A 144179-nucleotide genomic window follows, 5' to 3' on the forward strand; every position below is an offset into this window, starting at 1 on the left:
ATCACTTTTTAATTAGTAAATACATTTGTAATATTTTTGGTTTTTACTCAAATGCTTCTCATTAAACCATATAAGAAAAACAATTTAATTTATCCCTAAGAGGAAATCAATTATTTCACCCTTTAAGACCAAAAAGAACCATGTTATTGTTAATAAAAGCTATTAAAACCGTTTCTGCTAATTGGAATAAGGCTGAGATAACATAAAATGTAAATATTAAATGTAAATATCAATAGTTGTGTCACTCTTCATGGCAAAGAGTTCCATTAGTGTGTTTCTGAATGCTTTCTAAGGATGTGGGATGTTTTCTGTATGGTGAATGTTGCTACTGTAAGTGTTCTCCTATTGTGTCAAGGGACATTCCCAATGCAAACATACATTTTCTTTTGAGTGAGTGTCCAAACTCCAAACATATTAGATGTTAACCATGTTTATAATGTTCTAGGACATTGCTTGTTTTCTGTAATATAAGACAGGTCTTTTTCTTGTTTGTTTGGTATACTGGTAAACCTACATTACATTATTACTATAAAGAAATTGTTGTTTGGCTCTGTATTACATTTGTAGAGATTTTGCTTTTGTCACTTTAAGTTAGTAATGTTAGATCTGCCCCTGTTCTCTGTGTATTTAATAACTCTTTCTATTGGCCTTTCAGAGCTGTCCTCCTCTAAGCTCCAGCACAGCCCTCTGTTGCATACAGACTCTTTTACAAGGCATTATTGTATGAGGGCAAATCCATGAATAAAATGTGGTATAAAACTGTATACTCCTCCTATGAATAATGTAACAGCAAATTCAATATCTTTGCGTTCTTTCTCTGGTTGGAGCAACACTTTGTCAAAACCTGTACTGTATGTACTAATGCTGTCATGTTTAGCATATAAGAGGAATCACAAGACACATAACTGTGCCCGTTTTTATCCTATTTTTTGCATAGGTTCTGTGCTGAGATTCCTACAAGATTTATTGTAATATATACGTTATTATTGTATTTAATTTATATATCAGGTTAAAAGTCCAGTTGTACTATGTTAATATATTGCATTACAAAATAATGCAATTTGGTATAGATTAACACAATTTAAATAAAAAGACATGTTTAAACAACAAACACACACTCACAATCATTGTGACATAACTTCAGTAGAACAATATTTTCACTTTTGGCACTAAAATAAAGGATGCCATGAGCATACATCACCAGTATTAATATTTAATTACTATTCAAAAGGTTATTATAGTTAACTAAAACTAAAACATTACTTTTCTAAAACATCATTTTCGTTACTTGAAATAAAATAATGTTAACTGAAATATATATATATATATATATATATATATATATATATATATATATATATATATATATATATATATTATATATATATATATATATAACATTTTATAGTATTTCAGAGTTTCCAATGCAACATTTCTTATTATCATTTAATTTAACTTGATGTACTAAAATAACTAAAACTAAAACAAACTGAAATAAAAATTATTATATAGACAAACAACAAAGACACTTTAGATGAGGGAACACATATTCACTATTAACTAAGAGTTTGGCCTTTTTGTTTTTGTTATTATAATTTGCATAGTTACTGTTTAAGTCTATACATAAATTTATTTTGGTTGCAAAAAATAAACGATAAATGTACAATCAAAAGCATCCTAGAAAGTTTTAATGTAGACATGCATTTAACATGCATTTAACCCAACCCAGAGCTGGGTAAAATATGGACAAACCCAGCGGTTGGGTTGCTGTCCAGATGGTTGGGTTAAACATTTAACCCAACTGTTGGTTGATAAAAACCCAATCGCTGGGTTTGTCTATATTTAACCCAGCAGTTTTTTAGAGTGTTGGTTTAGAAGATGATCTGTGGCAGATAAACCATTTATGTATCAAACACCTTTGAAAGATTTTTTTTTTTTTTTTTTTTTAAATGGTTGTTATTAATAATTGGGAATTAGATGGGAGTGGGAAGTATGAGGAAAATTTTAATAAAACAAAGACACAAATGTGACAGGTACAGTATGTCTATTTAACAGTAGCATTCAAGAAAGAGATGATACAGAAACTGAATAAAGTAAACAAAATGTAAAAGTAAGCACTGCATAGTCTTCACTGTTTGAATGAAACATGCAAACATTTATCCCTATTAAAGCTAGTAATGTTAGTCAAGATTAGTGAGTGATTTTCTATTTTTGTAGATTAACACTGTAGACAGCAGCAGGAAGGAATGTTAATCTGCTGTCACTTTTAAGAGCTGCAGGCACCCACTTTATTGATACACACGTTTTCTTTCTCAGCTGTTTACGTTCATTTCAGTCATATACCAAGGTGGGCATTTTAACATGATTGTGTGTGTATTTGACCGCTGAAGCCCAGTAGCCCAACTGCTGAAAGAGATCTGAAATTGCGATCACATGCTAGACTTTCGTGCACGCGCTTAGGGTGTGTGATAGCGCTTTTCGAGGTTTATTGCGCTTAATAACTCTTTTTAACATCAAGCACATCCCGCACTCTATTTTCTCATTCTTGCAAGTTTCTTATTCACTCCTAAACTGTCATAATTTTAAGCAGTGCTGTGCTGCGCAGATAGCTATACGGTAAATACCGTGCGACACTAGTGTACAGTGAGAAGCAGAGTCATGTTTACCTCAATTCATGCAGACTTTGCTGAGAAGTTTTGGAAGGATATCAGTGTAATCACTGACAAGAAAATATGCACAGTGAAACAATGAATAATGCATAGTGAGATTTATGAAGAATACAATGGTTGATACCAACATTCTGCTGTTGGCGCAATCAAAGCCCATATGGAAATATCCGAAACAATGCTCTGAATACATTTTTGTTGTTGTTGTTGGTCTGCATACTGCATACTGTTGGCCAAATTAATCAAAACTTCAAAAAGCAGAATCTTTCCCCAGAAAACTTTAAGGTGGATAAAGCAAATCAGAGAAATAGAAATAGCCTTGCTCATAATTCTAATTTTAAAGTAGTAAAAAAAAACTTTTTTCAGCACTCTAAAAAAAGATGGTTCTTTAAAGGTTCTTTGTGTAGAACCAGTTCTATTTAGAACCATAGCATCCTGAAAAACCATTGCTGAAATGCTGAAATGGTTCTTTCTGTCAGAGTTTAGGGTTCTTTATTCCCGCCCATTTGTTTTTCAAATCTGTAACTGTCAAGCACTTCATTACTTAGTTACCAAGTTCATTGATCCGACTGTCAACACACTCAACAGGTAAACTATTTCATTCTTAAATTTAAATACAAATTTAACTTTAATATTGTATCTGGTTTACAAATCATGTTTTTTTTCTCTTTTCAGTGTAAGAGAACATGTAAGTGTGAGCAGCCCTGTTCAGTTAAGGATACGTCTCTCCTCTTCACCAAAAAGTAAGTAACAAAAATATTTAATTCATGGCCCCCCGTTTTTTTTTACTCTGAACTCAATTGTGTATTTCAGATGCTGTTGCATCCTACAACCTCATCATCTGCAGAGAGAAACGGCCACTCAATCACACCAAAATACACATAATAATGGACTTACCGGCATCATAGAGGATTATGAAATTACAGTATTTCACTGGAACTTGGTCTTCTTTTCACTATTTCCAGTTTCTGTTTTGTTTTACTTTAAGTATTTATTTATGTTCAATGCCAATTGCCATTTATTAATGTATTCTGCTAATAACTGTTATTAGAGCACTGTCATTTTTGGTACAAATTCACGTCATTAAAAAATAAAAGTACCTAATTGACACGTTGTATTTGTTTTTATGTAAAACCCTAACAGATACTGCAGGATATTGTAATATCAGGCAGATTAAAAAACAATATTAATAAATAATATATACAAATAATATTAATTAATGATATAAATATGTTAATATACTAATATTAATGAAAATAAACTATCATTAAAAATGTTATTTATAACACCATTAAGGTCCTATAAAGCATTTTTAATGCATGGTTCTTTATAGAACCATATAAAAAGGGATCTATTTAGCACTAAAAAAGATTCTGCTATTGTTACAAGCTGAAGAACCCTTTTCTGGTACTGTTTAGAACCATTTTTCTTATGAGTGTGTGTCCCAGATAAAAGGGTAATTGAAAGAAAAATCAGTTATATTTATTTTACCTTTTTATTTTTACAAAATGTTTTTCCAGAGCCTTCCGAATCATGTGGGCCATACAAGCCCAAAGCCAAGCCATGGAGGCCAAAGAATCTGAAGGGAAGTTTTGACCCCAATTCTCATGACACAATTGGTAACTGTTGATTCTTATTTATTGCAAGGTATGACACATTTTTGAAATGATAATAATCTGGTCAGACAAAATTATCAGTCTTTAGACAAAAAAATAAATAAAAAATCTTTAAATACAAATGCATTTTTCTGAATGCAGACATGGACTTGACCACAGAGTACCAAACTCATTAGTTTTAATTTGCATAATGAAAAGGAAGCATGATAAATGGGCTCAATGCCTTGAGGACATGTTTGAAAACCATTGCTTGATTCAATTCATTGATGCATATGATCTTAGCATTACATTCTTACCATAAATTCTCATTAGGAACGGTTGCAATTAGTGAGAACGGACAGGTGGCTGCTGCAACGTCCACCAATGGAGCAACACATAAGATACCAGGGTGAGTATGACAGCCTGTCAGTATTGTATGCCTCAACTGTTCCAGCCAGAATTCATGAGTGTTTAAAACCGGAAGAAAAAAAGAACCTCAAGAACCTTGTTCACTGAGCTTTAGCTTTACAGACATAAATGGTTTCCAGTCACTTGTCAATAGAGCTGTAGTAAAGTTTATGCGTGCTGATCTGTAGTCTTGTAGGTGATTCACCAGTGGCTGGAGCCGGAGCTTATGCCGACAGCACAGCGGGGTGAGCAGCTACCACAGGGGATGGAGACATTATGATGCGCTTCCTTCCTAGTTAATCACCAGTCTTCAGAGATCACTTTATATGAACTGCTTTGATAAATTAAATGTGTGATTACTGAAACTTCTACTGGCTCGTTTCCACCGGTAACGTACGGTACAGTACGGAATTACTTCTGTTTCCATTGTCAGAGGTTATGAATTGTACCAAAATAGTGAACGACTGCAGAACGCTGATTGGTTAACAGAGAATCATCAAGGGGAAATGACAAAGGGGAATGAAGCATCTCCTTCACTCATACTGCCATGCTGTTCATGCATGTTGGGCTTGTTTACTTCAGAGTGTGCAAAGACAAAAACATAACAGTGGATTTTATATTTTTTTATTTCCACACACATACACACAGCCAATGTCGTGCTTTCTTCTTAGCACGAGAATGACATCGATTGCAGCTTTCCGGCATATCACACCTGTCAAGTAACTATACTGTTGGCGGTGGAAACGCAAGCCGGATCAGGGTGTACCGAATCATACTGTACTGTACTAAACCATACCGCTTGGTGGAAATGAGCCATAATTGATGGCTTTTATTGATTTATTATTATTTATTTATTTATTTTTGTCAAAGTTTTCTAGCTGTTGATTTAATGAGAAATGGAGCCCAACCCACCATTGCCTGTAAGATGGCCATCTCCAGAATCAAGAAGTAATACCCCAGTTTTTTTGGAGCAATTATTTGTGCCAATACTACTGGTGGATATGGTGAATAAATGCTAATATCTAATGCTTGTTTCTTAAAACATTTTTTAAGATCTATGAAGGATGTTAAGGTCTAGGATGTTTATAACTTGCAGTGGTACATGTTTCCACTGAAACCAAAGGGAAAGACAGAAATTGGAAATGCTTAATTTATAAAACAAACCCAAAAAAATTTAAAGATTTACTATGATAAATCACATACTTATGTTTTAATCATCTCAACATTAAAAAGCAAGCATTGCTTCAAAAGCATTTAAAGGTTGTCATGTCCAACTCTTGGTTTCAGCAGCCAGGCAGAATTGAGATGCCAGGGCCGTTCTCAGCCCACTGGAAGAAATTACATTGCTTGCCCATTTTATTTGGGCATGTATAGAAGTTGTGGCCATTTTTTGGTCCCAGTTTTAGAACAGTCTTCATAAGAGTCCGTTTGCCATGATGACACATGGGAAAATGCAGGTCTGCCCACCGTTGCAAGTATATAGGAGTACAAACTACTAATTATAGTTTATGTTTCAAACTTTCAATTTATTTCTAATTGATTTAAAAATAAAAATGTATTTATTTTACATAGGTTCATTCTTTCTTACCTCAAATAAGTTACATTGAGTCTCCCGGGGCAGAGAGCAGGTGTAGAACTGCCTGCCTTTGTTTTCTCCTTCCTTAGTGACCACTCTCAGGGTGCATGGTCGGTGATGACTTTTGCAGCAGGGGGTTGGGGGTAGGGATGTGTCATTACTCTGTGTGCCCCTACTTAGTTGTGGTGAGATACATTAAGATTCTGTTATTCAAAATCAGCTTTATTTATTTTACATTTTGCATCCAACTTCATTCAAAGTAATTATTCAACTAAAAAATGTCAATTTATTTTTAATGACTTTTCCCCCCATCTGCTGAACATAAAATATATTCTAAATATTTTTTTTAATAATACAACATTAAAAAGCCATGAACCATATTGATGTTCAATGTATGGAAAAAACACAAAAAAAGCCTTAGGTGTCCTGTAGAATTAAATTACTGGTATTCTTCGGTTACAAAAAATATTAATGAATAAAAACATTAGTATTTCACTAATACATCTCATAGGTGAAGCACTAACTGTACTCGCTCACCTTGAGGATCCAATGTGCTACATGCTTCCTCCAGAAAGTGCTCCATTCATGGTTTTCATTCTCTTGTTAGGCTGACTGTGGTCTGCTGGAGATTCTCTCTTATAGGGCTCATTGCCTTTGAATTGCATCCCACTCACGCCATTACTGGGACTCTTCCACTGCCATGTGCTGCGTGTGCTCTGACCACTCATTGTCTCCAGTGTGTGTGCCTGGTTAATGGCGGGACTTGAAGCAGAGTCAGGTTTTGCACTGAGGTTGGTTAGGACTAGAGTGGTGGTCCCAAATGCAGTCTTGCGATTCATCTTTATTTCCTGCAGGGGTTTGCTAAAACTGTTGCGGGGTAGCGGATCAGGTCCCGACTCAAAGGTGAATGTTCCAGCTTTGTGGGCTCTTTAGGTTCACAAGATGTGAACTTGTTCTCTTGTCAAATGATTGACCTTTAAAAGCACAGAAGAATTATTTGAAAAATAACACTCTAAAAATATTTTAAACAAGGCTTAAAACATCCATTCAACTGTACCATGTGACAGAGATATTGACTTTTTTGTGTTGGTACTGCACACAGCAAATTGTACCTTGACAGCCGGGTTAAGGCCGCTGCTTCGTTTTTAATTATGTTTCCTACACCAGGTAAGACAGTCTGATCCAACAGAACATCACACAGTATTCTCTCACTCTCCCTCTTTACAGCTTCCACCGCCTCAGAGAAACTAAACTTGGTCAAACAGATATCGAGAGCCTCCATGGCTCTTACTCTCTGCTCACAGTCCTCTGAGAGTCTAGGGGAAGCAAACAGAATTATTATTCCCTGAGGAGTCAGAATCTTTAAAGGCTCAATGTAAAAACGAAAAGAGTCAGGCTGTCTGGATCATGCTGAGTTATGATAGCCAGGAATTTAATCCAGCATAGCGAGTGTTTCTGCGACAGGGAAGTTGCCTACTTAAGACCTGCACTTGATGAGCTGATGTACATCTTTGAAAGAATTTTGATGAAGATGCAATCTAATCCAGGATTAAATGTAATAATTATCCTATGTGTGTGTGTGTGTGTGTGTGTGTGTGTGTGTGTGTGTGTGTGTGTGTGTGTGTGTGTGTGTGTGTGTGTGTGTGTGAGTGAGTGAGTGCACATGTTCTGAAATTTTTGTAAATAATATGTAAATATTTTACATTTGCAACCTTACAAATCTTAATGACATCAACAACATTAACATTAACTCTTTCCCCACCATTGATGAGTTATCTCGTCTTTTAGAAGACAAGGCTTCCCTGCCAAAGACGAGTTTTAACGACGTTTCGTGTTTTCACTGTTATACACTAGGGGGGGCTATTACACATCTTCTGATTGAGTACAAAACCTGAACAAAAACACACGTGAACAGGACGGAGAAACGAGCGATCTCTTATGTAAACAGATGCATATTAAAAATAATGAGATTATCAGCAATATACAGCATATAAATGAAAACTGCATAATGTTATGGAGTAAAATGCTGATCCAGGAAGTGGTACAGTATATGTCTTTGCAAGCTTTGGAGGTGTTGATGGAAGCGATTTACTTGATTTATGCTTTGATAATCATACTGAATATTATCCAGATGTAGTTTTTGATAAAAAATGTGATTTTCTCCCATTTTTGCTCAAAACTATACATTTTTATGAAACCTACCTATATTCAAGTATTGATAAAAAAAAAGAATGCTTTAAGCTAGAATAATTTTTTTTTATTTTTTTTTTAAGTAGAGGCTCTGATCTTTATTTTTGTGTATTGCATATTCAAATATTCATACAGCAAAATATACTGGAGGCCATAAAATTTTAGTGAAAATCATCAAAAATGCTGGTGGGGTTTTGACTTTATTCCTATACTGTCAGTTGCCCTTTAAGATATCCAAAAATACAGTCATTACAGTCAGCAACGTAATGTAATCATAAATCAGAATATAATTTCATGACTTCAGTGCTTTTCATATCTAAACAGGGCTCTTGGAAGCGAGCCAGAAAATTTCAATTTGCCTTCATGGGGAAAGAAACTAACATTTGGTGTTCATCTTCTAATAAATCACTACATAAAATGATCATTAAAAACAGAAAGCAGATATTGCATTTATTAATCTACCCTTATATAATTGATTTGTTTTTTGTTTTTCCCAACAAACCTGAGAGCTCTGTAGCCAAAATACATTAAGAGCTCTTTCCCCAGTGTCTCCACTCCTGTAAACGCACAGCCCATCCTGGTCCTGACATCTGACTGGAAAAAAAAAATCTAACATTTAAAAATTTGTATATATGTCATTTACGCAGGACTGCTATATGGTCAGGTGAATTGTCTGTCTGTACAAATCTAATGAAATTTTAAGAAGACCGCTAATGTTGTAGCCCTGTGGTTGTAGTCTACACATATGGAGCAGAAAGACCCGCCAGATGATTCAAATCACTGCTCATGCGTCGATGCGTAGGAACACGGAAATCGTCACTGCCTAAACAGTTGCTAAAAAATGTCTGTATAGCTACTGAAAGTGAAAGTCGTGACATTTGTCAAGTATGGTGACCCATACTCGAAATTGGTGCTCTGCATTTAACCCATCCAAGTGGACATACACAGCAGTGAGAAGTGAACACACCGTGAACACACACCCGGAGCAGTGGGCAGCTATATATCCAGCGCCCGGGGAGCAACTGGGGGTTCAGTGCCTTGCTCAAGGGCACTTCAGTCATGGGGTATTGAGGGTGGAAGAGAGCGCTGTTCATTCACTCCCTCCCACTTACAACTCCTGCCAGCACCGAGACTCAAACCTGCGACCTTCTGGTTACAAGTCCAAATCTCTAACCATTAGGCCACAGCTGCATATAGATATAACAGTACCTTCAAAAAAAAAAAAAAAAAAAAAACTTGCCCAGAATGTAAGTTATCTGTCTAGTTTATTTTATCAATTTATTCAAAAACCTTTTTTTTTTTTTTTTTTTTTTTTATTGTGATTTTATAATTTAAGTACATTCGTGTGAATATATTTCTTATGGCAATATTGGGCATATGATCCCATTCAATAACGACTTTTAGCCTATTTTCCCTGAATAAACTGGTTGACTAAAATATTTCTTGTATTTTGGGTAATGTTTATATAGTTAAGTTACACAGGCGAGGCCTACGCTTAGAACCTTTCTCATCATATCTTTAATAAATATGCTCAGATAAGTGTAGATAGTATTACTTTACTTCTTCACTTGCTGCATCATTTCAGCCAGTACAACTTTTTCAGTTCAGTATTTTGTATTTTACTGAATTCATCTCAGACTGGTTACTGGCTATCTGTGTGCAGGTGAAAGCCCCCTTTACTGACCCCAGTGAGAAGGTCCATCAAAGTTCTGGACAATGTTGCGGGTGGTCCTCCCTGACGATGGCCCTGGCACAGGTATAAAGCACACCAGATCTGTGGCCATGCAAAGTCATTATCCTGTTACACAACAGTTAAGAAGACCCAGTCATATTGTAGTCTAAATTAACCAAAACAAATTTATTTTTATATTTTTCACTGAATGTAGGGATTTATGTTAATTTTAATATACACTACCATTCAAAAGTTATTTTGAACAGAAATTATTTTATTCAGCAGGGATGCATTAAATTGTTTAGAAGTGACAGTGAAGACATTTATAATGGTACAAAATATTTATGTTTCAAATGCTGTTCTAAGTAAAAAAAAAAAAAAAAAAAAAAAAATATATATATATATATATATATATATATATATATATATATATATATATATATATAAAGAAACAACTGGAGTAATGGCTGCTGAAAATTCAGCATTGCCATCACAATACAATTTTTACATTTATTAAATTAGAAAAGTTATTTTAAATTGCAATAATATTTAACAAGCTTGGCCTACTGTTTTTACTGTATTTTTGATCAAATAAATGCAGACTTGGTGAGCATAAGACACGTCTTTAAAAAAACATAAATACACATGTATATTAAATGTATATTAAATTATATTAAAGTGTGGTCATTTGCATTATTTTTTATTTACACTAGTAATACTGCATGGACTATGCTTTAGTGGAGACTGACAGATGTGGTCACTGATTGCTTGGATAAGAGCTGTCTTTATCATTCCTAGGAAACAAAATACAACATACAGGTGTAAAACCTCACAGAATTTTAATTTTGGCCAAACATTTCCTTTAAAACAAATGATATCCAACTGCAGCTTGAGCTGCAGTAAGGACCCAAGTGCATGGGGGGTGCTGTTGGGGTGGTGTATAGCAGTGCACTCTGCTTATCCTGCCACAAAACATTCTTAACACAGCCATGACAGAGACCACTGAGGTATACAGGCCATTCACAGCACAGCTGTCCAATGTTTACCTCACCATCCTGGCCCTCTTCTGCTTCAAACTTTTTGTTAGAATTACCCTTAATCTACTCACGCACTTCTACATCATCAAAGGCAACCGCAAGGAGGCTGCCCGGATTTCAGCTGAGTTCTATGATAATGGTCAAGGGCATGGTAAGTAGAGCACGCACTTACATCACTGCTCACCACTTGGACGGCAGGAGTGTGGATTTAATTTCCTATTGCCAGCGTTTCGCCCTTTATGATGGCCCATTTGCATGGATATATATGGAATATTACTATTGCACAATGGTTTTCCTGCAGCTTTATTTATAATAGCTGTCATTGCATGTGATTATGGCCACAACAGGGAGTTCAGTTTTACATTACAGTGTTTTAGATATGCTTTTCAAACTCTATACAATTCAGGAAGTGTCATATCTACATTCCAAAGCACATTCTAAAGATTCATATTTGTGTGCTTTACATCAGGCTACTTACGATCACATGACCACAGATCCTAAACATCAAGCACATGGAAGTTCACTTAGTGCGCTTGCGAAGCAAAGCCCAGGAATGGCTGCCAGGCTGCTGTTTACAGTGTTGTATTAATAGAATTGAGGCCATGCACCCCCCTCCCCATTGACTATACAAGAAACTCAGTCATCTTCAGTCTATCAAGCACATGTGCAGCCAGACGCTTGTCTGCTGGATTTTGAGCAGTGCAGTCAGGCCGTATAAACAGCAGTCAGGGCTTTTGGTGTAAACAAGTTGTCTCGCAGAGCATCTCAGAAAACAGCTTCTCCAAGTTTAAGATCAGGCAGAGAGGAACAGAGACGGGCGATAGTCACAGGGGATTGCCATAGTCTGGCATTTACTAAGCAACTTAAGTAGGGCAACGTAGATAAAAACACCAGACAGCTTCAGTGACTCTTTTAAATCATTTTTTGAAGAAAATGATATGAGGAGGAAACATTTTCCTGAAGGGACACAAGCTCTGTCAAAGTGGAAGTCTTGCTGAGCTGGTTAACCAGTCAAGGTTGGTGCTTTGATATGTTTTGTGTATACGTGGACTGACTTAGAATACCCTGAGTGCAAAAGTGAACTGTGTTCTTGAATTAATTGTTCTTGAATGTGAGGCTAAGAAGGAAATTCGAAAGATACAGATTTGTGGGCGGTTCAAACAGTGACAACAGAGAGCTGGTCCTATTTATGTTTTGAACTTGAATGATTATATTATACTATATTTGAGTGAGTGATGAAGGGAGGTGACGATGATGATGATGACGTGTGGAATGCATCAGCAGTTATTCTGGATATTGACTCAGGTGTGTATACTGGATTAGCAGCTTTTGTGATGGTACTATGTATGCAGTGAAAATCTGGGACACAAATCCCATTTACATCTAAAAAATAAACAAAGTTATTGGACTTGGATTTTTTTTTTTAAACAAACAAACATAACGAGAAACAATTAATAGGAAAATACTAAATATTTAATATTATTTTATGATAATATAATTTTGAAAGATGAAATTAGAAAAATCTGAATTAAATTAGAAAATTAAATTAATGCAAAATAGAATGACACGTGTTTGCAAAATTTCTTATAACAGCTAAATTACAACTAACTATAACTGAATATATATATATATATATATATATATCTATATATATATATATATATATATATATATATATATATATATATATATGCCAAACAGGAAATTTAAGAATTGCAATATATGAATACCATCTTATACATATGCATACATACATACATACATACATACATGCATACAACCTAAGTATAGTGTAAATCTTTCTATTTTACATTTTTCTAATTTATTAGAAAATATATAATGTTTTAAATGTTTGTTGAATTGTTTTAATAATAATGTTATACATTGAAATATATTTCATCTATTCCATATATAATAAAACATTTCTATAGAATTCATAATGGAATAGATAAAATATATTTCAATGTATTAGAAAGATTAAAATAGAAAGATTTACACTATACTTAGGTTGTATGCATTTATGTATAAGATGGTATTCATATTTTACAATTCCTAAATGTCCTGTTTGGCAAATCAGTGTTTTTATTCTTCTCCAGGGTCTTGGGCCGACCGCTCTGCTCTTCATGATGCTGCCAGCCAAGGACGATTGCTGGCTCTCAAGACCCTCATTGCACAGGTAATTTCTCATTTAAATGACCTTAAATTGAACTGTAAGATAAGAAATACATATTTGTATAAATATTTGTAGTATTTATATATTGTAGTCACATGCACTCTACTGGATAAGTAATGTAATACACATTTGGTGTAGAGGTGAACACTGTAATCCATCATACACCCTACTGAAGGGCATTGCTGCCACCATCTGGAAAAAAAAATCCTGCACATTCTAATGCAATATTAATTTCTCTTAATCTGTCCTCAGGGCCACAGCGTGAATGTGCTGACAATAGACCACATTAGCCCTCTTCATGAGGCGTGCATAGGGAGCCATGTTGCCTGTGCCAGAGCCCTGATAGATGCTGGAGCCAACGTTAGTCTCTGCAGGGCTGATTGGTAACACTTTCATTTCACAGGTCTTGATAAGCAGCCTATGCTGGGTTGAGCATTTTTGTTAGACAATGGAAGATTTTTACTATATTACACTAAAATATGATGATGATGATTATATATATCTATTGAATTATTAATTCTAGAAATTATATATATATATATATATACACACACACACAGGTGCACCTCAATAAATTAGAATGTTGTAAAAAAGTTGTGAAACTCGTGTATTATATAAATTCAGTGCACACAGACTGAAGTAATTTAAGTCTTTGGTTCTTTTAATTGTGATGATTTTGGTTCACATTTAACAAAAACCCACCAATTCACTATCTCAACAAATTAGAATATGGTGACATGCCAATCAGCTAATCAATTCAAACCACCTGCAAAGGTTCCCTGAGCCTTAAAAAAGGTCTCTCAGTTTGGTTCACTAGGCTACACAATCATGGGGAAGACTGCTGATCTGACAGTTTTCCAGAAGACAATCATTGACATCCTTCACAAGGAGGGTAAGCCACAAACATTCATTGCCAAAGAAGCTGGCTGTTCACAGAGTGCTGTATCCAAGCATGTTAACAGAAAGTTGAGTTGAAGGAAAAAGTGTGGAAGATAAAGATGCACATCCAACCGAGAGAACCGCAGCCTTATGAGGATTGTCAAGCAAAATCGATTCAAGAATTTGAGTGTACTTCACAAGGAATGGACTGAGGCTGGGGTCAAGGCATCAAGAGCCACCACACACAGACGTGTCAAGGAATTTGACTACAGTTGTCGTATTCCTCTTGTTAAGCCACTCCTGAACCACAGACGTAGTCAGGGGTGTCTTACCTGGGCTAAGGAGAAGAAGAACTGGACTGTTGCCCAGTGGTCCAAAGTCCTCTTTTCAGATGAGAGCAAGTTTTGTATTTCATTTGGAAACCAAGGTCCTAGAGTCTGGAGGAAGGGTGGAGAAGCTCATAGCCCAAGTTGCTTGAAGTCCAGTGTTAAGTTTCCACAGTCTGTGATGATTTGGGGTGCAATGTCATCTGCTGGTGTTGGTCCATTGTGTTTTTTGAAAACCAAAGTCACTGCACCCGTTTACCAAGATATTTTGGAGCACTTCATGGCATGCCTCCTTCTGCTGACCAGCTTTTTGAAGATGCTGATTTAATTTTCCAGCAGGATTTGGCACCTGCCCACACTGCCAAAAGCACCAAAAGTTGGTTAAATGACCATGTTGTTGGTGTGCTTGACTGGCCAGCATACTCACCAGACCTGAACCCCATAGAGAATCTACTGGGTATTGTCAAGAGGAAAATGAGAATCAAGAGACCAAAAAATGCAGATGAGCTGAAGGCCACTGTCAAAGAAACCTGGGCTTCCATTCCACCTCAGCAGTGCCACAAACTGATCACCTCCATGCCACACCGAATTGAGGCAGTAATTAAAGCAAAAGGAGCATCTACCAAGTATTGAGAACATGTACAGTAAATGAACATACTTTCCAGAAGGCCAACAATTCACTAAAAATGTATTTTTTTTATTTATTTATTTTTTTTGGTCTTATGAAGTATTCTAATTTGTTGAGATAGTGAATTGGTGTTTTTTTTTTTTTTTTTTGTTAAAAAAATCGTTATCTTTTGTCATTATTATATTATATTATAGATGATGATTATTATTATAAATATTCATAATAAATGTCTACTGTATTATTGAGTCTAGAAATATATTTAATATATTTTTTTATTTTATCTATCAATTATTATTTACATTACCAGTTATTAACCCTACACTAAAAAAAAAAAAAAAAAAAAAAACACATTGGTGTAACATTTTAAACAATTTTCACCCAGAAATTGCCAGTAAATTTCACAATTGATTACAAAGAAATGGCAACACATTAAATATGTGAAATTTCTGTTTTTTTTTTTGTTTTTTTTTAAACATACTCAAATTATCTTTGTTTAATTTACAACTTTGGAAATGGTATCTTTATTTTTTATATTTATATAATCATTATATCATTTATTTTGTTATTATTATATTATACTGTATTATATTATTATATTGGTTTATTTTATCTATTCAATTATTAATTCTAGAAAAATGCCATCTTTCTTTTTTATTTTTATATAATCTATATTATTTATTTCGTCATTATTATATTATATTATATTTTTTATTATTATGTTTTTTTGTTATTGAAACTGAAAAAGTGAAAGTGACATACAACCAAGTATGGTGACCCATACTCAGAATCTGTGCTCTGCATTTAACCCATCCAAAGTGCACGCACACAGCAGTGAACACACACACACACACACACACACACACACACACACACACCATGATCACACACCAGGAGCAGTGGGCAGCCATTTATGCTGCGGCGCCCGGGGAGCAGTTGGGGGTTCGGTGCCTTGCTCAAGGGCACCTCAGTCATGGTATTGCCGGCCCGAGACTCGAACCCACAACCTTAGGGTTAGGAGTCAAACTCTCTAACCACTAGGCCACAACTTCCCACAACTCATATTCGAATATATGAGTTACAGCAAACCCTTATAATTTGGTAAACACTTAAGCCATAAAACAGGGGATAACACATTCAGCATTTTGTAAAGATTTGTGTTCAGCTGTTGCATTTTTCATAACATTTCTTGAAACATGCTGTTCTTTTGCCTTGTATTCTATTTCTGTGTGTTCAGGTTAATGTGACAACTATAGATGGAGTGACTCCATTGTTTAATTCCTGCTCAGCCGGCAGTTTGGAATGTCTAGAGCTGCTCTTGCAGAGTGATGCCAGACCACAGGCCCTGGCTATATGCCAGCCTTCACCCATCCATGAGGCAGTCAGCAGGGGTGGGTAAAAGACTGGCACTAAAGTACCATAGTCCTACACAAATCAAAATTAGTCCTACTTTGCTGACTTGCTAATAGACTCTCTAAGTTTTTAATATGACATGCCTTTATGGTGTCGTTTAAAGGCCACAGTAAGTGTGTGGATGCACTGATTGCGTGGGCTGTTGATGTGGACTATGAAATCCCTCACATGGGCACTCCTCTCTACAGTGCTTGTCGATGTAAGGAGTTCTTTTGTGCCCGCAAGCTGCTTGATGGAGGTAAACAAGTCGAAATTCACACCACTATCTAACTTTAATTTTTCAGCTTCAGCAGAGGGTCAGTTTGGCACAACCAGCCTGTATTACAGTTAAGTTTAACAAGCCTAAAGTACATAAAAAGCAGATTCATTTGGAGATGGACAATGCTGAAAGTAACAATAAGGGGGAGTTCAGTAAGTGTTGATCTCTGACAGACATAAAAAGATTCGACTCAAATGAGAATCGACTTTTTATCTCATCACAATGCAAATTCATGTTCTCAACTCGGGTTCAATCAATCAAATTTATTTCAACCAAACTCACCTTTCAGCAAATCCAATGCAATTCAAAGCAACATAAATCAGCAACTGACACAAAATACAAGTTATGAAAAGAAAATAGTTTCTAATAAAACAGTAAAATGTTAGAATGGAATAAAAAAATAAATACTGATCAAACAAAATACAATAGAAATAAATGAAAATGATGTTAATAAATAAAATAAACATTAATATTAGAATTATAGAACTGTAAAACACCGCATAAAAGCCTACACAAAGTGTGTTTTTAATATACATTTAAAAAACAGGTATCGTAATATGATTTGTTGTACCATGGCACCATATCGGTTATTACATTTCTAACAATTTATTGTTTTAACTGATATATCACCCACTCTTACAGGTAGGCAACACTTAAAGTTGTGCTTATTATTCGGAAAATAACCTATGCTGTGTTATTATGTTACTGAATTTTCCCCATCACAGGTGCAAATGTGCAGAGAGGTGCAAATTTGGAGACTCCTCTTCATGCAGCAGCCCAGAAAGACTGTATAAGCATAGTGAAGCTCCTGCTGGAATTTGGGGCAGACGTAAATGCACGCAACCTGGAGTATAAGCGTCCCGTAGAGGTTGCTCCTCCAGGGAGCCTTACAGAGGGATTCCTATTGATTTATGAAGGTGGGTTACATGTGCAGCAGCATGATAGGCTCAAAAGTCCCTGATATTTTGACTTTTACATGTTTTACTGCATCAGCCTTTATCAGTTTTGTTCCTTTCACAGCGACACCCCGTTCTCTGCGTCAGCTGTGCCGTCACCGAATCAGGGAGAGTTTGGGACGTTCCCGACTACATCTTCTATCACATTTGCCCCTCCCCAAAGCTATGAAGAACTTTTTACAATATAGATAGAACTAACATCATTATGTTTGCTGGCAGGCCATCTTAGTATTATTGTATAGTTTGACTTAGTATAACTAATAATTTTAAATAATAAAATCAGTTTTATCTTTATCCATTTAATAATAATTGTCTCCCATTTCTGTGGCCTGATTTACCATTGGCCAGTGATGTCCTTGGTGTATAAATAAACTTGTATCTTGATTATCTTTAATAAATAAAATATACTTCAGCAATATTTCAGACTTAAAACTAATTCCAGTGACTCGTTGTCCCTTTAAAGGGATAGTTCACACACAAATTAAAATTCTCTCATGATTTCCTCAACCTCAAGATGAATGTTTGTAACCAGTTGAAAATAGTTGACGGTAGCCATTGACTTCCATAGTAAGGGGAAAAAATCATCCAGATCAATGATCTGCCAGCAGGGGGCAGGACGTCAACTCCAGCGCGTGTCGTCGAGCTTGTTACCATGCGACTGTAAACACCGAACCGAAGGGGGTTTGTCCTCTTGATCAAACAAACGTGAGGCTGCTCCTCGTTTTTGTCGTCATCTATAGTTAGAAATGGCGTATACACAGTCCCCTAAGAAGTCTGGTCTACCACGAGAGGTTTTGAAATGGCTGCAAAGTCTTGAATTATCGTTTTTCCCCAAAAACGTGCGCAGGTGAGTAAAGTTAGAGAAGATAACAGCATTTCTGAAGATAAACCATTTGTAGGGGATCGTAATACATTTGCACCTGTTTAAAAGTGCTATATATAGCTAGTTAGTTTAGTTAATCAAGTACAATAACAATAAATATTAATTTACAGTTTCCTAATATTTCGCTATTTAGTCAGCATCCGGCGATTGTATTCATTTTGAATAAAATGTTAATATTGATCCTCGAGTTTCAAATATATATATATATATATATATATATATATATATATATATATATATATATATATATATACGTTATATGTATATATATATATATATATATATATATATGAACCAAAAATAAATCAAATTTTAAGCATTACTATTAAATATAAAACGTGCTTACACGTGCCTTGCTGTCTTTTTTGACTAAAGAGACTTTTCCAATGGGTACATAGTGGCGGAAATATTTTCCTGGTACTTCCCAAGGGATTTTCATATGCACTCCTATGATAATGGAGCTTCATTGGCTGCCAAACAATCCAACTGGTCCCAGATTGAGAGAGTGAGTTTGATACCCTGCAGAAATAATAAAAGTGACATGAAATTATAATTTGGTTTCTTGATATGTTTATTGTGCCTATTTTTCTTTTCTTCTTCTTCTTCTTCTTCTTCTTCTTCTTCTTAAACTATGCCAATTAAATAAAGATCTAGCTGTTTAATAAAGATCTCTGTAATACACCTTTGGTTGTTTAAGTTTTTTGTGAAGCAAAACATCAGTCTGTTGAAAGAGGTCATCGATGGCACAATCCACTGTAAACCTGGAGCTGCAGAGCTTCTTGTGCAAGAGATTTACACCATCCTGACCAACAGAAGGTGAGCTTTCATATTTACTTTATGCATTTTAAATTCCCATCAAATTATGTAAATCAAACATTAACCAATTGAGGCATTGTTTTCGAATACTTACATTTTGTTTTTCCTCCATTCTTGTATATAAAGCCCACTTTTCATGATACAGCTAATTTCCAAAAGATAAAATTATGTTCAAATGAAAGAGAGGATACGTTTTGCAGGATATGTACTTCCCATTCACCTGCAATGTACATGCTTTGTAATATAAATATACAGACTGGCTTGCAGCCATGATTTCATAATGAGCCACATATGCTTAACTCAAAGGTTAAGGGCTAATTAATTAAACTTTGTCTTCATTTGTCATGTTTTATGCTTCTTGTAGAATCCAGACCATCCAGAGGGTGGAGCAAGACTTCACAGATAAGGCTTATCAAGACCAGTTGCCCATGGTGGCTCGAGCCACAGCCTCAGTGGCCATAAAGAGCAACTTGAGTCTCAGTGAGGTTATAGCTGAACCCAACATCATCGCCAACCAGCACAAGGTCCTCGCGATCATACACAGGCACATAGAACAGAGAAAAGAGGAGAGAATACAAGACCCAAGTGAGTAACACACCATGAGTCCTTTCTGTTTGCCTTGAGATCTGTATGTCTTGGGGAAGGATGTTTTACTGCATTTTTCATTTTTTGAGTATTTTTCCTTGACTTCTTCGTAGAACGATTCAATGTTAAGGCCACTCTTGGAGAACAGGCTGTCAGATTGCCTCCGCTGTTAGCCCACCAGAGCGAGCCAAACCTGCAGATGAACACCAGTCAAGCAGCTTGTTAAGTTCTTGGCTCTACCTTCCCAAAAAGAGGACGAGACATATGTAAGCTAACAGTCTACATACTTAATTAGGATAATAAGACTGGAATACACTACACAACTTTTAAAACATTAGGCATCATATTGCAGACTGAGGATTCCAAACTACTAGACTTTCAAGTAGTTCTTATTACAAGAAACTCAGACAGAAACATGTGCCCTGTTGCTAGGAGACGTGACAAATAAAAGCAAAAGTGTTTTAAAATTGTCTCTAAATATCAAACATGTTCAATATCCTCAAACTAGATGATATCATAGTAAATTAAAATAAATTAAAGCTAAATAAGTAAGTAAATAAATAAATAAATGAAAAGCACATACAAAATGCTCTTAATTAAACTATAATTAAAATAAAAACATTAAAAATTAGCTCAGTGAAAATATTAATAAATACTATAATTCTACATAATTAGTGCTAAAATAACACTGTTGGCCAGCACTATTCAGAAGTGTATATTATTAATGTTTAACTGTATTGTATTTAGGGAATGTTTGTTTTTATGTGCAGGTTCAGTGGCATGTGGCATCAGAGGCAAACGCACTGTGGATATTGGAGGCAAATAATGAGACTGTTTAAGGTAGATGTCTAACAAAGGTCTTCAAAGCACATTTCAAAATGCGGCCCTAGAAATTTGAGCAGAAGATTCATTTGCATAATAAATAAAAAAAAGAATCTAACAAGCATACACATTAGTGTGCAGGCTGCTTTTGTTGTCCATGTTTGAAAAGAACACATACAGTATTTGTTTTAAAAAAGAAGTTTATTAGCTTCTAAAGGCTTGTTGTTCAGATTGCAATTGGATTTGAATTCTCTACATTGGAACAGCTTCAATAAAATGCATATTCCAAGTTCCTTTGTGATATTCAGATCACAAATTCAAAGTGTAAACAATTAATATTGTTCAGAAGAACTGCTTCTTATAGTTCAAGCAAAAATTATATTACATTCAAATATCATCACACATTTGGTAGGAACTGTGGATGAAAGCAGAATTAAAATCATCACACATTTGGTAGGAACTGTGGATATATATATATATATATATATATATATATACAAAAAAAAGTATTTTTTTTAGAAACTAGTAACTTTTAATTCTGCTTTCATCCACAGTTGAAAGCAGAATTAAAATGTTGTGATATATATATATATAATATAATATATATACTATATATATATTATATATATATACCATCCACAGTTCCTACCAAATGTGTGATGATATTTGAATCAGTTTCTAAAAAAAATTACTTTTTCTCCTCCTTATGATGTTTCTGTGGCTTTTTATAGTACAGCTTGGGTCTTTTCTTGTTGTATTAAAAGAGCAGTCTGGACATTTTCCTCAAAATCTCCATGAAAAAATAAAAATAAATAAATAAATAAATCATGTATGTTTGGAACGTCATCTAAACATAAATTCAACATTTATCAGTTAAACCCAGTTTATCAGTTAGCTCGTAGGCCTTCTTCAGCCTGTTGTTGCATCTCTGTTATCTCTGTATTGAGATGGCTGTGTTTTCATTGAAAGGCACAACATGTTCTCTTCTCTGCTCCACCTAGGACCCACTGCAAATTAGACATTCATTTAGCAAACCCACTGTGAGACAGGCAGGATTTAGGCAAGTTGCCCAGGTGCTTGTTTACCCTCTCTGCCTCTTTTACTCTGCTTCTCTCTCCCCTTGTGTACACACACAAACACATAGCGTCACACAGTTTCTTTCAGTCTCACACACAGACAAACACTCTCACATGCTCAGTGCCACTGTCAAATATAAAGAGTGTATCTGTTGTGTTACCGTGCATCTTTCAGACTCAATTCATAGCATAAGGTTGCCATGGATATATAAAGCAAGCATAATGCTTTTCATCAATGTGCCCAGAAAATAACTTTTTAGGCCACCTCGTCTCTCTCACACTCCCTCTGTTTTTCTCACCCTCCTCCCTATTACATGCTCATGCTGTTTTCTGTCTGAAATGGACATTTAAAAAACAAAAAAAAAACAAACAAATAGGTTTTGTGCAGAATAAAATGCCATGAGGTGGTATGACCCTGAACGCAGTCATTTAATCATTAGCATAGCTGAAATGTTATTGAAATAAGTGTCTGCTCTTTTGATTTGACAAAATGACAAGCTCTGTCATTTTTACGGTCAACATTAAAGGAAATGAAAGTAGGAAAAATATTAATCTGTTAAATAATTTTTTTTTTTTCTGAAAATCCTCAAAGAGACAGTTCATCCAAATATTCAAAAATTCTTTCATTAAAAGAGTCATTGTTTACTCACCCTCATGTTGTTCCAAACTTGTATGACTTTTTCTGGAACAAAAAAAATATAATCATTTTGTATGAACTATTCCTGTAGGGAAGTAACTCAGAAAATGCCATTGTAACCACTACGTGACCAGCATTTGAAAATGCATTACATCCATATAGTAACTGGCTCTCTTGAATTCTTCATTCAGATTGGTTCATTAACGCAATCAGTGGTCAAATATCTTGTTTTAATAAACTGAATGCTTTCCATGGCAGCATACCAGTGCTACTTTCATATCTCTCATATCACTCTGCTCTCTCTCTTGTCAATGGTGCCTTCATGTGACTCAGTGTGGTGACATTGTTGTAAAAATCACCTTATTGGATTTCTGTATTAATTTTATTGTGAGCCTTTAAAGAATGGCTAGAAGCTCAGGAGCTGCATTTATTTGATTAAAAATACAGTAAAAACTGTCAAAGTATCATTTGTTATTACAATTTATTTTTTCTTTTAAGTGTTTCTATTTGAATATATTTTAAAATGTATTGATGATGTCATTACTCTAGTCTTCAGTGTCGCATAAACCTTCCGAAATCATTTGAACATGCTGAGCAAGAAAAATTTCACATTAGTATTACAGTTGAAAACAGTCGTGCTGCTTAATTTTTTTGTGAAAACATTTTTTCCCCCAGAATTCTCAAAAGAACAGCATTTATTTGAAATATATATATATTTTTTGTAACAATGTAAACTGTCACTTTTGTTCAATTTAATGCAAGTATTACTTCAAAAACAACAACAAGAGATTTAAAATAAAATCTTACTGACCCCAAAGTTTTGAACAGTATATCTTGGATTTCGGATTATTAACATTGTTGCTTGCAGTGTTTTTCTTGTTGGGCTGATTTTTTTCTACATTTTAATGGACTATATTTATTAGCAAAGACTTTAGGCTTATCTACAAGTAAGATAATGTAATAATCTTAAATCTATGTATCTAAATCCATGTCCATAAATTGTTTTATTAGGTAAGTAGCTATTCAAAATTTACAGTAATCCAGTTGTATCATACAATAAATCCCTTCAGGGTGACACAAGACCATGACAGGAAAGTCACTTGAAACCCTGTCAAGTAATTGTCGATTATTCCCTTGAAATTGTAATTGCAATTATTAATTACGATTATCACAATTTACAATGAATTATGTTTATACCATTGTTTGATGCAACTGCATGCCATCATTTTTTTATGAAAATAAACAAGCTAAAAACACTCTAACTGAAAAAACTTTAGTGCTTTCCTATAGTTTTAAGCCTCAAATGTCAAATATACATCGAATTGGTTTCTTCTTTAAATTATATATATAAAAAAAAGTAATATGAATGGTATTATAATGTTATTCTAAAACTAAAAGTAAAACAATGTGGAAACCCTTAAGATAACGTAGAAAAAACAAAACAAAAAAAAAAAAAACGTGCATGCAGAATAACATAAGTGGACTTTGAACCATTAATTGCCGATTTGAATGATTAATTGTGGCATCTATAATTGTAATCGCGATTAGATATTCGATTAATTGTACAGCCCTACTGTAAAGAGTTATATTGTGTTAGCTTGCTTATAAAACATGGTGTTTCATGCTTTGTGCACATTGTGTGCTCATGTATGTGTGCATGCGCTGCCTCCTGGACAGGCGACATCTAAAGTGTGTTTCCATGGTAACAACTCAGCTAGAGCTACAATCGAGCGGGCGATGGTAGCGCTCACTGCAAGCATTTCAGAATACACGCACACTAGCACACATTTTGTGCAATGCTTTCTATTGCCAACAAACTGCATGTAGACGGCTAGATGCCCTTGTAGAGGCTGCTAAGCCATCTGTTGTGTGTTTTTTTCATCTGGGCCTGCAGCGCAAAATAGGGAGGATGCATGTATTTAAGAGTTAGAGGAGGGGTGTTTGGATTCATTTATTTAATCCAGACAGAAACATGATTAGCCAGAAGGGGGATTGGGCGTTAAAGTATCGCTCATTAACTTGGGATTTCCTCTCCAAAATCCACCCCATACTCATTGCCTGTGCATCACACATTAACACATGCACATACGAACAACACATACACTTGGCAGCAAGAGCCAACGTCTCTCTCCCACCACCTTCCCAGAAGAGCAGCATCATCATGGGGGAAGGGTGTGTGTGTGTTTTTGTGTGTGTATAGTCTATGTGATGTGTGGATATCATTTTGGATATTTTTTTTTTTGTGTATGTGAATGTGATTAATTTAATTCGCTATCATTAAATCATATTAAATAATGAATGATATTTATATATAACTTGTAAGTCAATTTGCTGTCATTTAATTCTACCATTAATTTGTATAAATTATTAAACAATTCATACAAATTAATGTTAGAATTAAATGACAGCAGATGTGTTTATTATTGACTTGCAAGTTATAATTATTATTTAGATATAATTGTTTACTGTAAATACATTTAATCGGATATTTTCATGTAACGAAGTATACACAAGTATATATTTAATTTGCTATTATTCAATTATATCTATTACATTATTATTAAGTAATTATGTATAATTGTATAATGTTATCGAATGTGTATATTGTTATTACTGTACAATTATATTATTCAGTTACTATTACTATATTATTTAGTTATTTTTGAAAATATTTAGTTTTGTATATTTAAATACATTTCATCAGATTTTTCATGTAATAATAAATTATATTAATAAAAAATTAGACATTATTAGACAATTTTACAGAGAGATAGATAGATAGATAGATAGATAGATAGATAGATAGATAGATAGATAGATAGATAGATAGATAGATAGTATATCTTGACACTGACAAAAAAGTTTTTAATTTTTCAGACAGCCAATTATGAATGTTTGGTTGCACTTTATTTTAAAGTGTCTTGTTACAGTGTAATTATGCATTTAAGTACTTAGTAATATTAATTAGCAACATGTACTTACTGTAAGGTTAATTTCATGTTTAACAAGGAGAAATAAAGTGTGAAATAAAGTGTTTCTGTCTGTTCTTTTATACTATTGTTCCCCAACCCTGTTCTTGGAGGCACACCAACAGTACAGATTTTTGGACGTCTCTTTGTCTGATTCATCCGTTTGAGGTCTTGGAGTCCATCATCAAGCTCTTGAGTTGAATCAGGTGGGTTTGAGTTTGAAAACATGTACTGTTGGTGTGCCTCCAGGAACAGGGTTGGGAAACACTGTCTTAAACACCCTGTGTGATAGCAGAATACAGAATGCCTTGTGTCCTATTATATTTCCTGTCAAATGTTAGTCTGCATTTGGTGTTTTATGTCTATGCAGTAATGCTGTTCCTGAAATAGAGCCCTATCAGGGAAGGAATGTTAAACATGGCATGGCAGTATATCAACACATCAGACAAATTGTTATTGTCAGAGGACTTGCAGTCGTTTGGGGGGTAGAGTTAGGGGCCGTTCATACAGAATGCGTCCTGTGTGAGTGGCCCCTAACACACTTTCAGTAGCAAGATGCTATTCTTGGATTCTAAATAACAAAGCATGTCGGCCTTCACAATAATTTCATAACTTAAAATTTCTAGTAGAAAGTAAATCTGTCTACATTTTGGCCAGGATATGTTGATGTATTTTTCAAAGTGTCAGCAGATCATAAGCCAGTATTTGAAGTAATGGGGCCAGTAAAAACTTGATAAATATATCCATATTACAGGTATATATCCATAATGATTGCCTGGCATTGCTCTATTAGAATTTATATATCAGATTTTATTTTTAGTCCTCTGATTTGAACACTGATTAAATGGGCATTTCTCATCTCTCAAGACTTCAGTGTAGATGCCAACTGCTATTAATTGTTTAACACATTTGCATGAAAGTATTACTTTACATGTTGAACTTTTAAAAAAATCTTTACAACATTTGTATCATTATAGCTTACAAGATAAACAAATCGTGAAAGTGTTGGTTATAGCATTATATGTAGATCAATTCCCATGCATTGCGATTCTGCACTCTTGTGAATACTTTAACTTGAAGTGATTGACAGCTCCAGCAATTATAACAGGAGTGCTTTCTGTGTAGAATTTGATCAAAATTTAATAACAGATGATTTCCATGCTGCTAAGAGGAAGAGTGAGAAGTTAGCTGTTTAGTCACTGGCTTGATTTACTGACACATAAACAGCAATAAATCATTTTGCGATAAAGAACTCTGTATAGGATTAGAATTAACATCATTACTTACAAGTTGTGGCATTACTGTCAGTCCATCCATATGTTTTTGTAAAAGTCTGTTTGCAAAGCCTGCATCGAACTGCGACTGGTTTACCAAAAAAATTCACAATAAAATAGAAGTAGAAAAAGAGTCATTTTGGCAGCTTGCTTTCAATAAAAGCTGTTTTTGGACTATATGGAAGTTTTGAGCTCTGAAACTTACAGTATGTTTTTATAGTACAGTATGTCTTGTTTGACAAAAACCAGGGAGAATTTGGTTTCTCAATCCATGCCCCTTTAAAAAAGCTGTTTAAATACATTTTCTACTGATTAATATTTCGTACTTTGAGGATTACATGGTGGAGCTTTATAAGCGGGCAATTAGTTGATATGCACACTTATTGTAGTCAAACATACTTGAATAGCATTGAAGAGAACTGTTTTCTTAATTTTGAGTTAAAATATTTATTATTATTATTATTTAATCATAGAAAAATTGGCAGACATGATCACAGACAGCCAATTACCCCAGCCAATTTCCCTTTCAAGGAAAGTCTGTTCACTTAAGCAGCCATATTTGCAATGCCTACGGGCAGCTATTGTAGCTATCCAAGACCAAGTCCTATCTGCTTGATTTAGGAAATACTGAAATGTCAAAAACGGCTTGCCACACTAACATTTAAAGACCATATTTAAAGTATGTACAATCTGGCAAGCAGCAATTGTAAAGTGTGCATCAGTCCGAAATGCAATATATATATATATATATATATATATATATATATATATATATATATATATATATATATATATATATATATATATATATATATGTATATATCAACTGGGATCGGAAAAATGGTTGGAGGCTTTTCTGTTAATTTTGTGAAACAACCCAATAATCACTATCATTAGAAATTTTAATAGCACTTCTGTAAGAGATTGAAGGTTTTAACAAACAATATGTGGCTGAATAAGTGAGTAAAGCTCACTTAAAATAAATTGCCTTTTTATGCCTTTTATGTTTTTGTCACTCCCTGGAATGACAGTGAATATATTTCACCACCACACACACACACACAAACACACACATAAAGAATCAGGTGAGCACACCATACATCACATACATTCATATTTCATCCATGTTGTGCACAGAAGCAGCAAAGCTGAAAAAACCTACTCAAGTTGTCATGATTAAATTTCAACCTTTAGACTTATTATTACAAATATAGTATGTGTGTTTCTGAAAATTTTGGCAATAATTCTGTAGGAGAGATACCTGTCACATTATGTAATGAAACATACACCCAATGTTGATATGTAAATGTCAACAAGTGCACAGAATGCATACAAAGTACTTCATTTGTCACGGACCACCCAAGAATAAGCTATGATAAGCGATAGCTCCACTGATCGCAAAGCTGCTTGTCTTGCTATAACACTTGGCCATGTGTTATGAAAATTATAAGTGAAAAAAAATATATATATTGTGAAAATTAAATTAGAAAAGTAAGTGAGCTTTAGCAATGTCGTACCAAGGGAACCTGAGTATGTATGTTCACATGAGACACATTCAGGAAACTACATTTATGTGTTCATGGTTGGATAAATGGCTTGCTCATATCTTTAATAAGCTTGCTAATATCACAAGGGTTCTGTCCCATTAAAAACTAGCCTCATATCTTCAGGGTGAAGCGCTGGCCATTGTATCATAATATGATTTCAACTTTCACTCTCTGTTCTTTTATCTCTCAAATTATACATACATATATATAATATATATAATTACCAGACAGAACAGAAATGATTGATTATTTCTTGTTTTTATCTCGAGTTTAATGCAGCAGAGATGTAACCAGCATTAACCATTCTTTTAGAGAAGGGGTGTACTGAGGAAGCTTTTACTGGCTTAGTACTTGACTCCCCTAAAAACCCACCTCTCTCTGTTCTCCCAGTGTGCTGCTCCATGTTTTGGGTGGTTGTGGATTTGTTGTTTTTGTATCACACACTTGAGCTTGTGTTACCTCGTATAAACACATATATAGAAGTATATAGAGGTCTGAATGTCTTAACACTGACTGGTTTGCACGAGCCCATGCTGAGATGCCACACTCAACCTCCTCACACAAGAGAAGTCAACTGAAAAAAATCGGTCTTGACAGCCGCTCTCCTCTGTGAGGAACAGGGTAGTAGCAGGAGCGAGAGAGTGAGGAGAGGGAGGAGGGAGTAAGAGTCTGAGAGAGAGAGAGAAAGGGAAAGAGAGAGACTTGTGCATTGAGAGCCAGCCTCAGCCTCTATTGTGGAAAGCAGGCAAGGGAAGACATTTAAGCAGAGGACTTTAAACCCACAGGCGCAACACTGGTCACCACTGTAGAGACCCCCGAAATCAGAGGACAAGGCAATATGGAGGAGGACATGGATGAGGGACAGACCCAGAAGGGTAATGGAATGCTTTTTCTCTATTGTTTTCCCATCCATCTTTACTAGTGTGTTGTTTACCTTTGTGCCTAATCCCTCACTGCTTTTTATTATGTCTGATCTTGTGGATTATAAAATGAGGTTATGATAACTATTAGAATTTAGGTTATCATTTATTTTTATTTTTTCCATGGAAGAAGCAGTGTATTCTGGCATATTTTCAATTCAAATTTTTAATGAATTAGTGTTGATGTATTTCATGCAAACACTGATGCAGTGCATGAATTTTTAGTTTTTGAATACATGCAGTTAACTTGGCTGAGCAAATATGATGCTTACATTCTTGAAACAAAAGGAAAAAAATCAGATTTTCAATAGGATAATGATTGTAGAGGGGTGTGTGCAGGACATGGATCCCGTGTTAGCGCACGTGTGTGTGTGTGAACAATCTGATGGGTCTGTCTTTGTTTGCCGCGCATTTCTGTCAGTCTGTCTGAGGGAGGCTGAGACAGATGGGAGACCCGTCTTCTGCATGCAGTGGATATTTAAATAGTCATCCTAATTCACCAATTGTTTCCCCTCCTTTCATTTTCTTGGCTTGCTCTTTCATTTGTGTGCAGGGGCAAATGTTTGCTTTGTGTGAGAGGGAGCTTGCTATTTATAATAGCACCATTTGCAGGGGCTGAGGTTTCGAGCTCAGGGTGGAAATCACTTCATGTCTTTTTTTCTTTGTTGGTGGTCTATAGAAAAAATATTTGCACATGACTGCATCGGGAGGAGGCGAAAGAAAGGGAATAAAAATAATCAAAATACCAGCCTTCGGAACTCTCTCTTCCTCCTCTTCTCGCTCTATCTATGATGGCTCTTTATATTTCAGCGATTTTCCCCTCCTCCCTTCTAAAGCAGTGTGATGATAGCAGCCATGTCAGGTCTGCTGTGCTTGAACTGTCAGTGGGCTTGTGTGATATTTAGCCAGAGGTGGAAAGAGTATGAAAATATTCTACTCAAGTAAAAGTACCATTACTTTAAATTTTACTTAAGTACAAGTAAAAGTACCAGTCTAAAAATCGGCTCAAGTAAAATTAAAAAGTAGCTCATTTAAAATTTACTCTGAGTAAAAATTACTTTGTAACATTTTAACAGTGGGAGGGAGGCACAAATGGGATAGGCCAAGGGCGTCAAACTCAGTTCCTGGAGGGCCACAGTCCTGCACAGTTTAGATATAACACATCTGATCCAGTTAATCTAATCATTTAGGCTTATTTGAAAACTACATGGTATGTGTGTTGGAACAGGGTTGTAACTAAACTCTTCAGGAACTGATTCTGACACCCCTGGAATAGGCCTTTAAATCTCAAACTAGTTGTTTTTAATTAAAGGAATCAGTTATTTAGAATAATAAGACATCTGGGCTGTTACCAGGCAAATTAAATCAGTATCAACAAAATTTATCTTTTCAATGCAGAGGAAACACAGAAGCTTCATCAGAAGTGACATTTAGATGTATTCACACACTGTTTAATGCAGGACATGAATGCATTTAACCTGCAGTTACAAATGCAGAAATAATGCTTTGATATATAGGACATAAAATGTTGAATACTAATTTAAAATTATATAAAAAAAACTTAAATTATGAAATTAAAACCACCAGTACAGTAGGTGTCAGCAAGTCACTGTTAATAAGTCAGTCACTGCATTTGAACCAAATCATTTAAATAAATGATCCAGAAACAAAACCCCATCATTGCTCAGAGATGGCTGGCTGTGTTTGGAATTATTTTTGTGGTAGAAATAGAGCAAAAACAGGCAATGTGGTGTCTAAAACACAAGTCTCTTAATTAACTTCTTGTTTACTGAACTGTTGTTTAAAAAAAAAAAAAAATTATATGTAATCTTGCTGATTTTTGGAGGAAAAAACGGCACTCATTATTATATGTAATGATATGAATATATACATTTTCTGGCCCTAAATATCTTCAATTTTGTGGTCATTCTAAATGGTACACTTCACAGCACTCTATAGGAATGTTTTGTTTGGTTTTTGGCAAAATACTGATAATGTCAAATCGCACATAGTTAAAACAACAATTACGATATACACCCTACACCACTGTCTTTTGGCTAATTTGTGCAAAACCTTTTGTAAACTGTCAAAGCTTAATTTTAACCACCAATGCAATGATGCATGTATTTCGCTTTACTCTAACTACATGCTTGTGAAGGTCATAAGCTTCTAGTTTGGTCTCCCTAGGCAAACACAGCTTACACTGCATAATAGAGCATAAATATGGCAAGGGCTTCACTTCATTTCCTTCGAGTTCAACTTCAGCAGAATATGACTCAGCTGGGTCTGCACCACAACCAGGGTTGCCAGGTTTTCGCAACAAAAGCCGCCCAACTGCTACTCAAAACTAGCCCAAAACTAGCCAAATCGCATTAAGGAGGGGTAAAATACACGGCGGGGATTCTCCAGTAAAATTCGCATTCCATGGTCTTAATATCACGCTATTGAGGTCGCTTCAACCCGCGGACATGAACAGCAATCCGCGGCAACAGTGTTAGACTTGGCAACACTGACCACAATGCTGTCTTGTCCGTCTCCATCTTTCTTGTGATTTTAGCGCCAGTTTGTTCTCCTGACATTATTTTTTTTACTCAGTAATTAATGTTTTAAATGTAGTGAAGTACTATACTTCAATCAAAATATAATTAAGTAAAAGTAAAATTACAGATTTTAAAAATTACTTTAAAAGTAGAAGTACACAAAAAAGCTACTCAATTACAGTAACGCGAGTAAATGCAATTCGTTACTTTCCACCTTTGTATTTAGCACATAAAATTTGAGGAGATCGCGGATTTATGCTGAGCCTTTTGGGGTGTTTTGGTGTTTTATTTATTTATTTTTTATTGGCTGCATCCAATAATTTGATCTGAAAATTTTGTTTAGCCTATATAGGAAATGCTTATAGTCCATAAAGTGAACCTGATAAACTTCTTGATAAAAATGCAAAATCTACGGTTAAGACGTATGACTCTTTTGAAAAATGATTTTTTTTTACTTTAATATTTTCATATGTACTGAGTGAGATTTCCAAATTGGTCTGTAAGAATCCCAAAAAGCAAGATTTAATGATCATTTTTATTACAATATTACATTATTTAGTTTATAAATACTAAAATTAAAAATAAATATTCTTAATGGTTTTCTTCTTCTTCTTCTTCTTCTCCTTCTTTTATTATTGTTAAGAAAAACATTTGAGGTGACTAACATCATATTATTTACATTTTTGCATTTGGCAGAACTTTAGCTACAGGAATACTTTACAGTATACTGTATATAATGCATAATTCGCTAATTCAGTGCCATTAGACCTAACACACAATACTTACTAATGATACAATGACTGCAACACAATTTTCTTAACTGCATAACACAAAACCATAATCAGCTGTAGTATTCACAGATTGACAGGAGTGCTGAACCTACCGCTGCACTATAGATGGAGTGGGGAACTAAGCGGCCTCATGGGAGAATGGACATTTCATTACCTCTAATGATTATTGGATTAGAAGACATTAGTCCGTTAACACACACAGATACCATCCCACTCTCCATCTTTTATTTATGGCTTTTTCCTGCAAATTTCTTTCATTGCCACTGTTGACGGAGTTCAGTCTGTTAGATGGGCTCATACTGTATCAATCCCTATTTATTGTGTAACATCATCCATTGAAAAGATTTTGAGATGTTCATAAAGTGGGTTTTCGGCATTGCGTGCTGTTTTAAAAAGATACAGTGTGAGGGCATTTACATGTGTGTAACAATCTAAATGCTTTAAAAACTTTTTTTTTATCAAATGAAGTTGATACACGGTTTAGCTCACAGATTTTTGCCCATTACCTCACAGGTGTTTTGTCTGCCAATTCAATCTGCTTGTGTCTTCCGTGCATGTCTGTTTACATTCAACTGTGATTGCCTGATGCATTACACTAGGATTATAAGAACTTGTTTGAATATTCCTATCAGTCTTGATCCTGTGGTGCAAATGTACTTCTCTTTTTCTCTAAGGTGTGATGGACCTGTAAAGCACCACATTGTTTTAAACTGTAATGCTGAAATGGAAATGAAAGCGTGATTGAATTCTATACCTCCGTGGGATGCAAGTAATCTGGCAATCCCATTTCCTTCCTGTTTTTTCATTTACCCAGCCTTGTGTGATGCAGAGGCAACCATGTAATCTGGACACTCCTATTGTTCCCACACTCTAGTCAAACCTCTCAGGGACACTGAAGTTTCACTAACAGTCTTCAAAACTGAATCATGGCTATTCATAGAAAGTGAATTCTGTGCAGTATTGTTCACCCTATTGTTTCTTACATGCCAAATGACAATGAGAACAGAGAGTGGAACAAGAAACAGGTTCTTCAGATAGTTTACAGACATTTCGTTTAACCATAAAACACAACACAGTGCAATATGATTCAAAATAAGAAAAAAAAAACTCCTTATTAACTTCCACTGGGAAATATTTTTACAAACTTTTTGTAGTGTAGAGGGTTTTACAAGAATACCATATTTGGTGTATTTCAAATCCAGATACAAACAAACAACATATTAGGAGTCTAAACGGCTTCCTTTCCAGATGTGGGATGTGTTAGAATCTTCTAGCAGCCCCAGCATCAGCAGGGTTGGGTGAAGTCGGGTAGGCTTTGCCGTTCATGCTGCGTGGGTGCTGGACTGTTTTCCCCCCTTTAATCCTTGTAACTGTGTCTCGCTTTCAGCCCATTTGCTGCTGAATGTGTTGACACACGGCGCTGTAAGTGGGTCATGGTGCGCACACAGGCCTGGCCCATTCTCAGGACCTGCACCTCCATCACCGTGGCAACCCAGCTGGTTGATTAAACATGCGCAGATTCGTCGCACAGACGTGCGGTGATGAAAACCCGCGCGCTTTCAGGGAGGGGCCGGTGATAGTGACACAGGGCCCCTCATGTAGCCACTTAATGTGACTGAGTTCAATTGAATTTGAATTCTTTTTGGACAGAAAAATGGCATTCAGGGTAATGAAATGCTAATCACTTTAAATTGACAAATTATTCAAATCCTATTAAAACAAAGGCTGAAGAGGGCCAATTTGAGCTGGTTATTAATGGAGAGGGTTTAACAGTGGGTCTTAAAAGGTAAAAATATTATAATAAAAATAATTGCACTGCATATTAACCAACACTCGCATCTGTTTTCCTCTCCATCTGACTGTCTCTCTCTTTCTCTTTCTTTCATCTGTCGCAATCTCTTATCCCTTCACTCTCCCTTTCTCTCTCTCCCTTCTGTGTTGCGGATTAGCATTTTGTTGCAGTCTTTGAGAGTCCTGTGAGAACGTTTCCCATCCGAACTTGTCTGGATATCAGGGTGACCACTGGTTCACAGTGACCCTAATCAGGGATTGATTGGAGGTTGGGGGTGGGGCAAGGCGAGGCGGGAGTGGCACTGTGGCTGTCAGACTAACAGATGGGCATTGGGTGGAGTGAATGAGGGGCATGGGGGGAGGTGTGGGGGCGATAGGGTGGGAGCAGCGACTGCTTTATTTTGAGAGGACCCTCCAGGATAGTGCTTTTGTTTATGTTGTTAGGGTTAGGCCTGTCTTTTGTGTGCATAATTTTTGGATTAACATCTGAAAACAATATCCAAATTGTTATTTTAGTATTATTTATATATTATTATTTATTAATATTCTGAATGAGCTTTTATTTGTTTGTATTTTGTTTAATTTTATTTTCCTTTTAGCTTAAGTTGTAATAATTTTGTTATGTGTGTCAAATATTTCTATGAAGAATTATTTAGAAATGTTTTCTATATATATAGTTAATGAAAACAATTTTTTTAAGTTTTACATCAAGTTTTAGTTAGCAGTGATGTGCTGAACACATTAATGCAAAGTTAATCAGGAAAACTTTTGTAGATTGTTTAGTATATTTATTTAATTAATTAAATGTCAAACTGGCTCCTCAAACTGTTAATGTTGAACAGTATATGTGAGGATTACGTTAAACTTATCAGTTTTTATCAAATCATAAAAGAAAACGAATTTATACTTTTTGATTTGAATGCATATACTTATTCAGAAAAATGTCTATCAGAAAATGCATGCAGAGTTTTAGCTGGTATTGTTAAAATAATGTCATGTTATCTCTAAAAACATCCTGTATCTTTTCATATAGACATTAGCCATTACTATTGTTGCATTGGTACAGTAAACCATTTCTAGTTTTGGCTGTACTATATAAGATATGAGATTGCAACATTTTGTCTGCATGCAATTTGTGGTGGATTCAGAGCATGTGGTTTCTCTCAGCCAACCAGGAGTCATGCAGTGGTTTCGACAGTGCAAAGAATCTCATAACAGAATCAAAAGGGCAAGAAGTATTGTGTAAATGCTAATATTATATAGCTGAGTAAAATTACAGTAATATGAACATTTATTATTTAGAATTATACAAACACACATTTAAGTAATACTTGAAATCAAATATAAAAATATATTTTTAATATAAGATTTTAATATATATATATATATATATATATATATATATATATATATATATATATATATATATATATATATATATATATTGAAATGCAGTGTTTTTAAAATGTTTAAATGCAACATTTTTAAGACAGCTTTTTTCTTATGCTGGACATAGCAAACTTATAGATCTATAAAGCACTACAAAGAATCAGATCAGTCTATATTCTCACGCCATGCAATCCACAGCAGTTGCTATAGCAACAGGTCGATCTCTTGCCAAAGCAGCTGTAAAGTCAGGTCTGAGGTTCATTACGGCATCATTACCATAGCGGTGCTTGACAGTATTCAATAATTCACATTCAAAGGCCTGAAACAGAGCAATAGCCTCCACCAAACCATGCTCATAACTCTTGCACAGTGTAAATCATGCGAATTCCAGCAGTTGTTTTATAAGGACTGGCAAACAAACACTGAGTGGGAACATATGAAGCTGAAATCAAAGTTTATTTTTCCTCAGGAAGTACAAATGCCAAATTTCCCACTCTGCAGAAATGCAGTTTGGAGCTATTTCGAAGAAATGCTACAATAAAAACCGGTTAATTAATTAACTGTCAATGATAAATGCTATTATGATAAAAAAAGACATGCATGTAAATTTATTGTTAAATTTATTAATTTAAAAACAGTAATTATTGTGTGTTTGTGTGTTATTAGTATAACATAGAAATTATCTTTTTATCCTGAAAATATATAATGTTAATTATTAAATAATGTGAAATATTATATTTACAAATATAAATTATATGTTAAATATTTGTAAAATAAGGGTAAAATTATGTTTGTATTTTTTTATCTCATAATTCTGAAATATTGTCACTGTACCATAAAAATAAAACATTTCATAACTGATAAGTGTGAAAACTATGTATGCTATTAAAAAAAAAAAAAGTTCCTAGAAAAGTTTCCCTAGAACGCATCACACACTTAAATAGACATAAGGAAATGTAATAAACTTAACTGCAATTTTTTCATCTGTTGCAGAGATGTGAAATCTAAAGTTAAAGTAGGCCTATAATGAAAGACATGAAGGCAATCATTTGGAAAAACTCAATCAGTATGACTAAGTGTCAAAGTCCATCCTGGCATCCTGCCATTCATTTTGTTATTCATGAATCATACTGTTATGATTCACTCTGATACAGTATATGATGCCAAGGGGAGAATTTTAAATAGTCTGCCACAGGGACAATTTTGCACATCATTGGAGAGTAACAACTACACACAAACACACAGAAACACACACACACACACACACACACACACACACACACACACACACACACACACACACACACACACACACACACACACACACACACACACACACACACACACACACACACACACACACACAGAATCAACTGGACCCTCAGAGTGAATGGATTGAGGATTTACTTCCAACCGTCTGGGTACTTGTTAGTCTTGTCAGGCAGGGGCTACAGACTAAGAAGAGCATAGAAGACTACTTACACTAGCTTTGCTTTCTGTGCAAGAATACTGCTATGTTAAATGACAGAAAACTGCTGAAGTTAAATCTTGATGATTAAAAAGCAGTCATAGCTTTAAGATGAATAAATGACCTTTTTTTTTTTTCTTCCTCCTCTCAGGATGTATGGAGTGTTGTCTGAAATGTTTAGGAGGAATCCCATATCCATCCCTGATTGCCACCATCCTGCTGTATGCTGGAGTGGCGCTCTTCTGTGGATGTGGACATGAAGCTCTTTCTGGAACGGTCACCATCCTCCAGAACTACTTTGAGGTGATCAGGGGACCTGGAGATGGTCTGGATGTGTTTACAATGTAAGTGTAAGCAGCATATTGAACCACCCATTTTTAACTATACAAACCACAAACAAAAGTGTTTTTTAACGTTCTTATGCATGGGGGGGGGGCGTTTACAAATGAATTTTTTTAATTAAGAAAATGGGAATGTGTCTGTCTCATACAATTATTGACTTTATTCCCTCCATTTTCCACAGCATTGACATTATCAAGTATGTGATCTATGGCATTGCCTCTGCATTCTTCGTATATGGCATTCTTCTGATGGTTGAAGGCTTCTTTACCAGTGGTGCCATCAAGGACCTGTATGGAGACTTCAAGATCACCACCTGTGGGCGCTGTGTCAGCGCATGGGTGAGAAATCACTGGGAGAGCTTCATGCATTCTAATTTAGAAAAGGGCAACAGCAAAGCCAATAAGAGAAACTGCCGCACATAAATATGGCATCCGTTTATAGGCTATAAAAGATTACAGTACATAGTAAACTCTGCAAGTTATTTTCCCCTCATTTGTTGCAAGTGAAACATGAAATATATCGTGTGGTTGCGATTACTGTAATTAATTTATGACACATATTAATTTATAATGCTTATAATTTTGCCTATTTAGTTCTGATTTATTCTTAAAGGGATACTCCATCCCAAAATGAAAATTTTGTCATTAATCACTTACCCCCATGTCGTTCCAAACCCATAAAAGCTTTGTTCGTCTTCGGAACACAATTTAAGATATTTTGGATGAAAACAGGGAGGCTTAAGACTGTCCCATAGACTGCCAAATAAATAACAGTGTCAAGGTCCAGGAAAGTATGAAAAGCATCGTCAGAATAGTCCATCTGCCATCAGTGATTCAAAGTATTGTCGTCGCTTCATAACATTACGGTTGAATCACTGATGGCAGATGGACTATTCTGACGATGCTTTTCATACTTTCCTGGACCTTGACACTGTTATTTACTTGGCAGTCTATGGGACAGTCACATGCCTTCCGGTTTTCATCCAAAATATCTTAAATTGTGTTCTGAAGACGAACGAAGCATTTACAGGTTTGGAACGACATGGGGGTAAGTGATTAATGACAAAATTTTCATTTTGGGATGGAGTAACCCTTTAATGATTTTATCATTTAGTTCTTGATTTGACATTTGGATATCTTTTTCTTCAGTTCATCATGTTGACATACATCTTCATGTTGGCTTGGCTGGGTGTGACAGCATTCACCTCTTTGCCTGTCTTCATGTATTTCAACATCTGGACCATTTGCCAAAACATGACTGTTCTGGAGGGAGCAAGTTTATGTCTTGACCCGCGCCAGTTTGGTATGTTTACAGTCTGTAGGATTCAGTGCCAGATGATTAAGTCTGCTTAACTGTGCAAGGAAAGATGTTTCAATTATATATTTTTTTGTTTTTGTTGTAATTTTGTTCTTTCTTACTGTTATCCAAGTTATCCAAATTAAAAAAGAGTAATGTCCGTTCCTATAACCTCATATACACTAAAAAAACAGATTGCTTTAGAGGAATCACAAAATCTATTTATTTTAGGTGTTGTGCCCATTGGAGAGGAGAAGACTGTATGTGCAGGATCAGAGAAGTTCTACAAAATGTGTGAATCGAATGAGGTACGTAAACCATGTTATGTAATGATTGTATAGGTCATATCCACAATCAAAAGCAATCCAAGACTCATTTCTCTCTCAATATTTTTTTTCTGATAGCTGGATATGACTTTCCATTTGTTTGTGTGTGCATTGGCTGGGGCTGGAGCTGCAGTCATTGCCATGGTGAGTTTTGATTAATATAATGCAATTATTAATTCATACAGTGCACCTTAGAGAAGAGATTGTACTTATGGGTGCAGTGCTGAAAGGGGTCAGTTGTTCTTTGTCTTGAACCATTTTTTCAATGGGAAAAATGCATTGTTTAATGAAAAACTTGATTATATATATATATATATATATATATATATATATATATATATATATATATATATATCTATATATATATATATATATATATATGACTAAAAGATAATAGAAAAATCTGACAAAAGAAACTAGCAAAATTGTGGTGTGAACAAATTTGAAATTGCCTCTTTTAAACTGGTAATGGTGTGTTATTTGGGTGATGATGATGCCAGCTGAATTAATGACATCACCTGCTTCAGCTCCTTTATGTTGGTCTAAACTGGAATGGGATAAAGTCATGAATCACTGTCACTGTTTTCCTAGGGCATTCTGGGGGAGTGAGCATTGAGAATGTTGTCAGCTATCTCTTATTGGCTTTTCTTTGTTGTTTTTTAACATTCTCCTTTTATATTTGTGCCTGTTTTCATTTCTCTCTCTCTCTCTCTCTCTCTCTCTCTCTCTCTGTCTCATACATGGAGAGACGCTGGGCATGTCATTTTGTTGTCATGGAAACTGGGAGAAGAAAGGCCCTAGAGCTTGTAGCAAACACACTCAGTAATTTACGAGGAACCATTTTCTAAAAAAGAGAATGTTGTTGTTAGTCTGGAATGATGTAGCAAATTATAAAAAGAGTTGTTCTGTCCCCTGATGTGGAAAGAGCAAATTTAACAGATTGTTAAACACAATGCATCCTCACACTCTCTGGGAAGGGTAATAATAACCAAGCATTTCGGTTGTCAAGATGAGAAAATCAGGGTGTGGCCCTATTCAAATGAGCATGAATAATGTCAAACTGATTTGATTAATGATGCACTGAAGTAAACAACATATAGTGTGTGCTCTCATGCAGGACAATAATTCACTTTTAACCTATTATTATTATTATTATTTAATATGTAATTGAGATAATATCAAGACAGCTGCTTATTACCCAACTTTTGATGTCATGTTTTTGTGAGATAACCCATTATAAATTGCTTTTGTTCAGACATGTAAAACCTTTGCTAGGTTACATAATAAAAACTAGCATGGCCTTCATCAAGGTATTTTCATGCATATCTGAAGTAGACTGTAGAATTTCCTCCTAAGCAAGGCAGGCTGCCAGCACACCTATGAGAGGAATCTGGCTGCTTTACAATGCTGCCTCCTGCTGGTGTCGCTGCTAATTTTAGAGTGACAAACATGCGTCATCACAGTCTGCTGTCAACTTGCAAACCTTCCTTTCCTATTCTAAATTAATTAACAAAAAAAAAATAAAAAAAATACATGTATATTTACACACATACACTACCTGTCAAAAATTTGAAATAATTATTCATCTTTTTTCTTTTTTCTTTTGTTTTTTTTGTTGCTCATCACGGCTGCATTTATTTGATGAAAAGACAGTAAAAACAGTAATATTTTAGAATCAGCGAAAATATTGCAGTAAAAAAACTTTAACATTGAAAATAATAGGATGATAATCATTTCTTAAGCACCAATTTGGCATATTAGAATAATTTCTAAAAGGTCATGTGACACTGAAGACTGGAGAAATGACTGCTGAAAATTCAGCTTATATATATTAAAATAGTACAAATATAATCCAAAATATTCCAAACTTTCGTATGTAGAAAAAAAAATGTTGTTGAAACAAATTTGACTAAATAATTGCTAATAATTTACTATGTAAATTTCATAAATAATTGCAAAGGAACGGCATGTAACACATCGAAATAAACTTGGAATTTTGAAGTAGAAAACATTCAATAGTATTTTCATGTAAAAATTACTTTAATAATTTTATTTACAACTTAGAACAAGCATTTTTTTTTACTGTGTGCGAGTATTTACACAAAATTGTTTATATTAATGTATGAATTAATACATATTATAATTTGTTAATTCAAACTACAAAATATGAATTAAAATTATCATACAGTTAATAAGTTAAAGTTCTCAAATTAAGAATACTTTAAGGGTTACCGTAAATTCTTCTCCAAATTCAATCTGAATTATAAATGGTTAAAAAAAGTCATTTTATAAGAATTATAAGTGTAAGTGTGTTTTAGAAGAACAATCCGAATAATATAAATGCAAAGGTTTAGTTTCCTCTCTGTTGCCCTATTTAATATTATTTTGTGTTGCTTCAGATCCACTACCTGATGGTGCTGTCTGCCAACTGGGCCTATGTGAAGGATGCATGTAAAATGCAGAAATACGAGGACTGCAAGTCCAAGGAGGAGCAGGAGCTGCATGATATCCACTCTACACGCTCCAAGGAACGGCTCAATGCTTACACATAAGACAGGAAGCAGCAGTGAGGGCGAGAGGACCCTCAGTGCTTTCACTTCCTGTTGAAGGGAGTTTTGGCACTGGTGCAGTCCAGGTGGTGTGTCGTATGACCAACCCCATGGCCAACCCATTACCTCTCACACAAACATTATTATTATTATTATTATTATTAGTGCTAGCAGTAGTGTTGTAGTTTTTTCACATTATTGTATTTCATTTTTTTAAGAGATTGTGCTGGTTCTTTTTTTTCCAATTTTTGAATATATTTCTCTTTTTAAACACCTTTTAGTATAAGTACATGATTCATTCTTATGTAGAGGGTCGGTTATTGGGGTAAAAAAAGCACATTTTTTCATTTGTGTCTGTCTCTTAAGGTCTCATTATCAAGGACTTAAAGCATGAAAAACATTTTGGGAAAAAAATCTCTCTCTTATTCTCTCTCTCTATCTCACTCTCTCTCTCTCCCTCTCTTTCTGTCCTTCTTTTTTTAGTCATCAGAAGATATGAAGCCCAAGACCAGCAGATGGCTTGTTCATTCTGCATTATTTTGGTAAAAGAAAACTCAGAAACTGAGACAGAAAAGACAAAAAAACAAAATTAAGATTTAACAGATGTACCATAAAGTGTTTATTTATTATTTTTCTACAGATGTCATTGCATAGCTTATCAAGATGATTACAAAAAGACAACAGGTTATTATTTGCTTGCTGTGCCAGTCCAGTTTTCAGACCGCGTCGTGAAAGTAGGTGGCATTGTAACTTCTCTGAGAGAGAGAGGAACTTTCTGACCACTTTTAAGTGGACATGAAGCATTTAAATCTTACTACAGTGTCAACGACCCCCTCTTCAGCAACAATGCAACTCTCTCTTTACTGGAAGCAAGCGACACATGCACAAGCCTACAGCGTTATGACCCCCTCTTTTTTATTTTCCTACACAAATAGATATAGCCACAGTTAAGCTGACAGGGATTTTATTTGACGTTTTTAGCTTTTGTACATAGTCATTCTGTAAATGTATGTATTGTACGTTAGCACTTAAACTTCAGGTGAATTCGTATCAGATTAAAAAACACATTCCATGACTGGATAGAGTGGGTGGAGGGAGGGTGTTCTTCTAAAACCCCCCCCAAAATAGATTGGAGAAGAAGAAAAATCCAGGTGACGCGGTAATGTTTTGTGACATCGGTGGGCTTTTTCTTTTCAAAGGGGAATATTATGATGAAAACAAATATTTAAAGAGCTTATACTATTATCTCGATGACAGTTACTCGTTGTCTTGCTAACAAGTCATTATTATATTCGACAATGGAAATGTCTTCTCATTCTTTTAATGCCTGGCAAGTCATGTTCTGTCTGTGTTTCTAAGAGCTAGTCTCGTGCACTTATATGACCATTTTGTGAGCTCTTTCTTGGTGTAAGTGCATTGGGGTCCCGGCTGCGTTGTCATTCTTTTGTTGTGTTAGGTAAAGACTGTGAACCTAAGTGTTATCTGTGGCATGGTCATGCATTCAATGGTAATCGTTTTTACTGGATCAAAAAAAAAAGAAAAGAAAAGAAAAAAAGATGATAAAAATAATGGAAAAAATCAAAAAAGAAAAAACAAACAAACAAGAAAAACAGTTTTCATTTAAACTTTTTTATGAGTTTGTTATATGCCACTGTCTTGCTGGGTCATTCCCTTCCTCATGATGTGCAGTAATTTGAATCATATGCTGAATACATTGCGCTGAAACCCCTTCTCTTCGATGGTAGTGTTTGATTTGTGCCTGTTTACTTTGTGGTGATCTCTCTAACTCCTCTGAGTCCTCCTCTCACCTTTCTATTACTATTCCTTATTGAGCCCCTAACTTAATGCTTTCTCTGAACCCTCACTTCTCTCTCTCTGTCTCTCTCTCTTACTCTGGCTCACTCTCTCTATCCGGGTATACTAATTTTTTTGTATTCTCACTAAAGAATGCTTAGTAGCAAGCCGTACCATTAATTTGTTTTGTACATAAATGTGCCAACCGCTTGACAGTGGCTTTTCTGATCTGTAGGGACAAACTGCTTGCATAAATAAATTACACTGGTGTACTTGTTAATAAATACTATACGGTTGTTGTTCTTAACAGTCTGTGTATCATGTTGAAATTATTCACTTCACACACACTCTAAAAATGTTTTGTTCATTTAGTAGGTTTTTTATTTACTTCTGATTAAATAGAGGATGCATAAAAAAATTTGTAAAGGTCAAAGTAGAAAACCGTATTTGCAACTTTTATTTTATTATTATTATTATTATTTTACTCTTATGCTCACCAAGGCTACAATTATTTAATCAAAAATACATTAATATCATGAAATATTATTACAATTTAAAATAACTGTTTTCTGTATTTTTATATTTTAAAATGTAATTTATTTCTGTGAAGGCAAAAGTTAATTTTCAGTAGCTAATAATCCAGTCTTCAGTGTAATTTGTAAACAACTGAATGCATCATTGCTGAATAAAGGTATTAATTTATTGAAAAAATTAAATAAATAAATCTTACTGACCCCAAACTTTTGAAAGGTGTTGTTTCTACAGCTGTTATTTTCACTCAGACCACAAGGTGACAGTCTACAAAAGGACATCTCTCTTGTCTTAGACTACTGTATTAGTCTTCTAATTTTAAGGTCTTATAATTTTTTTTCCATATGGTTTCACAGCAGATATTTCTACGTCAGATGTTAGGTTTAATAAACCTTTTTTTTCTTTTATTTTTTCAGTGAGCTATAAATTATATAGACATACAAATGTATGGATTATTTTTCTTTTTTTTCTTGCTCTTATATGTTTTATGTGATTGTATTTTTGAGCCTAAGACAAATTTCCCTCGGGGACAATAAAGTATACCTTAACCTTAAATAAAAACATCTTTAAAAAGAAATCTCAACCTGCTACAAAATAGACAAAATAGCGTTTTAAAAGTTTTACTTAAACTAAAAAGAAGAAACACTAATTAATAAAAAGCTATAATAAAAGCTATAATAACATAATAATAAAAGCCGAATTGCTGCCTTAAAAAAAATCACAGTGGTGCCAGCAATTTACTGCACTTTTTCAACACTTATAATTTACTTACAGATGAAGAATACCAAAATGAAACTATTAAATTTCACAAAACTGAGCAGAAATTATTGCAACAAGGTAAATGCATGCAAACCAGATGTTGTTACAAAATAAGGATGGACACATTTCATAAAGATTTTTTTTTTATTATGCATGCTTTCCCTTCATACTCTGGCCTACATAAACACACCCATGCCAATTAATCTTGTTTTGACAAATTGGTACTGATGGGAAATCTGTTTATTTGTACCTCAAGCAGTTTTTATTCATACACTTAGATGGCCAGCATGTTTTCTTTTCAGTATTTTCTTAAGCGATTATATATCTCTCAGACACAGACAGAACAGTTTGGCCTGCTCTCAGTAAATCATGACCTGTACTTCAGCTTACACACAACAAGTGTCATCTAGCCTCCAAGCACGCAAACACTTCACAGCGCGAGGCGAGGGAGGTGACGGAAAGAGCCGAAGCGCAGCCAGAATCAGTTCATACACCAGGTGACGAATGGAAAGGAGTCTGCGAGCGGTCACGTGATGATGCTGCGAGAACCTTCTTGTAGTTTTAGCCGATTAGCGTGTGCCTGCAGAGCTTATCCTCCTCCTCGAACTCAGTCACACACACACTAACGCACTCATAAACACAAATAAACTCGTACACACTTCCCATCCCACACTGCTCAACTTTAGTGACCTACTCAGCCTTGAGAAATCCGTTTCTAATCTGGGTTCCTCCCGCCCATCCTCGCGCTCACCTCCCGCTCCTCTCGGCTTCCTGCGCTCTCTCACCTGTTAGCATGCTTAACAAGATGCATGCTGCGAGACACTTTTCATGCTTTTACTGGTTTTCTTTGGGGACTGATAAAGGAGTTTTTGTCCACTGATGATCGAGTGGGGATCTGATGTGTGGAAGTGTGTGTGTCCGCGCTGGTTCATCTGATTGAAGGATGTATCGTCTGCTGGTGGCCCAGGTTCTTCTGAGCTGCTGGAGTGTGGCACAACCCTTCTGTCCTTCCCAGTGCACCTGTGTGTACCACGGACGCAGCGATGGCACTGGCAGCAGGTAAAGAAACTTTTTCACAATAATAATATAATTATAATAATAATTTAACAATACAAATATAATACATATATATATATATATTAGAGTTTTGTAAAATGTCAACTTTTGGTGTATATAAACGGGTAATTTAGATTCAAAGTATACAGACGTGGGAAAATATAATTAACTGAAATAAACAAAATAATTTAGCATTTGGAGAAATCGTAATTTAGGCTTTTTATAGTAGTGACTTTTAATGAAGGACTTTTTTAAAAGAGACAAATGTTCATGTATTTATTAATGCATATATTTATTATTTGACAAAAGTAAATAGAATATATATGCACAATCATGGAATACTGAACTGAAAAAAAATATATAATAACAATAAAATCGTCTAATTAAAATATTAATATGTTCTTGATACTAAATAAATATCAATTCAAACACAGGCCTATAGAAAACATTTTCTTGGCAATTCATCTTGTTTTTACAGATTGGCATTGAAGGGAAATCTGTTTATTTTGCAGTGTAGTCTACCTTTAAAAGTTGCTTAATGATGTTTTACTAATTATTCTAATATTCTAATTATAAATAAACTGGATTTCAAATATGCCATCCACCTGAATAAAAATAGATTTTAAACTATCACGTGGGTTATTAGCTTGTGTTTATCTGAAGGGCTTAGCCGTAGAGTGTGAACACACATGTTAGAGGATTTTGAATCAAACCCTGCCGGTGTAGCCTACTGTTTTGTAAACAGTGCACACTTAAATTACATAAGCATAAAAAAAATGAAATAAATACATGTTAAAAAATTCCTTTCTTTATGAGGCTAATATTCCTCACTTGGGCTAATTAAATCCACAAAGAACATCACCACACACAGGCTCATATTGGTCAAAGTGATTAACCTCTGCTATAAAAATCTGCCCCAGGTCTGTTCTATGCAATGACCCTGACATGTCAGATATTCCAGTCAACGTCCCTTTGGACACGGTGAAGCTGCGGGTGGAGAAGACGGCTGTGCGTCGAGTGCCCACGGAGGCCTTCTATTACCTGTCAGAGTTACGCTACCTGTGGATAACATACAATTCAGTCACCTCTGTGGATCCCGGCAGTTTCTACAATCTGAAAGTGCTTCATGAGCTACGGCTGGATGGGAACATGATCGCTACCTTTCCCTGGGAGTCTCTAAAAGAGATGCCCAGTCTGAGGACCTTGGACCTGCACAACAACCGCTTGACTAGTATTCCTGTGGAGGCAGCAGCTTACCTAGTTAACATCACCTACCTAGACATTTCTAGTAACAAGCTAACTACCCTTCCCTCTGACCTGGTGGACATCTGGCCTCCATTTTCAGGCATCCTGCCCAGTGCCAATGCTTCACAAAAGATTGTTCTTGGTGGGTAAAATGATGATGGCACATATGCATTATGATGTTGAATATGGATTATGACAGAACTGTATAAATCTTTCTAAATCTCACTCATTCTAAGTCACCTTAGCTTACTCGGTTGACAAGTAAAAGAGACCAAGCATTTAAGGAAGATTCATAGCAAGTTGTATGAGTTTTCCCATGAGAAAAAATAGTGATACCTTAAAAGTATATTTTAACTGTATTTGCAGATAACATAATATTAAAGAAATATGCAATTTAACTGTACTTAAAGAGTCCATATATATATATATATATATATATTTTAATACTAATTAAAAATTATTAAAATGTTTTCCTTTAAAGGACATAATAATCTTTTGTCGTGCTGAGTCTGATGTTTACTTTTTTGATGTCTGTTGTGTTGACGTACTTAAGCACATGTAAAGTATTCAATTCTAATTAACTGTTGTTTGTTATTTAATGTTACATTTAAAGTTAATATTTTAAATGCACAAAATTTCAACATTGCTAAGGTAATTGTATTTAAAATAAAAGTAACTATAAAATAATTTTTTATTTAATTGGAAAATACATACAATCAAGTGTTCAAAAACATTTCATTTCATGTTTCTTTCTGTAACAAGTGCTCTTTTTTAAAAGTGCACTTCTTTTTCACAAGTGTTAGCTCTTCCTAAAATATTAAAATGCAAAGAATGGAGGAGACATATGAAATACAAAGTAAAAAGAATTAAAATTATCCCTCTCTTCACCATGTCTTTTTATAGTAAGTGTGATCTTTAAATATCTAAATCTAGGCTGTGTCTTCATGGGCTCTCCCAAGTTAAGTACAAGCTAATCTTCTAATGGGACTTTCAACTGTGTGTGAGGCTCTGAGATTTGAGTTTCTTTGAAGTGCTCATCTGGGAAGAGGATGATACATATGTTTGCTCAGCGACATCTAAACAACAGATCCCAGCTGAAGAGAAAGTTGATTTGATAGATTCATGTGTGTTTGACACAATGGACATAAAATTCAACAGTACACCTGTATGGCATTTACTGAAAGTATAACATACTTTAGCAGCTAGTGGAGGTGGCATGATATAATGTGTGGTGAAAGTTTCATCATGGTTTGCCAGTGTACATGGAATATGTACAATTATAAAACAAGGGGATTTTTCAGTGGTTCGTTCTGCAGGCTGTGTTTATGAGTGAGACATTTGAATAATTTATTCAACCAATTCATTTAAAAACACTGCAACATTCAGGAAGTGACATAATCAGAGTCTCAGTACAGTACAGGATTTACCCTGTATCATCAGAATATTAACAGTTGCCGCCATCCAGCTGTTGAATTGCATCAGCTGACCGTCTAATTCCCTGTTTACAGTCAACCGATCTTCATCCTGCCATAGACAGAATTATGGGCACATTATGGTGTTAAAATCCAACACCTGATGCATGCGTGCTAGACAAGAAATCCTGGCTTCAAGATTTACAACTTTCTGATTTACTGGGAGGAAACTGTTGTTTTATTATAGGAATAAGTAAACCTGTGGTCTTCATTTCAGTATGTTGAGATGCCAATCAAACATGACTTTGCTAGTGCCATTATTTGTGTTTGAGGTACACTTTTGTAAATACTTGTATATTGTACATGGGTTGTGCAATTTAAATTGAAGCAAAACAGGATACATAATTACAATTCAAATTTGAATGTAAAGACCTAGAATTAAAATGTAATGTAATATTTGAATGTTTACTGGACAGCCTTGTTTGAAAGTTTTGTGGGAAAAAACGTGTTTAAAGCCTTGGAGTTTAAAGGCTTGTAGGCCTTTGTAGATAGATTTAACATATTGCTTTCATAAACATATTCTGTAATACTTGCAGGTCTACAGGACAACCCCTGGTACTGTGACTGTCGGATTTCCAAGCTCATTGAGTTGTCTAAGATGGCCAGCATATCTGTGGTGTTGATGGATCAGGTTCTGACATGCAGTGGACCAGAGAACTTAGCTGGCGTTCTGTTCCAGCGGGCTGAACTGGATCAGTGCCTCAAGCCGTCAGTTATGGTTTCAGCAACTAAGATCACTTCATCACTGGGCAGCAATGTGCTTCTGCGGTGTGACGCCACTGGTTTCCCCACTCCCACCCTTCTCTGGACCAGAGCTGATGGAACAGCAGTCAACAACACAGGTACAGTATGAGTGTCACAAAGTATGTTAATGAGTGAAGTTATAATCGAACTACAGCATTTTTGAGTGACAGTCTTGACCTAAAATTACACCAGGTGTAATTGAGTATTTGAAGGATTACATTTTCAAGGTAACATTTCAGTTGTACTAAAGTGTTTACATGACATTTTAACACAAATTATTGTTTTATTTCAACTGAAATCTAACTTTTAACGTTCATGGTAATTGTTCATTTTTTTACATTTTAATTACCTTTACTTAATGCTCACTTAAAATGTAACTTTAAAAACACTAATAATTGAACACTGTTGAGAATGAATCCATTTTCATACTGTACATTATAATTATGTGATGCTTAAATTCAGTTTTAGTTTTATAGTGTATTTTTTTATTATTTATTTTTTATTTAGACAAAACAATATATCATATAATATATACAATGGGTATAGAACAAAATCATCCCCCTTTAAAATAATCACATTATGTTGCTTTGCAGCCTGAAATGAAGACTGACACAGTTTTTGTTTTATCCAGCTGTATTTACTCAGTGCAACTTATAACATCCAAGATATAACACCAACATGTCAGAAAAAAATACAAATAAAAACAATCACTGAGTTGGAAAAAGGATCACCCCCTCGTGTCAGCATTTTGTTGAACCACATTTTGCTTTAATTACAGCCTTTAGTCTGTTGGGATCAGGCACGGCGCCAGAATTTTTTCTCTACAGGTGCTAAGGGGGGGGGCTATGTGGGGGTGCTAAGAAAATAAATGATATTGATGACGTCCGAGTTACTTCATAAAGAAATGGGGCTAAACCGGGGCTATTAAAAAATCTGATGGGGCTATAGGACATAACCGGACATAATTACCGGACATAACATGAAAATGTTTATCATTTCATCATATTTAATAAATTACCTTTCTTATCTCCTCAGCTGAAAGGAGATCTACATCCCTGTAACATATTGTTTACATAAAGGCCTAATCTAAACATACTTAGTTCTAACAACATCTACTCTAAAGCAGGGGTTTTCAACTCTGGCCCTCGCGCTTCACTTTCGTGCAGAATTGAACTCCAACCCTGATCAAACACACATGAACAAGCTAAGCAATGTCTTCAGGATTACTACAAAGTTACTGACAGCTGAGTTTGATCAATACTGGAGGTAAACTACAGGAAAGTGGACCTCGAGGGCCAGAGTTGAGAACCCCTGATCTAAAGTATTCTTTAATATTTATATGTTTTTAAGTCATTGCTTACCATTGTATGTCTTGTCTCTGTAGTTGTGCAGGAATCTCCAGGCGAGGGGGTCCGTTGGTCTATCCTCAGTTTGCACATTATCACATTTAAAGATGCAGGTGATTACCACTGCAAGGCCAAGAATGTCGCTGGAAATGCTGAGGCGTACATCACCCTGTCTGTGGATGGGGTGCAGACCTCAACACCTTCCCCTCCGCTAAACATAACCAAGCGGCCTGACGATCAAACCGTAACTTCTTTTCCAGGGACTAGGACACCATTGTATACTACCTTAACCCCTGCGCTCACAACCAGAGCTGCCATGACCACAATGCCACCTCTGACAACCAGGAAGAGTCCGGGACCAGGTGGAGGAATTCAGAGGTCCCCACCTGCTGGAGACAAGCCAGCTAAGATCCAGCAAAGCAAGGGTGGCAAAGGTTCAATGATGAGCGAAAAGTCTAAAAAGAAAGTTGATCTCAAAGACATTGAGGTAGTGGAGGTGACAAGCGACACAGCAGTCTTACTATGGAGAGCTGAAGGTTTGCCAAGCAACGCACCCTTAACAATGTTCTACTTTCCATATGATGCAAAAGACGATAAGGAGACAGTGGATGCAGAAGTTGGTCAAGGGAAGCTGCTCTTGGAATATCTGATGCCTAACCAGGTCTACACTGTGTGTTTGGTTGCTAAGGGTTCGGTGTCTGGGAAAGAGCAATGTGTGGATTTCACTACTCTGGATAATGGTGAAGAAGATGGGCAGAACAAAGTCCTGATGATCGCCAGTGGGATCGCATGTGCATTTGCAGTGCCTCTCATTGTGGTGTTGGTCTACAAGATCATATGTCTCTGCTGTAAAGGAAACAGGAGTAGGAACAATGGACCAGATGATGACCTTTCAAAAGAGACGTACGTAAAGTTTGAGACGCTCACCATGAAACAAAGGACTCTTAACGGGCAGGCGAATGATCTCTGGGCGCGAAGGCAGACTCAGGAGTCAGAGAGGATGCTCCTGTGCTCACGGTCAAGCATTGACTCTCAAATGACGTACAAGAGTGACAGCTCTAGATCCGAGTATCTGTGCTAATGTGTAGCCTGTCGGCTTTGTGTGTTATCCTGTCCACACACTTGGTATTAGACAAGCTGTGGCAACAACAGTTTTAAAAGATTAGCTCTTGATGTGCTGTCAAACTCGTTGCCTTACAAGACTTATCTTGACCCACAAATGGTCTCATTTCCCATTTTTCAAAAGCCATATTCTTCACCCAGTCAAACACAGTTCTGTATTTATTTTTTATGAAATACAGTGTACATAAATATTGTGTATTTTTGTGTATGCCAACATATGATGAAGTAGAGTTACATAATATTCATTTAATTAAACCTTTTTATTGCCTAAATCAAGTATTTCCTTTTTTTTCTAAATAGGAACCATTGATTTTTGGTGATATGTGCAGCAACAGATGAATGGCAATGAAAAGCTGACACACCAAATTTACAATAGGCTTACACCAGCTTCTCTTTCTTTTGGTTTTAAATTTAAAATGGCTAGTTAAGATCAAATCATCAGAAACAGACACTTTATTACAAGATCATATGTAATGTTTCTGAGCTGATGTATGTGAGTTTGAATGATTACGCATTCCTCTAAATGCAACAAGTGCATTCGATGTCTCTGTCCTCTTCTCATTTTTATGTCTTCTCTATCTTTCTACCTCTCTATCTCTTCTTTAACTGTACATTTATATGCAATGTCTGTGTAAATGTGTGTTTATGGGTAGTAAATCCTTTATGTGTGCCATGCAAGTCACTCAGATGTCCATATTCCCATTTTATTCTATTAGAATGTATTAAATTTGTGTCATTTTCCATTTGCACAGGATACTGCACAGCATGGCCATAATTTCAAATTTTCTATAAATTAAAGAATCCTAAAACTGATCACATTTTCCTCAAAAACGTTAGACAGTAAAACTGTAATTTAATTACTACATTAGTATTGATTTTTGAGCACCAAGTAAGCATATTTGAATGATTTCTGAAGGATCATGTGACTCTCATGTGATCTATCTATCTATCTATCTATCTATCTATCTATCTATCTATCTATCTATCTATCTATCTATCTATCTATCTATCTTTAAATTGTAATAATACTTTATAATATTACTGGTTTTTACTGAAGTTTTGATCAATAAATGCAGCCTTGGTAGACATAAGAAACTTCTTGCAAAAAATTCTTACCAATCCCAAATGCTACGAGCGACAGCGTAAATTCATAATCACATAGGTCAATCTCTAGTGATCTAGTGATCAGAAAAGCATTATAGCATCATTAGTTATTTTTTATTCAGTACAAGTTTATAAAGTTTAATCAGTTGAATAAGTGAATTCAGTCCAGCGTGATGTCGCAGGTCCTGTGAGTGTGTATCAGAGCAGACATTGTGCTGCATTTCCTACCCTGGTAAAGCAGAAGAACAGGAAAGCTGTTGTCCCTGTACTAGCCACATTTTTCCAAGAGCAATGGCTCTAATTCCAGTGACAATATGACAGTCGTTCATATAAATAGATTGTGTGAGCTAGGTAAATAGGAAACGGGTGAAGCCCTTACAAGCATTGCCCCCATCGCCAACCCCTGTGATTCTTCACTCTGAGGGCAAGACAGAGCTTATGCAGACACAGCAACACTAGTTTAATGGTTTGTGTGTGAGTGAGGAAGCATCCCATTACTCATGAGTAGCACAAAAAGGTGTGGCCACTCCTACTAAATCACATGCATGGACTGGGAAAGGCCAGGAGGTGAACTCAGGGTGTCCTGTGTTATCAGTCGTTGAAGAGCAGTTTTTGTAGTTCTTGAGTTCAGACTCAGAGTCTTAAACCAGGGAAAACCCTCTTCTGAGCCCTTGCTTGTCTCACCATGTGTCAGATTTACCATGGGACTGTCCGGAATTTCATACTTTGCTTCCAAAACAGCTATAGAACAGGAGAACCGGAAAGATTGAGACTCTGTGTGTATATGTGTGCCTAACACAAACCTGGCTGTACTACAGGACTCTCACTTTCAACCTGCTCTGTGTGAAAGGACACCTCTGGGATACAGATTAACTTTCTGGAGACTTTTCACACAGGTTCTTATTTAGTTGAAGCTGGTTGGCTGCGTGTGTAAGATGTGTGGGGGTTACATCTGCAATGTGTGGTGCCGTGATCGAGGAAATACCTAAGAGGAGAGGCCTGTAGAAACTGATATAGGATTATGTTCTGGAGGACGATAGCAGGCACCTTTCATTTGGGGTTTTGGATGGTAAGTATAGGCCCTGCCCGAGCTCCAGGGCCTGCTGAGGAAGCATTATGCTGGAGTGGATGAACCTGGGATGCTGGAAACTTCAGCTGTGTGGGTAAGTGCATGATATGTTCATTGAAGTCAAACGTTGTTGATTGTAATTTAAAAGAGACATGAATTTATTTTATTTTGTTATGTTTTGTTTTGTTGCTATAGTATCCTCGACCAAAACCTACTTCAACAGGTTATGTGTTAAAGGGATGTTTGTGAAAAAGATGTACACTTTAACACACTTTTAAAAGAAGTACTTATTAAATAAACAATATACCTTAAAAGTATATTATTTATATAATATACTTTATATAATATATATTTAGAATTTATATGTATATTATTTATAAATTGCCTTTTATTTTATTAAAAATATCTGTAAGTATTTTTTTTTAAATACACTTTTAAGAAATTAAGTACACTATAAGTGCTCATTCAGTACAATTATGCACACTTCTTTTTCACAAAGGGATAGCTCCTGCCAAAAATTAAAAATTCTGTCAAAATTTTTAGAAGCATGGGTCGCCTGCCCTTAAATCATGAAAGTAGATGGGGACCAAAGGCTGTCAAGCTCCAAAAATGATAATAAAGAATTATAAAGTTATCATTACAATTTTCAAAAGCATATGATTATTCATTCACATCCAGTTTTTGTGTTTTTATTTGTGCAACATTGAGACATCATGTTTGAATGCATACAAGCTCAAATGAGGTTTGAGAGGCATGCAGAGAGAAGGATTTGCACCAGATGATTTAAAGTTTGGTCTGTTCCTTATACAATGCTATCAAATGGATCCAGGTAATCTGAAATAAAGCTCAGGAGTTTCTATGGTATATTTATTATGCTTATTGGTCATGGTCACCATCCATTTTTGTTGGACGGAAAAGAAGCTCCATAAACACTAAAGTAACTTTGTGTTCCATGGAGGAAAGAATTTTACACAGGAATGAACAACATGAGTCAATAATGACTTGCAATGAATTGGTGAACTATAAATTGAATAATTAATAAGATGGCCATTATATGTCTATGAAATAAAATCTTATTTGGAAACAACAAATTTGATGAAGCACTAAATAATTTTTAGCTGCTCCGAGCTGCGGCGAGAAAGGAATCATAATATTTATTCTTATCTGCATAAGTCTAAATATTTTGTTGAATACCTTTTAAATGGGAGTACATTCTAAATGTGAAGGAAAACTCCCTTTATTAAAAAAAAAAAAAAAAAAAAACCTTGATAACATTTTGATGGATAAAAGTTTTGCAGCAAATTAGTGACTATTGATTGTTAAATGCTAACCATCACCATACTCAACATTTTCAGTTTTTTGCCTCTACACATCAGCTACACGGCTAGCAACATGGCTGTGTGTTTTTGTAATCCATTCAATCCTCCACTATAGTGTGTGTTGCTAGGATACAGTTGCTTTATTTCTACAGGCATCTGTGTGATTGATAGCCGACAGGCCTTGTTTATCAAGCTGCTTCATTTTAGGGACACACTATAAGGTTTCAGGGAAGTTTCATCTTAAATGTACTTTATTTAACCTAGTGAATACACAAACATACAATAAAATCAACATAAGGATTTCTTCCTCACAACTCTGAGCTTATATCTTGCACCTTATTTTTGCAATACCTTTGATAGAAAATGTTATAAAAAATATATACAGTATAAAAATTATATTTTTTTTTTACAGACCACAGTTTCATCTCAGGTTATGAACTTGTGATACATGTTCAGCTAAATATTTAGTCCTTCAGTGAGGTACTTTGACAGAACTGCATTTCTGCTGACTGCATGTGTCTATACTGTATTTACAAAGATGCACAATGTTATGTAAACGAATAAACTATGTTTATGATGATTATGACGCTACAACATTTTTTATGGCATTCAGTATTCAACAAGACATTGCACACACACACACACACACACACAATTTTTCTTGTTTTAATATATGCATATTATACACCTCAATCCGAACAACATTCCTATCGACCAGTCGGAGCCGTGACCCTAACTTCAAACACCGCCCCAAAAATCAGAGGGCTGTGATCGGTTGATAGAAATGGTTTTCAGTAAAAACAAAGGTCTGCAAGCATGTCCTGCTTGATTGTAAATCATGTTTTTCCTTTGTGGTCAAAATATTTCTTATTAGTCACAATAATTTGACATTGTAAATCTATTGTTTTTGCTGTTTAACTTTAAGAATGGATTTAGAAATAGCTTGATTTGAAGAGCGTTTTGAACAGTAAATGAAATATGCACATAAATTGTTAAAATGGTTGTTTAACTTCAAAATAAGATCAGATTAGAAGTGATGTCACTGTTTAATGCATTCAGTTTGTGTCATTTTGATTAGGTTTCTCTATTTGTCTCTTTAAAGATCCTGAACCTTATCTGTTACTTGGCCTTGGAAACAGCATTCAGAGAATGAACCTTAATGGTGGGCACCAGAGAAGGATCATATCTAGGGTGGGAAGGTCCATCTTATTGGACTTCCATTTAAGTGAGGGAACGATGGTTTGGGCCGACACACATGCAGGACAAATCAACAGGGCAGGACTTGATGGAACACGCAGACAGGTAATGCTGAGGCCTCATTAATGTTATTTTTATACTTTATTTTATTTTTAAATGCCATCAGTGATTGTTTGAAGCCTGTTCCAAGCCTCTTAAAGCAGTTTTGTTTCATACTTTCAGAAGCTTCTCTCATCAGTGAAAGGAATCATGGGTCTAGCTGTGGACTGGATTGAAAACACAGTTCTCTGGAGCATTGTGGAAAAAGGAACGATACAGAAGATGGACACAGATGGGAAAAACAAAAAGATTGTCCTAAGAGACCTGTCTCAGCCAAGAAGTGTTGTTGTTGATCATAATGAGAGGTAAAAATGAGAAAAACTATGCAGTCGTTCAGGGAAAAGAAAAAAGTGAGACTTTTTCAAAACTGGCATAATTTAAATACTTTTGGTTGATATCAAAAAAAAAAAATGAAATGCACAGTGACAGTGAACAAAGCAATACAGAACATTTTGTTTATTTTTTGAACATTTGTAATTAAAAAAAAAAATAAGTAATGCATAGACCTACATAAAAGTGCAAATACTTCAATGGCAATAAATAAGAAGTTGTTAATCTGGTTTGTGGAGCAATAGGTCATAGCTGTTACCTGCAACAGCAAGTTTGACATTTTTCACTTAGCAGTGTGCTTGTTGACCTTAGGGGAAAATGAGGATGACTAAAAGCTTTGTCATTTACACACTTCTTCTGATGACCGTGTTGCTCAAATCCTAGTTTGTTTGCTAGCTATAAATGCTGGAGCATTCAGATGGTTAATTCTTTGGAACATGGCTAGCACATAGGTGCAGATCTAACAAAGGGTCTCAAACAGCACACTGACCTCACCTTTCTGTTAAAGGACTGGTCTGTGAAGAGATTATCAAGCAACCATTTTGGTTTCAATACAAATATACCAACAGGTATTCATTGGGGGACTGAAAAGAAAATATTTTCAGTTGTATTCCAATGAACATTTATATTGATTCAGAATGAATAATTTTTGCATTAAAATGTAAAAAATGCTATATATAGAGTAAATGAAAATGGCTTATATTAAAATTCTATACTGTTTTGGCTAAATAAATAACAGTGAATACCTGACTCTGATTAAACATTAAAAATAAATAAATGATTCAGCCCATAACTGACATTGTAGTTATATTTTGGTGACTTCCCAATATATATTTCAGTACTAAAAACTGTAATTCATTTGTATTGATGACATTGTTTCACAAATACATATAATCTGAATTAATTTATTTGAATCCTTTACAATGTTGGAGATTATGTTGAAGTTGAAGGTTACAGAGATGCAATGTGTGTATGGAGATGTATAAGAATGCTATCACAACATTTTTCTAGATATATTTTCTGGCTGTCAGACGGGTTGACTCCCAGCATCCAGCGTTCAGACATGACAGGTGGGAAGAAGGCAGCAGTGCTGAAAGGTGCAGACAGACTGAAGGCTCTGGCTTTAGACCACCGGGACAGGAGGCTGTTCTGGGTTCAGCAGAGCCTAAGAGGGCACACTGCTATGGGGTCCTGCAACTATGATGCCAACATTATATGATTAATAATTAATTTAATCATTTATAACATTTATTCCAATGTTCCAGTTACTCCACTCTTGTATCTATAATAATAAACTGTGTCAAACTTGGTGGTTGTAAATAGTGTTGGGGAAAGTTACTTTTAAAAGTAATGCATTCCAATATTGTGTTACTCTATAAAAAAGTAACTAATTGTATTACTTAGTTATTTTCTATGGAAAGTTATGCATTGTGTTATACTTTTGCTTTACTTTTTATCACCTGAGCTGGGTTTGCTTATTTATTTTTAATGACAAAACCCCCAAAAGTTATTTTTTTGGCAGCTGTAATAGCCCTTTCACAGCAAAAATGAAATTGATAAGCCTCAGGTTGAAGGAAGTGCCTCTGACAGGAGAGGTGTCAGTGAATAAATGGGAAAACAAACTAACTTGTGTTACTTATTTCAAAAAGCATCTATTTTCTTGTAAATTTAAAAGTAATGCATTACATTAGTAGTTACTTGAAAAAAGTAATCTTATTACGTAACTTGCGTTGCTTGTATTTACAATGATCCTAAACATCACAGAGAGTAGATTTATTACATATCTGTGAATTGCGCTTGGAAGGAGATACTGTTTGTTCTTATGCAGGCTGCAATCGACACACAGGAGAGTGTGGGGAAGTTTGTTCCAGTCACAGTGACACTGGCCTGTGCCGATGCAGGGATGGCTTTTCCCTCAGTAAACAAGGCAATTACTGTGAAGGTACAGACTCTATTTCCCTTGTGAAACACAGAAACAAATAAATAAATAGCATTAGTGTAGAAATCCACAACTTTCTTATTCTTCTCTTCAAAACTTCTCTTCTCTTGTAGATATCAATGAATGTGCCCTGTGGAATCATGGCTGCTCTCTGGGATGTGAGAACGTTCCGGGCTCATACTTCTGCACCTGCCCTAAAGGTTACCTATTACTGCCCGATTTGAAGACCTGCCAAGGTATGACTGGAGAATAGGAGATGGAAACACTGGCTCTAGTAGCATACATATCAATGAGCTGGAAGTGTTGGGTCAGGGGCAGAGTGCATGAAATAATTTTTAAAGAAAAAGGACTGGAAAGAGACAGAGAGCATCTCTAGACTTGATTGTTTGTGCTCTAATTGTGCATCGAGGCAGAGCCGGACAGCGCAGCGCTATAAGATTATGAGGTGACATCAGTAATAAGGAACATATTTAGTCAGCAGCTTTGCCTGGCTAAGCAGGTCAAGAGCAAATAAACAGCGAGATTAATCCTCAGTGCAGTTCTCGCACCTGCGGACGCTCATGTACACCTGCAATCAAGTTTGTTGTCATGTTTTCTGACACTCAGCTTGATTAATGATGGGGAAATGACAGTTAAAGAACATAATTTATGGAATAGATTTTTATTTATTGTGAATAATTAGAATAAAAGTACAAAATGTTTTTTATTGCCCTCTGTCCCTGTGTCTGAAATTGCTCCATACCCTTAAATAAGGCACTATTTAAGGGGACAGCCATTTTTATTGGTGTCTGAAACCTTAGTGGACATTATCGAGTGCACTCATTCAATCCCACAATGCACAAAAGTGTAAAAACAGATTTATGTTCAACGGCTAGAGAATACCCTAATACGCTGTCCATTCATTTTACAAAGAGCTTGTCCACAGCGTACAGAGGTATACAATAGAGGTATAAATTCATTGTAAACTGATTGTTAAATTGTTTAGTTAGGGTTTATATATAATTTCCATGACAGAGTTCAAGATAAATCCTTTCATCTTACTACTGGAGCTGCCAGTTTGCCAGTTTCAAGCTTCCAGTGCACTCAGTGTTCTAATTCACTCACTCGTTTACATTTACTCCATCAAAAGAAACTTTATTAGTGGACTAATGTAGGGAATAGTGAGTGAGGGTACAGGGGGTGTTTTTGGATTCAGCCTGTGTGTATGATACTGCTCGCATAAGCAGTAATTAGAATAGAATGAATCGATTCAGCATTTCGACACCATCCATAAAGATGCATTAATTCAGCAAAGTGGTTTAAAGGATGTAGGCCTGTTAATGCTGTGTATTAGCACATTTTATTATACCATTTTTGAAAACTGTTTGTTCAAGTTTTATATGTTAGAATAACAAAACTCACTGATCCTTTAACAATGCATTGGCACAAAAACACACACCTTTTGGAGGTGCAAGTAAAAGTTTATAGAGTCAAAATATAACTGCACACTCACTTCATCAAGAAATGCAGTGCAGTTATATTTTGCCCTCTACAATACACACACAAGCATTATTACACTATCTGCCCATTTCACAGTATGATTTCTCGACTACCACAAATACTCCCCTAACAAAATACAGATTTGTGCACTTTTTACTATAGGCTACCTGTTTTTTTATTATTGGCCTTTGAATTTAGCTTTATTGTGTGATTAAAAAAGTGTTACCTTGCCAAAGCATTGGCCAAGCTCTGTGATCTAATGGTGTTGTTGAGCACTCCAAATGCAAACTTTACATGCAACAGTCAGACAGTGACTAACAGTACTCTGATCCAACGGCAAATTGGGATTGTCAGATTGATAGAACTCTTGCCCAATGATGTTGGGGGAACCAGTGGGGAGGCAATCATATTTCAGGGTGGCTGTGACACCCTCTACATCAGGGGTCTCCAAACTTTGTCCTGGAGGGCCGGTGTCCTGCAGAGTTTAGCTCCAACTTGCCTCAACACACCTGCCTGGAAGTTTCTAGTATGCCTAGTACAGGGGTCTCCAACCCTGCTCCTGGAGAGCTACTGTCCTGCTGATTTCAGCTCCAATCCCAATCAAACACACCTGAACCACCTAATCAAGGTGTTCAGGGCTACTTGATAATTACAGACAGGTGTGTTGGAGTGGGGTTTGAACTGAAGTCTGCAGGACGGTAGCTCTCCAGGAGCAGGGTTGGAGATCCCTGGCCTAGTAAGACCTTAATTAGCTGGTTCAAGTGTGTTTAATTTGGGTTGGAGCTAAACTCTACAGGACACCGGCCCTCCAGGACAGAGTTTGGAGATCACTGCTTTACACACCCCTGCTAAAATGTAGTGCCAGATGTGCTCATTTGCGCCCCCCTGGCGGCCTGGGCAACCGCCTAGTTTGCCTATGCTTTAAAACGGCCTTGACTAGTGTAATTATTTAATGTAACTGAAGGCATTGTTATTATATATATCCATTGTTGGAATGAATAATAAAAAAAACTGCCCAGACATTGTTAATTAATTTCAGGACTGGTGTTTTGCAAATATAGGATGATTGGATTTGGGATTATTAGGTGTCAGAATAAGGACTTACAGGCACAGTGCCACAAGGTCTGTTGGTTCAGAGAGGTGTTCATGGAAACATTGAGGTGAGAATTGATCATCCGAGGACAGGGGTTTTGCAAATGAAAGATTGAGGCCATAAGCTTTAGACTTTAGACTTGTTTGCGTTGTCTGATCATCCTGCAGCAGACTGTTCAGCCAACGACACGTCATTCCTTTTCCCCAAATGACCACGCTTTAATACTTGGTTTGAGGACAATATTTGAAGTGCCAATGGAATTAAAATGTCAGGGTTGTGAATTTGTCATTTTAAACCCTCATTTATTTAAACCCATAAATGAATGAATGAATTTTGTTGTTGTAATACATTGTTACATTGTTACATTGTTAATACATGTAAATAGTAGAATATTAAATGGCTTGCTTACTTTTGTCTACAGAGACTAAACCATGTGTGGAGAATGGTACAGTTTGTGATCATGCATGTGTACACACTGCGGAAGGAGATGCGTGTGTGTGTGTGTGTGTGTGTGTGTGTTGTGTGTGTCCAGAGGGATCTGTACTAAATCCTGATGGCCGCTCGTGCACAGGTGTGTGTTTTTGTGAAGCAAAATACATGAAAAGCCTTATGCGTTTATGCCTGTGTAACTGTTTTCTTCACCATTGTCTCTATTTTTTAGGCTGTTTGTCTGCAGCTCAAGGGGGCTGCAGTCAGATGTGTGTGACTTTATATCCAGGCAGGTGGGTGTGTGAGTGCCAGCCTGGATACCAGCTCCATCCTGATGGAAGACAATGTGCTGCCCCAGGCAAGGCCTACAAACTTTTTTATATTCTACATTCTGCCAGGGTGCCTGTCTGTCTCCCAAATCTTGTCTCATAGAATTATTGGGTTAAGCATGTAGTTAATCAGTATTTAAGTGCATTTGCTTCCAATGACCTCGTCCGTCTGGAATCTTCTGGAATCTCTTTGCTTTATTTCAAGCAGGACCTCCAATGTACCTGTTGTTTGCCAATATAGTGGATATAAGACAGATTAACGCAGATGGCAAAAAGAGCAAAACACTTCTAGAGGAACCGAGAGGCAGTATCATAGCTGTGGACTATGATCCAGTGCAGAAACAGGTAATGATCACACACATGCCTGAAGACTGCCACTACAGTTATGATGTGTTTACAACTGCCCTCAAGTGGACATAAGATGTAAATGCCAGGAAACGGGAATGAAGTTCAGGGGCTCCTGTTTAAAAATTCATTTACTGCCATCTAGTGGCCACAGAATTTAAATGCAAGAGGATACATTTCTATTTTCTGTATTTTTTACATTTCAGTTTTTACATTTAAATGTATTTATTTATTTAACATTTTTCTCTGATATTTACTTAATTGTTTTATTTTTCCATGAAATGTGATATAAAAGTAGTCACTTGGGCTTGTTTGTATGTTTGTTCAGGTGTATTTTGCAGATAAAGGCCTGAAGCGTATTGAGAGGGCTTCACTGGATGGAGGTTTCAGAGAGATGCTGTTCTCCACTGGACTCGACTCACCTGTAATATATAATATGCTGATTTACTCAAGACCCATTTCTTGGTATTATCAAAATTGAAAACAGTTGTGCTACTTAATATAATATATTTAGTGGAAATTTCTTTGATGAATAGAAAGTTCAAAAGAACGGTATTTATTTGAAATATAGATATTTTGTAGCATAAATGTCTTTGCTGTCACTTTTTATCAATTTAATGCATCAGTTAATGTATATGCATCAATTCATATAATTTGTTGAAAATAATCTTACTGACCCCAAACTTTTGAATAGTAGTCTATTTCTAAGCTCTGAAATGTTAACTTCATTAATTAAAACTTCATTATTTACACAATAAAAAAAATAAAAATAAAGTCACATCTGGAATAATTTTTAACTCTTACTTCTAACATGAAAATATGTAAGTTTGACAATGACAACAATGGCAACATCCGCTCAAACCAAAGTAGCGATATTATTTAAAATCCACCCTATTTTCACAAAACTGTGAAAAATAAAATGAACCATATGATTTCCATCTTTAAAGGATTTTAGTATTTAATTCAGTATAGTAGGACATACTGCATAACAGGAATGATCTGACTGCAATGCAATGCATGTTTTCTGTCTCCTAGGAGCAGATGTTTGCCTTCATGAAAATGGAGGATGTGCCCAAGTGTGTGAGAGCAGACTGGGATTGGCTCATTGCTCATGTCACTCGAAGCACATTCTTTCAGCTGATGGAAAAGACTGTCTGCCAATTAATTCATCATTTCACTGGTCAGTATAATGAGAATAAAATTAAACAATGGAAATAATGCTTGTCCTAGAAAGTCACATTAAACCATTAAAGCAATTTGACTCCTGCATATGTTAAAAACTATCTGTATTTCTCCACTCAGAAACAGATGATCGTGAATCAAGTGATCGTTTGAGAAATAAAACACTGAATGATGTGAGCACACCACTGGCCATGCTTTACACAGAGAGGATGGTTTCAGGTAAAAAATATCAGCAAAAATCACATTCATCATAGACAATATTTCTGTCTCATTTTCATCCAGTTGTTCTGAACATGGAATATTGTAATTGACCAGCCAGAATCAAGTATTCCAGAGCTAACTTCAGAATAATGTGATCTCATTTAGACCAGAATGACTGCTACTCTGTCTGATGTGATGTGAACGCTCAGTGTATGAAGAAGGAAGGCCAAGCCATGTGTCAGTGTGTGAGGGGTTTGGATGGAGAAGGGGAGCTGTGTGTGGGTATGTGTGTGTAAGTCTGTGTATGTTTGTGTTACAAGTCAGATGATTTTGATTTAGTATAGACTGAAGCAGCTGGATTGTGATGTATGTGTGAAACTGAATTTGAGTGTATGGATATTGATGTGTGTGTGGGTGCAGTATGCGCCTGTCATTGGATGTATTGATCTGTCTTTATGTAAATTTGGGTTTGTTTACATGATCACATACAGTATTGACAATATGTGTGTGTGTTTGCACAGACGTTGATGAATGCAAAGCAGGCTTGGCAGATTATAGTATATCTGAGGCTGAGTGTGTGAACACAGCAGGTGGATATTTCTGCCAGTGCAAGACTGGATTCAGTGGAGATGCTCACAACATATGACAAAATGCACATTTATATATATATATATATATATATATATATATATATATATATATATATATATTATATATATATATATATATATATATATAATTGTTTCAAAAACATTGATTCATTCAGTAATGCCACTAAGGTGACTTGTAATGCTTCATTCTGCTTTTGATTTGTTTGCAACTATTTTGTTTGATACTGCAAAACTAAACAAAGTGGCAATTGGCAATATTGTGTAAATTACTTTATATTAACTTGTTTACTGAACTGCTAAATAAAAGTAGTGTTCACGTTAATCTGAATATCAGTTATAGGAATATAAATTCAGCAAGGATGCATTAAATTGATCAAAAGTGACAGTAAAGACATTTAAAATATTTATTTCAAATTAATAGGCTATTATTCCTCTTTGAACTCAATATTCATCAAAAAATCCTGAAAAAACTTTATCATGGTTCCCACAAAAATCTTAAGCAGCAAAACTGCTTTCAACATTGATAATAATAAGAAATGTTTCTCGAGCATCAGATCAGTATAAGAAAGATTTCTGAAAGATCATGTAACACACACACACACACACACACACACACACACACAAAACGAATAGCTTTGCCATAACAGGATAAATAAATAATAGTTGTTGAAATTGTAATAGTGTTTCATAATATTAAGTTTTACTGATCAAGTACTTGTTTCAGAAACATGAAAAATCGTATCATCTATCATATATATGAGACTTATTACAAAAACATTAAAAAGCATACATCATATATACTTTCCCCAAAACAGAGTTCTTTGTGTGTGTGTGTGTGTGTGTGTGTGTGTGTGTGTGTGTGTGTGTGTGTGTGTGTGTGTGTGTGTGTGTGTGTGTGTGTGTGTGTGTATTTACAGATATAGATGAGTGTCTATTAGATATGCATGCCTGGGATGTAAACGCTGAGTTTTTGAATGCAGTAGGAAAATATCAGTGCAGATATCGACCTGGGTTCACAGGTACAGGATTCAGCTGTCATGGTAAGATTCACCTTTTTAATGTTTTAACTGAAACAGTACCTTCTCAAAACCATGTACTGTGCAGTTGTCTATGTGCTTATTATTTATAATGTGCCCTTATGGCTTGAGACCATGACCAGTCACTTAATAGGACCTGCTAATCTGAGTTTGTGCAAAAGGGTTATGCACTGACATTTAACAGAAATGTATAACGCAACATTACATTTACATTTACATTTACATTTAGTCATTTAGCAGACGCTTTTATCCAAAGCGACTTACAAATGAGGACAATGCAACATAACAGTGATCTCATTTACATGCTCTGTTTCTTGTTGCAGAGGAGGTTAAGAGCGCCTCCTGTTGGCCGAGTACGGGAAGTCCACTTAATGTCACATCGCCATGGCAACACAATAAAGCTGCGCAGAGCTGCACCTTTACACACGACTCATACTGTCTGTATGACGGAGTGTGCTTTTATTTCCCTGAGATGGAGTCTAATGCCTGCATGCAAGTGTTTGCTTATATAGCTTGTTGTACAAGCTTTAACCTGATTTTTATGATTCTCATAATCCCTGTTTTTGCATATTCCACAATTTGCTTCCAGTTTCAAACATAAGCTGATTTTAAAAATGAGGCTTTAATTAATGAGCAGTAGATGGCAGTCTTGTCCTAAAAAAATCATTTAGCTTTTTACTGAACGTTTGCCCTTGATAAAAAGGACACGTTAAGCATATTCAATAGACCATTTTAATGAAGAAATAATGAATATTGCATTTAATGAGGCTCGTGCATGTATGTAATGTAAAAAATGCTTTTAAAGTTTTATGTTTATAGGCCTTTGGACAAAGATATAGATAGATAGATAGATAGATAGATAGATAGATAGATAGATAGATAGATAGATAGATAGATAGATAGATAGATAGATAGATAGATAGATAGATAGATAGATAGATAGATAGATAGATAGATAGATAGAAATGTTTGAAATGCCACATATTAAAATTTGTTTAGTTTAGCATATTAAATTAATTAAGATGAATACTTGGTTTCCCAGAATGCAACACGTCTTGCATTTCTTTGATTTGCAAATCAGTAAATTCTTCATCCTGTCATATCAATTCCATATTACCTTTATGTCAGTGTTTACCAACTCAGTTCAAACTGCAACTTAAAAAGGGGCCAGTTCTTGAGTTCTTAATTTTCCACAACCCTGCCATAGTGTCTAATGGTCAATAAAAACAAACAAACAAACAAACAAATCAAACTGAAAAGGGGACAAAACCAGAGCATCTGCCACAATTTGTCTTAATGCCTCCAATTTGTAGTGGATTCAAGAAACAAGACAAAAATAGAGACTGTGAAAAAAACAAAACAACAACAAAAATAAAAATAAAAACTAAAAAACAGTCTATTTCCATTTGATTGAAAACCTCTAATGGTTTGATTGTTGCTGGCCTGGGTTAATTTCCCTGCTTTACCGGGTGAACAGCGTGTAAAAGCAGCATTGAATTGTTTATTAGGAGAGAAGTCTGGAGCCAAGGCCAGTGAAAGATTTAAAGATGATTTCATCCCCTTGAGCATATGTCAGAAGACTTTAAACACACATGCACACATCAAAACAGCTGGGTGATATTTTCACCCTGGTTAAGTAAATTCTCTATGTCTGTGGGTTTAGTGACATTGAGCTGTGGTGTGATGCTTTGTTATACTCCTTAAACAGCATACTTATCTTGGGTTCCTCTGGCCCCTGCACATCAATGCAGCAGTCGCACTCTTTCAATCACATGCTTGGTTTAGCTTGTACTACAGCAATTACATATCAAAATAGGTCATTCCTACACCCCAAAATGGACCCAGTGATCTATAACCTTATTTAAAAGCTACATGGGTGGCAATTTTTTCTGTCTAAAATTGTGTTATTCAATTGGTTACTCGTGTTTCCTTTTTATTTTTCTTAATTTTTCTGTCTATATTAACTTAATACACACTTTTACTCTCACACACATACACACAAACACGATACTGGTTTGGTTTATCCCAAAGCCCATTATTGCCCCAGGTGTAGGGTTGAGACTCACTTATCCAATACACATGTTTGTAATAATGCTACTTCTCATACCTTCACGTCTCACTACAGGTCTCCATATTTCATTCTCACTCAACAGGATCTAGAGATTGTTAGCAGGGTGCCATGAATCCATGAATGTAAAAAATCTAAACTACTCAGATTACTATTTACATAGATATGAGCATTGTATGACTGTAGAGTATGAGCCAGATTGAATCTACAGACTTCATAACTAAAGCAGACAGTGTCACAAGCATAGTCTACATAAAACAATAAATTAAATAAAACAATACATCATATGTCAAGCTTTACATTACAGTAAAACTGACATTAAACTTGCTTAATAGGTTTATTTTCATTCATTGATTTAATGTATATTATGAACAGTCCCAGTGACAAATATATGAATGTTTTGCTGTTTATCAGGTCTAAAAGACATTTTGGAACATGTTGTGGGTTCCATAAGCATGAGTGGGGACAGTATTACTGAGTCAACAACAGCCACTCCACATGTAAGATGCTTGTTCCTAATGAGCTTTGGACTTTGTTTTTGTTTTTTTTTTGTTTGTTTTTTTTGGACAGTACTGCATATTTTCACATTGTGTGTATGCAGGTCTGTGTGGTTTTGGACACTTCTCCCTGCAGTGATGAAAAGGTCCTTTATGTTGCAGGGTGTCCCAGAACAACAGTATGCCCGGCATGCTCTTCAGACACCAGTAAGAATCTCCTTCCCTATCTTCTCTCATAATTTAAAACAAATATTTGTTTTAGTTTTCAGTTGTTTTAAAATAATCGTCAGAAACCAGGAATACATATACATATAAATAGGCGGAATATAGACAATTTTCCCTTTATTCAGACAGGACAAATATTGTATTTTTAAGGATTTTTTTTTATTATTTTTCTCTTTACAAATATCATGAATTATTAATTCATTTCAGTTCCAATCCCCCCCCCCCCCCCCCCCAAGTTTTGCTTTAGAAGAGGCTGGAGAGCTACAGACTCTGGATGTTGCCAACTGCTCTGTATCCTGCGATATGCACACATTGCTGGTTACAGTGACCACTGATCATCTCATCTCCTTAGAAGACCTTTCAGGAAACACCCCAGTGATTCACCAGACTAAAGTCTTAACTCATGAACTGATTATGTGAATAAGTTCAATATTAAAGTCATTGCCATTCAGTGTTGTAGTACAGCCAAATGACCGAGTACACTGTAGATGAGGTTATTTGAACAAGATTTCACATTCAAGTTGCATCAGTTTTTTGTCAACAGATTTCATAAAAAAGCAGGTCGCTACCTGGTCACTATTTGTAAAAGTAAGATTTGTAAAATGATTGCACATCCCTCACATGGTTTTATGCAATACATAAGAGCTATAGAATGAGATCATTTAATGTAGGTCATCTAAATAGAGTCTTGTTTTTCTGCTTTTAAGGTAGCAGTGTTTTTTTTTTTTTTTTTTTTTCCACTTTTGAGCCATTAGACATTGAATCCATAGCTCTGTAAATAGTAAAGATATTCTTTTTGTGTTGAGATGCAGAGCATATTGAGTAGGATCATATATTGAAATTTGAATTATAGTTATGGGAAAACTGTCATTGTTTTAATAATGGAGTAATGTTGGTTTGAGGTGGTGAAGAGAAAAACGAGAGACACATCCTGCTTTTTGAGCAGAAAATAACATGTACTTGGCCTATTTTGCTTCAGGTGGTAAAGAGTAACATTTCAGTGGCATATCTGGACCTGTTAACATCAGCATTGGTTTCACAAAAAGATTACTATATAAAAAAACATCCTACCATGAACCAACTATAAAAACCTCAGGTATCAAAACATTATTAAATAAGATAACAAGATAACATTTGGTATCAGAAAGATATAAACCGATATCGAAACACGATATTTAAGTAAGGTCTCAGATTAGTGAATGAATCACGCTTTAATTATTCAAGAACAGGAAAGTTTAGTAGGTCACATTCTTCTCTGCCTCTCCTCAGTCAAATGTCTCACAGATATTCTAAGCAGTTATAGGAAAATAAAAGCAGCAAGCTGTATTTTTATGTGTCAATCTATATCTGTCTATCTAACAGAAAATGTATATGCTGGGATTATAAGGTTTTAACCTACTTCTGATATTTTGAACCAAAAGGCTATATATATATATATATATATATATATATATATATATATATATATATATATATATATATATATATATATATATATATATATATATATATATATATATATATATATATATATATATACTATAACATTTTTGTTCATTATTTTGAACTAAAGAGCCACTAATTAAAAAAATATAAGGGACTTTTTTAAGTAAACTGAATTATAGGGTGCACAGCATATATTTTGTGTGATTATTATTTTCCCCTAAGGGATAAAATATGAAAACACTGTTCAAAAATTAAAAATTAAAGATTATTTTTAGTGATATTGTAGAATTCACCCATATAATCATAACACAGCAATGTTATGGTCATTTCTTAAATTTTTGAGTGAACCATCCCTCCCAAAATTTTTGAGTGAACCATCCCTCCCAAAAATGTCATTATGTCCTGGAAAGAGCCATGCTTTCCTGCTTTTTCCAGCTGAAAAAAAAAATGTGAATTCGGATCTGAAACAATCTGGCCACACTCCCTCTCTCAGCTGTAGGGAATTAAAATGGGGGGATCAAAGGATGAGAGCGCTAATCCACCTCAGAGTGGAAGAGAAAGACGGTGAGATAGAGGGAAAGAGGAAAAGGGTGTGAACAAAGGCATTTGCCGTTGGCCTGCGATAATGGATCAGTGTTTTGCTTTCAGCATTCTATTTTCCCCATCCTTTTCCCTCCCATCAGACAGGGGAGCAGTTGGTCTGTGGAGATTCCAAAAGGTGCACAGATGAGGAGACTAAATAAGGCATTAGATGCCCACTCAAAGGCTTTGTCGTTGATCCTCCAGGTCAGCGTAGCGCCCTTGTGGCCTGTGACCTGCCCAGAGCCGTGCTGCTTTGCTAGGCTTTGAGTAGATTTAGTGCAAGGGATAATGCATGAATTTGGGCACAGGCACGTGAGCTTAAGGCTCAGTTCTATCGACGAGGATGCTTGTCAGTCCCCTAATAGAGCCGACAGACAGACCGGAGAGAATTGTGGTGAGCTGCCATGTTGTGTTTGAGCTCATTTAGGTCCTATGCAGTATATATAGGTGTAGTTTGAATTATAAGGTTATTATCACTATATATTATCACTATACCAACTTAAAAGTGTGCTTTTTTAATTTTTTTGATTATTACGCAGACGTTTTCATTTATTGACGCAATTGTTGAAATGTGAAAATTGCAGTTCAGGTATGATTAATTTTTTCCTTGACAAAAGACTTTGAAAGTGACATATATTTTAAGTATAATCAAGTTGAGACTTGCAACCTGTGGGCAATTGATGTAGAAAAGACGTCAGTTTGACGTCAAAAACAGGTCAAATATGCAAATCAAACTGAATGAATTTGAAATGATGTTACTGTACAACATCTTAAGCAAGTCTTAACTAATATCTTACGTCAAATATCGTTACTTTAGCATTATTGAGGGCACTCTGCCCTGCAACTGGAGATAAATACGTGTACAATTGAAATATATAAACAAACGTACTAAGACTAATCAACAAAAATCCAAAAAGAATATACTGTTTTTATATATATATATATATATATATATATATATATATATATATATATATATATATATATATATATATATATATATATATATAAAACACAGCTATATATATTGCATTTTCTTATAGACTGCAGTCTATTTGCACCATTAAGATTCAAGATTTTTATTTGTCACATACACAATTATACACATTAACGTATAGCCACAGATTCACTTGCTGCATTTGTATCTTGAATCCACAACCATTAAATCCACCAAAAGAGTGCAGGAATAAAAATACTTTGGAAATACAGTTGTTTCTGTAATAATGGCTCCTCATTAAAAAAGCTTGCGTGAGTATCACCTGTCCAGTAGGGGGCGATGTCAAACAGCATTGGTCAAGAAGTGGCGTGAGTGATTTAACAGTCCTTTGAGCATCTAGGAACATGTGGAACAGGTAGGCTGTGAAACACGTGTTTGTTTGTTGCTCTTATTATTTCCTCCCTGTTTTTCAATGAAGTGACTCACACTGCAGTTGAAAAATTGACCTTTTGATACTGACATGCGCTACTGAGATTGAGATTGTCTGAAGTTACTGTTTCTGGCGAATGTTTTGTTTGTTTCTTGTGCAACATGTTTAAATATGATGATGATGACGTTGATGTTTGTGTTAAAAGTTACAGTGTGGTAATTGAATAACTAGTGCATGATGCAGCATTATTTGGAAACCTGCTTTTGTGAGGTGTAGTTATTAATAGTTGTAATCTTTGTTTTTTTATTTTGCATTTATGCTGTAGCTACAAGTAAATTAAGGGGAACAGTCTTGTATTTTGTACATATCTATTGGAATTACTGTATTTCTTGGAAATACCCTTTTATTGGGACAAATATAGGTGCGTTTGTATTTGAGATATGGTTGATTATAATTATCATTCTTACTATTATTCTTACTGTTGTTGTAGTATATAGTATGTATATCGTTGTGCAATATATGCTACAATTTCCAAAAATAAAAACAACACATGACCTAGCATTTCCTGTACCATTTGACATAATATCAACTGGGATATATATATATATATATATATATATATATATATATATATATATATTATATAATCTCAGACTATAAAAAAAAAAGTGTAAAAATGCACACTCACACAAAATAAATAAATAAATAAAACATTTCTAACTAATGCCATTCACTAAATAAAACATGGCCATGTAACAATGTAGTATACTACTTTTAAAAACTTTATTTTGGAATAAAGATTGCTGTTCAGCTTACTATTTTTAAAAAGTAGTAGGCAGTATAAAGTGCACACCATTCAGTGAGTAATAGGCTAGTATTCCATTCTGAACATACATGCATGATATTAAGTATATGAGATTAGCTAGACATTATTTTATGTTTCTGTAAGCATTTTCTACTTTGCTAAATTTGTATTTTCATTTGTAGTTGATAATTAATAATTATGCACAAATGTTTGAAAGCATATGATTTTAAATCTGTGCTGACTGACATGCTACACAGTCTGTGGTGTCTTTGACCTTTCAGAATGATAACTGAGCTAGACAGAGCATGGCACACCTGACCTAAGGCTTTTTGTGGCATTCTTCATAGGGCAGTGAGTGAGTCAAATCAAGTTTATTGCCATACGCATGACTGTAATGCAAAGACAAGAATGAAAAATATATTCTGGATGTCACAAGTGAGAGAACTCAGTTGACAATGACACTAGATCTAGACTTTAGAGAACATTTTGTATATTATATAGATAAGGTTAAGTATTGCATAAGAAAATATTTCTGTCTGATAAAATCTTTTCATATCTTGATTTTCTTTTTTGTTGCTGAATACTTTTTATTAGTCCTGTATACAGTGATGGGTTGAACTTTCATCATGTCAGCCACATTTTGTTGTACTTTTGTAAAAACTCACCAGTTTTTATTTGTTTCAGAAGCAGTAAGTATGCAAGGATTAACAGGAAAGTAAAACTGTAAAGGCACCTGATTTCTGATCACTCACGTGGAACATATCTGAAATATGTAAAAAAGAGCAGTGATTTACAAAATCCATTTCATTCAGTTTCAGTATGTTGAAATTATCTCCAAATCTACCTCTGCACTGATGCACACTGTTTCAAGCACACTTAGTTGATCAGAATACCCTCATTCTGCCTGTGTCACTAAAATGGTTATTTAGAACTTAAAATGTTTTCTTGGAGAAAAAAATGGCATGCTGTAACTGTGACTTGTATAAGATAGATGTTTTTGATTTATTGATTGCTATTTTTGTTAGGCTTTTTGTGATGTTCATTTAAAATGACAAAATCTCAACCTTTTTACCTCCAGCCATGCACCACCCCCCTCCCTCCGCCTTTGTCTGAGACAGTATTTGAAGACCCTCCTGTCTTTAAGCTTATAAGCTGAATATATACCTCTGATAAACATATGTAACATTATGTTTAATGTTACACATCTTTGTGTTTTTTTTAAAGCATTTTATAATTTTAAGACTTATTGGGGCCTTCCTGTAAGTGTGCAGAGGCCCTGAACGATGCAATTTATAATGCCATAAAGCAATTATATCAAAGAAAATAATCATAAACATACTTTTATCCAGTGTATATTGTGTTAGTGTGTCTAAAAAGTGCTCCCATAAATTTCTGTTGTGGAGTCATTAGAACTGTTACCCCTGCCCTGCTGATAGGGATTTCATGGACATCTGGAGTTACGTATAACAGTGAAAGAACATCTCAGTATAATAGCTGTGTATAATGTAATGCCAATGAGGTTTTGTGGTCTGTTTGGAATTACAAGCTTTTAGAGCTTAAGTAGTGCAAAACACAGCAAACTGACTTCAGATCTAATGCTTACAAACTTTGATCCATATTATCCAGTGATAACAAGCAGTATTGCATTGCACTTTATCTCCAGTAGTTACGTTGTCCAAAGATTTCCAGTCAAATATGGTATTTTGTGACGCATGTATATGCCAAATTTCAACTGCCAGTGACCTCTGATCAGTGCAATTTCATAGTGCTTTCAACAGACTGTCTGTTGCCATAAGGTTTAAAATGCCTGTTGGCATAATTTCTGTCACTCTTTCACGCACATTAACCGCCCCACCCCAGTAGACATGCATAACATGCTGCTTAGTATGGCTTTAGAATCCAGGGCAGTCTGAACTTATGTCTTATGTCACTGTCGCTGAGGCAGTAGTGCTCCCATCTGGCATGTTGCTGAGCCTGTTCACAGCAAGAGTGACAGTTCAGATGTCCCTCCTGCAGAGTCGAGAGCAAAATATGTGCCAGAAAGAATCTCTCACACAGTCCTATCAAGGGTAAACAAGGAGGAATCGAATAAATGAAAAAACACAGACACATGATTATTTCAGCACTCTTGGCTCTTTGTTAAAATCGTCTATAGATGCTTTACATGTATACAGTGCAAATGCACAAGAGCACAATGGACACCATTCAGTGACAGAGATTATTCAGATTTGTTACAGTGATATAGACACTTTGTTTAAGTATGCTTGACTTCATGGTCCTTTAGACAGGCTTGTTTGGCTAGACCCTCTATGCCATCTGCCTTTGGAATAGATGGTGATAATGATAACCTTAAGCCATGAGAAGAAGACAAGGCCTTTCAGAGGTCAGAGCAAATGCAGATTCAGAGAGATCTGATGATTCATACTCCACAAGTATGTTCTGATGATCATTTGGCCCCAATGTCCTCACAAATGGCCTTCACTGGTCTTTTTTTCCCCTTCCCCATTCATTGTTATATATATATATATATATATATATATATATATATATATATATATATATATATATATATATATATATATATATACTTGTGTGGTTGCTTGTGTGTAATCCAATGGCATTAAAAGTTTAGGCCTATTTTGACTACCTTGACAATTTTTCCCTTTTTGTTGTGTTTTCTTTTTTCTAAAATGATATGAACATCTAATGGAAAACTCTAAGACCTGAGAGAATTTTGGTGCTGCAACACAGAACACAGAAAACACTGTGGCATTTTAGCTCAACATTTAGCAGTCTTCCATTAACATGGCTTTCGTACAAAACTGCCGTACACAAGCTATCTAATCAATAAAAATAAAAATGCAACAGTAACATTTAATGTTTAGACATAACCACACAAATATTAATTCTATCCATATAACTTCCTTTTTTTTCCCAAAATGTTTTAATTGATTTTGCATCCCTTTTTTAATCTATACAAGTTTTTTCTTTTAAATACAGAGAATTGTATTGGGCACATAAACATTACATAAAGACACTTTTTTTTTTTTTTTTTTTTTTTTTACTGATATAATCATAATGATTTCTCAGTTCAGCTCAAAAGAGCTTCCCTAGTGGAGGAGAGGTTTATCTCCATACGTTAGTAGTACAGTATGCACAAGCTTTGATAGTAGCCCCTCATGGTCTTTGCTTCTTTCTTCTGCAAGTTCATAAGCCCTAACTGTAAAGACTCCTCCATCCACTACCAATCATTGGTCCATTTATTTTTTTCCCCACCTCTCCTTATTTAATTTTAAAAAATAATTTTCTTGATTTATTGGCTTTTCTTGGCTGCGTTGGATTTGGTCTTGGTGATGTAGGCCTCGAAGAAGAACTGGCAGAAGAGCACAAAGTAGCTGAGGTACATGAGAGAAGACCACACAATGTTCTGCACGTGGGACGGGCACTCTTGGCCTTGCTGCATCCACGAATACACCAGGTAGTTGACCACGCAGCCCATCACCATCTGAGTGATCTGCGTCAAGGTGATGAACATGGCGAACTTGCGAGAGATTTTGAAGCCGGCGGCCCGAAGAGCGTAGTAAGAATACATGACGGCGTGCACCAGATAGTTCATGGTCATGAACCAGCCCCCGCCAGCCACCATGTCCTTGTAGGAGTACCAGGAATAGAGCAAAACTGTGATGTGATGATACCAGTGCAGGAAAATCAGCTTTTGCTTGCGTAACACGATGAATAGTGTGTCTCCTGAAAGTATAAGTGCAAGAGACTGATTATGAGAGAGATACAGAAATAGAGAATGGAAAGAGTAAAAGATTTTACAATTGTTTAGTGAAAAACCCTGGTCTCTGTGCAACTAGTGGCTGTCTCAGATATGCTATCTGTTTTTTTGTAAACCATTTCTTTGGGTTTTGAAAATGGTGATAGTATTATGTTATTGATACAGTGAGTAAAGGTTAATGTTTGAAGTTAAACTTGTATGTTCTAGACCTTGAATATTTGAATATCTAATCAGGGCATGGTTTACCAGTGCATTCAGCAGACAAAACAAGTTTTATTTGGCTAAATGTAACAAGGTCAAACAGTGTCAGTCAAAGCTTTTAAGCTACAAATTAAGTCATTAAAGTTGTAAGTAAACTGTAAGTAAAGCCCCACTAGTCCAACTAATGATGTTGCGTAGGTTAAGGCATAAAAAAATGCTGGATGGAAATAGCAACATGAGCATCAAATCTTACAATGCGCATAAAACATGAATGCACTCCACTGAGGCAGATATTTTATTTGTATTCATTTATTTGTAAAGGGAGAAAATGTGCATAAACTATGATGGAAACACATTTACTGAATAAATTTGTGGATGTGCAACAAAAAAACTTGTGTGGCTTTGTGCAACAGATCATGTGATTGGATAACTTTGGAGTCACAGTTCCAGAACTTTATCAGACATTGTGTTCCCAAACATCAGGCATCCGCTCAGAATGCAGGATAACATGACAGCATTTATTTCATCGGGAAATCAGGTTTCTTTTTTTCGAAGTGAAAATTTTGTTCTCTTGAACACATGGAATTGAAACAGTGCTTAAGTTTAATTTGCAACTTTTGATGGAAACATAGCTAATGAGACAGGACTATATACATTTAAAGGGGACATAACACACACAGTTTCTGCCAAGAAACTGCTTCCTCTGTTGCCTTTGCTCTAGGTTCTTTGGGAAGCTAAACAAGGTTATCTTTCCCTCACAACCAACCAACCAAAAACCCCAATGAAGGATGTTGATGGGCATGTTCTTGCTCTCGCTCTGGTTGATGTGTGCGTGCTCTTCCGGGAGAAGTGCCCATACATGGAATTCTGCCCTTTATGGTGTCATGAGTTCTGCCTTTTATGGTGTCATACAGGGCTATACTCAAAAAAAAAAAAAAAAAAAAAAAAACCTTTATGAAACTTGAATGAATCCTGTATAAGTTATAGGAGTGTATTTGGCACAGAAATACTGTGTAATGCCATACGTCCAACTCGTTTTTTGAAACCTTATCCATGTTGAACATGAGACCTCCCATTAAAAAATTAATAAATAAATAAGAAAATACATTACTAAATATATTTATTTAATAAAAAATACAATACTCTCCTGCTGTACATCAGTGACAGGCCATCATGACTCATTATGCTTGGCCTGTACCTAGGAGGGATATTAATAGTCCTCACATTGTCTCAGTGCTGTCTTTTTTCTACAGTGGACCTAGTAGCCCACTACCCACCAGGACATGGCAAACACAATAGGCCCATGTAGGTGGAAAATAGAACCACTATCCTAGATTTCAAGACTTGGGGTTATGCTGCAAGGTTCCCGCTAACAAATTCTGTTACGCTTTCACAACCAATTATATTTATGTAGATGAATACTAGGCCCCTCAGTATTGCTTTGTCACTGGAGCAAGCTACACAGAAGAAGCAGAACGTATTTAACTGAAAGCATTGATGCTTGTTTTTTCCATGTTAAAGGATTATAGTTGTTTTAAATAGAATTGAGGATTTGGGACCTCTGGTAATGTGGTTACAACTGTTTATACTTTGCGGCTGTCATATATTTACATAAACTGATGTTTTGGGTCCCACAGTGTGAGAATAGAAAATTACAACTGAAAGAAAAAAAAAAAACTATTTTTAGTCCAGTGTTGCTTTATGCAGATAAAGCATTTCTGAAAAATGGTCTTAATATTCATTAAAAGAGATCCTGATCTTTTCTACAAGTACTAAGTGTGAATTTGTATCTATGTATATTATGAGTGTATGATTAGGAGTACTCAACTTTAAGTATGCTTGATTTGAGTAAAGAAAGAATGAAATGAATGAAAACTCTATATATTATGTATATAACACTGTGCCTGTGCCGTGATAGCAGTTTCATGTTTTGTGGTTGATGATACTCAGTTTATGGTATCTAGATTTATTCCTTTTTTTTAAAAAAAGCATGTACTGATATTAGACATCAATGTTATGTACAGCATGAAAAATGTATATTCATTTTGAGATTTTGTAAAGACTACATGTAGATGTGTTATTAAATGTGTTATTAATGATAAACTCTTGCAAAATTAAATATTCGAAACTGACAAATTAGAGAATTTTGTTATAACAGATATTGACAGGTATGACACCAATATATTGTGCATTCCTACTTACAAACAAATATATAAAATGGCTTAAATCAACCCTACACATAATCTCACCTAGTTCAGGTGCCTTGCTGAGGACAAAAGCATAGGCCCAGAACTTGCTGACTGGTCCGTTGTAGAAACTCTGATCGCACACTGACTGCTTTAGGCCTTTGGTCATCAAGATGTTCATCATGTAGCCTCCAGTTCTGATGGCACCAAATATACTGAAGAAGGAGGTGCAACAAAACAAAAGAGACATTTTAAATCAGATACAACAGACTTTTTAAAATGGTATATACTTTATTTATCTGTTAGGACTCATAGCATTACTAATAAGGATAACTATGCTTTATTTTGTTCAGCTGTAAAGCTGCTTCGACACAACCAGTATTGTATAAAGCGCTATACAAATAAAGGTGACTTGACTTTATTTTTATTGGGTGTGCTTATTTATTGACACTTTACATTGTGTGGCTGGGCAGCACTCAGGTTCCAGTTTTAGGTTTCGTATAAAAACTTAATGTGATAAACCTGGAAGTGTGATATAGTGCTGATCTCCATACATAGAAGAGTGGAATATGTTATATCTTTTTAAAAGTTAGATGACATGTTAAGGTGCAAGCTCAGTATGAAATTATATATGCAGGCCTCTTATGTACCATATATGCAGGTCTTTATGAAGTAACTTGGAACGAGGAAGTGGCTTGTTTTTCTGGCTATAATGCACACCATTAATCTGCTAAAACATGAAACAATTTAAATGCACAACATTCATTACAGTGTGTTATGTGCAAAGGCATCACTTTAAACACAAAGTGCACATCAAAGAAATGTGAAGTGTCTTAAACTATTTTAAACAATAATCTGTAAGCAAACTGCTTTTATTTTGCACTGCCATTGCATTATGATGTCTGATTGAATGGTCCATGAAAGCTTTAGAAATATCTCTTTTAATAATGACCTACGTGGGTTACTTTACATACTATTTATTTACGTTACGTTTATATTTCCATCACTCAACACTGCAATGTGTTAAGTAAGCAAATATGTTTTACCATTAAGATACACCCTTAAACAATTGCATGCAAGACCTATGACCCATTTAGCTATAGACATATTTACCTGAAGGCTGCAAGTGTTAAAGACCATAGTACTAAAGGTTTCCTCAATTCAAACTTCTCCCTTTGTTTCATTACATGCCGCCCACCAAGTATGCAGGCAGCGTAGAGTGCAGAGAAGAGGAAGGACTTCTTCCTGTAATGAATGAAATGGCAAAAAATGAGGAAAGCAAAGAAAACTTCACTTCAACCGTCAGCGTGACCATCTGCTCACAACATATTTTTAGTCATTTTGATGAATTTACAATTTCTTTTTTACATACACGATTAAGGTTTAAATTTGGGGCAGATTTCTTGCTGTAATGAAAACTATTCCATGCAGGTCAGAATACATTAGTATTTTTAATATTTTATTTATTTTAAAAATATCAGAACCAACTATGAAACCTATATGCTGTAAGCTGTCATATGCTTTTATCCAAACTATATATTCATATGCATGTACCCATTTTGTTATTTCTTAATGTCTTTTATGCTTACTGAGGATGCATTAGATCATAAATACAGTAAAAAAAAAAAAAAAAAAAAAACAGTAATACTGTGAAACATTTTTTTAGTATTTAAAAATATTTTAGGCTTTACTTCAGTCTTCAGTGTCACATCCTGCTTCAGAAATCATTCTGTAATATGCTGATCTGCTGCTCAAAAAACATTTCTTATTAAGCAACTGTTTTTGACATTAAAGGGTTAGTTCACCCAAAAATAAAAATTAAGCTGCGTTTTACTCACCCCCGAGGCATCCTAGTTGTTTATGACTTTCTTCTTTCAGACGAATCCAGTTATAGTTATATTAAAAATTGTCTTTGATCTTTCAAGCTCTATCATTGCAGTCAGCGGGTGTTGCATTGCTTCAGTCCAAAAGACGTGAAATAAAAAGCGCCCTTCCATAAAAAAAAGTGTCCAACATGGCTCTGGGGGGTGAACAAAGGCCTCCTGTAGCGTCTTGATGCATTTTTGTAAGAAAAATATCCATATTCAAAACGTAATAATAACTTTAATCTAGCTTGCGCCAACAGTTGTACACAGAAGCAGCTCCGGGAGCATGACGTATGAGGTCAGCGTTTTGCATGCGCTGGTGAGTTTCGTGAAAACAAACGTTTATTTAGAGGATCCAAAGAAGCAAAGTTTCCTTACTTTAGCAAAGGAAAACCAGTCTCCTCTTGCCTTATATCGAAATCCTCCGACATTCTTCTTTACAAATCCTTGTTTTGTTCTTCTAATTAGTGACCGTTGTTTTATTTTGATCTCTCCGCTGTGTTTCCGTGTGCGTCACTTCTGAGCGGCGCATGCACAAAGCTGACCTAATACGTAATTAAACAGTGAGCGCAAGCTAGATTCAAGTGATTATTACATTTTGAATATGGATAATTTTCTTACAAAAACACATTGATTCACTACAGGAGGCCTTTGTTCAAACTTTTTTTTTATGGAAGGGTGCTTTTTATTTCACTTCTTTTGGACTGAAGCAATGCAACACCCGCTGACTGCTACGATAGCTTGAAAGATCAAAGAAAATTTTTAATAGAACTCCGAAAGAAGAAAGTCATATACACCTAGGATGCTTCGGGGGTGAGTAAAACTCAGCCTAATTTTCTTTTTTGGGTGAACTAACCCTTTAATATTCAAATTTTTGTGGAAACCCTGATTCTTTAATGAATAGAAAGTTCAAAACAGCAACATTTATTTTAAATAGAAAATAGAAATTCATCAGGAAAAATCAGGAAGGCATTTTCTTTTTTCCTGAATTATGCCATGTTTTATATGGAAACACACATCCTCCATATTACATAGACAAATTTGCAGACTTTGCATACGGTGAAACAACCGCCTGCAAACTGGTCCTGTGACTATTCTGACTATATTATACTGCAGTTATGTAGCTGTTAAAAAAGCAGCAGCAAAGCCAGAGCTTATTCCAGCTCGCAATTCCGGTCTTAAAAATTTGCATACTGGTTTATAGTGTGTACACTGTAAAAACAAATACCTGTAGGATGTGTTAAGGTTTTTAGCTACACACACCTCAGAATGTAATCCACTTGGCTTAGCAACTTTGTCCAAATGCGTCAAACGTTACATAAATATGCAATTGTTCCTTAAATCATATATTCATCACTTATCTGTTGCCAAAATGAAATAAACTGTTGTTGGAGCTTTTCATCACAAACAGCTTATTGGGCTTATTTTGACAGCTTGTGATGCTTTTAGGATCTCATAATATCTGGCAGTGCTTGCTATACTGCATTTATCTGGTAGCTTGAAATATCCACCATGCAGTCTAATTCAATTTTGAGGGTATTCTGATCCCACCTAAATCTGATTTGCAATAAATTTGTTTCCTTAAGTCTTCATCCGTGTCTTTTTTTAAATAATTTTGGGGTAATTGGAATTGAAAGAAAACATTCTGGTTTTCTCTGAAACCATTAGGAAATCTCTGTATAAAGTATGTCTGTTAAACAGATTATGACAAAATTATGCTCAAGGGTACTAATATTTACAACCTAACATAAAATGTTAAAACATCACAATATCAAAATTTCAGTAGCCAATACCAACAAGAGAGAGATTTTTATAACATGTTCACAAATTAAACTAAAACAATGGCATGTAGTAATAAATTAACAAACAAAAGCAAAATCACAAACAATAAAACAATTGTTTTTAGGTACTTGATATTTTAACACCAGAATCAAGTAAATATTATCAAAGAGTCTATCTGTAATAATACCCAATGAATGCTGTCAGAGTTTGGCCAAAAAGCAGGCCTTTAAATAAAATTAGCAGTGTTTCTCATCCTTATTAAAACAAAAACTTTAATTAATAACGACAGCATCTTTTTTTTTTTTCGGTTAATGGCAGAAGTCAGTCAGATGGGAGCTTTGCCAGTGCAGCATCCAGCTGGCATTGTGAGCCAAAACTGGGGCATGTCTCTCCCTGCCAGTATCATTTCCAGCAAGATGTGTGTAACTTTGTTCTCCTTCCAAGAACTAGTCAAATCGGTGAACAAGGAACCCCAGAGGTTCTTCAGGGTTTTAATTACCCCATTTGCATATGGGTAAAGCCTCAGACAATTCCTCTGTTCAAAAGAATTCAAATTATACATAGAATTAAATCAAAATGTAATGCAGTAGTAGTAGTGCTAAGTGTCTATTTATAATTATATTTCTGTTTGTGTTATTTTATTTATTAATTTTTTTGTTACACATAACCTCTATAGGCTTTGTGTGAGGAAGGGAAGGGTGTAAGTTGTGAGAGCATGCTGAGCATCATTTTTTATTTTTCTGTCCACTGGATGTTAGAGACACTGACCTCACTCTGCTCAGAATGGTGGGCTCATTCTATGCATACAGCCCCCCTCCAACCTTGAACTGTCATTGCATTGTTCTTTGTGTACAAAGGGAGGCTGCAGCAGTATGCACATATTTTATTGGACCAATTTATCAGTGTTTAATGGATGACCGAACTCTTGTTTCTAATCAGTTAAATGCACTGGGTGTGATTGCTCACACTAACAGACTTCACAGTGCCAGCTAGCAGGAAGCTTGTTCTTGAGAAAACAGCTGGCAGCAAGATGCTTCTAATATAATCTAACCTCTGTGTTTGTATGTCATTATGTATTGTGCCAGAACCAAATGTTAGATGCAGCTAGACGTTGGGATTTAATTTTTTTATACATTTTTTTTTTTTTTTACATTAATTCGTTTATTTATTTGGTATTCAGTTTTCTCTTCATTTAAAGTTTTTTTTTTTTTCAGTCAGAGGGAACATCAGGCTTTGTAACTATGTCAGTAAAGCAGAGCTAGCAGCGCTTTCGTATATTGCAATGAAAATGATCCAGAAAAAGGCAGTATAGGACAGAAATATCCTAAACAAATATTTGATATAAACCTAACATATTCAGGTCCTGTGTCATCAACTTCCAGTAAGTAGGTCTATGTATTGCAAGAACATCAATTCCTTGACTTCTTCATCTGTGTTTTTGTCTATGCTTTCATCTTTCCAGCTGAGAGCATCTGACATGTAGTGGACAAAGACTGATGATGAATCTACCTGCAAGGGCTCACATCTGGCCCAAGCTGTTTAAGCTAGAACTGCTTCCCAAGTCATTTAGAGCCACTAAATAAACGGAATTTGCAGCCTAATAGCAGTTTTAGACTAATGACGATAGCAGAATCTATTCTGCTAGATTCAGAGATTTTTAACCAAACGCAGCACAATGTTGGAAAAGTGCAGGATGGTAGAATTCACTGCACAAGCACAGAAAAGAGTTTGTGTCAGAACAAAACCTCGATATAAGGATTTATTTTTTTATTTTTTTGATTCCATGTTAAAGGAGTAGTTCACCCATAAATTAAAATTTACTCATCTTTGGGCCATCCAATATGTAAATGAGTTGGTTTCTTCATCGGAACAGATTTGAAGCAATTTAACATTACATCACTTTTTCAATAGAGGAAGCATTATTTGGAAGTTTTTATGGATTGGACTTTTAGCCAGAAGGGACAGTTTAAAGTTAAAACACATTTAAGATGGATTTGTTTATTACATGCAGCTTTTCATTTCACAAGATGTTAATTGATGGACTGGTGTCATGTGGATTACTTGTGGATTATTACAACATTTTTATCAACTGTTTGGACTCTCATTCTGATGGCACCCATTCACTGCAGAAGATCCAATGGCGAGCAAGTGATGCAAAATAAAAAAAAATTAAAAAAAGGGGAAGTCGTGGCGTAGTGGTTAGAGAGTTTGACTCCTAGCCCTAAGGTTGTGGGTTCGAGTCTCGGGCTGGCAATACCACGACTGAGGTGCCCTTGATCAAGGCACCGAACCCCCAACTGCTCCCCGGGCGCCGCAGCATAAATGGCTGCCCACTGCTCCGGGTGTGTGTTCACGGTGTGTGTGTGTTCACTGCTGTGTGTGTGCAGTTTAGATGGGTTAAATGCAGAGCACGAATTCTGAGTATGGGTCACCATACTTGACTGTATGTCACTTCACTTCACTTCACTTCACTTCAATCTGTTCGAAAAACTCATCTACATATTGGATGGCCTGAAAATGAGTAAATTTAAAGCAGTTATTTAAAAATTTGGTCTACATTACTAATTTAAGCTAAAAAAAATATATAATGTATTTTTAAATTATTCTTTTCCTAGCTAAGCAGTTTCTGGCTGAGTGCGATAACATGGCTAAGACTAAACAACCAGTGTTTGATGTTATAATTTGTGACATGGTGGAAAGGGCTTTAGCCAGAGGTATTTGTTTTCTCTCCAAACATCAAATGCAATCTCTTCTTCAGGGGTACTTGCATTGAAAATAGAAACAAGGTGACTGCTCTTTCAGAGATCAAATTTTGAAATGCATTTTTTGTCATTGTTGTGGTGGGTGGCAAAGGCTTTACGTTTTGTCAAAGACCTTTTAGATGTGTCAGTTGAAGGTTGCAGGAAAAGCAAATCTTATTTATAAACATAATCTCTCAAGGTCAGTGCCGTGGTGTAGTAAAGTGACTGTCAGCATAAATAAGATTATATTAAATAACATTTATAGCAGGGACAATGGTTTGAGGTGCCAGGAAACTATGTATCTCTATTATGTAGGCCTGGCAGTCTGTGCATGAATCAGTCCACTTTTATTTATCCAATTATTTTTTTATTTCTTTCTTTATTTTTTTTGTCTGCCTGTGCCTTTATTTTGAGAGACAGACTCTTACAAATGAGAGCTCATTAAATAAACTTTTGGGCAGTGCAGCATAGTGAGGATAGAGGATAAAAATACACCCAGATTAGAGATGACCTGTGGCTATCTTCACAACCTGAGGTTAATTCTCTCTGGTCAAGCCAGACCAACACAAAACATGGCACACTACATAAGCTAAGGCAGCTCTATCTTATTGATCTTCCTTGTGATGTTCTGCAAATCAAAAAACAAATATTACTAAACAAAAAACAAAAACAAATAAAACAACAAAAACGTATGTACTTTTCAGTTATGTATTCTTTTTAGCAGTTTAAACCTATTCATAATAACTTTTTATTTATAATAAAATTTTATTTTTATAATATAAATGAAAAATGCATATTTCTTAAGAATGTATTTATTTAGTTATTTAAAATGGCAAAAACGGATGCCAATATGGCCGTCCGTGTAGCAGGTATGACTCAGCACTGTCAAATATTAATGAACTAATTTTAGTAAAGTCATGTTTTACATAACACGTGCATGACCTGTAAACCTCATGTTCACGTTTATTGCTACATACGCTGAATATATGAGCACCAGCACAGCAAGTGAAATGCAGAAGTACCTTTTAGGGTGAGAATTTTGAAATTTGAAACACGGAAAAAAAATTGCTACATATTTTCACGAGGCCAATTCCTTTAAAGGAAGTTCTCTGTATCCTATTAAGGACTTCTATATCTGTCGGATTTTAAATGCTTACATTACCTGTGAGAACACAGCAGGGCGCTTTGAATGTTCAGGTGATTATACCTAAATCTGTATTGCAGCCATCTATTCATATACTCAATATACTCATATACTATTATATATTACTCTTATTTATTCATTTAAAAGATCTTTCCTTCACAGACGTTTAGGAAAATCTATGGTCTGTGTTGAAGCACCTGTGTTTGCCTAGCATAAATAATTCAGGAATTGTTCATCAAAGCTGACATTCTGGCTGTTTCTGAATACCAAGTATGCAAAGTTCGGACTTTGCAAATTCGACGGATGGGAGGACACAAGTCTGGTAATCCTGCAATGGAACAGCAGCGTACTTGATAACGTCCCTCAGCTCGCCTTGGCTACTTCGGTTATTCTCACTGTATTACAATAAAACAAAAATGCCACAAAAATGTGGTGAAGGCAACGCGGACATACTTTGATAACCTTCAATCACTGTATGTATACTTCTAACAAACCGAAATGTAGAACACAACCACATTATATATATATATATATATATATATATATATATATATATATATATAATATATATATATATATATATATATATATATAACATTAATAAATGGTTTAGGTAATATGTGCATATATACTATGATTATCTTCACTGTATGTATAAATAAGATGAAATCTGACATAAAACACAACGCTGCCTCTCTTTGTTAATTATCAGTTTTAATGAACAATAACAGCCATTAAACGTATAAGTATAAAATATAAGATGCTTATATAATAGGAAATAAAGACAAAACAATTCAGTAAAATATATGCTACAGTCAAAAGTCAATGCTGTATGACAGTAGATAAATATATAAAGTTATGAAACTAAACTGTGTGCACATACATATACCTAAAACAAATTAAATCTCATGTTTAACCACTACAGAAAGAGCCAGCGGCAAATGTCAGAATGATTAGCCGAGGTAAGGCTGCTCTCGTCGGGGTACATGAGCACTGAGCACCCGGTGATCGCCTGGAGCTCTCACATCGTAAGTTCGGACTTTGCAAGTTCGATTTTTGTGAGGTAATTTATTGAATTTTAAAATTGATGTTATTTTTGATGACATAATAACAGTAATATTTTGAAAATTATGCGGGTTTTCTTCTCCGCCATTAACGCTCGCTGGTTGGTGCGAAATGCATTCTGGGATACCTGGCTGCCTCAAGTTCACACAAGTCACCTCTTGATGCATCCACGATAAAAAGGGAGGAGCAAGAACACATCCAGGGATTTGAACTGAACTTGGTTAGATGTGAACTTTGAATTGGAACACTGATTAGTCCACAAGAACACAAGTACATACAAAAACGCATATTGAAAAATGGCTTCTGTTTCCCTGATCACCAGGAAGACGTATGAAAGGATCCTGTGGTGTTGCAGTCATTCATCACAGAGCAGAGTGTTGGATTATTAAAGCAGATACATGCGCCTCGCAGTTGCTTTGTAAATCAGAACAGGGGAGGGGTTCTGAAAAATGCTTTTCAAGCAGATGTTTAGTCTCTGTGTCTATGCATTAGCCTTGAATGCAAAGGAGGCAATGTGAATTACCAGGCTGACGTTATCGCTGCATCTTTTTCCATACAATGAAAGTGAATGGTGACTGAGTTTGTCAGTTTACTTAAAATCATTTTTGGTGTTCCATGGAAGAAAATAAGCATTGGAAAGTGTGTAAAAATGTTTTGAGTGTAAATAATGACTAATAAAGAATTGTAGTGTTTAGGTTTACTATGCCTTTAAATCTGCATTTCAGTGTTATAACCAGTCGAACAGCACATGACGAGATCGTTTTCTTTGCGTTGCGTTTTTCAGTAATCAGAAACAGGCTGAATTGATCAACACAACAAGAATTATAAAGCTCAAAGACACAGTACTTTCACTTTCAAGTCAGCAGGCGTTTCTCCACACACAGGAAGACACAAGATGATGCATGTGATGCAAGCAACCCCGAGAAGTCAGCACAGTGACGCGGAAACGTGATTGGTCAGATCTGTGTCAGCAGACATCAACAACCGCATCCCATTGGTTAGGTGCTATGAATTCCAATCCAGCCTCACTTCACTGTCTCCAAACGCGATACAGAATTGTAAAAGCGTAAAATTGATCCATAGCGAGTAATCGTGTTGACGCAACCATGTGCTAGATATTTTAAACAAGCGCCATAGTTTCCAAGCAGATTTCTACCATTAACTACAGAATCATGCACCGGCATCTATGTATAGATAGATTTTATAAAGACCATACACAAAGACGTCCTATGCCGCGAATCTAATAACGCTTCGCCTGCATGTGTCTGATTCCATATGATTACCTGTGTTATGGCGTTCACATTTTACTACAGTGATTGTGGGCTAGGCTAGGATTTGAGCTAGTGATTAGGATGTCTGACTCATTTTCGCGAATCGGTTCTTTTGAACAATTCGTTAAAAAAAAAAAAAAAAAAAACGTGTGAGTGTGTGTTTTGTTTGTGGGACGGTGTACTCTAACGTTTCTATAAAACCGTTTCCGTGTTTATATATTCCTGTTTATTACGTGTTTAATTGTGTTTTATTAATAAGGGCGTTTCTTAATGCTATTTTGTGTGTGTAACTGTCAAAAAATCAAATCAACATCACGTTGTATATGTAGCCTAACATTTCTGCTTGTTTGGTCCCATATTAGTCAAACAAGTCGGTTCGTATCTCATAACGAATCAAACATGTTCGGAGCAGAATGAATCGGTTAGTTGTAGACTCCAGAACCGCTCGGATCAATTCAGTCCGATTCGTGTGCAAAGCTTTTAAAACCAGTTTTGTGAACCCGTTCAACCGATTTATTGGAAAGATCCGACTCTAAAAGAACGATTCTTTCCCGAATCGGACATCGCTTCTTTGGCCAAGCTGTTTAAGACTTGATAAACACCGATTTTAAAACACACCTACAGTTTTGTACAAAGAAATCGTGTGTTTATCAAAAAAAAAAAAGGTTTGCGTAAGATATGAACCCGTGCGGCATCCTAGAGGATGAAAGCTCCAAATGTCACGAAGGACACAAGCAGAGCATCACCTTGAATAGGCTTTGAATCTGATTAGAGTGCAGCGATGCTTCAACTATAGCATCGCTCATTATATGTAGATCATTTGTGATATTAAATAGAACGCAATGCTGAAACAATATTGTTGAGTCTCGAGGGGGAAATCACACAGCGCATCGTGGTCTGGATGGTACCTGACAGTGACTTTCAAGAGTCCCCTGGCGGATATTAAGCATTCGGCTTAATGCATGGTTCAAATATTTAATATGCTAGTCTACAAGTCTGTTTGATGAACGGCTTTGTTGGCATCATAGCTGTGATTATCATGGTCCAGCTTATTTATCATGCATCAGAGCTACTGTACCAGTTCTCCTGCATCCATCGAATGGCTTCATCTTCATTGAATTGCCTCTCGAATTCGTATTCTTGCAAAGCCAGCACCGACATGGTCTCCCGTCCTTTAAACGCTCACTATAGAACGTTAGCCTTTCTTTGGCGATTAAATGAGTGCAGTTTCACGGATTTCCTATCTGTGTCTCGCAGGCTCAGCTCCAGCCTTGCCCTCGCATCGCTCTTGCCACCCCAGCACACTCGTTGAGTTGTTCTCGAATGCCAGCCTATTTGACTCTCAGCCCGTACCGGCATACGCCCTCCTCTCTTCTGAGGAAGAGGAGCGCAAGGTCCTAATGCCGCAGAACCGATGCTTCCTCCTGAGCTGTCGTCATCGCAGACAGCGGTGACCTTTGGCATACATTCGTAAACGATGCGTTTTGCACTACTTTCGGTCTATGTTCAGGCTGGGGAATCTTTAATCGCGGAAATAAATCAGCAACTTACACAAGTCTAACATATTTTTCATGTCAAAACCAATCCATCATCTGCAGGGGTTTCTAACATACTCTCACGCGGATTATCTAACATTTTATTTATGACTAACTAATGTAGCACCATTAAAAATATTTAATAGGCTATATAGGCTATATATAATTTACTCATGCATAGGCCTTCTTGGACCCCTGGAGTCTCTTTGGATCTTTGGTTCTCCATTTTAAACAGCATTTACCACAAATTATGAGCATTCCATGTGTTGTTTATACAATACACATAAAGGTCTAGATCCATTTGATCTATTCTAAAGGCTTATAGGAAATAGTGAATCTGAATTTGGTCTACGTAATAAAACAACATTCTTGAATTCTTGTTCTTTTTTTTTCATGAATGAGTTGGTTGGACCAGTGAAGGGAAACTGCCAACAAGTGTCCAGCATACAATGGTGCATCTCAGGGACCTGAGGCCGGTTGCATAAAAGACTAGTCTTAAAAAGTTAGTCATCTATTTTTTTATTCGAGACTGGCCATTACTTTTTAAATTCAGTTGTGTAAAGGTAGATTTGACTTATGTGTATTGGAAAAGAAAGACTGATTACCCCTTGGCAACTGCTAGTTGCTCAAACTAGTTCTTAAGACACATTAACATGGTGGGTAAGTTTATGCATGGCCCCTGATGAGTGTGTGGAGCTTTAATCTAGATAATGGCTGGATGCTTTGTAAACAAACCCAAAAAAATTGTCCACACACTGATTAGACTTTTCCCAAAGAATTTATTGGTACTGGTATAATGTTTCAACTATCAGGTCTTCATCAGTGTCAGTGTGCGGACAATTTTTTGTTTTGTTTGTATTGATCATATTTTTTGTCTGAGCCTTTGGGTTTTTTGGGATGTGCACGCTTTTTTTGTATTTTTGACTTTGGATGCTTTGTACCCACTTTTTATGCAAATGCATACTTTTAAGAATCTAAAATATAAGATAGTTAAATTTTTTGGACACTTCATAATTCCCATACTTCCTGTTTCATAGTTTAGATGACTTCACTGTTCTAAAATGTGGAAAATATAATAAAGTGATTAGTAAAAACAGTAATTTTACGGTTTTCTATTTTAATATATCATTATATATATATATATATATATATATATATATATATATATATATATATATATATATATATATATATATATATATATGTCCAATTAAGTCACATTTCTTACTATTATCACAGTTGAAAACAGTTGTTCTGCTTAATATTTTTGTGAAAACCTTAGGATTCTTTTATGAACAAAGTTCAAAAGAACATCATTTATTAGAAAGAGAAATACAAATGTCTTAACTGTCACATTTTATCTATTTTTTTTAATTCCTTGCTGAATAAAAGTATTATTAATTTCTAAAAAAATTCCTGAAAAAATGGAATGTCACAAAACAATATCTAATGTTGATGGATGCTTGTTCTTTGATTTCTTTGCCAAAATGCATAATTATCCTTCGGTTGTTGTTGCTGGGACTTTGATGGGCTGGGGCACATAGTAGACAAAAGGTAAAAGATTTGATCCAGCACCTGGAGGAGAGATAATTTCTCTGCTGTGGCATAGAAGAAATTCCACAGAAATTAACTAAATTGATTCTTGGATATATGGGCTTGGCCTAAAATATCCAAAGGTGTGTCACCAACTAAAGCAATAAGATTATCAACTAAATTACATTTAATCTTACACTAAATGCTATAACAAAGGATATCATAGTTTACTATAGCCTGTACATACGTTTTTGATTAGATTAAATAAGATTAAATATGCCACTTAATTAAAGTACACTGCTGATAGACCAAAGGAAAAAATGCTAAAAGTCAGAGTGTGTGACTAAGAGACATAATGTGAGTCATAGTGGAGAGAGGAAGTTAGTCAGTAACCGGTATCCAGATGTATTTGTGGGTGTTATCAGATTCTATTGTGATATCAATGTATCTTTCAAAATGTGCTGCAATTATACCTTAACTTTTGTCATTTGGTTTTTGCTCTCATGGAGGATGAAGGTATAATTATGGATGATGTCTAATTAGAGCAAAACTGAATTACAAATTGATCACATAACACTGGTCTGGTGAAAGTGGCATTACAGGCCTACTTGCATTTGATCTTTTGAAATGATTTATATAATATAAACAGAAAGTGATTTCTATCAGAAAAGTATAATGTTAAGGCTGATATGTTAGATGTAAAGATTGCTCAGTTCTTTTTCTCATACTGTCTGTGGAGTCAAATCATAGTACATAGTATAATGACTGTGGAGATTTTTTCCCCCCTTAAAAACGCTTTTCACAAACATGTCCAATCCTCATTTGTCATCCTCGGATTAAACATGTCAGATCCTTGTAGGTAGTTAAAAAAAGAACTTGTTTGATACTGAGCCAACGCTGTGTGTTAATCATCTAAGTTGTTCTGTAAAGATTAATGGTTACTTGTCATTTAACAGATGCATTTACTACAGTAATGACAGAAATATTGAATTATGGTGTGATTATTTTAGAGATGCAACATGCAGACTGGAGATAAGTGTAAAACATCGTAATGGGCTGAATTTGACATTCTGTGGTTCACAATTCTCACAATACATCATTCACAATTAATATAATATAATTTATTATTATAATAGCATGATAGAAAATCACAACAACTTAGTTAATTATTATTATTTTGAAATTAATGTTATATAATTTATATTTTAGTAGGCAAAACTGTTGATCTTATTTTGTTATTGTTGCACACAACACAGTTTGTCTTCCTCCTACTTGTTGCACCATCTAGTGGTCACATACTGAAACAACCGTTCTATGGTGAAATTTCAGTAGGCTATATGAATGTTTTTAAATACAATTTTAAGTCAAATAGAAACAAATAAATATATTGATAATAGTAATATTACTTTTCATCTGCATCAGTTAATGTGTAAAAAATAACATATTTTGATTACTGTTTAATTACTGTTAAAAAGGTTTTTTTTTGAGGTGATCTACCTGTGATCCTTTTTTTCTTTTCTTTTTTTTTTTCCAGTGTTGGCCCATTGCTCTTAAAAACAACTCGTTAGCCAATTATCACCATCTCTCTTACAGAAAGCAGTTGTGACTGCTTGAATAAATTGTTTACTCATCCTGAGGAGCTGGGAGTGGTTAGGGTGCAGAGAACTATTATAATGTTAATGAGAATTAACTTTGTTAAAAATATCATTGTTTCTTAAATAAGGATAGGTGTGTGGGACATTAAACGGGTGAATACTCTCAATTATGGGTCTGTACTTTTAATTTTATTAGTTGTACTGCCCCCTGTTGGACGTGTATAGCACTTGTATTACAAACGTTTGAAACTGTGCTTCAGGCATTTAGGTTTTAGTTAGATGGGGTGGAGTTTTGAATGTATTATATTGCAGGGCATTAGATGATGTTTTAGAAAGTACAGTACATTTTATAAACAAATGGCAACAATTCTTTTCCCGTCTGCTAATAATGATTGACAAATATAATATTTTAGAGGGGGTAACAATCTAAGCCATAGTTACACAATTACATTCACACCTTATTATTGCACCAGGCTGGCGTTGTTAGCTAGTATTATTTCTTTGTAGGCTAAGTAGATTTCCCAGCAAAATCCGTTATAAAATCACAGCAGGACACATCAGGAAACACTGCACCTGCTGCATTAAGAAGTTGGGAAGTCAGTTAAAAAGCTCTATACTGCAGCTAATCAAGCCACAACTGAGACAAAATCGAGACAGAGCTGATGGATGGACAAAAAATAGTCTAATTCACTCCTAAACTCTCTGCCATTTCTGCATCTACAGATCCATTAATGTCGTTCAGCTCACGTCATCTTTCCACTGAGATTAGCAGGATTTTGGAGCACAAACTGTGGCACGTAATGAGGAGGATGTTTAAAAAAGAATCGCAGCAGATTGATTTCACTGGTTTATTAAGCAGCCTGCGGGTTCAAACCTGTCTCTCCTTATGAAAGATTGAAAACATCAGATGAAGGCTGCGGCGTACGCATTAACATACAACTTCCAGGGTCGCAGAACATTGTGCATCTGAGCTCGCCTCTTTAAGCTCTGCCGAGCATGATTTGTTTATAATAACTGACTTATTGAATATTTTCTCATGCAGTCGACATAGAGTATATTTTAGCAACTAGTCAGTAAGTTGTGTAGTAACAGTGTTGATATAGTTGTCTTGCTTGAGGCTTTGTGGTCTTGACCTATTCACATTTGATGTGTTAGAGCTTAAGCGAATGATGATGTCATATTTGTGAAAGGTGATGAGGTTGAGAGAGCTGGAGTTTTTGTTACTGTTAACACCGAGCTTCACAATGCTGTCATTCATTCTCTTCTTACCTTTCACTTAATTCTTTAGGCACTGCAGGCACACACACAATTTAACACCGGTTGCAACTCTTATACATTGTCTTGTCAACTTTTGTGTGTATGCAGCTGCTTTTCAAAAGCAAGCGCAGAATTGACAGAACAATAGAGAAGAGTGTATATCCTGGGCCTGTGTGGAGCCCTGGTCTGTTTTAGGGTGTGTGCTTCCTATAACATGACTAGTTCCTTTTGAATTGTTTCTGAAAAATAGGCCAACAGGTATTTGGTTATTAACATATTATTATGTTTTTTTTTTTTTTTTTTTTGTGTGTGTGTGTGTGTGTGTGTGTTTTCCATTAAATATTTTTGTGTATTTGTCCTGACCTGATATTTTAAAGATTAGCATTATTTGTTTCAAGTTTTATTTTTTTTTTACTATATATTTGCAAGTACTTGTGCATGCTGCACATCAACATGCATTACATCCTCACAATATTATTGGAACACAATCACAGCTGTTATTTTGGGAAAATATTCTGTATCTCACTGCATCCAAAATTAAAAGCTTCTCGCAGTCTGGACAGCTTATAGGCTTTATTTAAGCATTGCATTACATCATCAGTCCTCCGTTACACGCTTCCCATTCCAAAACAATAGAGAAAGGTTGCGGTTGGGGCTCTTCACTGAAACTATCTTTGTTAATTCCACACACATCCGTGCATCTGTGATTTCATGGTACTCACTGTGTGGAATTCCTAATCGATTTTAGAGTCAAAACATTTAAGATGTTTCTTTTTAATATAAGTTGAGAAAGCAGGAAGCGTCTGAGTCATCGAAGTTTACTCCATGTCTGATCATTCACACGCTCCCACTAGCACACGCCTGCGGCCAGAGAAGCCATCCCGGCGTCACACTCAGCTCATCAAAGGCAGGGCCGTGTCAGACACAAGCACCCGAATACACGAGCCTGTCCTCCAACAAAAAACGACCATATAGGTCGTTTGTGCAAGCACCTTATTACGACCTATTTTTACGTTTTAACGTTAAGCGGCCTCTAGCGGGCGTAAAAATAATGACAGTATCGCGTTGCGTCTGTCGTCATGAAATGACGTATAATGTCATTACCAATCAAAACGCACGTTTATTTAAATGCAATGTGTGGACTTTTTACACCGATCTCACAGTAATTCGTACATATTTTACTAGGAGGCTTATTCGTTCGAATGACCACACCTAACCCCACCCCCTAAACCTAACCCTCACAGAAATCATGCTAAATTATGATTTTTTGAGCATATACATTTTACGTGCACGTCCATTCTCGGGGATCGAACCCATGATAGCATGATTGCATTTCAAGGTATAACGCAATAATCTACCAACTGAGCTACCCGAAACGCAAATCACGGTGCAAATAAAAGAGTTCAAAACATTAATATGAAAACGACCTTTTGCCGATAGGGGCGCAATTGTAGTATACGCTCTGATGGGTCGTATTTCAGGGATTTGGACAAACGACCTATACGAGCGTATTAGTTGGAGGACAGGTTGGGATACACACAAGCTCTGGCACATCCTAAGAAAGGTAGACGCACACTTTGACCAACGAAACACAAGTACATCAGATGAAAAGGTATAGACATGCATGTTAGCAATATGCCAACATGTTTTCCAAACAGAGATATGCACACAAAGAACATACGAGAGAAGAGGCACATCTACAGATGCAGGTATAGACACATAGTTGCTCTATAGCAAGCATATAATCATGACTTTTTTCAAAGAATGGTCTGATCTTAAAGGAGTAGTTCGCCCAAAAAAAAAAATAAATAAAAAAAAAAATAGCATCCTCATGTTGTTCCAAACCTGTTGGAGAGCATTTATTCTGAAAACAAAAGAAGGTATTTTAAAATCTCTCTCTCTCTCTCTCTCTCTCGCTCTCTCTCTTCTTTAAAAATGTGTTCTTTTGTGAACCACAGAAGAAAGAAAATCATACATGATTGGAATAACATTAGGGTGAGCAAATGACAGAATTTTCATTACTAAAATTACATAACTAAAGGCAGAGACAGGTGAAGTTTTCCATACACAACTCCACACAATCCTCACATATTCTCTCCAATATTTCAAGCTCACCTCCAACTCAGTCAGTGGTTCCTCATAGTGGCTGTATAGGATCTACGGAGTCGCAAGAGAGATAGTAGCTTTGTACTTGACTGGTGAGTTTCCAAGAGAAAGCATGGTGGCTAATAGTCGAAATAATGCTGTTATAGGCCTGTAATGCTAACGTTTTATGCATTTTTGTACTGTATTTACTTTAACAAGAAAAAAAAAAAAGGAAATGGAAAGTTCATGGCTGTCAGTGAATTTTGGAACTGATACATAACCTTTGCATTAATTAGCCATGTGGACACCTGTTTATGTACAGTGCCAGTAATCATCTCAAAATAGCTAAATGTCAGATGGTTAACTGTCCAATATCGTTCTATCCCTTCTACTGACAAACATTTGTTATTATGTTATGCTAATTTGTAATGGGAAATTACCATCATTGATAATGTGGAAAAAGATACCTCTGAAGTAAGTATTTTATTATTTAATGTGGAAATATGAAAATTGTCGTATTCCTTTATATTCTGAACTTGTTGTAGGTCAGTCGGTGTTGTTTTTCTCGGAGAACTAAGTAAACGCGAGAATGTGCGAGGTCATCTCACCCCGACCTTGAGCTTAAATGGCTTCAATCTGATTGGACAATCGGTGCTTTTGCCAAGATGGGTGGTAACAACATCGCAGTCCAGTTCATCGATATATAGACTCATGCAGCTACGACGACAGCGAACATAATAGAACTGGCTTGTTGACCAGTAATGTCTGGTCAGTAGAACATGTAGGATATTAGAAAAACAGGAGCAAATTTAGCCTATCCACTACAACCTAATATAGGCTACCATCGATCATATGTATTTTTTTTTTTCTAAACAGATTTTACGTATTACTGATATTTTAACGCCTCTCTTTATCTTTGCTTCACCAATAGACTATTCTAAATAGCCTGTCTTTAATAATCGAAAAGAAAATAATTGTTGCTAATATTAGGTAAACATTTCAGTTGTTCCTTCCATTCACACTTAGGACTGTAGACTAGAACTTAACATATATTCACTCGGCTGTGAGCTAAATTGTGAGCGTTTGACTAGTCCAGTTATTACACCTTGCTGGATTTCAGAAAGTATAAGGGGTTAATGACATTTATGAAGGCATTTAAAATTAGATTTGGTGTTATTTGGTGCAGCTGTTAGTCATTAATCAAAATGAAATACTGCAAAATGTTACATGGTTTCCCTAAATACCCTGTCTACTGCAAACCCAATATGCATTTTAAATACCACTGAATTATAGATTGTATTGAACTTTTTTGTGTAAAGGCTGTAACACAAAAATTCAAATAAGAGACCATTGCACAGTTTGAATAATAATAATAATAATAAAGCTAATTATTACGGAAATCAGAAGTGATAATAATATCTATTACAGTAGTCATCATACAATACAAGGCTTTCGAGTGAGATATATATAGAAGGCTATATGGTTCCACTATATAAATATTTTTAAATACAGTCAGAAAGACGACGGCATTAAGAGTAAGGCCTACGGTAATTTTTAAAAGAAAAATAGGCCTATAGGAATTAACCTATTTTACATTATTTCAAATGTAAACGTAATATTGGCTGCTTCTTAGCTTCAACATGCATACCAAGTTTTACGTAAGCATACTTAACGTTGACACTGAATAAAAAATTCAAGCTACAATCAAAGAAATATTCCCCGTCAGGGAGTATCTGACTGAACATTTTAAATACATTTTCTCAACTACTACCAAAGTTCCTTAAGCAACGTATTTTGTGTCGGCTCATAAAATAACTAAGAACACGGCAAGACAACACTGTGCAGGGAAGCTTATAGAAAACGCGAGTTACAAATGAATGCAAACTTTTGGCTCTTCTTCCTTGTCATGCAAGAACATGTTTTTAGTTTTCTGCTGATAATGCACATTAAAACTCCTTACCTTTATGCAGTCTTCTAGGGAATAGACGGAACATCTTTCTCGGCTGTGTTTAGGCCGACTGAAGGGTTCCTCTCTGGATCTGCTCTGTATTGCTCCCGTGGGCCCCCCACTCACAGTGTTTATTGAGATGTGTATTGGGACCCCAGACCGTCAAGTTGCTAGGAATGAATAATTTAGGCCTGGTTAGATTAAGAGCTCTACACTGAGAGAATCAGGAATGTGTACACCTGAAAATAAGTGTTTGTTGTTGCAACATAGATGCTTAAATAGTTTTACATTTCATTCAACTGCAATACTCATTTTCAGTAACTTTAATAGTAGCATTCAAACAATTTCCCCTTGTTCTGTCTGCCTCATTAATCATCATTATATGAGAGCATTCATGTTAAACAGCTCGCTTGTGTTGTACCCAAAGTAAATGTTAACTCATTCTGATCTATGCGCGCTGTAACATGACTTTCATAGATAGAAACACACTCACAAACACGCCTGTCTGTTGCATACCTCTCTTTGTTTTGATTGCTCTTCTATAAATGAGATCGTCTGTGCTATAGAGGTCTTTTATCGGCTATATCATGCATCAGTGCAGTTAATGATGGACAACAGACAAGGCCTAACAATAGTAACAGTGAGAAAGAGAATAGGCTACATGCTTAATTAATTGGAATGAAATAACCTCGACTCAAGAGACACTAGGCCTATACAAGAGCAGTTTTTTTTTTTGTATTAGAGGCGCGAGACATTTCCGTAATCATCTTTCTTTATTTATTGTAAAGCATTTTCTATACAATAATTTGACGTTGCAAACTTTTCTTTGTTTACAGTCAGTCAGTTGACACTCAGAGTCGCGATTACTTCCAATTATATGCGCATTTCTACTGTGATAAAAATGTATTTTGTTTGCGCAGTGTGATATGGCACTTTATATATTTTTATACGTAACCCATAGGCTATTCATATGGGATATGAGTCTTGTTTTTAACTTTACCAACTGATCCGATTTGCTTATTACTGGTCCATCATGTATCACATCATATTTATTTATTTATTTATTTATTTGAAGGAGTTCAGCTGGGAGATGGCTCAGTGATGTGTGGTCCAGCCTGGCCCGATCTTATTGCAATGTTATTTCAAGCATCGCTGATCACTGGAGGCCCAGCCTCCAGTCAGTCTTGTATATTCCACTAATCTGCTCGGGACATCTCGCCCTCTTCACCGGACTTCTCATGTCACGTTGATGTGTATTAGATACGTTTTCATTCCTTCTCTCTCTATAAACCTTAGAAGTGCCACAAAGAAAACAAATGTGTGCTACACGCATGAGAATGCAAAAATTGTGAAGAAAACGTTTTGAAATGTTTTAGAACAATATATTTACTTCCATTAAATAAAACACAATAGTTTATTTTTGGGATGTTGAAAAGCGAACCAAAAATTCCGTACCAAATATTATACACAGAGCAAAAACCAAGTTCATTTCGCCTAAACAGTTTTGTATTATTACCCAGGGTTGCTATTCTAGATCTATATTCACACAGACATTTAATAAATTTATAATATCACACACACGACTGGTGCGTTTAGTATGTACATTCCCTTGATCGCAAGCAAGACATGATTCCTGTACGTTTTCCACATGCTGTGTTAAACTGAATTCTTGTAAATACTTAAGAGTTAGAGCTTTCGCCTCTACAAATTGGAGATGATATTAAGATATATTTATAGCATATATACAACCGTTCAGTCAATTACTGTCCAAAAGTTGAAACGTCAAAATAAAGGTTTTTGTTGTTGTTGTTTTATATTCTGGTGTCCTAAACTCTTCACTGGCTTGTGTGGACTTAGTGTAGAGAACTAATCTTAGGCTATTAGAAATGGCGCGTTTGCCTTCCGTTCCCGCTTGACATTCCATCACAGGATTGGACGCGTTTCAGTGGTTTATTCTTCTAGTGCCCTTGAAACAAAAAGTGTAGTCTCTCGTTCCTGGGATTCGGGATTGTAAATTCTACAATCGTCTCTTACACCGGTCTATCCACTGCGTACTGGCAGGCGCTAAGATTGGAGGCCGGATTCTGCACGCTGGCGTATCCAAAACTCGAGTGCTGCTTGGCTTTCAGTCTCAGACTGGCAAGACTGGAGTTACAAGTGTCCCGGTAAACATACGGTGGTGTCGGTGGGGCGTAAGGGCACGTCGGCGTGGGAACCCCCGAATTTAGAGAGGGGTTGCTGAGGTTATTCAAGTTATTGAGGGTGTTTAAGCTTGATCCGGGCACGCCGGTGACCGCAGACGGAACCATACTAGAGGACATGCTCATTGAAGAGATGGAGTTAGGTGGGGAGAACATAGTCTGAGACGACAGCGGATTGACGTTCATGGAATTGAAAAAGGGGAAGCTTTTGGTTGACAGAGAGGCCGACGTGAGCCCCTTTGCAGCCCAGTTGTTGTAAGTATAGCTGGGATACATGTCATCGTAGGGCTGCATAAGTCCGTTGAATTGAGGGCCGAAACCGTTTTTACACAGCTCGGCCTGTTGGTTCCTCTCCCTTTTTCTCCATTTTGCCCGTCGATTCTTGAACCACACCTGCGACAAATGTAGAAAATAATTTAGTTTCATAATCAGACTTTTTTAAACAATGCGAACAATGAAATTGACGAATATAAGTTTTCAGAATGAGCTACTGCTCGGTTTGTTTGTGGTAGATAAATGATATGGGTGCTGGTGGTGTCAAACGCAGTTAGGTTCCCTAGCTATCAGTCACCCGGAATCTTGTCTGATCCCGGGAATCCCAATACACATCCAGTCTTATAGCGGTCAATGGGCCGCCCGACGCTTAGAATGTGTATTCTCCCTAAGCAGGCGGAGACACACTAACCTTAAGTATATACAACACAAGAATGACAATCACAAAAGACAAGCTTTACACCTCTTTAAACGAGACTGTGTGACTCCATTAAGGTCTGTCATCGTTAGGGCGTCACGTATAGTGTTTGCAAAAAAATTGTCTCACCCATAATTAGCCTCTATCCAAACAGTGACAGCTTTATATTTAAAGTGATATTTAGTCATATGTGACCTAAATTATCATCATGCAATTTTAGGTAGTAGCCTACAGCATGTCGCCTTCATAACAGTTACTTAAATGTATATGATCATAATAAAAACAGTAGCCTACTAATAAGTTATATTGTATAATTTATAATAAGCATTAATTTTTAAGAATTTTTTTTTAGTAGGCCTGTTTAAAATATTGAATTTGAACTTGGATATTTTTCCAAAATAAATAGGGCTTTATCACATATTATTTCAATGTTATTTCATTTATCAAACTTACTCTGACTCTGGCCTCTGTTAAATTAGTCCAAACAGCGATCTCCTCTCTTGTGGACATGTCCGGATAGCGATTCCGCTGAAAAGTGGCCTCCAGTTCCTGGAGCTGTTGGCTAGTAAAATGCGTTCGTTGCCGCCTCTGTCTCTTCTTTTTCGATGGGTCATCAGTCGAATCTTCGTTTTTACTCTGCCCCTTCTCTTTCTCTGCAATGCAAAGTAATAAAGTATTTTAAAATAAAGATTTAATCCAAGAGGAACAATATTGAAGCTTGAGGCTCAGTTTTGACACATTAGAGAAGTCTCATTTGTGAGGGAGATAAATCTAATTCCGTTTTATTGAATTGAAAATAATTGACATCATAACAAGTAGGTTGCCTGGTAACAACTTAACGGTTTAATTTAATTAATGATGTTCCTGAACTAAAAATCCAAGTGCAAATGTTTTAAAATCAAGGTTTAGAAAATATTTTAACCACAATGAACACAACATGTCTTTTTCATCATATGAAGAAAAGGAACATTGGGGTTAGGGAATGTTTGCATTATTCCATACAAAGCGCAATACCACACAGTGTAAACATTTGTGAGAAGCCCACATTTTCACACACAATTTAAGTAAATAAAGCCCTGACAAAGGGCTTGACTTATGTAGCTTACTTCAATAGTCCTATGAATCAACTAACTGCCAGTTCCATGTCTCACTGTAACATACTCAGTTTTCAAATTGAGGGAGAAGTTTTAAACGGTTTCTTTTCAGAATGGTAACTGACAACAAACCCGAAAACACTCCAATTAAATATCTCTTCAGAGGATCAGGGCTTACCTACGGACTCTGGACTGGAGGTGTCAGAAACCGTGTGTACCTCCAGCCTGTGTTTCGAGTCCACAGACCGCTGGAGCGGCTGCAGACTAGAGGCCATCGTAAGCGGCGTGTGTTTACTCCCGGTAACGCGGTGATGGTGATCCAAACTCAGCGGATCCTTCATAGAGGTCATGGATAACACAAACGATTTGAGGAGGGTTTGCAAGCAGATATAACTTCCTCAGCGAAGGTCACAAATATATATATATAAAAAAAAAAGAAAAAAAAAAAAAGAAATGAACGTGTCCAGTAGTGAAGTATCGGCAAGCGTTGTCAGTGCTCCTTTCTCACTTAAACCGCTCGAAGCGATACTCCTCAAACGGTTTAATCGTAATAAAATAAACCCAGTGCTGAAGAGAGTTAAAGGTGTTTTTTTTTTTTTTTTTATAGTTTCAAATGAGTAAAATATATCTCGGTTTCTGCCGAGAGCTACAAGGATAGCCAGAGTGACAGGGACAGGTATGTGATATTATATCCACTTGCATACACACACACACACTGCTGCACATCACAGCGCTCGCTCTTCCTTTCAGCTGTCTTTCTATCCGTCCAACCGAGCTGCTCTATGCGTCCTGACGTCACACAGACTCCGCCCACAATCTGACGGACCATTAGAGCCTATACATGACAGATTTTATGGCCAGCCGACTATAAAACGACCCCAAGAAATGAGAAAATGCACCCTTTTTCCTCTAAAAAGCATGTAAATAAAGAGAAGTTAGGCATTCGCCAGTGGTTTCAGAGAAAGCAAAACGTGTTAAAGAAATTTCTCATAGCACACCTGGCGATGGTTCAACTTTTTCTCAGCAGGTAGCCTATTATCAAAACAGCTTTTTATTAACATTTTAACTCCAACACAGATTTCTGTCAAAGTAAAAATAATCTCAGCAACTGGCAGAACTAAATACGAAAACGTATAGCCTAATGGCGCTTTCGAAAGAGGCTCATTTCTGAAAGTTCCGCTTTTGTCACGTTAATTGGATGATTCTTCGCGACAATGAGTTGACAGGTTATCAGACCGCGTTACAAATTCATTGGTTTCAAATAAGCTCAGTCCTAGACTGTTAGATAATGGCATTATATTATAAATAATAACCGTAGGCCTACAGAATAAATAGGAAAAATATCAGAAAAATATTTCTTCTTGAGTTTATTCCTGCTTACATTAGTTTTGCAATTAAATTTCGGGACTGAAAGCACTTTGGCGAGGTACATTTGTGCGCCTTGGGCCCGTGATTATTTCGCGGGAGAGAGCACCCACTTTGCTTTTCTGAGTATACATTTTATCTGATTAGGCCCATCAGATGCTCATTTGCTTAAGCATTTTAAATGGGCATCTTTAATGACTTGAAGCCTTGTTGTCTCAAATTCCTTCAAAACATTGCAATAATTTACTTATGTAGCCTATTATAACCGCATTATTTTAATAAAAAGAAAAACATTTATTTATTAGCCCTCATTAACTTTAATTTATTCATAATTTTCCCGAACTGCATTTCTTAGTTAAAATAAAATAAAATAACAGCTTTCATAATAAACATAAAAGATTCAATAAGTGAGAAGATTTGTGCAACTAAATGAGCTACTGAACTCCTGAAAAAAAAAAACAGAAAGAAAGAAAGAAAGAAAGAAAGAAAGAAAGAAAGAAAGAAAGAAAGAAAGAAAGTAACCTGAAATGTCAAACATACTAAGTAGGGGAGAAAAGAGAAAAGGCAGTCAGGTGCTTATGAAAATGACCCGACCATCTCCTTCTCTAAATTTGATTCAGCTCACGCTATTGGTACTGGATATTAATTTATGGCATAATATATTGTCCTGGAACCGACAAATCTTGTATGTACAGGTCTTTTTGTATTAGAATGTGACCTCGCGTTCAGTGCATGTGCGCTCAGACACTGCAAATTATTAAAGATCATGTTTCGGTCTGTTTTCTCACACTTGCCATTCAGTTTTATTTTATTCATTTTGAATTTATAATATATAAGAATTTATATTGAATGTTTATACGCACAGAAATATTAATGGTGTGCATCAAAATTCCATAGACAAAAGTTGCAGATCTCGATTCTTGTTAAACGCACTGATAGATGTGGACTAGATTATTGCTCTGTATTTATTTTGGACCCTCAAACTGCTTCAGAGCGCTCTCACAGCCTGCTGTGGATTATTGGCCATGGCGCACCACAGAGCCATTAATTACCAATTCAGTCAATATAAGGGAGACGACAAAGCCTTTTCCATAGGATTAAGAGGACATTAGATTCTTCCATTAGTATATTCCTCCTCACGAAGAGGCTTTCATTACACATTTACTTTTCCCCAGAGTCTATCTAACAAGTGCTGCATATATTACTGCAGAGGAGACGAGGTTGTCGGTAATCAAGTCGCTCCAATGTCTTTTTCCTCTTGCATTGCTGTTTGCATTTTATGCTCACTTTTTCCTTTTATCTCTTATCCGCTATAGCTGTATCGGTTCTAGTCCAAATGACTATGGGAAATGTGATATAATGACAAACGGAATAATGCGGCTAAATAAGTGTTGTGATTTGTCCTTAGTTTGGTTTAATTAGCTTAATGAAGATGTGAGATGACCTGGAGAGCGGCCACGCATTAAGTACCATCCTTCCAGTAGCCTGTACAGTTTTTCCCTTACAGTTTTAATTTAGTCTTTTTACGTTTCTGTTAAATTGTCCTGGTGCACTAAATTATAGAAATAGAAAATGGTTATATATTTGCGCTTAACCTGCCTTCTACAGTCTATCATTCTGAATTGTAATTTAAATTAGGGAATACGCCTATCTCATGTTTATTACGTTTAATAGCCACGTTTTTTTTTTTCATTGATGGCACACGTGATCACCTAACCACAAATAGGCTACATTTTATCACTAGGCATTTTGAAGAATGGATCAGTATTTTGTTTGAACAAATTCGAGATCATAAAACTTTAAAATCACACAGACTTTGGATTTAAAACTCTAAAGTCATCTAAATGAGCTGCTAAACCGTACCATAAAGACGTTCTTACTGATCCACGTATGATCCCGTCCTACCACCAGATGTCCATCTTTGACTATAAACGTCTAATGGTTCCGCTTTCCTTATAGCCAGTCATATGTCAAACACCAAAGGTAGTTTTCACTCGCCTTACTTTTACATAGACCAGTTTTTCTAGCTGCGCTTGCTATTTTATATAGGCCAGACAATGTTGAGATGTTTGATTAAACAAACCAAGGATACTAATGAATCCAGACCTTCTCTGGAGATTTATCAAGGAGGGTGGCTTGTCATTCACCAATATCTTCTTACCTAATTGAGCACACGTTGATGCAAGTTTGCGGCAGTGGGAGTCCATCTGTTAGTTTAACGTTGAGCACCTGTGAAAAAAAACAGAAAACATGTTTATTTTATATTTAATTAAAATGTTAACGTTATGTCAGGAATAGACATATGTGTAGGCCAACTTCTGTTTGAGAATGTTTAGTTGGACGTTTTCACACATGGCCGGCTGGGCCACTCGATGATAAAGGCTATATTTCAGATCCATTCATATATTGGATAGTTCCTGTCTGTAATGGGATGTGCACATTCCTCATCATTTGTTTTGAAATCCCTTAGCGCTTGCTCGAGTCCTTCCTAATTAAGACTCGTGTCTCCAAACGCACATGAAAACAATGCACAAAGAGGAGAAACCATGCACCGCGTGTGTCAGTGAGAGAAAGAGAACAGTTTGAACGCTGGAAGTTGAGTGATTCCGCGTAAAAATCAGGGGATTAGTATCTGATTGAGATGTCTGTCGGTTGGATATTACAAAATTCATTATCGCAGCTCTATACTAACCCGATATGAAGTAACACAGATGGGCCTTTATTAGCCCAGGCTTCAGCTGTTTGCTTATGATAATTTCAGTCGGAAATTTGCATGCAATCCTGCTGTTAACCGTTTTCCCTCTCCATTTTTTTTTCTCTTGCCGAATGCAACGTTTTGCTTCAGCCCTCCCCTTATATCACCTGCCTCGCATCTGTGCCTTTAGTCCAAGGCTTGGAAATTAAATTTGTGTGCGTTTCTTTGTATACGTGCGCCGCGTAATATGCAATTCGTGTGAGGGCGAAAAGTCTAAATACCATTTGAGATGCTAGTATAAAGTTACAAAATTATTCTAAATAGTTGTCTAAATTATGTACCACACAAAGTAGGCTGTGAAATAGCCAACTAAAGTTGTGTCTTTCGTTATTCTGAGCGTCTTTATGGCATCCGTTCCGTTTTTATTTAGACTACTTATTTCGTTAACTTTATTATCTAATTAACTGAATTGTATTTATTTATTTATTAGTAGATTTGTAGATTTTTGTTTTACGCGAATTGAATACAAATGCCATGTTTAAAAATGTGTTCTGACGAGGTAATTTTCAAACAGGAAAAACGACAAATGACCTAAGTGCATAAGATTTTAACTTGGGGTACATCGATGCAAGTTCATAAACAGATGTAAATATGTACGCAGAAAACGTGTGTATATTTCTGTAATGTATATTTTTTTATTTATTTTTTTTATATTACCGTAGGCCTATTTAAAATGTGGTGTACACAATAACAACAGCAGAGCATAATATTACTAGGCCTACTGATAATAAAAAATGTATTCTTTACTAATTTTGATTCAAGAATTATTTGGGGTAAATCGTTTCTTTACTTTTTAAATGGGTTAAATTTTCACTTAATATTAGGGATAGTACCATGATAGTCTCAGAGTCCTGCGCGCCTATAAAGATTTATTAATAAAGTGATTTAATTTAGCGTTGCTTGTGTGCTAATTTTTTTTCAGCTAAGATTAATTAATCCTGATTTATTGGTGTATAAATTAATAATATGAAACCACTGCATTAGATTACCGAAATATTTCCATAAAAGACGAGCGTCTTATCTTTAAAATTAAGTTGTTAACTTGTATTTGCATAAAAGGATCCTTAGACCATAAATAATTATTTAAAATGTATCTTTTATTTAAATTGTTAATTTAATCGCAAATAATACAAAAATATAAATTTTAGGAATGTTGCAACGGGAATTTAAAAAGGATTTAAAGTATTAAGTATTTTCAGATTTTAAGTATTTGGTTGTTTGCAATTTTTGAAAGCAGATTTCGTTAGCATATATATTTCATAGATATATTTCTGCTTGTGCTAACCAATAATACATGTGTTAATGTAAATTACACGCTATAACCATAAAGATGTTCTTGTCCCGTTTGTCTCACAATGTTACCGATATATTATCAACTGCAAAGTCAAGGTGAGACCTGCCAGAGCATCACTTATCATGTCTCTCCATCTAACTACACTAAAGCTGAAGTTCACCCGTAGCTGGCAACCCTGAGGTGGAACGAATTCCTTCACTTGCATTATCTCACATTCAAGATAGGGTGTCATGTGCACTTACCAGTAGTTGTATAAAACCAGCGCTATGCAGCCGTGCCAGTCTTGATTTTCTTTTTGAAAAATATAAATTCCACACCTGAACAAGTTTATATTTGCCCTTGATGTTGTCCGGGTACATAAACTGTTGCTACCAGGTCCAAAAGGAATGTAACCTCCTCTTCCACAATGAGATCGATTAGGGAGATCTCTGGGTTCTTTCAAAGAACGCGAAAACAGACATAGGCTATATTATCTTCAACCCAGAGTGTCTTAAGCTACAAACTCATAAGTTGCTTTAGTAACTCATATTTTCTGCAGAGCCTCCACGACTGCAACTTTTTCCGCAGAAAGACGCAGAGTGGTGCATTTCCCCCTCTCACGAGCTTTGACTGACAGCGCGTGGGCGTGAATGAGAGTTTGTGTGTATAAGCGCGTGCGTGTGCATGCGTGCCACAGTGGGTGTGTTTGTATGCACAACCAACACGTAGAGTATGTATGTGTAAGGGGTGAACTTTGTGATGCGAAACGGTAGGCTAAATTAGACAACAAATTAGCCACTAAAACACGGTAATACGTTAATTCAACCAGCAAATTTAACCCGATGAACGCGGATTAGTATTCATGGCTGAATACTAATCAAATCAAGGTATTTCTTTTTTCTGTAACTGCCATTATCGGCCAACTGTAATAAAACTGTCCACGTTAATTTCTTCGTATGTTAAGAGATACCGACTAATATTAAGAAATCAGAAAATGAAAGTTTACATGAACATGTAGGCTAGGTTAAACTAGTTTAAAGCTTTATTTTTTTCTTGCTTTTCCATTATTATAATATATAATTGCTATTCCATTATTGTGTGTGTGTGTGTGTGTGTGTGTATATATATATAACTACACTATCTAACTACACTAAAGCTACACTATATATATATATATATATATATATATATATATATATATATATATATATATATATATATATATATATATATATATAATCTTATTGTTCATGTCGAATTATATTTAAATTATGGCCACCAGAATGGAGCAGAAATGTTTATAGGCCTGTTATTAGGGTATTTTGAATGATCGTAGCCTAGTCCATGATACATTACAATAATACAGGAAGTCTTGACAGTATTATCCAAAACTGAGAAGGTCCATTTACATGATGTGATGGTAATCATTGTCTGACAACAAATTGAGTATTTTAAATTTGATTTATTATTTTTATTTTATTTGTATAATAATACATTTTAACCGAAAACATTGCTGTAATGTAAAAAAACTAACTTCTGCTTAAAAGTGTGTGTGCGCTAAATGAAGTGAACAGCTGGCTTGGATGCAAATAATCTTTAAAGATCCGCGTTCATCGGACTGATTTCCATCCGCATCTCACGCGAGCGAAGCAGACCGGACACGCGCCTAATCCGTTTTTTACATTGTGGGTCATACATTCGTTAAGCAAGTAATTAATGCGCACGGCCATGGGGGGATTCCCAAGCCTGTGTTGGAATACCCCACTCTCTCTGTCACAGCTTTAATAGGCCTGGGAGCCTAAAATGACAAGCATGTTTATCTGTAATTCTGCACGCTGACTGGTGTTATTATCTACTGTAATTACCAGATACAATTCTTGGCTGTGTGTGGTGTTATTCACTTTAAATAAATGCATCCAGGAGCTATCCACATACCTCATACTCCGAACTGTATTTAAATTGTCGGTATAAAATACTAGTGTTTATTTTTCCAATATTTTTTTTCTGTACTTGTTTAATAGCCTACAGATTAATAAGGATATTATTAGGGTCTTCGTTTACGTAAATCTGCCTAGTTTTAGTTTCCAAATACAAATACATTTTTATTCTCTTCTTTATAAAATCATCTATGTTGTAATTTTAAAGACATCAGAAAAACACTGATTTGACTAATCCGTAAAAATATAGATAAAGAATTAGGCTATATCAATAACTTTTCAATCGCCGAAGAACTATATAGCCAACATCTTATGCAGCCAAAATAATTGATAAGATTCTTATCTAAACTTAGGGTGCATTAAAAAACCACTGAAGAAGCTTCTTCTTCTTCTTTTTTTTTTCTTCAATGTCAATCACATCCGTCTCATCCGAACAGCGGTTCTGTGGGAGAGATGCGTCCTTGCATCGTTCTTCATCTGGCTGCAGCTGGAGCCTTTGCTTTCTCACGCTGAAAAAGGCTGCAAAGGAATGCCTAAAATTCAGAAAAAGGGGTCGCTCGAAGATCTTCATGCCTTGGGGGCAGACCGGCGGCTTCTTTTCATTTCAGCCTCGTTATCGATTCGCTGTTGTCCTCTTTGGCGTCGTAGAAGGACACTTGAAAGAATATCGCAGGCTCTGATGTGTGGGCTGAAATGACCCCAACAAAACTCTGTTAAAAGACTTTACAACCACATAATGTGTTGTTTATATGCTCATTTTCAATGATAAATAAATATGATGAAATGCATAGAAATATGTATAAATATCAAGGTGAATGTAAAGGTGAAGTGTAAATATAAAACTTTTTTCAACTTTTGTTTTAGGATCGGTTTACATGGATGATTTGTCATTTGAGAGGTCACAGTATTTTGTGTCAGTTATTGTTTATTATGCAAAATGGCTGACAGATCATTTCTCATACCCCCATAAAACAATTATTTTGCTAAAATGAAAATGTCTTGGCTTTCAGCACATTTCCTGGTACAGTGCAATGATTTGACCAATAAAATACAAAAAAAAAAAAAAAAAAAAAAAACAGAAGGTGTGAAAGATCTATTTCTATCACAGTTTAGACCCCCCTGACATACTGGATAATTGTTTCAGCATAACAATTATTTTTTTTTGCTTTTGTTCAGTTTGGATTCATTAAGGGTGAACTGAGTTTCACACAAGGAATCAATTAAATATGACTTCGTTTGGGCACAAGAAATAATTGTATATTTCATTATGATGCCATTCAGCACACAGGAAGCTCTGTTTGCTCAACCAGAACAGCTATAGTTTGACAGATTATTGATGTAACCCAGATTATAATCACAGTGCTGCTTCATAGATTATATTCAATTACTATAAACAGTGGCTGTCACAGTGACTGTTTTCATGCAGTGTTTTTATGATATTTCCGGTGTTGCTTGTCAAAGTAGTGCACACAAAGCCACAAACCATTAAACAAATCAATTTATGTACTGCTTATATGTTAGACCAGCATTATTACCATGAAAGGAGAATTTATTATGTGTCTAATTTCTTTACTTTTTGTAAGGAAGATAGCTCTGGAGGGGAGTGATGGGAAAAGTGCCTGATGAGGGAAATAATAAATCTCTAGGGGGGAAAAAAGACAATCTGAATTTCTATTTGCCAGGTTGATTTGTAAGATTAGCTAATATGCTCAAGAGCCCTTCATTAGCTTTATGGCTGTTTTACCGACAGTTCTTGAAATGGCTAAAAAGGGTTTCAAAACTAGCATCCAGACTGTGAGAATATTCTGGAACACATACAATGCCATCACATAGATATGCACTGTGGTTAACATTTACTATCATGACCAGGCCTATGAAGGATGAATATGGCAAGCAGTAGTCAGTACCTACACACACACACACACACACACACACACACACACACACACACACACACACACACACACACACACACACACACACATGCCACACTGAACCCAGCAATGCTGTAATATATATTTAAAAAACACTCAAATGTTTGTCTTGTGCCAATATGCTATTAACATCTCATTTACCATGGTAGCAAAAAGTTTCACGGATGTAATCTGGTTTTGAATGTTAAATGATTTAATATCTTTTAGTTTAGTGCAGTGGATAAGGCAGCATTACTTCAGGTTAAACTAGTTTTCCCAATTTTATTACAAACTATATATATATATATATATATATATATATATATATATATATATATATATATATATATATATATATATATATATACACACACACACACACACACACACACACACACACACACACACACACACACGCACACACACACACACACATATTTATATATATTATGTATGTATGTATATATGTGTGTGTGTTTGTGTATGTATAAGCGTGTGTGTATGGTGTATGTTAGAGATCTGAAATTTTACAAAAAAAAATCTAAATAATTTCTAAATTTTCTGTAATTATATATACTCAATATATAACAAGTTGCTTATGTATCTTTTTTTGAAATATGGGTTTAAAATATAAATGTGTGCACAGTGTTAATTACTGATGCAGGGGGACCAATAAACAGCTGGAGTGAGCGAGTGAGAGTGGTTAGCTGCGGTGATGCCCCTGGGTTGCCAGAGGGAAAATTGTCTAATAATGAAATAGAGGTAATGAGAAGAACATGATGGATGCCAGCACCTGGTCATCAGCAAAAGAGATCAGATGGTTACTGAACCATTGACAACAACTCCTCAGGTGCACCACAAACCTCCACTAAAGTCAGCTTAGTGTTTAATTAGTCCACTGTGACAGACTGAGAGAGACGTAGAGTGAAAAGGAAAGGTCATATTATCAATATTGACAATGCAAACATCTTTTGTGCTTTTACCTTGATGCTGAGAATATTTTGTGTTATGTTCATCCTGGTGCCTCCAGAGGTACTTTGGGACAGACAAATCAGCTCAGGTTTACCATTTGGTTGTGCGTTAATCCTCGGGTGAGACATAGTGTGAGTGTTTGTGTATGAAGGGTAGAGAGACAGTCTCTTTGTGGGGGGTTGCTTAATCCAGTCCCTGTGAAACTGTTGACATTTGTGCCTTTTTTCTTCATTATGTGCCTGTGCCTGTTTTCTGCTGGATTAGCCCCAAATCTCCTATGCAACACATTCAGCATGCCACTACTTTAACTTCATCAATAATGGATGAAGAGATTGTAATCTGAAATCATCAAAGAATGTGTGAGAGGGGGACAGTCGCTCACCAGCGGTGCAGTTTTTATTTCAGGTAGGTTATACCTCTAAATTGACGATAGTGACTACAATCATTTCTTTGTGCTGGGTAGTTTTTGCTGATCGATAGTTGCAATATAACAGTGGAAGTGGTTGTGGATGGTGCAGTGGGTGGCAGAAGGGAGAGTGTGTGTGTGTGTGGGGGGGGGGGGGTGTTCATATGTGTGTTTATGTTTGTCAGAGTGTGTATCTTGCCTGTGTGTGCTGTACTCTTTCTTATTGATTGTGTTTACTCAAGCTTCTCATTGCTGCCCATTACTGGAGACAGGGAGACATGCCCTGCCTTGATGCGAAGATAAAGGAGATTAACACACACACACACACACACACACACACACACACACACACACACACACACACACACACACACACACACACACACACACAGATGGATCAATCTTTACTGTGAAATTATGACAAGTACGTGATTTATGTCATTTCCCTAAGATTTTTTGAAAAAGTGAAGTATGGCTGAGTATGGTGACCCATATTAAGAATTTGTGCTCTGCATTTAACCCATCCAAGTGCACACACACACACACAGCAGTGAACACACACACACACTGTGAACACACACCCAGAGCAGTGGGCAGCCATGTGCTATAAAAAAAAGTGCATCAAGGTTTCCACAAAATATTAAGCAGCAGAGTTTTTTTTCACCCTTGTAATAAGATAATATATGACAAGATATTACAACAATAATAATTGTTTTGTCAGCACCATATCAGCATATTAGAATAGTTTCTAAAGGATCATGTGACATTGGAGACTGGAGTAATGATGCTGAAAAGTGATGACAATTTATTAAAATGTATTTAAAACATTTGACTGGTGGTATAAGATCTGAAGTTTTTTAGCTTTATCTCATTTGTGATAGGAAAATGAGAATGATTTTTGTTGTTGTTTATCGGGTTAAAAATAATCTGTAAACAGCCTGCAGATGTGACACGCATACAATAATACACAAATCGCATAAACAGCACATAAAAATATCCACAGTGTAGCACACATAGCATATTCTTTTAACAATATACAAGTCACTAACCAAACCCGAATTTGACCAAGCCTGTGCTATTATCTTTGGATAAGGACCCATATGTATGAAGTATCTCAGAGCAAGACACTATAACTCTTAGACACTTAGTACAAATAAGCATTGGTCGCTAAGATTAGATGAGGTTGTGATGATTCCACAAGGCTCCTGTACCTCAGCCATCAAAGCCACTTTACTGTGGATCAAAGCCTTTGTGCTTGTGTATGCGTGTGGGTGTGTGTTGTGTGTGCGAGAAAAAGCTAAAGTCTCATTCATTTCAGCACAGGCCAGGGTTAAGCATCATTCAGACTTTAATCTAGCATGGCCTGCTCCTCTGAGCCTGTTCATTGTTGGTATGATGTTTCACTCACAAGCATCACCGCAATGCGTTTGAAGTGTCTGACCCACTTATGTGCTCATAGTTGAATTGATTTTAACTTTGCTTAATGGTGGAAGGATGTTTCAGTAACAGTGGTTATGCATTTGCACATTTGAACCAGAACTATTTTGCTTGTGTTATTACTAATAGGTACAACAGATGAGCAAAACAGCAAAATCTCTGCAAGTTTACCTTATGATCTCTTTGTCTTTATCAGCCTATAGATAACTGCACTGAGACCAGCATGGAAACCCACAAAGCCACTATAAATATCCAAACCTAAGAAGTTTTGGTAACATATCCGTAGGTAACATATCCATCCATATATCCATATAGGGACCAATTCTCACTATTAAATTGTTGCTTATTAGCATACCTATTATTAACATATTGGCTGTTTATTAGTACTTATAAAGCATTTATTCTACATGACCATATTCTACATCCCTAATCCTACCCAATAGCTAAATTTAATACTGTAATACTGTAATACTATTAATAAGCAGCAAATTAGGAGTTTATTAAGGCAAAGGTTGTAGTTAATGGTTTGTTAATAGTGAGAATCAGACCTTAAAATAAAGTGTGACCAAAGATTTTCTTGGCACATAAGCAGGGTGCCATGATTATACTTTGCTCTCTTACAATTATACATTGCTCTTAAATTCATGCAAACTTTAAATCTAGATTGTGTTGTTTAAGGATAATAGATATATAGATGACCAAATATATATATATTTAACTATTTGTCTGTTCATATCAAATGCTTTAATAGTGACCAAACATTTTATGCAGTTTTAATAAAATTAGTATATTATCAAAGATCATACCATGCAAGTGTATAGTGTTTTTACTGCATTGCATATAGGCTTCCCCAAGTAATTTTCATCACCATAAAAGGCAAACATCAAATATCTAAAAAAGGTTGAAGTCACATTTAAATGCATTGAAAGTTTATTGTTGTAATGCATGGAGGGCGACAGGCATCATAAATTCCATTCTGACTGTCTGTGATTTGTTGAGTGCTACATAGTTCTGAATAAATTCCTAATGGGCCGAGCTTAAGCGTTATCATAATTTACTTTGATGGCAGCTGACCTCGTAAATTTTGCTTAAAATAAAATGTTTGAAAGGGGTCCTGATGGCACCTTGCTCTCCCGCATGGCAAGTAAGCCCTGGTATGTACCAAATGCAGCCAAACATCGGGGGGGCTTTCCGAAGTTGGAATACAAACTCTACCCCCGAGTTCATTTGCAAGAATAAGTTTTCAGTTGTTTTTAATTCCGAGGTATTTCTTTAAGCTAGTTTATCTGGAAGCAGTAACTGCTTGTGTTATATTTAAATGCTTGCTTGTCCTAAACAGACATTTGTACCAACTTCCTGCATTATCTACATAACCATTATCACCTTAAAATTATATTTTTTTAAATAATGTTATATTCAGTCACTCTTGATCTTTGAAAGCAATAATGGGACATTCTGTGAATAAAGTTTTGCTCAGTTCAAAGCCACATCTGCCTTTCACTAAGTGGAGAACTTTGCCGAACATAGTTTCTCTCTTATTGGTTGTATAGCAATACAACGCTCAAGGCTGCTTTGAGTGTTCAGTCTGCTCCCTGTGTGTGGCAGTAGCTCAGTGTGTGTTGTCACGACACTACTTGGCTTACAGGAAGAGTTCTGCTTCTGTCCAACCATCCTTCAAAGATGACAGATGTAATTCAAGGTGTGTGGAGCTGCACATAACAAACAAGTCTTTTTGTTTGTGTTGCTAAAATTACAAGGACAAAATTGTGTGCCCCTAACATCACACACGTGCTTACACACCAGTGATTTGCCAAAGGGCATTTAGACTTATCACCTTCTCAAAGGCTCTTGAAAGATTCACACGTGTAGTTGCTGTAGCCAAAATTCAGCTTCATTAAATCAGGTATGAATTCTCTCTGTTTCAAGTCCATCTGTGTAGAAAATGACTTCATTTTGCATGTCTGGAAGAGGGTGAAGTTTTTTGGCTCTGATCACAGTCACCCCCAGTGGGGCTTTTTTGTGTGTCCGTTCTCTTATGTGATGAATAGGTACCTCGACAAGAAAGAAATTTCATATTGTCATTATTTGTTCTTATTGCCTTGCATTCCTGTGGAGTAAGACTGCACAGCAGACAAGTCTTTGAAATCACTTTGTGTATCTTGATAGTTATCTGGACTCTGACAATGAGGGGTATTTGAGTGGAGGATGCTCTGTGATATTTCTGGCCTCGTCTTGCTGTTCTTAAATTGCAGATGAATAGCTCTCGCATGATTTTACGAGGGGGAAAACAGTCTAATTTTCACTCTAACCCAACCTTAGGCTTGTAACCTAAATGTCTGTCCAATTCTTTTCTCTGTTACTCAGTGTACATGAGAATGGGAATAAATCACACTTTACATTACAAATCATGTAATTTAACAAATTTCCCCCCCCTGTATACGAAGTAAAATGTGCCAAGTTCTTAGAAATGAAATCTTTCTGTTCAAATGGTTTTCGAAAAACTTTATACCATTATACTATTTTTAAGAAAAATAAAAATTTTCATTACTCTTAAAATGTCATGGTGTGTAAATGTCAAGTACACAATTATAATTAACAATAATTAAAAAAATAATAATAATACAAATATATTTTATGGGCTTTTTTTATGTTTTTACAAATCATGAATTATTTGTTCAGAAATATCAAGTTGCAACACATGACATTTTACAACCTGAACTAACTGTGCCTCATCTTAAAAGGTCCAATTATCTGATAATTTTGGAAAAGTTTTGAGATCAAAACAGTTATGAGAGTCTTCAGATATTCTGTGATAATCTGTGAAATAAATTGCATTTCTTCTTCTTTTTGTAAAATAAATTGACAGATAAAAATGAGCTTCATGTCATTGACATACACTGATGTTACCTCAGGCCTCATGAACCTGATTATGTGGCATATACGTGGAAATCCTTCAGCTTGTGGTGGGCTTGGCTGTGCTGCTGGACGCTGGATAACCCCTGACCCCTCTCTCAGGGGTTGATTACTGAAGGATAGAGGCTAGTTTTGACACCAGCAGGGTCACTTTGGAGCCCTGAACCAGCTGCCTCAGCACAATCCCAGCCAGAGATGAGGCCAATCGATCCAATGCTCCCTGTCCCTCATTATAACATATATACATCACTGAAAGAGATCATTGTCCTCCAGTCAAGCAAGTGAAGTTGGTTGATGGCTAATACTGTGATTATGTGATCAAAAAAGTTGAAAACAAACTTTACATTTCATGATTGTCTGATTTGATACCCTTTGCATTTTTCTTCCTGAAGTTTCTCAGTTTATATTTCTGCTTTGTTTCCTTGCCCACAGTGGGTTCCCCCGCTGACCCAACAAACAGGCTGGGCAGTAATGCCACCATGGCAACACACTGATGACTTGGGGGGGCTAGACTGGGACCTGTTGGACCCAATGCCTTCCTCCATTTCCCTTGCTCTCTCGTTCAACACACTCCTCTCAAAGCACTTTACAAGGTGCAAAGAGCCTGAACCACAACAACTGAAATCTGAGATGAACGGTCAGCTGCAGTCATCAATCATCTTTGAAATCAATCATCGTCACCCATGCTGCTCCCAACACCCTGCCGTCCAGCCTATGGCATCTTGAGGACTAGAACGTGCTAACTTTCCTCCAATGGCAAGATGAAAGCAGTTTTTTCTTGATTGTAGCAAATTATGTATCAGTGTGCTAGAGAGTAAATAGACGAGTGCTTGCTTGAAAGAATGTAAAATGACGCATGGTTATTTTCCTGTAGGCTCTTGTCTTTGACTAATAGATAGACTGAAGAATTTCACATCTCTTGATTGGAAATTCTTGGTGCTTCATCATGTCTTCAGCACCAAAATATGTATCTCAAGGAGGAGTTGGCAAACAGTCTGTGACCTCAGTCATTCAAAAGGGTGTGAATCCCTAATGAAAATGAATCTGAGCATCCGAGCGGGAGTGATCCATAGAAAGTGGCTTTACTTCCAACACCTTGGAAACTTTCATCAAAAATCATATCTAAGAATGTCTGACCCTGAATCTAAAAAAAGTGCTGAAGGCTTGTGTGCTTGGTTTAATTTGTGCTGTGGTTGGTGATTGTAAGAGATCTGTGTGCTTGCCGACAAGCAGATACTTTTGAAAAGGACACTGCATGAAATGAACAGTAATCCTTATTGCTGAAAAAATCCTCCATACAGCAAATGGGAATTCCGTCAGAAATTTCAGGATCATTTATTATTTATTGTGTCCCTGTGATGACTTGAGTGTAGGTGATGTGGGGCCAAAATGTTGGAAATGGAAGTATATCACAAGAAGATTCAAATCTTGTCAGGCTCTGTCAAGTAGAAATGCAAGGTTTTGAAAAGATATCTGCTTATGTGCCTTGATTTAATAAAAAAAAAAAAAAAATATATATATATATATATATATATATATATATATATATATACATACATTCTACTGTGTATGGATCAAATATGTTGTTAAAACTGATCCGCCACAGCATCAGTGGCCTTTTAAGGCTTTACCTCAAACATATATTTCTTACCCAACATTTGCAGAGATGATGGTGAAGATGAAATCTTATTATAGCGTTTTCTTTGAGTTATATGTTTTTCCAATGCTACTTTCACTAATGTAACTAAGCATTGCCATTGTTTGGGAATTGCCATGCTTTTGGGAAGCCTGGACTGGCAAATATGGTTTTAAATCTGCCACTTAAATGGATAATTCACGCAAATGTCTCACACTCATGTCATTCCGAACCTGTATGACATTTTGAAGAATACTGATTACCACACAGATTTGGACCCAAGTGATTTCATTGTTTCATTCAAGTTATACAGGTTTGGAGTGACATGAGGGAGAGTAAATAATAATAAAATGTTCACTTTTTGGGTAAAGCCTTGTAATATTTAGAAACATTTATGCAGTTTTGATCTTATGTACCCACCTGAAGAGAGAAGAGTGTAGTGTTTTTTTTTTTTTTTTTTTTTTTTTTTTTAGTTTTAGAGGCCTCTATGCGATTTAGATCTCATAGTAATTTGGAAACTAACCCTTGTGGTTTTGGAGATTTGCTCATCTGGGGTGCAGTTGGTCCAACATTTAGCCAGTTTAGAGCTTCTGTAGTGTAAGAGTACATGGTTCTTTGCTTTTATTATATTTTATGTAATTGTGTGCTTTTTTTTTTTTTTTTTTTTACTTTGGTATAATGTTTTCGGTGACGTGTCATAAGGATTCCTTCTCTCTTGTTCCACTTCACAGGCCTATGGTATTCATCACTCTCAGCTTTTCTGGGCCATCTCTGCCAGCCAGTCCAACTCATTCCACAGGAATGTGCTGTCCTCCACTTTTTTCTTCTCAATATATTATTTTACTCTGTTGCAAGACAGCACACACTTTATTTAAGTTCAGACATTCATTTTTTTATTATTAAATTAAAATACAAATGGATATAACCCCCTCTTATCTGTTGATTTTGTCATTCTCCTGTTTATTCTCTCTGCACTAAAAGGTACATGGGACGCATCTTGACAAGGAAACATATTTGATTACCAGACATGTGCTTCTCTGGAACCAATTAAGAAAGTATATTAACTGTGTTCCCACACTGTGATTTGTAGTAGGAACTTTAACCCCTAACTAGTATCAAGGCTTTTGTAGATGCAGAGCCCTGACAGGAAAGCGATTGCTTGGATTGAGACATGATAATGTTATTGTCTTTGGCATCACCAAACTGTTTCCTGCCCCCTCACTGCGATATCCTTACTCTCTGTAGCTTTGAGATGTACGGCTTGCGCAAAAAAAAAAAAAAAACCCTCTACAGTTGCTACAGTCAGACATTTAGCACCGCTGTAGTCTTTTGCCCAACAAAAGAATATCTGTTGAGCAATCTACTTGAAATTCATCAACTCAGGCGTAAAGCCAAACATATTAAAGGGATCTCTGTGCTTTTCTGACAAAGATGCTGAAAAGCTACAGTCTTGAAATTGCTTGGGAAGTAAATGATACCTCATGTCAGGGAGGGGCCTACAGACCCACAGAGTTACACCAAGATACACAAGGCTTTGCATCAGAGGGATGTGTGTGTATTGTGTGTATTGTGACAGGCGGCTGCTTTGTGAGCATAAACAGAGGCTGGGCTTGTGGGTAGAAGAGCTTTAGGCCCAGTCAAGTGTTGACACCTCCAGCTGTCTATGGTGTGAAGGAGAGATCCAACACTGCGGAGAAGACACCAGCAGGGCAGGGGGCCAGAAGACACTAGAGGGACACCATACCCCCTCTCTTTATAAGTCTGCCTCATTTCATTCCATCTTCAGACTTTCCCTCATCTCCATTTTCCTTGATTCTTCCTGCCTCGCTCTGACCCTCTTCTACATGCTTGATGTTGACCTATTATCCGCCATCTCTGCCAAATCAAACTGTGAAGGTCAGAGGGGCACTGACAGACTCTCCTCTCCTCCCTCTTCTCCCTCTTTTTAAGCTGCAGTAGCTGATGATCATTCTCTCCTTTGCCTCCTCCTCTACACTCTTGAGTGCTCCTCACTGCTCTAACGTAGTCTGACAGCTTTAGGGAAGTTAAAAAAAGTGTTGATTTTGCGGAAAGGGAAAAGGAGTGATGCTGTGGCTGAACATCTTGGCCAAGGGAATATTTTAGTGTCTGCTTCTTATTATTTTCCATATCTGAGATTACAACCCCAGATGCTGCTGCTCAACCTTTATATTCCAGAAGACCAACAGTTTTAATAAGAAACCTGAGTGGCTGTTTAATGTTTTTGCTTTTGTTTATTGAGCCAGCATTGCATTAAAAACAATTATGGATGTGAATCAAATAATTTGACACATATAGCAAATATAATTTTTTCCTTTTTTTTGGTTTTAATAAAATATTACTAAAAAAATGTAGTAATATTTATCTTTAAATGGGTCATATAATGCTATTTCAAATTTTCCTTTCTCTTTGGAGTGTTACAAGCTCTTGGTGAATAAAGAAGATCTGTAAAGTTGCAAAGGCTAAAGTCTCAAATCCAAAGAGATATTCTTTATAAAAGTTAAGACTCGTCCACACCCTCCTGAAATGGCTCGTTCTAACACGCCCCCACATCTCTACGTCAGTATGTGGGAAGATTTGCATAACGCTGCCCAGATGTTCACACTAAGAAAGAAGGCATACCTTTTATTCTCGTTGTAGTATTGTTGTTGCCACCGCCGCCATGTCTTATAGACGCTGTGAGTTTCACTGTGAAAGCGAAACTACTTTGTTTGGCCTTCCAAAAGAGGATGATATCCGATTCGTCATGCCTGGGGCTGATCCGTGCTGATGGCTGAGGAAATACATAAACTTTGCAGTGTGGATCGCCGAATCGGCTTTCACCGTGGATGAAGCAGCGTCCAGCCCAGGGTTGTCACATGTGGTTGCTGCAAGCACAAGGTATGCTCCTTCGTAGAATCTGCCTCAAGGCGCCCGCCTCTGCTCACTCAAGCCGGCCGCGGCTCACTCTAGGCCTCCGGCCTTCATTCACTCAAGGCCGTGGTGAGTGTTTCGTTGGGAAAGAAAAACTACTTTGTTTGGCCTTCCAAAAGAAGACACGACTAGAAATCATGTTTATATCAAGTTTATAATGGTTTTTATGTTTATGTCTCGATGCTCCTGCAGAGATATCGGGCTCCTGCTGGACAGGTCATCACAATATGTTAAGAGGCGTAACATTTCCGTCACACGCTTGAGGCATTCGGCCAATCACAACGCACTGGATAGCTGGCCAATCACAGCACACCTCGCTTTTCAGAGCGATGAGCCTTGTAAAAATTTACCGTTTCAGAAGGCGGGGCATAGAGGAGAAACAATAATGTACAGTTTGTGGAAAATAATTATAGTTATAATAGTTATTTTAACCTTAAACCTCATAAGCAGATTTCATTACAGCAAATACACATATGACCTCTTTAACTATACCTTTTCATTAAATAACCATTTACACTGATGTCTTGGCTATAGTTAGTTGTATGCTGTATGTGTTTGATTCATTGAGTTGTTTGTTCAGGAATTGGACTTTGTTGCATTGTATATTTTTGATTCATTAAAAAAAATGATTCATAAGAGATATTCATTTGGGGATCGGGATACACTAGTTGTGCTGTATATTCTTGATTCACTAAAATGTACCGGACTGAGTTGTTTGTTCTGAAATCAGACTGCACTGTTTGCGCTCTAGATTTAGTAGCGTTGTTGCAGGTCCATGGAATAAGCAGCGTTCAGAACACTGTCAAGAGTATTTTAATGCGGTCCTACTTTTGCATCGGTGCAAGAACCTTTATCAATATGAAATACTGCTCTCCTTAAAATTGCTAAATGTATGTTAAAAAGACAATTTCGTCATTTACAAGTGACATCTTATTCAGTCGTGTTCCTCGCTAAGTGTTGCCAAAGTAAACTGGTAAAAATTGAGCTTGTAAAACATAAAAAGAGCAGAAAATTTCACCCATAAATTTGCTTCTGGAAGATGCAAGCTTTCTACAAATTGTTTCTCAATCTGTTAGTGGACAAAGAATTTGCCAGACATGGCTCAATCAGAAATACTCATACGCAATTAATTTGTTAAGCATCTGCAAAAGTGCAGTGGGATGCAGTTTGCCGGCTGAGCGAGAAAGTGCTGTGGCATTTTTAAACTTGAGATGTCTGTAATCTTAGCCCACAGCCTGTGCTCTGCAGACCAGAAGCCTTCGTCATTTGAAATAAGCCTCTGTGTCTCGCCAGGAAACATTTTTGTTTTCTCATGAAGAGGTGCTTGTACATGGTTATAGTTCTTCTTGTCTGAGATTTTTAAATGACACCCGATTAAGAAGTTAAATGTGTCGTCAGTGTCAAATGTGGCGGGCACATTGACTGTCTTTTTACTGTAAGCACTGCAGTGAGATTATGTTTGACAACTGCAAATGAGCTTTCTTTGACTGAGAGATGTACATACTTTTATCATTCTCTGTGATAAGTAATTTGTGTTTTTATAATATTATTGAAAGCAAGTTGTGATGAAGTGCTCAGATTTCTAAGTTTCACTGTTTTTATTTCTGTCTTGTTTTTTTTCATAGACCCTACGGGGTGAAAATGCTTCACATGGGCTTTCATTGACTGCTGACTGAGTCACTTTCAGTTTTATAGCAGTAAAATGTAGCATTGCTCCCACAAAGTAGTCTCCAGTGCAGTTTTGGAAGTTCGGTATGTGTAAGGACAGCCCTCAGATGTCATTGTGGGGAAAATGCTGATGTTGCAGTATACGATTGCAGTCGAAAGTCTAAAAAAAAAAGAAAAGAAATTCCATACAACTATAATAGGCAGTGGCGGTTCACAGCCAGATTTCTGCAGTCAATCAACAACATGATGTGTCAGAGTTGTAGAAACTGTTCCAAGAATCCTGCTGTTTTCCTACTCCTTAATGTTTCCTCTCTCCATTGGTCTTAGCTGTTCTTTTATAGATCTCTCCTACTCTGTCTATTTTGAGCGGAATCAAGTCAGGCTGAGAGGAAAAACCCTATGTGTGCAGTTTGCATTACATAAGCTTTCCCTTTGTCCTCATCAGTGTCAAACATAGTGACACTGACCCAGTGCATTAACACTTTGCTTTCTAGGAATTACAGCTTGTGTGCAAATGCTGTTTCTGGTCTAACACTCCCTTCCTAAACCCCTTAAATCTACACAGTCACCACACACTCTTTGTCTGTCTTAATGCAAATGAGAATTTGGCTCGACAGTTATAATGACGTTGCTTTGTGGTCACACGCTCTGACCCGAGTAAGTTTTATGAGTGTTGGAGAGGAAGATTCTTTCTGAGGAAGGTGGTGTGCAGAACAAGAGCAGAGGGCTAACAGCCAGAATAAGAGAGTGTTTATGAGAACTAGTAATTCTGCCTTTCAATAAAGGGTTGTTAGCAATCTGGTGGCTAAACATTTACCGTTCCTTATTCATCATCAACTATCAACACTTTTTAAATGATATAAAATACATGATTGTTAATGAATACAATTATGTAAATATCTGCCAGTCCCAATGGCAGATATTAGTTTAATATTTCTCATATAATTTCCATTTCTCAAGGTTTTTCTTTCTTTGTTCTTTGGTAGCTAAAATATATTAGCCTCATGAACGTGGGTCTTATATTAGCTGTACCCTTTTGACATATCTCCAGAATCAAACGCAAAACAGATGTATTGTATACGATCTCAAATCATCTAATATTTCAGGTTTATTAGTTATTAACCTAAAACACACACCTACTGAATAGTAATCCTAGCGAATTCTGAAGAAGAAGAAAAAAAACATCACTACAGAAAGCTATATATTTTGTGTGTTTATGTACATGTAATAAGAGGTGGAGTTTAATTGTGTGGGTTGCCAGGTCTCCAATATTCCTCCAGTCTCAGCAGGGTTTGTGTTCTTTGGAGTCATGCCTGTCCAGATGTTTCTTTTTGAGCCACTGTAAGTGATACCTCCTAACACTGTGTAGTTTTTCAGAGCCAGACTCAACACCCACACAACACCTTGTTTCTATAAGCAGAATCAATGGATGGATTTGAAGTAATATTCCATCTTTTATGATTCATTGAATGCCCCACTCCATCAACTACTGTCACAAATTATGGCAAGCAGTTTTATATTTTGTGTGTGGAAGCTTGAGTTTATATAGTTAAAACATCAATAGCATTACGCAGGGGATTTTTTAGAATTTAATTTTCATGATATCTTTTAGCATATTTTTATGAGATGATGCAATATCAGAGCTTTTATTTATTTATTTATTATAGGACATCAGTTAATTTGTTAAAAGGAAGAAAAGGGAAAAGGGAAAGGACAGAGGAAGCAAAACTATAAAGATGAGTAGAAACAAATGGTTTGGTTTCCCACTGTGTCCCAATGAAAATGTGGGCGCTTGCAAGAATGACCATTTGAGGACCCATGGAATAGTTTGTATAAGCCGCTAAAAATAAGTAGCATGGATAACTTTGAAACAATGCAGCACAAGTGGCTCCTATTTGCTTGTTGTCTGGACGAGGTTTCATTCAGCCATCAATACTTGTCATGACACTTGGCGAGAGGTAGTCCCTGCGCCATTAAAAACATGCCAGTGACATGACAGGCTGAAGTTATGACTCTCCTAATGGGTCAATCTCACTGTCGTAATAAGGCAGATTTTCATTTGAATATTTGCCAAAGTTTCTTTGCAATTCATTTATGTGCATCTCAGGTTTCCACCTTGACTCCAGCTCGCACATGCACACTTAAAGACGCAAACGTAAAAAAAAAAGGGAAACATCAAAGACAATCAAGAAATCAACCAGACAATTAAATCAATAGTCTACACACACACAAATTTTGATTCTGGACCTTGATTTTGCTTAAATGCTTTTGCCAACACTTATCTGTTACTTTAGTGAGAAGGGAGCCCTAGAGGCATTCTTGGCAGATGGTGGAGATCATGGTCATTCCAGTGTGATTGAGTCAACCTCTACATTGTTTGGTATGGATGCTTTGGTCTTTTAATAGTCATCTGTTGTAATCCTGCTATTGTTCCAACAGCGGACAGTCACATCACCAAACATAAAGAGAGTCAAGTGTGGCCCAAGCTCGCCTGTCATGTGTTCCCATTCCCTCCATCCACCAGCGATAGAGGGATGACTCACCTCACTGCAGGGGTCTGTAGATGACCCGCTTAGGGTTTCAGTGTCACAGTGTCCCATAAAAACTAATCAATGTCAAAGAGACTTTTCGACAAATGGGAAGAGTGAGCAGGAAAAAATATGCATGCGCTTTGTTACACTGTAAGACGTTTTAGTGTTACTGAATTAATATAAAAAAGTGTGTTTTTTACACACATAACTATGTGTGTACATAGAATACCAATATAATTTAATAATAATAACAACAACAGTACACATTAAACATTTAATAATAATACTTTTTTATTAATAAATATTTTATTAATTGTATGCACATACATACATACTGTACACGTGCACATATATTGATACTGGACTTTGAATTATAGAGAATAAATAAGATAGCATAATTGCATTGGATCATGCTGCCCTTTTTTTTTCATTTACAGTTTAAACACTAATTTTAAAGTACTGCTGCAAAGTATTACATGTAAGCTATCAGTTACACTCCCAGATGGATCAATTTCATACCGTGGTGTTTAATACATATATATATATATATATATATATATATATATATATATATATATATATATATATATATATATATATATATATATATATATATAAATACATACATACATACATGCATAAAGCTCTTATGTTATCCTATGAACAGTTGTACACAAATGTAAAACATATTCAGAGAGCCTTTAATGTAAACTTGTTTGTGTTTAATGAAGCTTTATATGAGCACTTCCGTTGGTAAATAAGAGAAAATCAAAGCAGGAAGCTCGACCCTTTATGAGGGGACTTCCACTCATCCTCGTGGTCTGGGCATGGTCAAGATGTAGCAGATGAAGTTTCCATATTCCTGCTCTAGCGTCTCTATTGCAGGTGGGTTTCAAAGACCCCACGCCACAGCCATACTATGGCATCCTGCCTCAGCAACAACAGGTGGGTGAGACGGGCTCTCTTTTCTTTTTTATGAGGTCTCTACTCTGTCTGGGAGGCAACATGAGACGTCAAACGTGCCCTTTGCACTAGCAATAAATAGAGGTGGAGCGAGCGAGGCTAGAGGCACCCACATACCATTGGTTTTTGGGTGTTTAGTTTTTTTTTTTTTTTTTTTTTTTTTTTTTTAACCACAGAGTGGTAAAATATTATCTACACTACAAATAGCCTGTCCCCCACTATAAGTGAAGTATTAGATGTGCTCAATATAGAATTACGTAACTATAGATCTTCAGGAAACGTTGGCGTTCAGTACTGATTCAGAACTCAAAGTTATTTACAGTCTAATTTCAGGACATTTAATGGACTAATTTAAAATCAAACAAGACTTTTGTTAAATTGGTATCTTGAAATTTAAGATTTCGCCCTGTTTCATTTGTTTCGCCCTGTCTAATCATACAATCAGTTCTCAGATGCAGTCTGTTCTAAAGCTAGGCCTAAACTAAGCTACATAAGCCATATTTTTTTTTAGGTCTGTTTTGGAGCTTTGAGCTGCTTCTGTGAGACAGCACTGGACTGCAAAGACAGAGATGAGTTATTACAGAGAGAGAGAAAAAAGGCAGACAGCCTCCACATCACCATCCATTTCATGGTGAAAAATAATAAAGTCACCAGTGCAGGGATACAACTCTGTCAGATGTTTGCCAGCATTTTGTGTGGAATGTGAAGCATTCTTTTCCTTTTCACAGTAATGAACAGTTCAGGCAGCAGAAAGCAATGTAATGGCCATTATGGAAGCCAGCAAATGGCATGAATTATTCTGAAATCTCCCTCATTAACACGTTGGGATGTCAGATGAGAAGTAGGGGCCAAAAAGAGAGAAAGTAAAAGGAGGAGGCGCTGTGGAAAGCGAGGGGACATTTAGCTGCTAAATGACAGATACTTTACACCCTGGCCACAAGACGTCTCAGCACAGTCAGCCCATGGAAGGTGGGCAACGGCTGAGTGAACATCCAAAGCTCAGGTAATCCCCTCCAAACTGGACAGAAAATCAAATCCTGCCCCTGAGAATTTCCACTCGGCAAGATGGCAAAAATATCCTGACCTGAATATGCATTATACATGCAGTATACAAAAAAAAAAAAAAACCATGGAGGAATAAAAAGGCATTTTTGATGAACTAATCTCTACAGTTAGTGGAAGCTAAATGTTACTGCTGCAATTTCTAAGCATGTTTACAGACAAAGTAAAAGTAAAATAAATGTAAAAATAAACAACAGTATAGTTGAAATGTCTGAGACTGCAATGCAAATCTGGCATACAAAAAATAAAATAAAATTCTAGACATAAATTTGTTTCATTAATTTATTTTGTTTATATATATATATATATATATAAACATACACATACACACACATTATATCAATAAATGGAATAAAATAATATTTAACTTCATGTATAACATATTATAACATTAATTTGTTTAATATATATTTGCCAAGTTTTACTAAATGACATTACTACATTTTATATACTATTAAACAATAATATAAACACACAAAAATAAAAACATCATAGACGGACCTTTGAACCCAGCTGTATCAGTTGTCGTAAATGCTCTCTGAATGACTGCATTAGTATGTGAGAGAATTTATATCAGTATCAGCTCCCATCGGAGCACATTCTGTCATCTGTGACGAGCAGGACATCTGTCTTTTGCAGTGAAAGTCAATCCATCCCTCCATAACATTTCACAAAGTTTCCATATAGTTAAAGTTTCCCTTGCTTTGCCTGACGAGCAAAATGTTAGTGGTGCATTGCTTCCCATCCACTTTGCCAATTATATTATCACACGAAAGTGCTAATAATTTTTTTCTGCACGAAGGCCAACTTTTAATTAGCCCGAAGTGAGGGGCGCGTTCTCAGGAGGCACATTTTACCCTCTCTGCTATTCAGAGCCTTGGCTCACAGACTCGCAGCCTTTTTGAGCCTGATTGGGGCTTAGCGCCTGTTTTCCCCCTGTTGGAGAGAGCAGAGGGGGAGTAAACATCCCTCATTTTTATTTAGGGGTTCAAATCCGCTTCACAGGATAAGTGGATGTGCTTTAGCTATTTTAAGGTAGTGTGTTTGTGTGTGCAGTGGGGACACTAAAGAGCACAGGGCTTGTTACAGTCTTGTTCTTGTGCCTAAAAATAAAAGACCTTTTCTCATGCTCATTGGACTGTTAATTTCCATCATATCTCAGCTGTAATTCTGAATACTTTGGACAAGTATGTGCTAGTACTTATTCCCATATGGATGTGAATAGTATAGGCACACATATGTGTATAGGCACACATATGCCTGTGTGTAAGTAGTGGTTTGTGGTTGTTTGTCTATGAGCATTTATTTATGTCCACATGCGCAGGTGTCTGTGTGATGTTGGGGTCTCGGGGCCAGTGAGAGACAGCTGTAAGGGTTGTGGATTGCGAAGGTTATGATCACAGTGCTCTCATAAGGACTTTATTTCAGCTCTGTCCAACCCCCCTCAGCCGACGGACAGGTGGGCGTTGGGTTTAGTTTCAGAACTTTCCCCCTCCCCCTTTACTTTTTTGTTTCTTGTCTTTTCATAAAACCGCCTGCACAAATGGGTGGTAGTGATCAACGGGGCGGCTCAGTCTGTAGATACCCTGCTGTGACGGGTAATAGGTGGGCCAGTGTGTCAGTCATTTGACATTTACTCTTGGAGAAATCAACACTCTCGGCCTGTCACCGTTGTAACACTGTACGGGTCTCGGATGATTTAAATAGCATTTGTTTGTGTGTGATGAAACATGTTTCCACTCTGGCCTCTGCACTTCATTTGCAGACTGTGTGTGTGTGTGTGTGGAGGGTAAGTCCTGGGTTTAGTGTCACTGATCTTCTCCCAAAACTCCCCTTGAGTGAAATTAAGGCAGGCAGACTTTTATGTCTTTCTTTGTTTGTTCAATGAGACAGAAGCCTTATTTTCCAGTGCTTCTCTACTTTAGAAATCCGTGAATGTGTTTAAGACCTTAGTCATATTTTTAGCCTTTTTGCCTTTATTCAATAGAACAGTCAGACAGGAAGCAATGGGAGAGGACCTCGAGTTGGGACAATTTGCTATGGCTCATTCTCCTTTTTTCCTTTGACACCTATCTGTCCATAGCCCTGTCTTACCAACTAATCATTTTATCCCCTTCATCCCCCAAAAACTGAACTCTCATGTTCCAAGCACATTTCAATGATCAACGATCAATGAAAAATGGCTTATGCTTATCCTGATAAATGTATAAAGAAAAAAATATATATGGAAGGATTCAAGTTTTGTTTTGTACTGTATAAAACTCCCCATAATTCATGTTCAACTAAATGTAATTACCTTCATTTTTAATATTATTTATTGTATTTTAATAATGTTTAAATTACTAATAATATAATATAATATATTTTTTTCTGTTTTATTATTATTATTATTTAGGTAGGAAAATTATGGATATTGAATAGTTACTATATATGAATACTTACTAGAAATTCAGGATGCTTTTTAGATAGTTTGAAAATCTGTGAAATTCAGTGAGTTACTCTCTCATTCTGCTAATTGAAATAAGATGTCTTTAATATGCAAGAGCAGAGCACAGCAGTCCTTAATGAAAAGCTTGTCAACCTTCAGGTCACAGGATGTTGTTAAATGTCAGCCGCGGTAAATGTGACTTCAAGAGGATCCTAATTTAATTTTAAAACCCTCTACACTGAAGCACTTCCATTGTTAAAATAGAAGAGCATAGCTTTTTTCAGTGTTATACATTTCAATGAGTAATGTCACACCGTTTTATTAATATTTTTCTGAATTGAATTTAAGTTTGGGGAATGTCCTTGCTTACTTTTTCATACAGTTTTTTTTTTCTTTCTCTTAAAATGAAAGTAGAGTCCTGGTGGTCTTTCCAGTGACATTGCTTGTCATCTCTCAAGTAATTAGTCTCTGAGGTGTGTTGAAAGCTGTTATACCAAATGGCCTTGCAGCAAAAATAATCAAACTAGGAGGTCAAGTTTTCTCCACTTCTTCTTAGTGATCATGTGCAAACAAACTCATGTGCTTGTGCATATTTCTCTTACGAAGTTTGTGTGTATGCATGCAAATTTCCCTCTGAGCATCATTCATGTGCATCCCACTTTGGGATGTAGAAGATTTGAGATGTAAAATCTCAATGATTAAAGCCTTGTGATTTATTTTCCATCATTTGACAACAGGCAGGGTTCAAACACTAATCTATTCTCTCATTCTCCTTATTGTGCTGGCACAGCTCTGGGCTTGACATTTCAGCGCTGAATGCTTAAATGTGTTTCTCATTGGAGCGGGACTCTAAGCCACACAGTGTTTCACGCATGCTTCCCTTTGAAATTGGGAGCACGTATGCGCAAAAAAACACAAACAAATGTTCGCCACCAAGCACGTTCAAGTTGTTGCCGACAAACCGCCGTTGCACATGATGTGCATAAATAGCTTGCGAGCGACATGTTTTTGGAATTAAAATATTAGAATGCATTTCAGAAAAAAAAATCTCCTCATAAATGTGGATCTTTTTTCGGGCATTAGCCTCAGAAAGTGACATTTAGTGCATCGTTTTGGGTTGTAGATGTACCGAGGCAGCTCAGAAATGCATTGGCAGTAAAATTGTGCATCCCGAAGAACACATGGCAGTAGCATAGAAAAAGTTACAACCTAGAAAAAGCTAACAGACTTGCTAACCAGTTTTTGGCAGAGCATATGCTAGGGTTTGGTTTCTCAGCTTTTCTTCTTAAGGCCTTTAAAACTTTTTCTCTCTTGGTTTTACTAGCTCTCTGTTTTTCGCTTGCTATATGTAAAATGTTTCATTAGTACCTCTTGTATTCAAAGAGTGTGCAGATTTATACCAGTTGTTTCTGTAGTTGTCAAGCAATGTTGCTAATCCCTTTCACAAACACACATTAGAGATCACCACACACTTTGAATCTGATATTCATGGTAATTGCAGCTATTTTCCCTTTTTTTGAAGTCAAAAGCAAAAAGTCAACCCTGTCTCTGTCTAAACAGAGTATTAAAAACAAAGCAATATATAGTTAATTGTTTTAAGTGTAAAAAAAAGAGACAAAATGAAAAATTAATCCTGTTCCTTTCCTGGGACAAAATGTGTTTTTTTTAAGCAGCATCTGATGGTAGCAGAATAATATGCTAATTTGTCACAGACTAAACTGAAGCAAAGAATGCTAAAGATGCGCTAGAATAGCACGCAGAAAGTTGACAACTGAGTCTGTGCATTGCCGGCTTTGTTGCACCCCTTTCCCACCTATTATATAGCCTACTGCTAACCTGCACACTTAACCCCACTAACACTTTTTCACGACCCCTGACGCCGGAGACCCAAAGCGCTTGTGTCAAGTAAGATTAAGTTAGCATTTTGTCAGCTCTGTAGTCTAAACAGTGGGTATGAATACTATACTGCTTGTTCCAAGCAAAGATTCCAAACTTGCAACTTGATAAGATGGATATGGTCAGCAGTAATGTCGATGCTAATGCCCATGTAATGTTTAGAAATGGGATCTGAAATCAGGTTTATAAAGCACATTACCGTATTTTGGGGGAGAACTAAACCTTTTCAAGAAACAGAGAAATCTTCTACAAATTTCCTGCTCGTCTACTTAAACATGTAATAATGAAATAATTGAAGAACAGGTTAAATTTCACACGGCCATTGAGGTTCTTTGCGGATGACTTATTATTACTCGAATCAATTAAGTGCTTCTGAATTGTGGGTTCTTTTTGTATAATAGTCTGCCCAAAATGCCAATTTTGTAACATACTTATAAAAATGATTACTGTCGTTTTTTTGTCATAATATTGTAAATACTTTGTCATTAATTAATGGTGTATTATTCTATTTTGTAATGTTTTTTTTTACACCATTTTTGCATTTGAGATTTATGGCATAGTATTGTTTATGCACTATACAATTCTGAAATTTGAGGTCAGTACGTTTTTTCCCCTCAAAGAAGTTAATACTTTTAGCTAGGATGCAGTAAATAGATCAAAAGTGACAGTAGAAAGTGAAGAAATGTTAATTGAGAACCAAATCCACATATTAGGATGATTTCTGAAGGAACATGTGACACTGAAGACTGGAATAATGACTGCTGAAAATTCAGAATGACATATTAAAATACATTAAAAAAAAGAAAACATTTGTATTTTTTTTTTAATTGTAATATTTCACAGCAATAATGTTTATGCTGTTTTTGAACAAATAAATGCAGCACTGGTGAGCATAAGAGACTTCTTTCAGAAACATTACAAAATTTGCGGTCGGTAAAATGTTTTTATATGTATTAATTTATTTATTCATCAGATGTTTTTATCCAAAGTGACTTAGTATAAGACAAAGTATGAAAAAAAAAAAAAAAAATAATATCTATATATATATATATATATATATATATATATATATATATATATATATATATATATATATATATATATATATATATATATATAGATAGATAGATAGAAAGATCGATAGATAGATAGATACATGAACATTTAATTTTCTACAACTTTCACTATAACATAATGCAGTGAACACACTATTTACCATCTCTAACTCCATGTGAATGTTGAGCATATGATTCTTGTCTGTCTGGCCAGCACTGATGTTTTACTGAATGTACTGGTAATGATTGTGGCATGTTTTAAATTAGCTCGAACCTTCAGAAGTGCATCTGTGTGAGGAATGGAACAAATTAAAAAGTATTGGTAGGATGGCTTTACAAAGACAGCTTGACATGTACTATCACTGGAAAAATGGCTTTGTAAAAATATAACTGGACAAGTTCATAAAAATATAACTGGACAGTTTGGAAGCTCAAAGAAGGTTTTTTGAATGTACATTGTTTGGATTTGTCCAAACAGACACCAAGTGAGACAAAGTAACATCACAGACTGACAGACAGACAAATGAACAGCAAGGTGTGTGGGGCTATTTTCATGAGAATATACCCTGGAGAAGAATCCCCCAAAAACCTCCATTTATCACCTACCCTGTTCAGCAATCCAACTAACTAGAGAAAGATGTGTGGCCCTTAACCTGCTATCGTTAGCTGCCTTTGAGCTTGCTTTGTTTTGGGCCTTTGGCGTGGACAATCAAACTACAAGATAAAATTAGAAAATTTGACAGTCGTTTTTTATTTACACACTCATTTGCAACCCATGGCATCAAAGCTCTCTATTCAGGCCGTTGAAAACAGCATAATGTGTTAATTTTTTTTTCTTTTCTGGAGATTGAAGAAGCTTCTCAGAAGGAGGATGGTAATGGGGGACAGGCTGTGGAGTAAATTGAATTAGGCAGGGCGAGATGACTTGTAGTAAGAAATGAAATGTCATCCTGGCAGAGGCTGGAAATGTAAAACATGTGAATGTTAAACAGTGCGGTTCTAGCGTCACCCCTCTTTTTTTCCCCCTACATTTTCACCATCTTCAAAATGCTGACTCCACTCACACATTCAAGTGTGCCTTGCATAAATCACAGCCTGTGGAGGGAGATGATTCCACTCCATCTGAAACGCACACACTTACAAACATTCTTACGCATGTTTTGAATCTCTTTCTGAAATTATCCCGCTTTCACATACGAACACTCTAGGGGTGTAGCAGTTCATATTTCTCGCAGTTTGCTGTGCATCGTTGTTCTGTGGTCACAATTTTTGTAGCTATTGGGGTGCACCGATTATGAAATTTGAAGCTGATACTGATATCAAGAATTTTCACACTGTGATCCAGAGGATACAAATACAATTGCTGATATAATTTTTCAAAATAGCCCCTTTTAGCAGACTTTTGCAAGCATGAAGCAAAATGCACCACAATAAGACTACAGACAACAGTTTTCATTTAGTAAAATGTCAATATTTGCTTGAACTATCTTTCAGAAGTTTGGGACCAATAAGATTTTTTTTTTTTTTTTTTTTTGTATTTATTTATTTATTTTTTTAAGAAATGAATGCAAGCTAGAATGCATTTAATTGATCAAAAGCGACAGTGAAGGCATTTCTAATGATACAAAAGATTCTTATTTTAAATAAATGGTGTTCTTTTGAACTTTCTGTTCATTAAGAATAGAAAATATTCCCACAAAAATATTAAGCAGCACAATATTTCACAATATTGCTGCTTTAACTGTATTTTTGATCAAATGAATGCAGTTTTTGTGAGCATAAGATACCTCTCTCAAAATTGTTTTTAAAAATCTTACTAAAAAACTTTTGAATCTGTGTGTGTGTGTGTGTGTGTTTATAGAGGTTCACATGCAGTCTGACTATCAGTATGAAGTATTAGTGCACTTTTTGCAGTTTTTTTTTCCCCCCTTTCTTGTCAGTACAAGTTTCAGTGATGCAGAAAATGAACATAATTACTCTTGCAAATGGACACAGCACAATTCATACACATTTAATATTTATATTCTGGGAGTCATCGTTAGGCATGCATGCTGAATTGTTGATGGGGAACGGTTGGGCCCCACCCATACATTCAGCAGTGTAAAAATGCATTTAGTAATGGTCCTGCACACATGCATTCACACTAATGCGCACACACCCTCACTCTTTCCTGTGCTCTTAATACGAACATTAAACCGCTGAATGAACACTGTGTATGTGTTATGGTGACAAAGAAAGTCATCAATCATTAATGGCTCATTTGGGAGGGACTATCAGCTTTTCAAACAGCCACTAACTGAAGAAAGATTCCTTGTGTTGCAGGAAGCCGAGCGCCACAAGTCTTGTCTTTGGCTATAGTCCCATTCGCTTAACGTCGTGGGTGTTTTTCTCCTCTGGAATTGTGATCTGCATTGTCATCATTCTCGCCACTGCACATGTTGGCCTGTATGATCATTAATAATATCCCTCAGTTACAATGCCTCAAGAGACAAAACTATAAAAATCAACATTGGAATTGAATTTCATTCAGCTGCATCGTATCTGAATGAAATGATTCAGGAACATCATTGCTCAACTTGTTTTTCTTGGTACCTTGTTTTACGTAACTCTTACTTCTGACTCACTTTGAATTGTCACGTTACCATGGGCCTCGAACAACACACCATCACACTGGCTTTTTGTGAAATAAATACAAGCCTAGCTGCTATCACATCCTCTCTCTAATGGAGTCAGTAAAAGTAAAAATGATTAGCTCTGGGATCCAGGCACACAGACAGGGTGAATAATCCCTCAGTAAATGTGAAACTGCAACTCAAATCTTTGTTATGGTTTGGGCGGGTTGCTGGGCAGAAGGAGAGCCGGCTCAAGTTTCTCCAAGGCGTGAGGAAGGCCGGATTCAATCCAGTTTTGGAAACGCTCTGCGTGGACCACAATCTTTAACACACAACAGATTTTATGCTTATTACTTCCGTTTGATCATGTCGGTCAGCTGAACGGGATGTTTGCATAAACGTAATCTTCAAAACATAAGCACATCCTTATTCAAAACAAGGATTCTCATCAAGGCTGCCAAGAGCGTGAGGGTACTGGCTGAGCCACATACTAATCTGACTCTCCCCACAGGATTGTCCAGTCCAAATCACTGGTCTGCAAAACTACATCCTCTGTCAGCAATGAGTGCCCTGTGATCTGTGTTTCCACACCGTTCAATGAGTGAACAATCAATCCATTTCATTTAACCTAAAACTGCTTTTGTCAACTCACTTCAGTAGCAAACATTTGAAATGTTTGTTAACCAATTTGACCCTGCTGTCTGTCTGTCTGTATCTAATATCAAATAAACTAAATAAAATAAATCTAAAGATTGATAGATATAGATTGATTACTCATATTTTGAAATGACTGTTTGCAATTTATTTTGTATTTGAATAAATAATAAATTGAGAAATTAAAATATTCAATATTACTTATTTATTTCAAATTAAAGATATTCCACAAGAAAAGCCTAGGCCAGAACCTGATTGGATTGTGAAAAGTGGGTGTTACATCTCAGAAAGGAGACTGTGAGTTTACTCAAACTATTTGACTATTGGTTAACATTATCTAATAGCCCGTGCAGCCAAAGTGTGTCAAAAATGTCAGCAGAAAAAGGAAAGTCATTTCAGAGGGAGAACGTTACATTTTAATGAAATATTATAAGGACAGGCCTTTTTGTTTTTCTTTGGAATAACATGCACTGATAAATGGTTCACAATAAGACCAGGAACATGCATTAAGAAAATAGATAGGGTCAATTTTGATTTCATGTTGACTCTAGAGATATATTGTCTTCCGGAACGTTTTATCTACATTCTCCTCGGTTTCTCTCCATTTCTTTCTCGCAAACTCTTATACTCACACATTGACACAGTGTGTTACACATGCAAGCAGGTGATGATATGCCTGAAAGTAGAAGATCCATCATTGTCCCTTGCTGGTGTTCGACTGCACATACATTCATGCACATCCCTCTGGCTCGTGTCTAGCTGAACATCCATTCTTAGCTCAATGGGAGTGCGTATAGAGACTGACATGTTCATCTGTCCCCACAGCGGGGACGTTTAGACAGTATGCACAAATTACCACACATTTAACTCCCATACACTATACATGTTCATAATCGCTTACATGGGCCATAAAAAAAATCTTGTCAATTTTGATGAAAAACCAATACCACCCTTTAAACCTCATCCAGAGAAGCAAAACATCTGATCTGGAGATGTTTGAGTCATTCCAGAGCCTTTGGTGCAGTCGAAGGCAGCCATGGGTTTTCCATTGCATGAGCAAATAAAAAAACCTTCCCACCCAACGGGAGCAGGAGGGCTTTTTCATTTAGCCAATGAAGGGGAAGACTGTGGCTTTCAAAGCAAACCATTTTGATAGTTAACACGAAGCCACTTTAAAGCACAGCTGCACCACTGACGTGAATAATACTATTTAATTTGTCTAATCTTAGCCCAAATGCCGGGTGGTTGCGAGGGGGTACGTGTGTTTGTGTGCGTTTGTTACCATGTCTTCCATTCATCTGTTCAGCATTTGCGTTTTGTAGCCAAAATTGGGTTGTAGTCACATCTGCAATAAAATAGCAGATCCCTCTTAGAGCGATAATACATGTATCATATTGAAAGCATATCAAAATTTTGTGTTTTTGAATGTGCATGTGTGGGATCGGGTTTTGTGGCCAAGTGCAGTATTAAGTCTCTGAAAGCAGAAAGCGCCGTGTTGTTTTATGCCTCTCTGCTCTTTCATTTATGTCAGATCTGTTGTTCACATGCTGTGTACACTGACGGGAGAGAAGGGGGCTCGAGAAAGAGAGAGGCTTGTGGAGTTAAAAGGCCAAGTTTTGGCACACGCAGAGTCAAACTGATGTAGGAGAGATTTTTGGTTTCTTTTTTCAAGGCCACTTCCACGGTAATTTACTCCAGCTCTATAAAACTCTTTGAATAATAAAAGAGAGAAATGCTTACATATATGTATTTCGGAAACTATTTGCCAACGCCAGAGACTGTAAAATTCAGCTTGCTTATATGCGCTGCATTGATAGACACTTTGAAGCTTTCATTGCTAATGCTTTTAGAACATTAACAGAGCCTTTAACTAGTTTTGCAGCAATGACATGTTTGGGTAAATGAGTGACATGTGGTACTTTCTGTTTTTCATTTGCTGTAGTCTATGTAATTTTCTGTCTTTTTTTTTCTTTCTTTTTTTTTTTTTTTGGGCTGATGTACTTTTGATGCATTTCTCATGCATTTACAACATTTTTATGGCTTTTGTCTTTCCTTCTTTTACAAATTGTGGAAGTCTGTCCAATTTGTTTTCTTCATCTTTTTCTGTCTTTTTTTTTTTCTTGATATTTTCAGCTTTTTTAGGTTTAAGTTTACTGAGCATGTTTGGCAGCATTACGTTTACTGCACATTTTATATTGCTTATTGTTACCTACAGGCTGAAAATAATAAAACGAAATGTGGGTGTTTTTAGATACTCACTGGTGATGTTTAGGGTGTTTTTGGAGATGATTCCTCATGCTGAGAGGTCAGTTAAGTTTTGACTGCTCTGCTCTGGATTTCATTAGCACAGGAAATGTCCCATGTAAACATGCTGGGCGTTTATGCCTGGAGAATGAACTTACATTCGCTCGAAGAGACTGTTTGAAAATGTTAGAGGAAAGAGAAGCTGTTGTGTTGGATGGTTGTTGTAGGAGCAGGGGGAGAGACGATTGTTGTATTTATATGAGTGTGGTGTGCGAGAAAGACAAACGACTAAAAAAAATGCAGGAACATAATACAAGTGATCCATATGACATGTAAGCTATATTCAAAGTCTTCTGAAGCCATGTGAATGGTCTATGTGAGAAAAAGAGAAAATTTAGTTTTAAGTCTGATATATTCATTGAATCTGTTGATCATGTTCACAAAACTTGTCTAAAATCAATCATTCAATAGAATCATTTGTTCTTCAATTTAACTCACTGACTCTGATCTGGTCTCAAAGGTTAAAAAAAAAGGAAACGTATCAGTGACTAACAACTGATTTTTTTCAAACCGTATGACATCAGAAAACTTGGAATATAGACTGCGAGTCATATGGACCACTTTTATGGTATTTTTTTTTTTTTTTTATATATATATAGAATGCTCCAGTGTCACATTTATTGAAATTACATGTAAAAGAGTAACAAGCATAGTCTTCAGCATTTTTGTTGCACAATAGAAAGTAACATGATGGTGAGTAAATGATGACAATGTGAAGACAGGTATTGTGTTCATTGTATTGTTTTGATTACAGACATTTATGACACTGCAGTGCTGTCAGGTGACATTCCAGTCATTTTTGGGCCTTTGTTTTCCATGAAAGTCTCATGTATTTCAAGCTAAATATAAGCCATTTACTAAACCAAAAGTATACTTACATTTAGATTAATTCAGAATTGAGAAAACTTCAGATTTGCATGAAAAGTGGAGTTAAAAATGATGCTTTATTGCACTTTACATCGTCACATTCTACACTGACTTACTCAGGTACACACTTCAGTGCATATAATGATATTCTTGTGTACTCAAAACATACTCAAATGCTCGGTCACCCAGAGCATGCTGTTCTTTGCCCCATGATCGGGTCTGCTATGCTTCAATGGCAAGAACTGATCTTTTATACTAATTTTGGATGAATGGATTAATTTGTCCCTTAATGCATGCAGACACTCACAGCCACATTTAAAATAACATATGGGCCAGCCTCCAACACACATCTCTCTCTCTTCAATCTTTAGATGAATAGGGGGTCTGCAACAGTGCATAACAGTGAATGTGTTCAGGTCCTGCCACAGCCAGCCCAACTTTAATCCCACTTAATGCTCAGAGTCAATTTACGCTCCCAATCACAGTCTAACTTTAATCTCTGCTCAAGCTGGACAAACCCCCTCCAACCACCCCTAAACCACTCCAGAGAGAGCGAAGAAGACAAAGGAGAAGACAAGGTGGCTGTTTATGTGGCGTAAGATGTAATTTGACAGTTTTTCGATAGCAGATTGACAGATCCCTGTTGAATAGAAAAAAAAAGGTTTTGAAGCATGGCAGCTGGTTTGAGCTGGTTTAAGCTGGTCCTTAGTTGGTCATAGGCTGGTTATGAGCATACCTAAACTTAAGATGCTGGTTTTTTCAACAGGGATGCTAACTGTCACATCACACTGGACCCAAACCCTAAATCTCCACTCTCAAATTAGTAAACCGTTTCAAAATTCATAGCAGATTCATAGCTGCTTTCAATTGGAATTCACTGTGATTCTGATTAAATTTCCCATTTCAAGTAACTTCTTAATATTAACAGATCGTCAGTCCATCATTCCCAACAAACTACACCAGGCCTACTTTAGTTTTGTAAAAACAGATTTTGTTGAAATCTGAGGCTTATTAAAGTGAAAGTGTGGAAGTATAGATTCATGTCTATTTAAGCATACATTCAGTGAAATGAAACCAGAGCAGAGAGACCAAGCATTATCATGGCACAGCATTACTGCAACAAAGAGAACCAGCAAGAAAGAGAAAAAGAAAAAGATCTAAAGAAAGACAGATATTGTAGTCATATGTATATGGGCCAGCAGAACCCATTATTCATTATTCATACATGACCTAAGACATTTTTTCTTTACATTTTTGCATGTTTTATGTGTGAAATCAAATAGGTTTGAAACAACAGGAAGATGAGTAAATTTACTCTTTGGCTGAATTCTCCTTTAAGGAAAGACCAAAAAAGTTTGATCATTAATCTACAAGCACAAACATTTAATTTTTCAAAAGAAATGTAAAATCGAAAATGTAAAGTCATTTGCAGAACTGACTCCTACATAAAGCCCTTCTGTCTTTTCTGTTCATTTGAAGTATTCAACTCTCTTTGCGATGTCTGCAAAGTCGGCTTTCCGTCTGAGTTTTCCCCCCAGAGTCTTTAATATAACTCTGTACAAAAGTGTGCTTTGTTGCAGATTGTATTACTAGTTTTCTTCCCCTATTTGGCTGGAGCCTCAGCGATCTACCTGAGAGGTTTTCTCTGACCTGGCTTCCACCGATGCTTTTAAATGTAGCTGAGCTTTTCTTCTGCCTTGTCCCTTAATTCTCAGCATTTGGGCCCTCTTCACAGTCTCCCTCCATATCCTTTATGAGCTGTGAAGTGACCACAAGCTTAAGCCCCCTGTGCTTAATATGCTGCTTCTCTCTCTTTTTGGCTCACCTATTTTTTCAGTTTCCTTTTCACAAGCCTCTGGGAAAAATGTATGACTGAAAAGGGGTTGCAGAGAGAGAGAGAGAAAAAATCTTTGACAACTTTAAAAGGGAAAATCCCTTAATGCATCTCCAACCTTATCTCAAACACCTCAGTATCTGTCTCCAGCGCCAGGCCTTTGAAAGGATATTTCAGAGCTGGAAAGAGCCAGGAGGAGACTGGGTCTAAGGCAGGCTTGGGAATGAGTTATAGGCCCTTTAGCGTCTGGGAATCTCAGAATTCTGACCAGGACTTTGACCTGCTGCCTGAACCACACATACAGCAACCGAACAACTAGTACACAACCTACACGCTAAGAGCATGAAGAACAGAAGAGAGAATTTACAGACACTTTTTGGGGAGTATTTATGCATGTACCACTGTAGTTAAAGTTTAAGTGTAAATTTAAAGATGAAAGATTGACACTTTATACTCACCTTTTTACTGTAAATTTAACAGGAAAGTTTTTACACTGTACTTTTATTCAGTAAGGATGCATTAAATCGACAGGCAAGACATTAATATTGTTCCAAAAGATTGCTATTTTAAATAAATGTTGTTATTTTGACATTTCTATCATCAAAGAATTCTGAAAAAAAATGTATCAGTGCATTCACTACTAATAATGTGATAAATTCTTGACCACCCAATCAACATATTTGAATGATTTCTGAAAGATCATGTGACACTCAAGACTGGAGTAAGGGCTGCTAAAAATTCAGATTTGCCAAATCGCATTTTTTAAATATATTAAAATAGAAAATATTTCACAGTATTATTGTATTTATAAAATAAATGCAGCCTTAGTTAGCATAAGACACTCCTATCAAAAACATAAAAAAAATAAAATAAAAAAAAATCTTGTGAAGACCTTATGACATCTTTTGAAATCTTTGTCATCTTCTGCCCGGTCCACTCTCACAGATTTCTACTATTCCTATTGGCCATTTCTTTTTCCTCAGTCACACACTAATCACTCGTTCACTCATTGCAACTAATTAATTCACACACTCACTCTTCCGCACTCATTTTCTTGCTCATTCGTTCACGATCACCCCCGCAGCCCCCGTTCCCTCTCTCACCCTGTCTGTTACGGCGACTTTAACAGGCCCGGTCCAGTGTAGGCCGATAAATCTCCGGCTGAGGATAAAGTTCAAGTAGATAAAATCAAACAGATGTCGGTAGGGAAGTTCACTCTCTGTGACCCATAAAAGTGCTCTCATCAAAGCCTGGAATCATTTGTTTTGAATTATGACTCTGTTTTCGGAGGGGGAGGGACGGCACGGAGAGCTGTTTGCAGTGTAATAGGAACTGTTTATTTGAAAACAGTGTGGGGATGCCAGCACACAGCCCAACCCTGGGAAACTCACTAGTGACAGACGCCTGATTGACAGCTGCCAGCTATAGGTTTTTGTTTTAGATCTGTTTTGGTTGGTTAGTAGTGAGAAATATTTTTTGTGTGTAAATGTATCCCCATTACGTCTACTGTTTTAGATGATCAGAAACATTAAGACTGTGCAATTGTTTTAAATAAAAAATGCTGTTCATTTTTAGAGACTTTTTAGAGTTGGCTTATATAAATTGGGTGACAAAATGAGATGTATAAGTCCCCTAGACAATATTTACTATCTGTAAGTGTTTTGGATCAGGATAGGTGATAAGATCTTAGGCAAACCCAAATAACAAGCTTATGAATTTGAGCAAATGTTTGCTTTCTCTGGCTCATCGGACGCACGTGATATTTTCTTTCCCGTCGCTGTTTTATTCTCGACCTCTCGGAGATAGTGCCATATGAGGGTTGTATTTTCAGTGGGAGTTCAAGTCAGGGTTAAATAGTTGCTTTATCAGAGTGATCTGGCCCCCAGTGCTGGTTAAGTGAGGGCCACGATTACAGAACGCTTTCCTACTGAGAGTCTGCCCTTCAGCCCTCAATGATGTATGTTTTTACAGAGAGAAGAAATACTGTCCATTTGGCTTCATGCTTGATACAACGGATTTCCAACCGTCCTCATAATTCAGGCACTGAGTGTGTTGTCTTTCTCCGGCCTGATAATAAACTCGCTTTAATGTGTCTGTGACATCGGAAGCCGCAGGTCAGTGCATGAGAGAAAATAGAAAGAGAGAAGGCCGAAAGAAAAAATAACCAGATTTCG

General features: G+C 36.0%; 6 protein-coding genes and 2 pseudogenes across 15 annotated transcripts; 5 read left to right on the plus strand and 3 right to left on the minus strand.

The window, feature by feature from the left end:
- Nucleotides 1-5952: 5952 nt before the first annotated feature.
- On the minus strand, nucleotides 5953-9011 carry LOC122147524 (annotated as a pseudogene).
- Nucleotides 9012-11016: 2005 nt separating this feature from the next.
- Nucleotides 11017-18193, plus strand: LOC109057444 (ankyrin repeat and SOCS box protein 5-like). Of its 3 annotated transcripts, XM_042770181.1 has the most exons (8): nucleotides 11411-12160; nucleotides 12374-12449; nucleotides 13241-13320; nucleotides 13570-13677; nucleotides 16385-16538; nucleotides 16664-16798; nucleotides 17545-17736; nucleotides 17840-18193. In XM_042770181.1, the coding sequence occupies exons 2-8, from the start codon at nucleotides 12380-12382 to the stop codon at nucleotides 17965-17967; spliced, it is 867 nt and encodes a 288-aa protein (XP_042626115.1). In that variant the 5' UTR covers nucleotides 11411-12160; nucleotides 12374-12379; the 3' UTR covers nucleotides 17968-18193. The 3 variants fall into 3 exon arrangements, with proteins under 3 accessions (XP_042626113.1, XP_042626115.1, XP_042626114.1); XM_042770179.1 differs by lacking the exons at nucleotides 11411-12160; nucleotides 12374-12449 and adding an exon at nucleotides 11017-11295; XM_042770180.1 differs by having other exon boundaries at nucleotides 11412-12449.
- Nucleotides 18194-18335: 142 nt separating this feature from the next.
- LOC109057390 (spermatogenesis-associated protein 4-like) lies at nucleotides 18336-21007 on the plus strand. Its single transcript, XM_042770182.1, has 6 exons — nucleotides 18336-18622; nucleotides 19034-19163; nucleotides 19356-19474; nucleotides 19839-20059; nucleotides 20173-20325; nucleotides 20830-21007. Exons 1-5 carry the CDS (start codon nucleotides 18522-18524, stop codon nucleotides 20283-20285), a joined length of 684 nt encoding a protein of 227 aa, XP_042626116.1. The 5' UTR covers nucleotides 18336-18521; the 3' UTR covers nucleotides 20286-20325; nucleotides 20830-21007.
- A 7826-nt stretch (nucleotides 21008-28833) lies between these two features.
- On the plus strand, nucleotides 28834-43897 carry LOC109057387 (neuronal membrane glycoprotein M6-a-like). The gene is made up of 7 exons (XM_042770183.1): nucleotides 28834-29259; nucleotides 37435-37627; nucleotides 37807-37963; nucleotides 38774-38927; nucleotides 39153-39229; nucleotides 39326-39391; nucleotides 41647-43897. The coding sequence occupies exons 1-7, from the start codon at nucleotides 29223-29225 to the stop codon at nucleotides 41797-41799; spliced, it is 837 nt and encodes a 278-aa protein (XP_042626117.1). The 5' UTR covers nucleotides 28834-29222; the 3' UTR covers nucleotides 41800-43897.
- Nucleotides 43898-45310: 1413 nt separating this feature from the next.
- On the plus strand, nucleotides 45311-52547 carry LOC109057384 (leucine-rich repeat, immunoglobulin-like domain and transmembrane domain-containing protein 3). Its single transcript, XM_019074616.2, has 4 exons — nucleotides 45311-45939; nucleotides 46857-47323; nucleotides 49190-49495; nucleotides 50782-52547. The coding sequence occupies exons 1-4, from the start codon at nucleotides 45824-45826 to the stop codon at nucleotides 51822-51824; spliced, it is 1932 nt and encodes a 643-aa protein (XP_018930161.2). The 5' UTR covers nucleotides 45311-45823; the 3' UTR covers nucleotides 51825-52547.
- A 1153-nt stretch (nucleotides 52548-53700) lies between these two features.
- LOC109057414 lies at nucleotides 53701-63932 on the plus strand (annotated as a pseudogene).
- A 10800-nt stretch (nucleotides 63933-74732) lies between these two features.
- On the minus strand, nucleotides 74733-98768 carry LOC109057385 (elongation of very long chain fatty acids protein 6). 5 transcript variants are annotated; one of them, XM_042770189.1, is made up of 5 exons: nucleotides 98620-98768; nucleotides 79900-80031; nucleotides 79437-79516; nucleotides 78850-79001; nucleotides 74733-76365 (listed from the first exon to the last, which is right to left on the minus strand). In XM_042770189.1, the coding sequence occupies exons 2-5, from the start codon at nucleotides 79924-79926 to the stop codon at nucleotides 75932-75934; spliced, it is 693 nt and encodes a 230-aa protein (XP_042626123.1). In that variant the 5' UTR covers nucleotides 79927-80031; nucleotides 98620-98768; the 3' UTR covers nucleotides 74733-75931. The 5 variants fall into 5 exon arrangements, with proteins under 5 accessions (XP_042626123.1, XP_042626124.1, XP_042626122.1 ...); XM_042770190.1 differs by lacking the exon at nucleotides 98620-98768 and adding an exon at nucleotides 89733-90144 and having other exon boundaries at nucleotides 79437-79513; XM_042770188.1 differs by lacking the exon at nucleotides 98620-98768 and adding an exon at nucleotides 89733-90144.
- An 832-nt stretch (nucleotides 98769-99600) lies between these two features.
- On the minus strand, nucleotides 99601-108622 carry LOC109088268 (pituitary homeobox 2). 4 transcript variants are annotated; one of them, XM_042770185.1, is made up of 4 exons: nucleotides 108250-108622; nucleotides 106120-106187; nucleotides 101953-102152; nucleotides 99601-101201 (listed from the first exon to the last, which is right to left on the minus strand). In XM_042770185.1, the coding sequence occupies exons 2-4, from the start codon at nucleotides 106163-106165 to the stop codon at nucleotides 100638-100640; spliced, it is 810 nt and encodes a 269-aa protein (XP_042626119.1). In that variant the 5' UTR covers nucleotides 106166-106187; nucleotides 108250-108622; the 3' UTR covers nucleotides 99601-100637. The 4 variants fall into 4 exon arrangements, with proteins under 4 accessions (XP_042626119.1, XP_042626120.1, XP_042626118.1 ...); XM_042770186.1 differs by lacking the exon at nucleotides 108250-108622 and adding an exon at nucleotides 106275-107082; XM_042770184.1 differs by lacking the exon at nucleotides 108250-108622 and adding an exon at nucleotides 102772-102928 and having other exon boundaries at nucleotides 106120-106135.
- Nucleotides 108623-144179: the final 35557 nt, after the last annotated feature.

The sequence above is a fragment of the Cyprinus carpio genome, chromosome A14, assembly GCF_018340385.1.
Source record: "Cyprinus carpio isolate SPL01 chromosome A14, ASM1834038v1, whole genome shotgun sequence".
Classification (NCBI taxonomy): domain Eukaryota; kingdom Metazoa; phylum Chordata; class Actinopteri; order Cypriniformes; family Cyprinidae; genus Cyprinus; species Cyprinus carpio.

Bases quoted from the DNA above. Each gene is read 5' to 3' on its own strand.
- LOC109088268 (XM_019102441.2), bottom strand. From the start codon at position 102,943: ATGACCTCTATGAAGGATCCGCTGAGTTTGGATCACCATCACCGCGTT. The intron at 102,153-102,771 runs GTAAGCCCTGAT...TTTGCATTGCAG, and splicing joins CTCCAGTCCAGAGTCCGTAG to AGAAAGAGAAGGGGCAGAGT. The intron at 101,202-101,952 runs GTAAGTTTGATA...CATTTGTCGCAG, and splicing joins TAACAGAGGCCAGAGTCAGA to GTGTGGTTCAAGAATCGACG.
- LOC109057387 (XM_042770183.1), top strand. From the start codon at position 29,223: ATGGAGGAGGACATGGATGAGGGACAGACCCAGAAGG. The intron at 37,964-38,773 runs GTGAGAAATCAC...CTTTTTCTTCAG, and splicing joins GGCGCTGTGTCAGCGCATGG to TTCATCATGTTGACATACAT. The intron at 38,928-39,152 runs GTATGTTTACAG...TATTTATTTTAG, and splicing joins TCTTGACCCGCGCCAGTTTG to GTGTTGTGCCCATTGGAGAG.
- LOC109057390 (XM_042770182.1), top strand. From the start codon at position 18,522: ATGGCGTATACACAGTCCCCTAAGAAGTCTGGTCTACCACGAGAGGTT. The intron at 19,475-19,838 runs GTGAGCTTTCAT...TGCTTCTTGTAG, and splicing joins ACCATCCTGACCAACAGAAG to AATCCAGACCATCCAGAGGG. The intron at 20,060-20,172 runs GTGAGTAACACA...ACTTCTTCGTAG, and splicing joins GGAGAGAATACAAGACCCAA to AACGATTCAATGTTAAGGCC.
- LOC109057384 (XM_019074616.2), top strand. From the start codon at position 45,824: ATGTATCGTCTGCTGGTGGCCCAGGTTCTTCTGAGCTGCTGGAGTGTG. The intron at 45,940-46,856 runs GTAAAGAAACTT...AATCTGCCCCAG, and splicing joins AGCGATGGCACTGGCAGCAG to GTCTGTTCTATGCAATGACC. The intron at 49,496-50,781 runs GTACAGTATGAG...TTGTCTCTGTAG, and splicing joins AACAGCAGTCAACAACACAG to TTGTGCAGGAATCTCCAGGC.
- LOC109057385 (XM_042770187.1), bottom strand. From the start codon at position 89,815: ATGTCGGTGCTGGCTTTGCAAGAATACGAATTCGAGAGGCAATTCAAT. The intron at 80,032-89,732 runs GTACAGTAGCTC...CATTCATTACAG, and splicing joins CGATGGATGCAGGAGAACTG to GAAGAAGTCCTTCCTCTTCT. The intron at 79,002-79,899 runs GTAAATATGTCT...CTCCTTCTTCAG, and splicing joins TTAACACTTGCAGCCTTCAG to TATATTTGGTGCCATCAGAA.
- LOC109057444 (XM_042770179.1), top strand. From the start codon at position 11,097: ATGACAGAGACCACTGAGGTATACAGGCCATTCACAGCACAGCTGTCC. The intron at 13,678-16,384 runs GTTAGTCTCTGC...CTGTGTGTTCAG, and splicing joins TGATAGATGCTGGAGCCAAC to GTTAATGTGACAACTATAGA. The intron at 16,539-16,663 runs GTGGGTAAAAGA...TGTCGTTTAAAG, and splicing joins CCATGAGGCAGTCAGCAGGG to GCCACAGTAAGTGTGTGGAT.